Source organism: Mirounga angustirostris, unplaced genomic scaffold (genome assembly GCF_029215605.1).
Source record: "Mirounga angustirostris isolate CCGP_5_RB_7025 unplaced genomic scaffold, mMirAng1.0.hap1 SCAF_10, whole genome shotgun sequence".
Classification (NCBI taxonomy): Eukaryota; Metazoa; Chordata; class Mammalia; order Carnivora; family Phocidae; genus Mirounga; species Mirounga angustirostris.
This window is the reverse complement of record NW_026991718.1, coordinates 86,097,275-86,213,832: the sequence shown is the minus strand read 5'-3', so window position 1 is coordinate 86,213,832 and position 116,558 is coordinate 86,097,275. Positions and strand designations below refer to the sequence as shown.

The following is a 116,558-nucleotide window of genomic DNA, read 5'->3' as shown; positions in this document are numbered from 1 at the left end:
TCCCTCTCTCTCCTGCTTTCTCTTTCTCTCTCTCTCTCAAATAAATACATAAATAAAATCTAAAAAAAAAAAAAATCTCTACACCCAACGTGGGGCTGGAACCTACAGCACTGAGATCAAGTCACATGCTCTAGTGACTGAGCCAGTCAGGTGCCCCAAGATTACCATATGATTTTTATCCTTTGTTTCGTTAGTGTGATATATCACATTCATTGATTTGCGTATGTTGAACCATCTTTGTATCTCTGGAATAAATCCCACTTGATCATGGTGTGTGATTTTTAAATGTTGAATTCAATTTGCTGATGTTTTGTTGAGGATTTTTGCATCTATGCTTATCAGAGATATGACCTGTAATTTTCTTTTCTTGTGGTATCTTTGTCTGATTTTGGTATCAGGGTAATCCTGGCTTTGTAAAATGAGTTTGGAAGAGTTCCCTCTTTTATTTTTGGAAGAGTTTGAGAAGATTGGTTTTTTTTTTTTTTTAATGTTTGATAGAATTCACCAGTGAACCTGTTTGGTCCTGAATTTTTGTTTGTTGGGAATTTTATTATTACTGATTCAATCTCTTTACTAGTAATTGCTCTATTCAGATTTTCTTTCTCCTTATCATTCAGTCTTGATAGGCTGTATATTTCTAGGAATTTATCTATTTTTCCTAGGTTGTCCAGTTTGTTGGTGTATTTGTCTTATTCTTTATTTCTAATCTGAGTAATAGATATCTAGCTTTGAATAATGCTTATTCTTTAAAATTTGTTGAGTTTTTTTTTTTTTAGATTTTATTTATTTATTTGAGACAGAGAGAATGAGAGACAGAGAGCATGAGAGGGAGGAGGGTCAGAGGGAGAAGCAGACTCCCTGCCGAGCAGGGAGCCCGATGTGGGACTCGATCCCCGGACTCCAGGATCATGACCTGAGCCGAAGGCAGTCACCTAACCAACTGAGCCACCCAGGCGCCCTAAAATTTGTTGAGTTTTTTATAGACATGATAAATTTTTGTAAATGTTCCAAAATTATGTCCTCTATTTCTTGAGAAAAAAAGGTATTTTCTCGTTATTCGATGCAGTCCTCCATATATGTCCCTTAGGTCAAATTTATTAATTCAGATCTTCTACATCCTCGATGAAGTTTTTGTCTGAGAAGCATGCCCCATAGTTCCTGAATGTAGAAGATGAATGTAGAAAGTGAGCTGGGAGAGCTGCTGGAGGCACACAGTTACAGAAATCCAAGTGAGGTGTACTGATGCACAGGAGTAGGGGTGACACTGGGGAGAGTGGTTTGCAAGATGTTGATGGGATGCAATGAACATGAGTATGGAATTCAGTGAAAGAGAGGAGGAATGCTGAATGACTATTGGGCTTCTGACTAGTCCAAATAGTGCATGGTATAGACATAATGTGAAAGAGAGCAGTGAAGAAGGTGGAGAGGAAGTAGCAGGCCGATGATACACTCGGCATCATACTTGCGACATTTGAGGAGTTTGTGGGGCATCCAATGTGCAGTAAGGTAGATGGATGTAAATATAGGAAACTTGAAAGTTTATGAGTCAAAGATCTAATAATTGGGGCACCTGGCTTACTCAGTCAGTAGAGCATGCAACTCTTGATCTCAGGGTTGTGAGTTCAAGCCTCATACGGGGTGTATGGCTTAGTGGGAATGCAAGCTGGTGCAGCCACTCTGGAAAACAGTATGGAGGTTCCTCAAAAAGTTGAAAATAGAGCTACCATACAACCCAGCAATTACACTACTGGATATTTACCCCAAAGATACAAATGTAGGGATCCAAAGGGGTACGTGCACCCCAATGTTTATAGCAGCAATGTCCACAATAGCCAAACTGTGGAAAGAGCCAAGATGTCCATCGACAGATGAATGGATAAAGAAGAAGTGGTATATATATACAATGGACTATTATGCAGCCATCAAAAGGAATGAAATCTTGCCATTTGCAACGACGTGGATGGAACTGGAAGGTATTATGCTGAGTGAAATAAGTCAATCAGAGAAAGACATGTATCATATGATCTCACTGATATGAGGAATTCTTAATCTCAGGAAACAAACTGAGGGTTGCTGGAGTGGTGGGGGGTGGGAGGGATGGGGTGGCTGGGTGATGGACATTGGGGAGGGTATATGCTATGGTGAGTGTTGTGAATTGTGTAAGACTGTTGAATCACAGACCTGTACTTCTGAAACAAATAATACATTATATGTTAAAAAAAAAGAGAAGATAGTAGGAAGGGAAAAATGAAGCAGGGGAAATCTGAGGGGTGGATGGACCATGAGAGACTGTGGACTTTGAGAAGCAAACTGAGGGTTCTAGAGGGGATGGGGGTGGGGGGATGGGTTAGCCTGGTGATGGGTATTATATGCAAACAATGGATCATGGAACACTACATCAAAAACTAATGATGTAATGTATAGTGATTAACATAACATAATAAAATTAAAAATAATAATTAAATAAATAAATAAATAAATAAAAGTTTACTCAGAAACATTTAAAAAAAGATCTAATAATCCAATTGGGGAGAGAGATAAGTGAGACAATCAGAGTAATACACAAAGCAATTACTTAAGGGTCTTAAATGTTTGGAAAAGTCAGAAAAGTTGTGGGGGGAGCAAAAGCAAATGAAATAAGGTTAGGTGGGGTTATCAGGGCTGGCGTCCTGGAAGTCCAGGATCTGGTTTAAAAGTTGAGAAGGCAGAATCTTAAAAATACTGAAATTTTATGATTCCACTTACATGAGGTCCCTAGAGTAGGTCAAATTCATAGAGACAGAAAATAGAATGGTGGTTGCCAGGGACTGTGGGGATAGAGGGGTGAAGAGGAAGTGTTGATGGGGACAGTTTCCATTTTGCAAGATAAAAGAATTCTCAAAGTGGACAGTGGTGATGGTTGCACCACAACATTAATCTACCTAATCCCACTGAACTGCACTCTTTTTTTTTTTTTTAAGATTTTATTTATTTATTTGACAGAGAGACACAGCGAGAGAGGGAACACAAGCAGGGGGAGTAGGAGAGGGAGAAGCAGGCTTCCCACGGAGCAGGGAGCCCAATGTGGGGCTCGATCCCAGGACCCTGGGACCATGACCTGAGCCGAAGGCAGACGCTTAATGACTGAGCCACCCAGGCGTCCCAAACTGCACTCTTAAGAGTTAGGATGGTAGATTTTATTTTATGTGTATTTTACCTCAATTAAAAAAAAAAAAACTGAGCAGGTAGAAAGACAGTGGCATATTCCAGATACAAACAGCCAAAGAAAAGGGTACGAAATTAAATGAGCCAGGTTGAGTCCAGAATATTAGAGAATGCTAGATTTTCTGTGAAAAATAAAAGTGCAAATATAAATGTATAATGTAGATATGGATGATTTTAAATAGAGAAAAAGTCAAAAGTATTATTTATATGTATGTAGTTTGAGAGAAGGAAATCTAGGGTCAAGGAGAGAAGGTAGGAGTCTGTTTTAATAGTGATGTGATGTTAACGGAAATTGGGGAGAGAGTGTAGAGAACATCTCGGGGGGCGTCTACCCAACTCTTGCTGGTTTGTTTATTTTTTTAAGTAATTTACTTTAAACTTTTCACCCCTAAATTCTTCAGAATGTATCTTTTTGAAAAAGAAAACTATTTTACTACATTACCACAATGCAGTTCTCACACCTCACAAAATTGACAGTGCTTTCTTGATGTCACCTAAAAGCCAGACAACATTCAAATTTTCTCTATTGACCCCAGGATGCCTTTTAGAGCTGGTTTGTTTAAATTGGGATCTAATTAAGGAACATGCTTTGCATTTCATTGTTTTGTTTCTAAACATTTTTAAAAACCAAGTACAGTACTTGCTCCCATTTTCTATCTTGACCTTGAACTTGTTGGAGAGACTCAGCCAGTTGTCTAAGGCCAATTTTCTCAATTTCTGTTTATTTGATTGTTTCCTGGTGGTATCCTTTCTTTAACTGTTCTTTTATTTCCAGTAAACTGGAATTTTAATCTAAAGGTTTGAATATACTTATATCAAACATTTTTGGCAAGGACTTTTCACAGTTAATACTATTTTCTTCAGGCATGTGACGTCTAGAGCACCACTATTAGAGGGGCTTAGATCACAGTATAAAGATATCCCTCCATTGGAATGTTATATTCATCTTTTTGCAACCAGGACATGTTCTTTTTTCTTTTTATTTATTTATTTTAAAGGTTTTATTTATTTATTTGACAGAGAGAGATACCGCTGGAGAGGGAACACAAGCAAGGGGAGTGGGAGAGGGAGAAGCAGGCTCGATCCCAGGACCCTGGGATCATGACCTGAGCCGAAGGCAGATGCTTAACGACTGAGCCACCCAGGTGCCCCTCATTTTTCTTTTTAAAGACTTATTATTTATTTATTTTAAAAGATTTTATTTATCCATTTATTTGAGAGAGAGAGCAGAGGGAGAGGGACAGACAGACTCCACCTGAGTGCGGACCCTGATGTGGGGCTCAGTCCCCCAACCCAGAGACCTCGACCTGAGCCAAAATCAAGAGTCAGACAGTCAACCGACTGAGCCACCCAGGCACCCCAAAGATTTATTTATTTATTTGAGAGAGAGAGAGAGCATGCACACATGAAGGGGAGGGGCACATGGGGAGAGAGAGAGAATCTCAAGCAGACTCCACACCAAGCATGGAGCGGGGCTTGATGTCACAACCCCGAGATCATGACCTCACCCCAGCCAAAACCAAGAGTCCAGTGCTTAACTTACTGCGCCACTCAGGCAGCCCTGTAACCAGGACGTATTCTAAAAGATTTGTCAGCTTTGACCTTAGTCAGATTTCACCAGCCTTTCCTCCAGTATCCTATTTCAGGATTCAGTTCATGATCCTTGGCACTCATTACTTTGTCAAATGTCCCTCAGTTTGGGTTGGATGTTTTCTCATGGTTAAATAGAGTTCATGGATTTGGGGGAAGAATACTACGAAGGTGCAGTGCCCTCCCCAGAGCATCCATTCGGGGGTACCGAGCACTGTTCTGTCTCATGACTAGTGATACCAGCCTTGGCTCCCTGGCCACAGTGGTTCCTGGAAGGTTTCTCCAACATAAAGTCACTATCATTCCTTGCTGCCAACAAATATTCCTGGGGGAGACACTTTCAGCTATGCAATATCCTGTTCCTTCTTAAACTTTTGTACACTAATTTTCATATTCATCATTTGATTTTGCCGACAACAATTTTAGCTTTGGTGTTCTAGCAGTGATTCTTATGTCCCCCACTCCTAACAAATGCATTAACCAGAATTCTTCTGTATGGAAGAGTCGTCCCTTCTCCCTCATTTTTAAGTTCATGCATGGAACTCATGGGTATTTATTTTACTCTTTGGATTATAATCTAATACTATTGTTATTTATTTAGTTGCTCAAATTGTTCTAGTTTGGCCATTGGGAGCTCGTCCAGGTTGGTTCCTGTGTCCCTTCGATTTGCCTCCATACTTTTGTTTTTTTAGCACACCTTTACTTTTTGGCACTACAAGATGCTCCAGGCTGAGTTTGTCTTTTCCTTACCCAGACCTGGCATCAACCATTTCACCATGGAATGCTGGTTCTTTCTATTGGAGGATAATATTTTAAATTTTAAAACCAAGAGCTGGGCACTAGGTGTGTTCATCTATGCCCTCTTAACCAACAAAGCTAAAAAAAATATATGTATGTATACCAACTCATGTGTATACACTTATCTATATTTCTCTTTTTTAAAGTTTTATTTATTTATTTCCCAGAGAGAGAGAGAGAGAGAGTGTCCCCACTTATCTGTGTTTCTATCTGTGCGTGTGTAGCAAAATAAACAAACGCGATTTAACTGACATTTCTGATTCCAGCCCAGTATCATGAGATTCATTCTAGCCTTTTCCTTTTGCTCATTTGTAATTTATATCTGACAGCAAGAAACCTGGCTTTCATTATTTTATGCAGTTTTCAAAGTCAGTTTTAAATTTTGTTTTGTAAAATGCAATGATTTTATACCCTGCACTTATTTCAAGGCTTACGAATTTTTAGTTATTCTAAAGGCTAACAGAACATTCACACATGTTCTACTCTTTAAGAGGAGAGATTTTAATTTAGTTTGTAATTCATGAATCATATGACAAAAAGGTCTTGTAGTTCTCTGAAGGTTCATTAATCTTTTCCAGGTTTTAGGGAAAAAGCAAGCTAATTATCTGATTATATAATTGATACTAAGATGGGAATGACCTTGGCCTAATCTTCTTCAATTCACATTTTAAAAGAGGAGTTTAATAGCCCCAAGTAATATGTAATTGGAGATGAAGAATGAATATTTTTGAAGGGAGAAGGTGTATTTATCATGCTTGCTGGTTTTTAGGAATTGAATTCAAGGAAGTACCTTACTTGGCACTTTATTCCTGAAGGCATTTGGAGTTAATTTTAGGACTTAACAGAATGTCTCTTTAGAGCTGCACAGAGTAATAAAAATGTAATATAAGCCACAAATATGATCCTTCCAAGTAATTAAAAAATTTTCTAGTAGCCACATTATAAAAAGTAAATAGAAATAGGTGAAATTAGGGACGCCTGAGTGGCTCAGTCGGTTAAGCATCTGCCTTTGGCTCAGGTCATGATCCAGGGATCCTGAGATGGAGTTTCACATCACGCTCCCTGCTCAGCGGGGAACCTGCTTCCCCCTCTGCCTGCCGCTCTCCCTGCTTGTGTGCGCGCGCTCTCTCTCTGACAAATAAATAAAATCTTTAAAAAAAAGAAAAGAAAAAGAAATAGGTGAAATTAATTTTAAGAATATATTTTATCAACAATATATTTTACTTAAGCCAATATGTTCACAATTTTGAAATTTCAGCATGTAATCATTATAAAAAGTTTTAATGAGATGTGTTATTGTATTTTTTTCATTTGTCTTGGAATCTGGTGTGTATTTTATATGTATAGTATATCTGATTTTGAAATAACCATATTTCAATCTTTCAAAAGTCCACATATGACTAGTGGCTACTGTATTAGAGCAGTTTTAGAACAAAGGAGTTCCGTTTAAAATATTTCAGTCATCGTCTATAAGGCAGTTTGAAAGCTGATCTGAATGATTTCCCCTTTTCCAGGAAAGGAAGCAGAAATAGTGCAGTCATGAAATTAAGTTAGCTGCATATTTTATGGGTCCCAGGAGAAATAGGCAAGGCCAGAGAGAATGATCTCAGTCAGAAACTCAGAATGAATCATATGAATTAAACACTGGACAATGTCCAATACTCAACATGAGTTTTTAGTTTACAATAAGATCACATTATACCACCATATGTAGAGATGTTCTAATTATGCTCAGTGCAGGAGGTATATTGATATTGTTCTATAAACTACCTCAGATCCAAACTTTGTGAAAAATTATATTTCATTCTTTGGGAACTGAATCATATTGTAATCTTAAACTGCACTAAAATAAATATAAACTGTCTGTTAAATTCCTCAGAGCGGCTCTGAATCTGGCCTCTACTTTGGTTATAAGAGAAGAAGTGGGACACTTGGGTGGCCCAGTTGGTTAGGCCTCCAACTCTTGATTTCGGCTCTGATCATGATCTTAGGATTGTGAGATTCATAAGCCTTCTCAGGTGGCCTCCGGCAGACTTACTTGTCTTATTCTTCATTGACCAGACATGAGGTACTTGGTCAAGCCTAGCTATAAGGAAGGTTTGCAAGGTAGCTGGCCTTCAAACATCTGGAATGGGAGGAGCAGGAGAGAAGAAAGTGGAATGGCTGATGCGTTAGCCAACTTACCGTGTTCCCACACCATTTAGTAGATGTGGACACTGATGCACAGCAGGAATAATTAATTTGCCCAGAGTCATATAGTTAGTAAGTAGTGTAGGAACTCTTGAAACCTGGCACTTTGCCTCCAAACCCTGTGCTCCTATTCACCACATTGCCTTCTCAGACAGAATGAAGTTAACTGCAGAAATCATGAGATTTTTGCATAGAATAATGTTTGCTTATAGAATTTACTACTTGAAATATAAGGTTAGTAGTTTATCATTTTCCTAAAATGTATTTTTAACTAATGTAGTTATCCCCAACCAATGAAATTAGGTTAATGTTAGTCCAAAAAATGTGGATTAAATGGGTGAATTAAGAATTTATTTATTTATTTATTTTTTTAGATACACAAATTTTTATTTTATTTTATTATGTTATGTTAATCACCATACATCATTAGTTTATTCTAATATAGAATGCTATGAAATAATCATACCACACGACATAAATAGTAAGGCAGGTTGGGAGAGAGAAAAATCAAGTTAAAGCAGTGTTGAGTGGCTTGCTTTCAGTTTATCCAGACTTACCCCATGAAATATAGGATATGGAAGTATTTAGGTGTCTTGACTAGAGCTGTTAAGTTCACAAAAGCTATTTTTATTTATTTATTTATTTATTTATTTATTTATATTTTTTATTTTATTTATTTATTTAAAAAAATTTTATTATGTTATGTTAGCCACCATACAATACATCACTAGTTTTGGATGTGGTGATCCACGATCCATTGTTTTCGTATAACACCCAGTGCTCCATGCAGTACATGCCCTCCTGAATACCCATCACCAGACTAACCCATCTCCCCTCCCCCGCCCCCTCTAGAACCCTCAGTTTGTTTCTCAGAGTCCATAGTCTCTCAAAAGCTATTTTTACATATAGTAATTGCGAAGGTTAATTTTATGTTACCTTGACTGAGACACAGGTGCCTGTATATCTGGTTAAACATTATTCTGGGTGTGTCTGCAGAGGTGTTTCTGGATGAGAGTAACATCTGAATTGGAAGACAGAGTGAAGAAGATGGCCCTCCCTAGTGGGTCCCTAGGACAGGGCCCACCCCGTCCAGGCCACTGGAGGCCCAAGTAGAACAAAGGGCAGGATAAGGGAGAACTCATTCTCTCTGCCTACCTTTGAGCTGGGGCATTGTTCTTCACCCTTTGGGCTGGAACTTACACCACTGGGTCTTCTGATTCTTTGGTTTTCAGAAAGCAGATCATGGGACTTCTTAGTTCTGTTTCTCTGGGGAACCCCAACTAATATAGTACTATATAATGAAATAGGAAGAAAAATAGTCACAAAAATCCATTCGTTTACTGTATTGAGAAATGAGTCTTACTAATCCAACAATTATTGATGTTTTCTATTGATATTTGTTATCCAAGATCAGTAAGTTTAGTAAACACAACAAAAAATGGACAATAGTTATAGATCCTAAAAGTATAACTTTAACATATGTACCGTGTTGACATGTGTATTAGTCAGCTCTGGCTGCCATAACAAAACAGCACAGCCCAAGTGGCTTAAACAACGGAAATCTATTTTCTCACAGTTCTGGAGGCCAGAAATCCAAGCTCAAGGTTCTAGCTGATTTGGTTTCTGGTGAGGGCATTCCTCCTGGCTTGCAGACAGCCATCTTTTCACTATGTCCTCACCTGGTCTTTCCTCGGTGCGTGCATGTAGAGAGAGGGAGAGCGGGCTCTGGTCTCTTCCTCTTCTTATAAGGACACCAGTCCTCCTGGGTTAGGGTTCCACCTTTATGAACTCATTTAACCTTACTTCCTTATAGGCCTCATCTCCAAATACAGTCATATTGTGGGGGAAGGCTTCCACATATGAATTTGGAGGGCATGATTCAGTCCATAACTATGTGTGTTAGAGCAGTATCTCTGGTATCTGTGGATTCTGTTCATTATGTAAATGTATCATTTATTTGTTTTATTTTTAAAAGATTGTAAAAGAAAAACACAAATCCCTTGCTCTACTTTTCTGACCCTAGGCCCTCTCTCCAAAGGCAATGACTTTCAACTCTTTTCCTTTTTTTCCCCAGTATTTACCTTCATATTTCTAAATAATATGTTGACTTGTCAAATCCATTTTTTTAAAAGATTTTATTTATTTTTTTGAGAGAGAGAGAATGAGAGAGAGCAAGCACATGAGAGGGGGGAGGGTTAGAGGGAGAAGCAGACTCCCCGCCGAGCAGGGAGCCGGATGCGGGACTCGATCCAGGGACTCCAGGATCATGACCTGAGCCGAAGGCAGTCGCTTAACCAACTGAGCCACCCAGGCGCCCAATCCATTTTTTTTAAAAAGATTTTATTTCTTTATTTGAGAGAGAGAGAGTGCATGAGCCAGGTGGGGGGGGGGAGGGGCAGAGGGAGAGGGAGAAGTAGACTCCCCACTGAGCACCGATGCAGGGCTCAATCCCAGGATCCTGAGATCATGACCTAAGCTGAAGACAGATGCTTAACTGAGTGAGCCATGCAGGTACCCCTGTTAAATCCATTTTTTATCTTTTTGATTTACTTCTATATTAGGTGGGAATTTAGGGCCTTTGTGTATCCTCACTTTACTCATACCCATTCTCCCAGTATAACATTTGAATATTTTGCAAATAGTGTTTTGACTTTATATTGTTATCCAGTGAGCCACAAGTGTACTATGACTATATCTTCTTTGTTATTCACCCTGTAGTTCTCCTAAAGTAAACATTGACTCCTCCCGCCCACTTTCTCAGTCTCCTATTTACATTTCACTAATTCTCTAACAATTTTCTATTCTTTATTTAATTTATTTAAAAAATTAAATAAAACATTGAAGTATCATTAACATACAGTGTTATATTTGTGTCAGGTGTACATATAATGAATTCCATAATTTTATGCATCACTCAGTGCTCATTGTGATAAGTGTACTCTTAACCCCTTCACCTACTTCACCCATCCCTCCACCCACCTCCTCTCTGGTAACCACCAGTTTGTTCTCTGCACCCCTATGATTATTGCAGCATTGTTTATACTGGCCAAGATATGGAAACAGCCCAAGTGTCCATCCATGGATGAATGGATAAAGGATATGTGGTATATATATATATTTATACACACACACAGACACAATGGAATATTACTCAGCCATAAAAAAGAATGAAATCTTGCCATTTGCAACAACATGGATGGAGCTAGAGGGTATAATGCCAAGTGAAATAAGTCTGTCAGAGAAAAACAAATACCATATGATTTCATTCATATGTGGAATTTAAGAAACAAAACAAATGAACAAAGGAAAAAGGAGACAAACAAAAAAACCAGACTCTTAAATTTTTAGTAACTTTGTATTATGGAAAATGTCAAACACATATCAAAATGGTGAGAATAGTATTATATACACTCCAGCCCTCATTATTAAGTTTCAAATATCAACTTTTGTCAAAGAATGCAAGGTTAGTTTAATATTCAAAAGCCAATCAATGTAAGAATATGCCATATTACTAAAGGACAAACCCTCATAATGATCTCAAAAGAGATTGAAAATTTTTTTGACAAAATGCAACACTCTTTCATGATAAAAACACTCAACAAACTAGGAATAGAAATAAACTTTCTCAACTTGATAAAGGGCATCTATGAAAATCTCATAGCTGACATCCTACTTAATGGTGAAAGACTGCATGCTTTTCCCCTAAGATCAGATATAAGATAGGGATATCCTCTTTTGCCACTTCTCTTTGATATTGTGCTAGAGTTTCTAGCCAGACAAATAGGCAAGAGAAATAATTAAAAAGCATCAAAAGAGGAAAGGAAAGGGTAAAACTATATTTGTGTATGATATGACATGAACTATGGAATATAATTGCATATATTCCTATGGAATCCACATACAAATAGCTACTGGAACTAAAGAGTTAAGTGTTGCAGGATATAAAATAAGCATACAGAAAAATCAATTATATTTCTATACATAAGCAATGAACAAAATGATATTAAGAAATGAAATTAAGAAAACAACTCAATTTACAATAGTATCAAAAAGAATGAAATATTTAGGTATAAATTTTACTATTAAATATAAGACTTGTATACTGGAAACTACAAAAGATTGTCAAAAGAAATTAAAGCAGACCCTAAGAAATGGAAAGACACCCTGTTATGGACATATTGTTAAGAAGGCAATAGTTTCCAAATTGATCTACAGACTCGACATAAGCCCTACCAAAATTCCAACTTGTGTTTTTGCAGAACTGATAGTCTGATCCTAAAATTCATATAGAAATGCAAAGGACCCAGAAGAGTCAAAACAGTCTTGAAAAGGAAGAACAAAGTTTGAGGAAACACACTTCCTCATTTCAAATCTTACTAAAGAGCTGCAGTAATCAAGACTGTGTGGGACTGGAGTAGGGACAGATGTGTAGATCAAGGGACTACTAGCATTGAGAATCCAGATATAAACCTTTACATTTATGGTCAAATGATTTTCAACAAAGGTGCCAAGACAATTCAATAGGGAAAGGACCGTGTTTTTAATAAATAGTCTAACGTGCAAAGAATGAAGTGGGACTCCTTTCTATATCATATTACAAAGATTAGCTCAAAGCAAATCAGACACCTAAATGTAAGAGCTAAAACTATAAAACTCTTTGAAGAAAACATAGGAATAAATCTTTGTAATTGTTGGATTAAGTAATTAAGCTGGATCTGACATCAAAAACATAGGTGACAAGCAAAAGGGTAAACTGAGACTTCATCAAAATGAAAAACTTTTGTGCTGCAAATGATATCATTGAGAAAGTTTAAAAAGACAAACCATAGAATGGTAGGAAATATGTGCAAATAATATATCTGATAAGGGACTTGTATCTAAAATTGTATATTATGTATATTATGTAAAGAACACTTACAACTAAATAATAAAAAGACAAATAATCCAATTTTTAAAATGGGCAAATAATTGAAACAGACATTTCTCTGAAGAAGATACACAGAACACATGAAATACACTTTTAACATCATTAGCCATTAGGGAAGTACAAATCAAGCCCACAGTGAAATACCACTTCATATCCACTAGGATGGCTATAATAAAAAAGACAGATAATAAGTTTGGTGAGCATGCGGGCAAAATGAACCTCCTACCTTGTTGGTGAAATTGTAAAGTGGAGCAGTCACTCTAGAAAAGTTGGGCAGTTCCACAAATAGTTAAACATGTGGTTACCGTATGATGCTAAATTCCATTCCCAAGTATATACCCAGGAGAACTGAAAACATATATCCACACAAAAACTTGTATGCAAATTTTCATAGCAGCAATTTTCTTTTTTTTTTAAATTAATTTTGTTTATTTATTTGACAGAGAGAGACACAGCGAGAGAGAGAACACAAGCAGGGGGAGTGGGAGAGGGAGAAGCAGGCTTCCCGCTGAGCAGGGAGCCCGACGCGGGGCTTGATCCCAGGACCCTGGGGTCACGACCTGAGCCGAAGGCAGATGCTTAACGACTGAGCCACCCAGGCACCACAAGCAATTTTCTTTTTAAAAGATTTTATTTATTTTATTTAAAGAGAAGAGGGGAGAGACTGAGGCAGAGGGAGGGAGAGAGACTCTCAAGCAGACTCCCCACTGAGCACGGAGCTGGATGTGGGGCTCCATCTCATGATCCCAAGATTACGACCTGAACTGAAATCAAGAGTTGGAGGCTTAACTAACTGAGCCACCCAGGCGCCCTGCAGCAATTTTCTTTATAGCTGAAAGTTGGAAACACCAAAATGTCCACCAGCTGATGAATATACAAAACATGGCATTCATACAAATGATTACTATTCAGCAGTAAAAGAGAATGAGTACTGCTGCATGCTACAATGCAAATGACCTTGAAAACATTATGCCAGTGTAGGAAGTCAGTCACAGAAGACCACACATATGATTCTATTTATATGAAAAGTGTAGAATAGGCAGCTCTAAAGACAGAGGATTAGTGGCTACCCAGGGTTGAGGTGGGCTAAGGGAGTGACTGCCAACGGGTAGGGAGTTTCTTTTTTGAGGGTAATAATTTCAGATTGTGGGGATGGTCTCACAACTCTGTGACTGTACTAAAACCATTGAATTGTACATGTTCAACAAAGGAACTTTATGGTATGTAAATTATATGTCAACAAATATGTAAAAAACAAAATAATGTATAAATGGTGTTAGAAGAAAAGATGTATGCTTATGGTATAGATGGCAAAGAATACATAGAATGAAAATGTTTGAGTAGATAAGAAAACAACTCTCAACTCCTTGTCAACCCTCTTTCACTCACACTCTCAACCACCCTGTCCGTCTCATATTAATTTGGATCAAATATGATTTCAACTATAAATATTTCAGCATGTTTTAAAAATAACTTTTTAAACATAGACATATTATCATAACCAAACAAACATATTTCCTTTGTCTAAAGTATTTTGTCAGTGTTCACATTTCCACTTCCAACATCTTTTAATAAAATTTTACACTTCAGCTTCATCAAATAACCCACTAGTGCCATTTTTTTTTCTTCCTGGAGAATCCCCCTTTGGAGCCTTAGCTCCTGGTTCTTCCTCTTGGAGCTCCAGGCATGCTCACAGCAGGCACCCTGGGACCACTCCTCAGCACTCTCCTGTGCTTGGTCTCCTTTCCTGGATGCCTCTCTTTTACTTCTGGTCTCTCTCAGCCTTCTGGAGCATATTCTCTCAACATGAAAGGCTGCATGTGAAGTCATGTTTTCTCCAATTCTTAAGGATCTGAAAAAGTCTGTGTTCTCCCACTTAATTGAAAGTTTGTTTGTAGAATCTCAGGTTGCAAATCATTTTGACTCAGAATTTTGAAGGAATTTCTCCAAGGTCTTCTGGTGTGCTGTGTTGCTGTTTGAGAGGTTTGATGCAATTTTCCTTCTCTTCCTGTGTGTGTAACTTGCTTTTTTCTCTTTGGAAACTTTTTTCTTTTGTCAATTTTGTTTTAACATTTAGCAATTATTACATTGAATAATATAAATTTCTCTCCATGCATACCATTTAACTGCATCCAAAAAGAGATGATTTTTCTCTCTCTCTCTTTTTTTATTTCTTGGTTTGAGCTGTATGGGTCCACTTACAAGTGGATTTTTTTTTTTATGCAGTACAGTCCTGTAAATGTATCTTCTCTTTCTTATTTTTTAAAATTGTAGTTGACATACAGTGTTATATTAGTTTCAGGTATACAACATAGTGATTCAACATTTCTATACATTATGCAATGCTCACCACAAGTGTAGTCACCATCTGGCATTGGAAACTTTTTTTTTAATGTATGGTATATTAATTTATTCAATATTTATGACCACTATAAACTTCTGGTGAGGTGGATATTAACTCAAACATGAAGCAAACATTTACTAATACCTACTGTGTGCTAGGCTTTGGACTACCTATACCAAAAAAAAAAAAAAAAAGATTTATTTATTTGGGGGGAGGGGCAGAGGGAGAGTGAGAGAGAAACTTTAGCAGACTTTCGTGCTGAGCGCAGAGCTTGATGTGGGGCTTGATCCCATGACCCTGAGATCACAATCTGGGCCAAAACCCAAGAGTCGGGACACTCAACTGACTGCACCGCCCAGGCACCCCTGTCACTGGAAACTTTTTAGGAACGCTTTCTGGTCTAGAAAGTTGTAACACTATGCCTTTATTACACTGGGTCTCTGATAAGTCTTTTATTTTAGACTCCTGGCTTTTAGTTTTATAAACTTTTCTTGTAGTATTTCTTTGAAAATTTCTTCCTGTTTTCTTATTTATAGAGACCAGAGACTCCTATTAAATCCTGAGCTTAGAATCTTTTTAATAGTTGCTTTTTTGTTCACTTCCTTATAATTTTTTGAACTTTAGTTTCAAGAGTTCATTCTACATTTTTAATTGCTCATTTTCATTAAACAAGAGCTGATCATGTTCCATGAAACCTGGATTCTAGTCCTAGCTTGGGGCAGATTGTAAAGTTTTAAAAAACAAGAGGTGATTATTAGGGGCATGTGCAGGTAAATGTTACATTCACTTGCTGATTATTAAAATCACTTACTCATTCAGCGCATTTATTGAGTGCTATGTGCCATGCACTGAAGGACAAAAGGGACAAAAAGTAAAGTGAATTAGTAAACCTTTTTGCAGACTATGGAAGTAGGAAGGTAACACTGAAAAGGGGAATTAACATTGGAGTGCCCACTGTGCTGGGGTGATGATGTCTACCTCTTGCAGATAAAGACATGGGGGCTCAAACAGTCAAGAGCACAGCCTGAGCCAGTCAGTAGTGAAGCAGACATTCTGTCCAGGTCTGAGTGTAGAGTTTCTCCTCTCACCACGGCATTGTGTTCCAGACACCTGACAGTCACTCTCAAAGCTCATGTAGAAGTTTACTGAGGATGCAGGGACATAGTCTGGAACCCACTGTACCCGTCTCAGGTGTTAGAAGCAGAATTGAAGACCCCCGGTATTCTCACCCTGTATTTGTTACGTCTGCATGTCAGCTTAGCCTCCTTTGTGCTTTCTAGGTGGGCTTTCTCTGCCCCTTCTGGGCATTCCAGAGTTCCTGTCTTTACATACCACAATTCCAGTTACACAGAGATGTGAACCTGACTCTGTGGTCCCAAATCCATGTTCTTGAATCTAATCTATTTGGCTTGGGTTGGGGCTCTCTGCCTGGTTCAGTTGATTCTGTTTGCCCCTTGGTATGGTGGTGGGGCAAAAGTTCCCAGAAAAAGGGGTAGAGAGGATTGTCGTCATCTTCAATTCTAGGCAGATGTCTGGAGAGGTAGCCACTATGTGGGCTCTGAGTGAGCCCACCCTGAAGGGAAGCTGGGGTCATCACCTACATTATTGAAACTGAAATCGTATTTCTTCACCATATTCAATATTCTATTCACATGCACCTTTCTACTTTTTTTAAATTTTTATTTCATTTATTTATATTTTTTTCTACTTTTTTTTAAAGTAACAGTTTGAAGGCCACAACTTGATTTTCCCCCCATGCAGTCACATTATGAATGTAGGGGGAAAAGATTTTTCTTCTGTAAATAACCAAATGCTTTTTAACACTCACAGGTAAAAACGAGCTCAAAATCACCTGCAAAATTGTATCAAAATTGTTATTTTCCTTAGTGTGCATTTAGTTTGAAACAATAGCTGATTTTCAGATACCAAATCAAAATAGAATAGTCTTAGACCAAGTTGCGACCACTACATTCCAACTTAATCATACAGTACGAGTACTTTTTTGTGTGTGTCATGCTATTCACCAAAAACCAAATTGTATCTTTATTGGAAATTGCACTCAGTACTATATATTTCCAGTGACATCACCAGCTAATGTGGGGTTTATTTATTTTTAATAAATTAGTGGGAAGCCTGCTTCCCGCTGAGCAGGGAGCCCGATGGCAGGGCTCGATCCCATGACCCTGGGATCATGACCTGAGCTGAAGGCAGATGCTTAACGACTGAGCCTGGACCCAGGCGCCCCTAATGTGGGGTTTAAAAAGAACACAAAACACTGCTTGCCTTTAGCAAGGCTTTGCTTTGCTAGTTAAGCAGTTCAGTTACACCTCTCCCGACGTTTGTTTAAAGGAATATAATTCTTGATCATATACTGTTTGGAACATAAGCAAAACTCACTGTATACAAGAGATGTTTTACATAACAGAGGAGGCTGGAACTTGCGAGGTGCCCAAAGAAAGGCTAAGTGTGGCTCCCAGTTCCAGCTGGAAGGTAGATGTCAGGTATGGAAGGCACCATGATCTACACATCACATACCAAAAGGTTAATTTATGTTCTCTCAAGTACCTGATACTCTAGGTCCCAACTGTCTAAAGACAGTAGTAAGGGAATGTGCAATGCCAATTCATAGACTAACTCAAAAACTCCAAACAGACAATGTCTAACAGAAAAAGAGTAGGCATAAAAATATGATATGCAGTTAAACATATTTAATAGAAATATTAAAATAATCATTACATTTCCTCTTGCTGAAACCATGAAAGAATATCACTTTGTAATCAAAGTAATTTTATCATGCAAAAAGGTATTTTTGTTACTACATTCATAAGTAGAGACTATATTTCAAAACAAGTTTACACAGACTTCAAAAAGGCGTAGACTTACAGTGAAATTTATTTAAATACTATTACAGTTAAATTGTATGCTGCTGGCATATGCATATTCACAGTTTATAAAGTAAAAAAAACCCACTAAACTTTTAAAGTCAGCTCTGAAATGGATGCATGTTCATTAATACATTCACTAGTTAGGTCTATTCTTCTAAAATAGGAGGAAAGACAGATATAGGAGATATTTTGTAAAGAACAAACTCAACATGTCAGCAGCAAATTTCAGTTAAATTAAATCGGAAACGAATATTCTGAGTAACCAAAGTACAAAGTCAGTTCACCAGCTGAGAATGAAAATCAGAGTATAAATTGGAAGGCTTAAGGGAACTTTACAGAGCATATTGTGTGGTGATTTTTAAACAAATATTAAAAAGAGAATTCTCAAATTTATGATTTAAGAACACAATTTTGATCTTGTCAATAAAATATATTCAGAGGCATCAAAGGCGGGTAACACCACAAGACCTGTGAAAATGTGACACTGCCCTCGAAGGCGTCTTCCCGAAGTTCCTTGTGATGGGAGGGTGTAAAGCAACGGCATGTCTGCTGAACATGGGAAGCACCGCTCTCCTATTAGATACAGTGCTGAAGGACACAGTCAATGTTCTGGTAAGTTTTTACTGGGGGAGATGGAAAGAACTCTCAAAACAGATTCATGGCTTAAAAGTAGATGAACCCTCTCAAGAGCCTGGAGAGACAGCACAGAATCACCCCAAGGTAATGAGCTGGTCCCCTATGTTCATGCTCTGTGTCACAACAGCCAACACTAGGGTTTCTGACAACATAATGAGTTTTGAGATAATATATTTTAAAGAAAAAAAGAACAGTTCATTTAAAAGTTACTAAATAAAATGTTAAGTCTCATAATTAACTGCACATATTTGCTTTATAATCCCTTAATAAACATGTCAACTTTATGAATAAAGCATTTCCTTCATATTCTAATTACATTTGCTTTAACAATTTATAATAATAATCTATCTGCAAGTTTGCTCTTGCAATAAATAGTCTTGTAACATTATTTTCAAAACCTAAATTCCAGTTGGGACTGTACCAAAATTTAACTTTGAAATTCACAGTACTGCCCAGAAACAGGCAGGTCCTGAGGTTCCACAGGAGGAGGGAGTGACTTCGTTCTTGGTGTTTTCATCTGGCAGCATGCTTGGGAGGTCACAGAGTCAAAGGACTGTGGGCTGGTATCAACACTTCAGGCTGCTGTACTTTTACTTCATACTTTTACTTCAAGCGGAGACTTTTTAAATACATCTGACATACGTATGTACAAATATATGTAGATGTGAATATACACACACACTTTTGGACAAAAGAATGACAGCAATATACGTGAAACTTTTTTTGCCAAATGGATTCTATTTGGTTAATAAATAATGTTTTCCTGTTAATCTATCGAAGTCCAGACCAACTATGTAGATAGGATGCCCATCCGGAGGAACGGGAAGCATTTTCTTCCTCACCTTTGGGGAGTTAAAAAAGAAAAAAAGTGCATTAATCTTCTCATAACATACTTTGACGTTACAAATCTGTTCTTGAATTTTCAGTATTTGTCTTTCTCCATTAGACAATTCCAAAATAAAGACCCCAGCACAACTAAGTATTATTGACAATAAGGGGAATTTGTACATTCTTTTTATAACAGAAGACTTTATGTAACTTAGAAACAAAACCCAACAGTTGTGTGGTGAACCTCAAAACTAAACCAAGACAAACAAAAAACAACTGTTTTTAATCATTCCGAAATCAGGTATATGAGGTATAATTTACTTGTAGTACAATTCATCCTCTTTAGGTGTAGCACCACCATCCCCACCTTTTTGCCTTTTCTAGAAAGTCATATGAATTGGAGCACATCATGTATCTTTTGAATGTGGTTCCTTCCACTTAGCAGGATGCATCTGAGAATTGTCCATGATCCTGTGGGTATTGGTAGTTCATTCCTTTTTACTGCTGAGTAGGATTCCACTGTGTGGCTGTACCAGTTTGTTTTATTCATTTACCAGTGAAAGATATCTGCATTGTTTCTAGTTTTTTTCCAATTTAAAATAAATCTGCTCTAAACATTTATGTATGGGTTTTTAATGTTAAAAAATTTATTGAGAAATAATCTACGTGAGATTCACCCTTTTAAAGTGTATAATTCAGTGGTTAGGTTTGTGCAATTTTTTTGTGTGAGTATAGTCTTTCATTTCTCTTGGATAGATACCTCAGAGTGGGACTGTTGTTGTATAATGAGTGTATTTAACTTTATAAAATAATGCCAAACTTTTCTAAGGCAGTTATATCACTTTGTATTGAGTGTTCCAGTTTCTCTTTTTATCTTTTTTATGATCTACACAAACAAATCCTATCTTAAAATTCAGAAAAATTCTAGGCTTCCAAGAAAATTTCTGATAAGGCCTCCTTTACTGTTTTCTTCTTACTATGATTTGTACATTAATATATATGATTTGAAAGTTTTACAACCTTAAAAAAAGGTGAACATCTCTTCTCATTACATGTCCTTTCCCTCCTCCCCTTCCCTCCCCAGATATGACCACTATTAAATTCAGTATGCTCCCTTCCAGACACCCTTCTGTGTTGTCAAACACATGTATGTATCACAAATGACCTCAGGCAAAGAAGCATTTCCAAAATTTTACACAGAGGACTTCCTATAGTTTATAAGCCATTTTCTTTTTTTTTTTTTAAAGATTTTATTTATTTATTTGACAGAGAGACACAGCGAGAGAGGGAACACAAGCAGGGGGAGCGGGAGAGGGAGAAGCAGGCTTCCTGCCGAGCAGGGAGCCCGATGCGGGGCTCAATCCCAGCACCCTGGGATCATGACCTGAGCTGAAGCCAGACGCTTAACGACTGAGCCACCCAGGTGCCCCTAAGCCATTTTCATTTCTTTTTCTGTTCATTGGTTTTATCCATGTATTAGTTATGAACTGCTGTGTAACAAATCACTGCAAACTTACTAGCTTAAACAGTACACATTATCTCAGCTTCCATGGGTCAGGAGACCAGGTAGGAAGGGCTTAGCCAGATCCTCAGGGTCTTTCACAAGGCTGCAATCAAGGTGTTGGCCAGGAATGGGTCTCATCTGAAGGACTGACTAGAGAAGGATCTGCTTCCATATGCATGTGGTAAATGGCAGAATTCAGTGCCTCAAAGGCTGCTGGAGCCACAGCCTCAGCTCCTTGCCACAGGGGCTTTTTTTTAAATTAAGATTTTATTTATTTATTTGAGAAAGAGAAAGAGCACACCAGTGAGGGGGAGTGGCATTGGGAGAGGGAGAAGCAGACTCCCCACTGCGCAGGGAACCTGATGCAAGGCTTGATCCCAGGACCTCAAGATCATGACCTGAGCCGAAGGCAGATGCTTAACCTACTGAGCCACCCAGGCGTCCCCAAATGGCCTCTTTAATAATGTCAGCTTGCAAGTGGAGAAGGCGAGAGTCTGCTAATGAGACAGAAGTCACAAGCTAACCTAATCATGGAAGTGACACCCTGTCACCTTTGCTGTATTCTACTGGTTAGAAACAAGTCACTAGGCCAGTCTAATGGCCATTCAAGGGGAGAGAGTTACATAAAGACATGAATGCCTAGAGGGCACCATGGTGGCAGATTTTTTAAAAGTCAGTCTTCCCATAGTCTGCATGGAGAAGAGCTTCTAGAAAGCTGGAGGAAGTGATACTGTTAAGGGATGGAAAACTGGGTACTGACTGCTTTCTCCCATCAGAGGGGGTGGTGGCCTTGCTCCCAAGAATGATGAAAGCCAGGGGCTTTCATTTCCTAAATGAAATGCAGAGATCTCTGTACGTTCATCTGGAATGAATGGTGCACTCTGAGTATAAGTCTTGTGACACAACAAAAATTCAGCCGTGTCTCTGATCTGGCAGGACTCTTCCCTGTACAGACTGTTCCTGGCAGCTGTTCATGTCCTTAGGTAAGTAAGGACCACAGAAAGGCTGAGATAGGGTGCATTTGCTCCTGCCCTGAGTAACTGTTCTTTTCTGATAAGGTTCTACGTCCTCTGCAAACCAAATCAGACACTTACAGTGAGTATGAGTGTGTTCTCTTCCTGTCAGTCTGGAGATGACCAAAAAAGCTTGATAGTCTTGGCCTTTTTTCCTCTTTTTTTTTTTTTTCCTTAATTGAGGTAAAATTGGCATATAACCTTATATTAGCTTCAGGTCTTTTTCCTCTTTATTTACTTCTACAGAGTATTAGACTTTGGTAATGTTGTACAGTAAGTAACAATACACAGCTCTGTAAATTATAACCTAGTTGGGGAATAAAGATGTAGAGAAGCAACTTTCAGCTTTTACTTGAGCAGCAAAGTTGAGATTCCAGTCTTGCAAAGAGAAGCACTATATGACTGACTTACTTAGGGAGTGAACCCTGCTTACCTCAAGTTGTGTCTCAAGAAGAAAAGAAAAATGTAATCTGTGAACAGCAGTGGGATCTAACATGCAGGAAGCAGGGTGAGTTAACCTGTGCACTGCAGGCAAGCAACAATCTACACTTGTCAGTGTCTTCACATTACTTGTTTTGAAACTAATGCAGCACTTTGTATTTTTTTGCCTTATATAGAGATGCCACAGGGAGCTTTGAGTAGCTCAGGACACTTGCCTGGGGTGTGAGTTGGGTCATTAAAGGGTGTTTGTTACAGGGAGTTTGACATCATTTGCCAGAGTTGGATAACCTACTTTATCCCCTAAGCTAATGTTTCTCAAATACTTGTGACCCAGACCCACAAAAAGGCAAACATTTTATATCAGGAGCTGATACAGTCAGACAGATAGCAAATTCCACCCATATACCCAGAGAATTTCAAGAAACAATTCTTACCCTTACAAGATTCAATGTATTCTGGTGTTTGTCTCATTTTCTCAATTAAAAAAAATATTCTGGATGTGATTCACCAAATTAATTTCAACATCCATTAGTGATTAGCAACCCAAATGAAAAATACTGGTATAAACTCTATACAAAATCAGAGATTGTAAACACTGCTTCAAAGGAGATGAAGGAGGCAAGAGTACTTGTGCTTTTTACTCCTCTGATCCCATTCCTTTCAGTGCCAGAAGAGCAGCCCTCAGACTCTCTCTTCTGGCACCCCAGACATGTATACATGGTCTGTTGTCCTGAAGGCCTTGGTAAAGAAATGTCCTTGGTCTGGCTGGTGAGGCTCAGGACTCTTACTGCAGCATGATGACAAGTTTCCTGTGCATGACATTCCTTCTTGCAACTCAGACCTTTCACTCAGGTTTTCCTTATACATGAAGTACATTGCTATGCATTTCCAATGAAGGCAAATTCTTAAAGTTTCTATCAGAAAGGATCTCGAAAAATATTTCTTCAAGGTTGACAGTTATTTCTTATAGCATGCTAAAGACAGTACTTCACCAATGCTGCTGAGAAGTCCACTGTGAGCCTGTCACTCCTTTAAAGGCAATGAGGTAATGGGTCTTGTTTTTTTAAATTTAATTTAATTTTATTATATTAGTCATCATACAATAAAGCATTAGTGTTTGATGTAATGATCCATGATTCATTGCTTTTGTATAACACCCAGTGCTCCATGCAGTACGTGCCCTCCTTAATACCCATCACTGGGCTAACCCATCCTCCCATCCCCCTCCCCTCTAAAACCCTCAGTTTGTTTCTTGGGAGTCCATAGTCTCTCATGGTTCATCTCCCCCTTCGATTTCTCCCCGTTCGTTTTTCCCTTCCTTCTCCTAAAGTCCTCCATGCTATTCCTTATGTTCCACAAATAAGTGAAAACATATGAGAATTGACTCTCTCTGCTTGACTTATTTCACTTAGCATAATCTCCTCCAGTCCCATCCATGTTGATGCAAAAGTTCGGTATTCACCCTTTCTGATGGCTGAGTAATATTCTGTTATACATGGATCACATCTTCTTTATCCATTCATCTGTTGAAGGGCATCTCGGCTCTTTCCACAGTTTGGCTATTGCAGACACTGCTGCTATGAACATTGGGGTGCATATGGCCCTTCTTTTCACTACATCTGTGTCTTTGGGGTACATACCTAGTAGTGCAATTGCTGGGTCATAGGGTAGCTCTATTTTTAATTTTTTGAGGAACCTCCACGCTGTTTTCCAAAGTGACTGCACTAATCTGCATTCCCACTGAGAGTGTATCTTTCTCCACAACCCCACTAACATTTGTTTCTTGCCTTGTCCATTTTTGCCATTCTAACTGGTGTAAGGTGGTATCTCAATGTGGTTTTGATTTGAATTTCCCTGATGGCTAATGATGATGAACATTTCTTCATGTGTCTGTTAGCCATTTGTATTCTTCTTTTGAGAAGTGTCTGTTCATGTCTTCTGCCCACTTTTGGACTTACTTGTTCTTTGGGTGCTGAGTTTGAGAAGTTCTTTATAGATCTTGGAAATCTGCGCTTTGTCTGTAGTGTCATTTGCAAGTATCTTCTCCCATTCTGTGGGTTGCCTCTTTTTATTGTTGACTGTTTCCTTTGCTGTGCAGAAGCTTTTTATCTTGATGAAGTCCAAAAGTTCATTTTTGCTTTTGTTTCACTAGCTTTTGGAGATGTATCTTGAAAGAAGTTGCTGTGGCCAATGTCAAAGAGGTTACTGTCTATGTTCTCCTCTAGGATTTTGATGGATTCCTGTCTCACACTGAGGTCTTTCATCCATTCTGAGTTTATCTTTGTGTATGGTGTTAGAGAATGGTCGTGCTTCATTCTTCTGTATATAGCTGTCCAATTTTCCCAGCACCATTTATTGCAGAGACTGTCTTTTTCCCATTGCATATTTTTTCCTGCTTTGTTGAAGATTATTTGACCACAGAGCTGAGGGTCCATATCTGGGCTCTCTATTCTGTTCCACTGGTCTGTCTGTTTTTGTGCCAGTACCATGCTGTCTTGGTGATCGCTGATTTTAATACAGCTTAAAATCAGGCAATGTGATGCCCCCAGCTTTGTTTTTCTTTTTCAACATTTCCTTGGAGATTCAGGGTCTTTTCTGATTCCATACCAATTCTAGGATTGTTTGTTCCAGCACTTTGAAAAATGTCATTGGAATTTTGATCGGGATGGCGTTTGAAGGTATAGATTGCTCTGGGTAGCATAGACATTTTAACAATGTTTATTCTTCTGATCCATGAGCATGGAATGTTTTTCCATCTTTTTGTGTCTTTTTCAATTTCTTTCATGAGTGTTCTGTAGTTTCTAGAGTATAGATCCTTTACTTCTTTGGTTAAGTTTATTCTGAGGTATCTTATGGTTTTTGGTGCTATTGTAAATGGAACTGTTTCTCTAATTTCTCTTTCTACAGTTGCATTGTTAGTGTATAAGAAAGCAACTGATTTCTGTGCATTAATTTTGTATCCTGTTACATTACTGAATTGCTCTATGAGTTCTAGTAATTTGGGGGTGGAGTCTTTTGGGTTTTCCACATAAAGTGTTATGTCATCTGTGAAGAGAGAGAATTTGACTTCTTTGCCAATTTGAATACCTTTTATTTCTCCTTTTGTTGTCTGATTGCTGTTGCTAGGACTTCTAGTACAATGTTGAACAATAGTGGTGAGTGGACATCCTTGACGTGCTCTTGATCTTAAGGGAAAGGCTCTCAGCTTTTCCCCCATTGAGGATGATGTTCGTTTTGGGGTTTTCGTAGACGGATTTTATGAATTTGAGGAATGTTCCCTCTATCCCTATACTCTGAAGAGTTTTAATCAGGAAAGGATGTTGTATTTTGTCAAATGCTTTTTCTGCATCAATTGAGAGGACCATATGGTTCTTCTATCTCCTCTTATTAATGTGTTCTGTCGCACTGATTGATTGGCAAATGTTGAACCACCCTTGCATCCCAGGGATAAATCCCACTTGGTTGTGGTGGATGATCCTTTTAATGTATTGTTGGATCCTATTAGCTACGATCTTATTGAGAATTTTGGAATCCATATTCATCAGGGATATCGGTCTGAAATTCTCCTCTTTAATGGGGTCTTTGCCTGGTTTGGGGATTAAGGTAATGCTGGCCTCATAGAATGAGTCTGGAAGCTTCCCTTCTGCTTCTATTTTTTGAAACAGCTTCAGGAGAATAGGTGTTATTTCTTCTTTGAATGTTCGGTAGAATTCCCCAGGGAATCCATCAGGCCCTGGACTCTTGCTTTTTGGGAGGTTTTTGATCATGGCTTCCATCTCATTACTGGTTATTGGCCTGTTCAGGTTGTCAATTTCTTCCTGTTTCAGTCTTGGGAGTTTATAGGTTTCCAGGAAGGCCTCCATTTCATCCAGATTGCTCAGTTTATTGGCATATAGATGTTGATAATAATTTCTAATAATTGTATTTATTTCCTTGGTGTTAGTCGTGATCTCTCCCCTTTCATTCATAATTTTATTAATTTGGGTCCTTTCTCTTTTCTTTTGGATAAGTCTGGCCAGGGGTTTATCGATCTTATTAATTCTTTCAAAGAAGCAGCTTCTAGTTTTGTTGATCTGATCTGTATTTCTGGTTTCTAATTCATTGATCTCTGCTCTGATCTTAATTATTTCTCTTCTAATGCATGGCTTAGGCATCATTTGTTGCTTTTTCTCTAGTTCTTTAAGGTGTAGAGTTAGTTGGTGAATTTGGGATTTTTCTATTTTTTTGAATGAGGCTTGGTTGGCTATGTATTTCCCCCTTAGGACCACCTTTGCAGTATCCCATAGGTTGGACCGATGTGTTTTCATTCTCATTGATTTCCATGAATTGTTTTTCTTTGATTTCCTGGTTGACCCAAACATTCTTGAGCAGAGTTCTCCTTAGCTTCCAAGTGTTTGAATTTCTTCCAAATTTTTCTTGTGGTTGAGTTCCAGTTTTAAAGCATTATGGTCTGAGAATATGCAGGGAATAATCTCAATCTTTTGGTATCGGTAGAGACCTGATTTGTGATCCAGTATGTGGTCTATTCTGGAGAAAGTTCCGTGTGCGCTCAAGAAGAATAAGTATTCTGTTGTTTGAGGGTGGAATGTTCTGTATATATCTATAAGGTTCATCTGGTCCAGTGTGTCATTCAAAGTTCTTGTTTCTTTGTTGATTTTTTGCTTAGATGATCTGTCTATTGCTGAGAGTGGAGTGTTAAGGTCTCCTACAATTAACGTATTGTTATCAATATGACTCTTTATTTTAGTTAACAGTTGGCTTATGTAGATGGCTGCTCCCAGGTTGGGGCATAGATATTTACAATTGTTAGATCTTTTGTTGGATGGAACCTTTAAGAATGACAGAGTGTCCTTCTGTGTCTCTAAATACAGTCTTTAGCTTAAAATCTACTTTGTCTGATAAAAGAATTGCTACCCTAGCTTTCTTTTGAGGTCCGCTGGCATGGAAGATGTATCTCCATCCATTCACTTTAAGTCTGGATGTATCTTCAGGTTCAAAATGAGCCTCTTGTAGACGGCATATGGATTGGTCCTGTCTTTTTATTCAATCTGCAGCCCTGTGCCATTTTATGGGAGCATTTAGGCTGTTCACGTTCAGAGTGATATTGAAAGATACGAATTTATTGTCATCCTGTTGCCTGTGAAGTCCTTGTTTCTATAGATCATCTCTGTAAATTTCTGTTCTATATCACTCTTGGGGTCTTTCTCCTTTTATAGAACCCCCCTTAGTATTTCTTGCAGGGCCAGCTTAGTGGTCACATATTCTTTCAGTTTCTGCCAGTCTTGGAAACTCTGCATCTCTCCATCCATTCTAAATGACAGCCTTGCCGGACAAAGTATTCTTGGCTGCATGTTCCTTTCATTTAGTACCCTGCATTTGTCTTGCCAGCCCTTTCTGGCTTGCCAGGTTTCTGTGGATAGGTCTGACGTTATTCTGATGTTCCTCCCTCTGTACATAAGGAATCTCTTCCCCCTAACTGCCCTTAAGATGGTTTCCTTTGTTCTAAGATTTGTGAGTTTTACTATTACATGCCGGGGTGTTGGCCTGTTTTCCTTGATCTTGGGAGGGGTCCCCTCTGCCTCTAGGACACAAATGTTTGTTTCATTCCCCAGATTAGGGAAGTTCTCAGCTACGATTTGCTCAAATATATCTTCTAGTCCTCTCTTTCTCTCCACCCTCTGAGGGATCCCAATAATTCTGACATTGGAACGTTTCATGGTGTCACTTATTTCTCTGATTCTGTTTTCATGGATTTTGAGTTGTTTCTCCCTGGCTTCCTCTTTTTTCTTCTTTTCTATCAATTGGTCTTCTAGATCACTAATTCGTTCTTCTGCCTCACTTACCCACAGCTGTTAGACCATCTAGATTAGATTGGATCTCATTGGTAACATTTTTAAGTTCTGCCAATTCAGCTTTCATTTCTGCCCTTGGAGACTCTATGTTGCCATTAATCGATTTCTCCATTCTAGTATTGTCTTCACAACTGCTACCCTGAATTCCATTTCTGACATCTTGGTTATATCTGTATCCATTTGTAAATCTGTGGCAGAAGTCACAGTCTTGAACCATGAGAGATGATGGAGTCTGAAAAACAAACTGAGGGTTCTAGAGGGGAAGGGGTGGGAGGATGGGTTAGCCTGGTGATGGGTATTAAAGAGGGCATGTTCTGCATGGAGCACTGGGTGTTATACGCAAACAATGAATCATGGAACACTACATCAAAAACTAATGATGTAATGTATGGTGATTAACATAACATAAAAAAAAAGAAGTCACAGTCTCTGAGTCTTTCCTATCTTGGGGGTTCTTCCTCCTAGTCATTCTATTGATGGGTGGTTTGGGAATGGACAGAGTCCAAATTACTGACCACAACCCAAGCAAGATGCACCTGGTTTATAGGGACCTTAGGGTTATTGGCCTCTTGTTCTCCCAGCCTGTCTTCTGGGGGAGAGGACTGCCACACTGTTACTCAAGCAACCCTATTTGGGCAGAGTTGCCTTGTCCCCAGTTGGGGGGGGATGGGTTCAGTGAAAACCGTTTTTTTTTTTTTGGATTTTGTTCTCTGGCGGCTTTCCCTGCTGGCTTTCCGCGTCTCTTCCGAGAGTCAGAGTGAAGAGATGGTTTCCAACCCTCTGCCTCAGAGCAGAGATCACAGTCTGTTCTTCAGTGCACTCACCAGGCCACACTATCCCCGTTTCTGTCTGTGCTGCTATAAATTGCAGCAACCTGGGTTATGCGCCCCTCAGGAGGGCTCCCAGTCCTCAACTCCACTTCGGGCACAGGGGCACGTCTCTGCCCTTTGTGCTTCTAAAACCGCCAGCCGCCCCAGTTCGCATGTGAGGCCCTGCTGCTCCAGATGTCAGTCTGAGAGGCTGCCCTAAAGTCCTTTCCCCGCCATTACCAGTCTGTGAGTCTGTGCCCTGTCCCCAACGTAGGAGGCTTTCGTGAACTGGTGGTACAGGATCCTGACAGCTCCCTCTCCCTTCCGTTTATCTTCCAATATCTAACCACAGAATCACAACTCCCCGCTTCACAGCTCAAAACCAACTGCCTGCAATATTCTGTTTGTAGAGATCCAGATATAGCTTCTTACATCTCAGGCTGATTTTGTGGGTGTTCAGAGCGGTCTGGTAGATATCCAGCTCAATTCCGGGGACCAGTGGGAATAGGGTCCCCTACTCCTCCGCCATCTTTTCAAACTCCGGCAATGGGTCTTCTTTTGAGGACTTTTCTCTGTCCCTTTTGGTGGGCAGTTTCACTTTTATGTGAAGAGGTAGACTTCCTTTTATTTATTCTACTTGAAATTGTATTGAGATTTTTCAAATGTGTGAATGGATGTCCTTCAGCAGCTCTGAAAAATTTTCATTCTCTTCAAATACTGTCTCTACCTCATTCTTTCCTCTCCTTCTAGAACTTCAATTATCAAATATATGTTGGTTGTCTTCATTCTATCCTCTATTTCTATTACCCACTCTTTCAGTTTTTTCTTCCATTGTTTTGTTTCTCTCTGCTGAATTCTAAATAATTCCTTCTGACCTACCTTTCAGTTCAATAATTCTTGCTTAAGCCATATCTCTATCTGCTGCCAGACCATAACTATTTTTAATTCAATTTTTATAAGTTTTCTTTTGTTTGCTCATGTAAATAAGAGATAAGAAGTGAATAACCTTTCAAAGGTACACTAGTTTAAGTTTAATAATGGGGGGGGTCTTCCTATACGTTTATAGGACTTAGCAAAAAACCTGTCTTAGAGTTCTGGGTTTCTAATGAACTTCTTATATGTCTCCTATGCGATGATCGATAACATCTGTGTTACCAGAACACTTAGGTTAGTCTGTTTGAGATCTTTTATTTATTTATTTATTTATTTATTTTTTAAATTTATTCATGAGAGACAGAGAGAGAGACAGAGGCAGAGGGAGAAGCAGGCTCCCCGCGGAGCAGGGAGCCCGATGCGGGACTCGATCCCAGGACCCTGGGATCATGACCTGAGCCGAAGGCAGATGCTTAACCGACTGAGCCACCCAGGCATCCCTGTTTGAGATCTTTTAATCAACATATCCTCAACTTACAGGAGTCACTTGCGTGTTAGTAACATCTATATTACATTAAACATGCTGGGCTTTTAGAAGGATTATTAGATATGCTAAATATTTGAGATATCACTGAAGTATGTTTTAATTTAAAAAAACACATATTCTTCCTAAAGTCCTGATTAATTTTACAATGAAAAAAACAGTTTTAGCTTTGGTAGAATAAGCAAAAAGTAATATATAAAAGCAAATTTGTGATTTAGGATAACTACATTACCAAAAAATGTACATGATGTATTCTTATTTTGGATCTTGTGACAAAAATACTATTGCGGCTAAGGTAATGTACCCTACAATTAGCAGACCTGAGATTACTATCAGTATTGAGAACCTTCCTCCCTCATTATTACACAGATGTATTGTAACAAAACAGTTTCAAAGAAACAATCAGCACTACTATGAAGTATTTCTGAAAAACCAAACCAAAAACAACAACAAAAAACCTCCCCCAAACCACAGCCAAATCATCAGTCGTCTAGATCAGGGGTTCTTGAGGTATGGTCACCAGACCAGGTGAACTTGTTAAAACTGCAAACTTTTGGGTTCCACCCTAAATTTACTGAATCAGAAACTGTTGGGGGGAGGGGGGGTGGCCAGCAATCTGAGTTTAATCATCTCCCCAGATGATTCTGACACCTGTTCCATTTTAAGGACCACTCTCCAGCATTATCAGTTTAGTCCAGATTTTAGGATGTTAAAGAGCACCAGCATGGGGCACTTGGGTGGCTCAGCTGGTTAAGTGTCTGACTTTGGCTCAGGTCATGATCTCAGGGTTCTGGGATTGACTCCTGCAGGGAGTCTGCTTGTCCCTTTCCCTCTGCCCTTCCCCGTGCTCATGCGCACGCATTCTCTCTCTCAAATAAATAAAATCTTAAGGAAAAAAAAAGGCACCAACATGATGGCATAAGCCAGTCAAAAGTGGGACAACTAGACATTTTGGGCCTACTGATGTGATGTCTCAGAAAGTACACAACACTAACTATGAGGGATTTTTATCTCCCACCCTGTCCAATTACACCTGGATCTAATCAGAGATCTGACTTCCTATTTATAGGCAACAATGGAACAACTTAAATGCTATCTCAAAGTGCCAAATCCAGAACTGAGCTTCTGTAGGACAAATGACCAGTTTCTTCAACTAATAACTGACATATTACAAAAAGGAACATGGAAATGCTATAGATAACAAAAACAAAACAGAGCTTAAGGGATATCAACCAAATGCAATGTGTGAGCCCTATTAAGATGCTGTATAAAGACATCTGCAATAATGGGAACAGTGGGCACGAACTGGGTGTAGATGGCAGAGGAGTCTGATACACAGTGAAGTGTTTGCTGGGGAAATCATGATGTGTGGGATCTGCTTTAAAATCTCTAGCCTTGGGGCACCTGGGTGGCCTAGTTGGTTAAGTGTCTGCCTTCAGCTCAGGTCATGATTCCAGGGTCCTGGGATCGAGCTCCTCTGCCTTGGGCTCCCTCTCCCTCTGCCTGAAGCTCCCTCTGCTTGTGCTCTCTCTCCCTCTCTCTGTCAAATAAATAAATAAAATCATAAAAAACCCCCAAACTCTAGCTCTTGCTATTCCCCTGTCAAAAGAAGTCTGACCATGAAAATTGTTAAAGATGAGTGAGAGCTACAGGGACATGACAGCATTCTGCCTGTATTTGCTTGAAAAGGTCACTAACAAAAACATTTTAAATTAACAAAAATGAAACCATGATCCTTAAGTGCATCCTTAAGATGCAGTCTGAAATCAGGTAACTACAGCAGTTGTATGCAAATCATTTTAAAGGAGTTTATGAAATCACAGTGTTAAATCTATTTGCCACAAAAATCTAAGCTCCGAATACAGGACAGCTTTAAAACTGTCTGCCTTGAGAAACGGGACTGTTGGGTACGCTGTGTACCAAATGTTGGGCCATATGACTCTGCTGACTCTAGAATTTGGTGGGGGAAGGGGTGGGGGGGGGGAGGAGTAGGAAAGAATAAGCTAATACATGTTAAAAAATTATGATATAAAATAAAACCACATTCTTTGATAGAATTCAATCTAGAACTACATGTTTAATTTTCAAAGATCTAACTAAACACTGTATTGTATTTTGCTGCATCTTAAAGTTATATTATGTACTATAATTGCCCTAATGTGTTAAAACATTAGCTTTTCAAATCTAGTCACAGGTTACACATACGATAGAACTCACCCAAATGAACAAAATTTAAATGTTTTAAGTACAGCGTCACGAAAAAATTTGTAAGCACACACACAAAGTCTCAACCACAAGGCCAACATTTAGTGTAAGTTATGCAACAGGAGTTTTAATACTTTCCTTCACCTACCTTGAGCAATTGCAGTCAGTTTTCCCTTTTCTTCAGGGCTGAGCTGCAACATTGTATCTATAACAGGAAGGAGCCTCTCTTTCTCACTACCTGGTTTCAGGAAAATGAATTGTAGCAAGACATTCTTCAAGTATTCCAGGTTAGCTACAGACTTTTCTCGTTCCTGATTTCTTTCCAATCTTCTTATTTCACTTTTGAGGAGCTGATGTTGGAGAAATGAGTTAAAAATGAATTTTTGGAGCTTCAGGTTAAACATGGCAGACTGAACCCATGTACTCTTCTTCTCTTCCCCCTTAAATGCCCCCCAAAATAACTATAACGGAGAGATTAGGAGAGAAGAAAAAAAATAGATGAGAAATACCAAGAAATTCCTACAAGATGGGAAGCAGATAAAATGGAAGAGACTCAGCCCAATGGCTCACCCAGTACCACTGACAAGAGGACAGAACGGATCCTGCAGAAACATCAAGAAGTTTCTGCCTCAAAGTACAGGGGAGCATGGGAACTGGGGTCAAAAACTGAGGACTGATGTCAAGTCCTCAGTTTTGGTTGGTACCATGATGTTCCCTTCACCTCCTATTCTCTACAGAAAGTAAACTAGTGGGCTCAGGGCCGTGGGATAAGGCACACTGCAGAGGGCAAGCACAGCTTGAAACCAGGGCCTAAAGTAAATATCTACATCCACCACTGACCCCTTTCCTGCCCTGCTCACAGACTGCAGGTAGTTACAGTGTCCACTGGGAAGTTGTATTTACATGATGAACGATGGCTGTTTTGTTCACCAAAACAAAAGCCAAGTCTATGACAGAGTGAAAATTCAGGAATGTAAGACAATCTAAAATACTACCAGAAAAATGGGGAAACAGATGATATGCAAAAGATGGTAGAATGCTGAAGTCTTTGAGGAAGATTTCTGGGTTGAAACAAACAAAAATAGTTATATTTCATCATTTTAGGTTAGTTCAGAAAAGTTAGCCAAAAGTTATTATTTAAATACCTAGTTCTCATTTTTAGGAATGTAATATCATAAAGAATCAAGATGTGATGGATGTGTCTCATCTGGAGAGTGGGGGGGAGGGCGTCAAGAAAACCAACCTGTTGCAGAGAGTATTTTCTGGGTGGCAGTATTTGACCTTACCTTAATTTGTTCCATAAGGATTGCATTGGTTGCTTCTGTGTCCCGAAGCAGGCCGTTTAAGTGATCGGCACTTTTTGTGGTGGAACTGAGCTTTTGAACCAATTCTTCTTTGGTAAATTCAGCATGCCATAGAGGAGGCTCTGCAAGATGTTGTTCCAGTAATTAATTTTCAAAATCAGAGATTACAGATGAAGATTCTAAGTAAGAAATATACCTAAACACAGATATTTTACTCTGCAATATTACTTAGGCCCACTCTCTCTGGCATTCTTCTATTCAATGTATCTCAGTTGGTAGGTTACATGTAACGTAACACAAATAAGGCAGAATCTCTGTTGTAAAGCATATAATCTAATTGAATTCAAGCTCTACGAGTGCCAATTCTTGAATTTGTTTGTCCTGTGTTTCTAGACTATTCTATCAGTTTCCCCACTCACACTCCTCTATGTCCCAAGAGTTTATGTTGTTTTACTTATGAACGAGGGGAATAATAACATTTCTATCATGGATGCTTGTAAGAATATTATATGAGGTGGGTATCATTATTCAAATTTTATAGATAAGGGAAAAGGCTCAGAGTTGACAAGTAATTTGGCAAAAAACACAAAGCCAGATGTAATTCTGGAGTCTGCTGCCATGCCTGGCAGGATCACAGTTTCCATCCACACCACGATTAGTGACCACAGACACAAACAGTCCTTACTCTAGATCCTGAAACTTCAGGAAGAGAACAGAGTCCCCCTGAATTGTGAACATTCATGACAGGTAAGACTAACATATACCGAAGCTTTACTATATTTAATAAATTCAGCACTACTACTTCACTCAGAAGAATAAACGAAAGCTGTCAACTTTTTAGAAGGGTGAGAGAATAGCTCATCCTACTTTCCGATACCACTACAGGACTTCCAACCATCTATTTCTGGCTCAAGCTTGGGGCAGAACTAGCATTTTATTTTAAAAAACTCAACTGTTTCATTCTGCAGGAGTTTTCCATTTGGAGTGCAACACTGAAAGAAATTTTCTTAGAGTAGCTCAAAAAAGCACGCATAACTTAGAGTTAGGATTTATTAGACAAGATAGTAGAGGTAAATAGGAAAAACATACCCAGTTTAGTTTCAGGAGAATTAAGCAGCTGTTCTAAAGACTGTGTGTGAGTGCCGGAGGAAGATACGGACTCCGTGTCGGTTGTCTCCATTCCTTCTCCCTCCTCCCGGGTAATGGCATACATGTCCAGAAGGGGGACTTCTGTGCTTCTCCTTTCTCGAAGGTTCTTCAAAGGTTGGTGAGAAGCAGCTGGACCTATTACATTTTTTTAAAAAAAGTAAGTTGAGATTGTTCAAAATCATGGATTCTACATTCACAGAAGTACACAATGAAATCAAAGTGATCATAGGAATGTCAAATGGTATGAGAGGGAATTTCAATAACTAGAAGACAAACGGTGCATAAAGAATTTCTAAGACTGCCCTAAAAATTTAGTTATTGACTTCAACCGTTTAAGTAATTTCAACAGGAACTATAAATTATTTGCTACCACCTAGGTAAAATCTACTATTAGATACCATAATAGAGAGGGCTATACTGTTGCAAAATACTGGCAGAAATTCTCAAACTAGACTCTGTTTTTGAGGATTAGGTATTTCAGATAGCTGTGTACTGACTCAATACGCCTGCTGAACTCTGCTGAGCAGATGTTCATTACTACCTTACCCTTTCACCTCTGCCGGGTCCTACCATCGCCCCCTCACATCTTCAGTGTTCAGCCAAGAAAAGCCTAGGACCCAGGGCAGGGAACTAATCTATTATACTTCCCCAGCTAGGCTTTCCTGCTTGCTGATAGTGAACACTTACATAGAACTGTAAGAATTATAAGGCACTTTCAAACACATTACTTTATTAATCCTGAGAAACCCAAAGGTCAGAGAAATTAAATGACTTTGCCCAAGGCATCATAGCAGGGTCAGGGACCAGAATTCTAACCCGTATCTTTTAACTTCCAATTTCATTTACTTTCCATTCCATGAAGTTGCCTCCTCCTTTCTCTCAAACATTAGCTTCCAGCTGCCTTTGTTGAAGCACTTTCCAGGATTTCTGATATTGTGCCAACTGCTTATTCCACTGCTGATTCCTAGATCACAATCTCTCGTGTGACTGTTGTTTCCCTGACTGATTACTTCCTTTGATGACTCTTGGCATAGGCTGAATTTCTTGAAGCTGGCTTCGGACCCTGATGAGTAACCCATTGGTGCCAATGTCCTGGTGACATTTTCCAAGGTAAATGCTATTAAGTATAAAGTTGATACTTAATAAAGCTAAAATGTAACCTCATCTTGGCTGGAATATTCCCATCTCTTCCAGGGAGTAGAAAGGAAGATACCAGGTGCAGCTGAACTAAATCTCCAACTAAGTAGAAATTTTAAAGGGAAGAAGCTATATTGACCAATCAATCCTATAAGTTCAGTGGGGCTTGGGTGTTTCTAAGCCTCTCACTATAATATTCCTAATTACAAAATAATAGATATATTTGATGACTAACAATGGAGAACACCAAACAGATTCAGTGAATACTGGGATTTGGACACATGTCATGAGACTGCAGAATATGTCTGAGTCAGAGAAAAGGAAATAGCATTACATGGAGGATAATAGATACATGAAAATCAGTACTGTAAGAGGTGATGTAGGCTGCTGTAAGTATAATCAAGAAGGGTTCAAATGGTTCAAATATCTTCTCAGTAAGCAAATCCAAAATTCCTTAATCACAGAATTGGCACTGGTTGTCATCTAGTAAATTTTCTTTTTTCTTATGAATTTGTGAAGAATGTATTTAAGTGACAAAACTATGTGAGAATGTGAACGACTGATGTTCTCATGCACACACACGTACTTCTTGTGGTCGGTTCACTCTTAACCTGGAAAAGCTGAGCTTCCACCTTGGAGAGCTGCTGCTGTAAAGTTTCCATTGTCTTTCTATGCTCTTCCTGCAAATGGCGCACTTGATCACGGAAGCTGCTGCGAAGGACCTCATTTTGGGATGTCAGTTGACTCACGGTCTGTGCATGTTCAGACTTCAGCATCATGTTCTCTGATTGTATTGAACACAACCTGAAGGGTGAGAAGAACTTACTTCATAGCAGATCTTTCAATTTGACATCCTGACTCAGCTTTTCTCAACTGGGTTCTACTTGGTAATTAGCCTTGAGATATCTACTAAATGTATGAATTAACTGCTAAGCATCTGTAATGGTACCAGCTGCGTTAACCATCTGGGGACTGGCTGTCACCTAGTTCAAATCATCTCTGTGTTCTGTAATTCAAGGAACCTCGTTTGAGTAACTATGGTACAAAGGTGCAGGTGAGGAACTTCCTTCATCACTTATCAGAAAATAGGGCTAGGGCGCCTGGGTGGCTCAGTTGGTTAAGCGACTGCCTTCGGCTCAGGTCATGATCCTGGAGTCCCGGGATCGAGTCCCGCATCGGGCTCCCTGCTCAGCAGAGAGTCTGCTTCTCCCTCTCCCACTACCCCCTCTTGTGCTCTTTCTCTCTCTCAAATAAATAAAATCTTAAAAAAAAAAAAAAAAAAAAAAGAAAATAGGGCTAAATTTAGGGCATAATATAATTACACTTTAAATCAGTCCCTTTTTCAGGTTATCTTATGTGGGAGCTCATATAAGCATAGAGTATCTTTTCTTTATTACCTTGAAAACAGGAAAAAAATACGTTCTTTTGATTCATAAATAAAGTCTTAAGGAAAGCCTTAAAGGAAGTTTTCTGAATAATTTTTGAGCCAATTAACATAAAACTCTGAAACACAAAGGCTTGGTTTACTATAGCTGTTTTTGACTCTTGCTGCGCGTTAGAATCATCGGGTCCCTTGTTCAAAATACAGACATCTAGTTCTCAACCCAGAGCCACTGAATCAGAAATTTCCAAAGGTGGTCTTAGAAATCACCTACTTTTAGCAGTTTTCCATACAATTTTTATGTAGTCAGCTTGGTGCTAGCCAGTGCAACTATAATTTGGGGACCACTATTTTTAATGGGTTCACTTGTAGTCTTGATATTTTACATTTGGCTTTGGTTAAAAAAAAAAAAAGAAAAAAAAGTTTTCTTTTTATGCCAGAGAGCCACAAGTATCACAAGTACTCTCATAAAAATTCAAACAGTATGGAACCAATTATAGAAAAAAGTGAGAGCCCTCTCTTATTCGCTCCCGTCCCCTGCAGTGTAAAATCCCAGCTCCAGGGGTAGACATTGTTAATGGTTTAGCATGTAGCATTCCAAGATCTTTTTTCTATGTGCTACACATATGCACACCATATAAGGTTTTAAAACAAGATTTAGTGGCTAAAAGGTGACATACAATAAAAATACCACGTTTCAGAAAAGGTTTCTTAAGTGCCAAGTTCACACTGATCAATGAGTTCAGAAAATGCTAGTGTATATGTTACTCCTCAAATCTGCATTTTTCTGTGAGCATTATGTTAAACACTACTACAAAAGTAAAGGAAGAACCATCAGCAGTCATGACAATAATTTTCTAAGGAAGATAATAGCTACATTTTAAAGCTAGGGTAAGGTTGGTAGTTTGCAGGTGGTCTCAATGACACCTCTGCTCTACCTATTTAAGAGCTAGAAGCTTGAACACCCACTTGGACCCAGAATGGCTATGCTGATGGAAATTTACTGTCTCAGCTGTTACTGGGGTGTTTAAATAGCTGGATCCTCTGGAAAATGTACGTATTAGTTGGTCAGCCTACTTATTCCTCTTAAGCCATTTTTACAATCTCATATAGGGGAAGTATGAATATTAAGATGTTTAAAAAGAGAATTTATAAAGAAAAGGCTATTTCTTCATACTGGGGTACAGACAGTAACAATATTATTCTTGATATTTCTGAAGAAGGGGGATAAGATCTCTAAAGATATCTCAAAATGCTGTGAAGTTTTTAGCACTTAGAAGAGAGACTGGCACATAGTAGGGGCCCCCCAAAATAGTTACTGAAATTTAGAGGCATCACTTGCACTTTGTGTGAGCAATATAATTTGCAATAACTTTTCTAGAGTAGAGAATAAATGTGGGAAATTTCTGATGTAAATAACAAGCATCACTGTATTTCAGCTAATCTCCCAGTAAACCCTGGTGATAGGTAGCTAGAATATTGATAGACCTTCCCTGAAACTTTTGATTTACAGGGTTAACATACATAAATACACGATTAGAAAGCCAAGAAAATGAAGCTTTCAAGATTACCATCAATTAAAAGCATACCTGAGATGTATAAAGTATTCCAATACCCTTGATGCTCAATGAAGAACTCTTTTCCTTAGTCTAAGGTACAACAGATATTACTACCCAATTTCTTCATTACAGGAATTCAAAGTTCCTTGTTCACAATAATCTGTTCCCCTTCCCAATGCTCCTGATGTTTAATTTAAGTACTGATTAACAAAGGGTAACAATATGACAAGTTGAAGACAGTTGCAGAGGTAAGTTCCATATTCTTTTTCAGTCAGCAACTGTCTGAATGTTTTCCTCTAGAGAAAAAGAAAAATGCTTATAATTTGACACCTGAGTTGGAAAGTGGGTTTTTTAAAAAGAAACATTCTGGCAATGAAGGCCATAGGAGAAACAGATTACTGGATGAACAAATAAAATTAACTGTTCTTAAAAAAGTGAGGAATAAAAACAAAAGGGCGAGGGGAGCTTTAAGGTATAAAAATACAGTTTACTAAACCTCTAGAAATATCTATTTCTTCTTCTTTTCCTTTTTTTTTTAGATTTTATTTATTTATTTTTTAGAGAGAGAGAGAGAGGAGAGAGGCAGAGAAAAAATCCCAGGGGCTCGATTTCATGAGCCTGAGATCATGACCTGCGCTGAAATCAAGAGTCGATGCTTAAATGACTGAGTCACCCGGGTGCCCCTAGAAATTTATATTTCTTATTTTCAATTTGTATCTATCCCAAGGAGCAACACATTAGGAGTTCCAACAAAGAAATACTTTGCTGCCCAGCACAAACACTATTAGTCCTGTAGCAATCTTACTTTTCCCGGAGTTCTGCCTCTTTGGACACAGTTTCCTGCAGCATCTTGTTATGCCTTTCTAGCAGAGTATCATGTTCAGACTGTAATGTATGAAGTTCAGATACACTGATCTGTAAGTTATTTTGGGTATCCTGTAATTTGATTTTTAGTTGATCAATCAGCATTTCCAGGTGTTCTCTAAAACAGAAATAAACAGTTTTACAAAAAGTTTTGAAAGAGGTAAACCTGATTTTGTGGTTCCAAATAAATTTCATTACTTTAATCATTTCATCTTTTAATGTCCCATATGCTTGCTATTATTATGGATGATTCTAAAGGAAATCTAATAATTGGAAGAATTCAGAGACTAGGATTAAATATAATACAGAAGACATAATAGTCAGATTTTACATTTTAGGCACTGCAGATTTTCAAAAAAACCTCTGAACTTACAAATTTCATACTCAAATGGAGAAGAGACCATTAAATGGCATCAAAATAGCCTATTTTGTTATAGTACTATGCTTTTAGTTGCAGTTCTAAGCCAACCATTATGAGAATGGTATGAAAAACAAATAGTGAAAACCCCTAATACACTGTTTTTTTTAGAAAAAGTCTCTTATGTATAAGAAAATAAAAGGAATGTAAAACATTTACATTTCCAGCATGATCAAAAAAGGCTCTTGCAAATGCTGACATTTTCTTTTCTTTTTTTTTTTTTTAAAGATTTTATTTATTTATTTGAGAGAGAGAGAGTTAGCGAGAACAGGAACACAAGCAGGGGGAGTGGGAGAGGGAGAAGCAGGTCTCCTGCCGAGCAGGGAGCCCAATGTGGGGCTCGATCCCAGGACCCTGGGATCATGACCTGAGCCAAAGGCAGGCGCTCAACGGCTGAGCCACCGAGGCACCTCAAATGCTGACATTTTCATATTAAAGGTGTCAATATTCAATTTCTCCTATGAAATTTGAAGATGAGCTACTAACAGAGAAAATATCTCATTTTTCAGTCTACAGTTCCCAAATTTAACAGATATTTAAAATAAAAAGTAACATAAGTATAAACATATAAACATTGCAGGGTATTTAGTCCTACTTAGAACAGTAAGAGGCAGATATGAAATTACTTTGAACACTGAACCTCTACTTACAAAAACACACAGGCTCTAGAATGCCCTATTTCATACTCCTAGTATATTTTTGAATAATTTACAAAAATGATTTGTATGCTAGTTTTAAAGATGCATTAACAATATACTACTGAAACAAATAATTGAGATGGTCATATATTTATGAAGAAAAATACAATTCTAAGCTAGAATTTAGTACTGAATTTAAAACTTTTTGAAATAAATAAAATGTTTTTAAGCAATTTGTTTAGCCTAATTAATGGTGGTTATATCAAGGAAGCATTTTTATTCTTCTATTTCTCAATTTTTAAAATTGGAAAAACTAATCATAATGTAACTTTAATGTCTGTATTTCTACTCTGACCAGTTCTTGCTACAACAAGATGACACTATTTAGCCTATCTCCTGGTTTTGCTGCTCACATTACAGTTTTATGAGTTTGTAACAGTGCCCTTCATAGAGATGTTTCCCTGTTGCTGCCTGGAGACAGAGTGAAGCCAAGAAACTCTGCTCTTATTACATGTAAAATTCCACAGCCAAATGAAATCAAAGCAGGATTCATAACCTACTTGGTGGAGAACCTATCTTGGAGGAAAGGGAGGAACCCTGGATGTTTCTTTTAATTTAGACTTTACCTTTCTTGTTTAGCTCCCTCGGTTTCAGTCTGAGACACAGATTTATTTTTCTGTTGTTTTAGAACATTGTGAACTCGGACTTTGTAGCTCTCAAATTCAGAGGTTATAGCAGCTTGTTCTGCCTATGACATTTAAAAGAGAGAGAATAATTTTTCTATTGCATTTCCATTGTAACATAATCCTATTTTCTTTCAGATTAATGACTTAAGATGAAAACGTGTTTTAGAAAATGAGTAAAATGGCCAACACTCTTTAGCCCCTTGATTTACTTCCTGTAAAAAGTACTCTTCTGTTGGCCTTACAACTTTTTTTTTTTTAAGATTTTATTTATTTATTTGAGAGAGAGAATTCAAGCAGGGGGAGGGGCAGAGGGAGAGGGAGAAGCAGACCCCCACTGAGCAGGGAGCCTGATGTGGGGCTCGATCCCAGGTCCCTGGGATAATGATCTGAGCCGAAGGAAGACGCTTAACCAACTAAGCCACCCAGGTGCCCCAAGCCTTACAATTTTTTAAAAGCCTTTGAATGATAGAATTTTGTTTGACAAGAGATGTTTCAACCATGTTTTCCTCTCTGGTAGATTCATTGAGTACCCATAAATTTTGTATTGGCACTATTTGCCTTTGGAACCTTAGAAAGATTTTCATTTATGAAGAGTTCCTCTTTTCATAAATACAAGAAAAATAAATTCAAAGAAATTAAGCCACTTGAACTTCTAAAGAAAGTGGGAAAAATGAAATTCTAGGTCTTCTACTTTCCCAAAGTGATCTCCTGTGACCCTTCTGCCAAATTGGCTCGTATCAGAGCTACACCTCTCACAAAGCTACTCTACTGGGTTTGCTTCATATGCTGACGATAAGAAAGTAGGACCTCACAGCCATCCTCTCAGAATATTATTTTATAATCATTTGGCCCTCAGAAAGAACTATATACTTTTTAAATTATAAAAGTAAAAGAAAATAACTCTTACACACAGAAATTGCAAAACAAGTTTAAAACGGAAACGTGTACCCATGTTTTCCCTTTTAACAAAAAAATGTTATGCCAGTGATAGGATGGGATGGGGTTGGGGTTAGGGTCAGATGAGCCGCATCAGGTACTCATCTAATAAATGCTCTTAAACAACAGCAAACCCTAAAAGGTGAGACCACAGCCCTCATGTGAACTGCCTGCTAGGTGATGATAACACCTGTCCATGGCTTCTGGGTGAAGCCCGCACCTTGGCAGCGTGGCACTCTTCCTGAAGGGCTGTCACTTTCTGCTGGTACACGCTCAGTGTGCGCTGGTGCTGGTCTGCAGAGGTCTTCAGGTGTTCATGAATTTTGTGCTTCTCGGAGGTTATTTCAGCCAGCTGAATCTGGGGCAAAACCTTTCGATTAAGCTCTAATAAACTGGATCTTCATTGCCTAAACACACTTGCCTTAAAAATAAACTTGAGTTTTGAATCATGAGTATATATAAGCAATCTAATTAAAAGAACTACTATTGTTGAAAGAGTAGAGGGAGTATAATTTGCCCAATAATTTATTTCAGTTTTCTTTAAATCAAAATTAATCATGAGCGATTACAAAAAAAATTCCAGACTGCTTGTTACAGTTCAATGTTTAATTGAATACGTCAAGATATTATAGATATAAATGTATATATGAATAATGTAAATATACATATAACATGTATACAATGTAAGTAAAACCATTTTTATTCTTGTGACTGCATTATCATTTAGGAAGCTCAGATGCAGGTCTGGGGCCATGTTTATTTTATATTTTATGTTATGTTTATTTTTAGTGCATCAAGGATTTTCAAATACATGAAGAGAATGTAGCTTAAGCTAAATGGGATACTCCTGTTATATGCCATACTTGGCTTACTGCTTCTGCTTTTTCTTTTTTTTTTTTTTTGCTTTTTCAAATGAAGGCTATCTAGGAGAAAAAAAATGTGTGTGTATAAAAATATGTACATAAAGGTATTTAGAAAAATCCCTACATAGTACCTTTTACATGGAAATTTTTTTATAAATCCTAAAAAGTAAAAAGAATCTTACTTTATAGACTTCTACTTGCTGTTGGCTTGCTTCCAGTTCACCCTTCAAAGACGCTTGAAGTATTAAGTGATCAGTTTCCTACAGAATAAAATCTTGGTTAAATTTAAAAAACAAGTGATTAATAAATACATAAACTGAAATATGAAACTGGGAAATTAACATACTGCTTGCTTTGAATCTGCCAGTTCTTTTTTGGTTTTCACAAGCAATTGCTTGATTTTGGTGTTTTTTTCCTCATATTGTTGCACTGAAGACTGTAGTGAAGCTAGCAGAGGAAATAATTTCAGAACAGATTAAACAATTTTTTAAAAGATTTACTTATTTAGAGAGAGAGAGAAAGAGCACAGGGAGGGGTAGGGGCAGGGGAGAGAGAGAGAGAATCTCAAGCAGATTCCGACGTGGGGCTCAATCTCATGACCCTGAAATCATGACCTGAGCTGAAACCAAGAGTCGGCCGTTCAACTGACTGCACCACCCAGGTGCCCCTAAACAATTTTTATGAATGAATTTAAATAAATGGATACTAGGTCTTTTCTTTGTATTAACCTATCTTTAAAAGAAACTTGTCTTAAAAAAAAAAAAAAACAAAAAAAACTTGTCTTAGCTTTTTATTATGAAATATTTCAAACATACACGACGGCTATGACAACAGTACAATAAACTCACTGTACCTATCACTCAGCTTTAACAATTACCAATACATGGCCAATCTTATCACCCAGAACAGGACTCTGGCCCACAGGCTAAAATCTGGCTGCTGTCTGTTTTGTAAAGAGTTTTATTAGAACACAGTCAAGCTTATTTATTTACATATTGTTCATTGCTGCTTTAGTGCAACAATGATAGATTTGACTAATGGTGATAGAGACTATAATACGGCCTGTAAAGCCTAAAATATTTACTGTCTGGCCCTTAGAGAAAAAGTTTGCCAACTCCTAACCTATAATACCCTCACCTATTCCTTGTGCCCTCCCTGGTTTTGTTTTGTTTTTTTTTGGTTCTTCACAAGAAATCCTTTTGTCTGTAAATATTTCAGTATGTATCTTTAAAATAAAGTTATGTACTTAGAGTATATCTAAAAGATAAAAACTTTAGTTTTAAGAAGTACCTCAAAAGCGGTGCCGTGTATTTCCAATTATATCACTGCAGAGGCACATACCTGGTTGTTTTGTGATACTAATTGTTTTGTAGGATAGGACTGTCAGTGACTGTTCACTAAGGAACAAACTGAAACATGATAAAAACAAAAAACTTTTATGCTAACAGGTAAAAAACCAAATATCAAATAGGAATAAGTGGATTTATGGTCTAGATCATAAGTACTCAAAAATCTGGCACAGCCTGTTGTGAAAGAAATAAAGAGTATATGATGGAGACTATGTGGCCTGTGAAGCCATGGAAAATAACTTCCTGGTCCTTTAAGAAAAAGTGTGCTTGACACCTGGTCTAGGCCAGTTATATGGGCACTATGTAATTGTGCCACTAAAATATCTTATAAGCAATGATTAACTTTATGTAGTTAAATCCATGTATATGGATCCTATTACTTGGTAAACATGAACAGGTATACTGTAAGAATATTATCTTAACTATGCCTGTTTATGATAAATCTAATTTAGTTATTTCCTGGCAACTATTTGCTCAGTTCTAAAAAGCATTTTATAAAGCACAGATTACATATGAAACCTTTGTTAAGTGCTCCAGGAATTGTGATTAGATACAGTTAGTCCCAGAGCTCAAAGAATAAGAATGAAATTGGGGGATAATAATACCACATGATAACATAAAACAAAATATAAACATTACAAAAGAAATACAAAAGGCTATGGGGGGTTCACAAGGGCTAAAGGTTATACAAAGTTTACAAAGGACAAGGAAAATTTCATAGCACTGAAAACATTTAAGATTAGGAAGGATTCCAAAGGGCGGGCATGAGGGTAGGAGGGCGAGGACATGACAGGAGATTTCCTTTAGCGAGGAGATACACAGTCACAGAAAAACACAAATCATATCTCAGGAAAAATGAGCAGTCCTCTTTGTGAGAGAGTAATGAGAATTAAGGTGGAAAGTCAGACTAGGGCCAGATGTTGGAGGGGTTTCAGTCTAAGATGTGTGTTGCTAATTTATTAGGCAAACTTTTTTCTTTTTTTTTAAGATTTTATTTATTTATTTGACAGAGAGAGAGACAGAGAGAGAGTGCACAAGCAGGGGGAGTGGGAGAGGGAGAAACAGGCTTCCCGCGGAGCAGGGAGCCCGATGCGGGGCTCGATCCCAGGACCCTGGGATCATGACCTGAGCCGAAGGCAGACGCTTAACGACTGAGCCACCCAGGTGCCCCATTATCTTTTTTTTCATAGAATTTTGTCCAGATGCTTCCTTATCTTTTTCCTACTCTACCACAACGCCTTAACCCAGTCTTCCAGGACCTTTGCTGCCATGAGCCTGGTGGCTTTTGACAGATTCTACATCATTCCAATTAATCTGATACTCTGGCAGACTAATCTTTCCTCATTGTCTTCAAAAAGGGCCCAAATATATTCTGGTATTTCAGGTATTTCACAAACTGGATCAAAAATGTCTTCCTCATTATACTTCATTTCTCCCTAACAGGTCAAGCCTTTCACTCCAACTGGTCAGGACTTTTAAAATTATACTATATTTCTTTTCATTTTGCTCATTCCATGGCCGCAGAAAGGAACCCTTTTTCAGTCTTTTCTCCAAACCTTACCTTCAAGACTTACCTCGAGCCCCAACTTGTGATTGTTTCAGTCTATAGAATCTTTCTCCCCTCCAGATTCTTAAAGAGCACTCACTGCTTTTACCACCCATTTCTGTACTTATTTATTAGTGAGAAGTGGTGGCCTTCTTGAATTTATTCACACCTTTTTAGTTTTTCCAGGGTATCAAGCTTCTTTCAGCTTAATGATCAAAAATATACACATTAACTAATTCACAAAACCAAATATTTGCATTGCAGGAATATAATCTAGAGCTCTACTATTCAATTTGCACCAGGAATATAGTTGGAAAATATGGTATATGCATAATGAAAGATATACGCATAGTGAATTATCTGAAAACTCTACAATCCGTTCAATTATCAGAGTATTCTAAATTTTTCCCCTGGATGAAGGCAGATCATCAGAACTCTGCATTGTTATTCATGGAGTCATGGAATAATGCTTTGTTTATTCATGGAATCACCTTTATTGAGCTGTGAGTTGGTGACAGGCTGAATGAAATACTATGAAATAGTCAAGGGAGATTTGCTACTTTATTTATTGTGGGAATGTCATTGAGAATACAAATCCAGATTATCAGTGGTTTCTGTTAAAATTAAATATAAAATGAATATTGGGTTTGAAAATTCCCTGAGCAGATAAAACCATTTAAGTCACACAAGTGAAACTTAATTTAGCTTATTCTGCAAAATAAGTGAACTTGTCATCTGGAAACCCCCGCTGTAATAACCAATCATTGTAAAGGTTAAATTAACTCATTTCACTTTATTTATTTATTTTAAAGATTTTATTTGTCAGAGAGAGAGAGCGCACAGCAGGCAGAGCAGCAAGCAGAGGGAGAGGCAGGCTCCCTGCTGAGCAGGGAGTCGGATGCGGGGCTCGATCCCAGGACCCTGGGATCATGACCTGAGCCAAAGGCAGAAGCTTAACCGACTGAACCACCCAGGGGTCCCTCGTTTCACTTTATAAGCCATCCTGCGCTATCAGTCTTTGAATTTGAAAACTCCCCAGTTCATGATCTGTTTTTATATGTACAATAGATTCTTACTGAATACTATTTATTGATTTGGTGGCTTTAATTTTGCTATTTCTGGGTTAACTTCAAAAATTACATATGAGACTTTTGAAAACATAGATTTCAAGGTCCCACCCTTTTAAGATTCTGATTCTTTACATTTGTGCCTGGGCTTTCCAAAAAGCTCTCTGGATACTGGTGATATTTAAGTTAGGTCTGGGACACATGACACATGGTCCATATGACACAGTGTTGCTTTTTTTTTTTTTTTTTGATGTAGTGTTCCATGATTTATTGTTTGCGTATAACACCCAGTGTTCCATGCAGCATTTGCCCTCTTTAATACCCATCACCAGGCTAATCCATCCCCCCAACCCCCTCCCCTCTAGAACCCTCAGTTTGTTTCTCAGAGTCCACAGACTCTCATGGTTTGTCTCCCCCCGATTTCCACCTCTTCATTCTTCCCTTCCTGCTATCATCTTTTTTTTTTTTCTTTTAACATATAATGTATTATTTGTTTCAGAAGTACAGGTCTGTGATTCAACAGTCTTGCACAATTCACAGCGCTCACTATAGCACATACCCTCCCCAATCTTTATCATCCAGCCAGCCCATCCCACCCACCCCCCATCACTCCAGCAATCCTCAGTTTGTTTCCTGAGATTAAGAATTCCTCATGTCAGTGAGATCATATGAGACATGTCTTTCTCTGATTGACTTATTTTGCGCAGCATAACACCCTCCAGTTCCATTCACGTCGTTGCAAAACGCAAGATCTCATTCCTTTTGATGGCTGCATAATATTTCATTGTATATATACCACATCTTCCTTATACACTCATCTGTCGATGGACATCTTCGCTCTTTCAACAGTTTGGCTATTGTGGACATTGCTGCTATAAACATCAGGGTGCACGTACTCCTTGAGATCCCTACATTTGTATCTTTGGGGTAAATACCCAGTAGTGCAATTGCTGGATCATATGGTAGCTCTACTTTGAACTTTCTGAGGAACCTCCATACTGTTTTCCAGAGTGGCTGCACCAGCTTGCATTCCCACCAACAGTGTAGGAGGGTTCCCCTTTCTCCGCATCCTCGCCAACATCTGTCATTTCCTGACTTGTTAATTTCAGCCATTCTGACTGGTATGAGGTGGTATCTCATTGAGGTTTTGATTTGGATTTCCCTGATGCCGAGCAATGTTGAGCACTTTTTTCATGTGTCTGTTGGCCATTTGAATGTCTTCTTTGGAAAAATGTCTGTTCATGTCTTCTGCCCATTTCTTGATTGGATTATTTGTTCTCTGGGTATTAAGTTTGATAAGTTCTTTACAGATTTTGGATACTAGCCCTTTATCTGATATGTCATTTGCAAATATCTTCTCCCATTCTGTCTGTTGTCTTTTGGTTTTGCTGACTGTTTCCTTTGCTGTGCAAAAGCTTTTTATTTTGATGAAGTCCCAATAGTTCATTTTTGCCCTTGCTTCCCTTGCCTTTGGCGATGTTTCTAGGAAGAAGTTGCTGCGGCTGAGGTCGAAGAGGTTGCTCCCTGTGTTCTCCTTTAGGATTTGGATGGACTCCTGTCTCACATTTAGGTCTTTCAACCATTTGGAGTCTATTTTTGTGTGTGGTGTAAGGAAATGGTCCGGTTTCATTTTTCTGCATGTGGCTGTCCAATTTTCCCAACACCATTTGTTGAAGAGACTGCCTTTTTTCCACTGGACATTCTTTCCTGCTTTGTCGAAGATTAGTTGACCATAGGGTTGAGGGTCCATTTCTGGGCTCTGTACTCTGTTCTACTGATCTATGTGTCTGTTTTTGTGGCAGTACCATACTGTCTTGATGATGACAGCTTTGTAATAGAGCTGGAAGTCCGGAATTGTGATACCGCCAGCTTTGCTTTTCTTTTTCAACATTCCTCTGGCTATTTGGGGTCTTTTCTGGTTCCATACAAATTTTAGGATTATATGTTCCATTTCTTTGAAAAAAGTTGATGGTATTTTGATAGGGATTGCACTGAGTGTGTAGCTTGCTCTAGGTAGCATTGACATCTTCACAATATTTGTTCTTCCAATCCATGAGCGTGGAACATTTTTCATTTCTTTGTGTCTTCCTCAAATTCTTTCATGAGTATTTTATAGTTTTCTGAGTACAGATCCTTTGCCTCTTTGGTTAGATTTATTCCTAGGTATTTTATGGTTTTGGGTGCAATTGTAAATGGGATGGACTCCTTAATTTCTCTCTCTTCTGTCTTGTTGTTGGTGTATAGAAATGCCACTGATTTCTGTGCATTGATTTTATATCCTGCCACTTTACTGAATTCCTGTCTGAGTTCTAGCAGTTTTGGGGTGGAGTCTTTTGGGTTTTCCACATAAAGTATTATATCATCTGCAAAGAGTGAGAGTTTGACTTCTTCTTTGCTGATTTGGATGCCTTTTATTTCTTTTTGTTGTCTGATTGCTGTGGCTAGGACTTCTAATACTATGTTGAATAGCAGTGGTGAGAGTGGACATCCCTGCCGTATTCCTGACCTTAGGGGGGAAGCTCTCAGTATTTCCCCATTGAGAATGATATTCGCTGTGGGTTTTTCATAGATGGCTTTTATGATATGGAGGTATGTACCCTCTATCCCTACACTCTGAAGAGTTTTGATCAAGAAAGGATGCTGTACTTTATCAAATGCTTTTTCTGCACCTATTGAGAGGATCATATGGTTCTTGTTCTTTCTTTTATTAATGTATTGTATCACATTGATTAATTTGCGGATGTTGAACCAACCTTGCAGCCCAGGGATAAATCCCACTTGGTCGTGGTGAATAATCCTCTTAATGTACTGTTGGATCCTATTGGCTAATATTTTGGTGAGAATTTTTGCATCCATGTTCATCAAGGATATTGGTCTGTAATTCTCCTTTTTGATGGGGTCTTTGTCTGGTTTTGGGATCAAGGTAATGGTGGCCTAATAAAACGAGTTTGGAAGTTTTCCTTCCATTTCTATTTTTGGAACATTTTCAGAAGAATAGGTATTAATTCTTCTTGAAATGTTTGGTAGAATTCCCCTGGGAAGCCATCTGGCCCTGGGCTTTTTTTTTTTTTTTTTTTTTTGATGACTGCTTCAATTTCCTTTGTGGTTATAGGTCTGTTCAGGTTTTCTATTTCTTCCTGGTTCAGTTTTGGTAGTTGATACATCTCTATTTCTATTTCTTTCTGGTTCAGTTTTGATAGTTGATACATCTCAGATTATCTAATTTGCTGGCAAAGAGTTGCTCATAATGTTCTTATAATTGTTTGTATTTCTTTGGTGTTGGTTGTGATCTCTCCTCTTTCATTCATGATTTTGTTGATTTGGGTCCTTTCTCTTTTCTTTTTGATAAGTCTGGCCAGGGGTATCAATCTTATTAATTCTTTCAAAGAACCAGCTCCCAGTTTTGTTGATCTGTTCTACTGTTCTTTTGGTTTCTGTTTCATTGATTTCTGCTCTGATCTTTATTATTTCTCTTCTCCTGCTGGGCTTAGGATTTATTTGCTGTTCTTTCTCCAGCTCCTTTAGCTGTAGGGTTAGGTTGTGTATTTGAGACCTTTCTTGTTTCTTGAGAAAGGCTTGTATTGCTATATACTTTCCTCTTAGGACTGCCTTTGCTGCATCCCAAAGATTTTGAACAGTTGTCTTTTCATTTTCATTGGTTTCCATGAATTTTTTAAATTCTTCTCTAATTTCCTGGTTGACCCATTCATTCTTCAGTAGGATGCTCTTTAGCTTCCATGTATTTGAGTTCTTTCCGACTTTCCTCTTGTGATTGAGTTCTAGTTTCAAAGCATTGTGGTCTGGACATATGCAGGGAATGATCCCAATGTTTTGGTACTGGTTGAGACCTGATTTGTGACCTAGGATGTGATCTATTCTAGAGAATGTTCCATGGGCACTCGAGAAGAATGTGTATTCTGTTGCTTTGGGATGGAATGTTCTGAATATATTTGTGATGTCCATTTGGTCTAGTGTGTCATTTAAAGTCTTTATTTCCTTGTTGGTGTTTTGCTTAGATGATCTGTCCATTTCAGTGAGGGGGAAGTTAAAGTCCCCCACTATTATTGTATTGTTGTTGATGTGTTTCTTTGCTTTTGTTATTAATTGGCTCATGTAATTGGCTGCTCCCATGTTAGGGGGCATAGATATTTACAATTGTTAGATCTTCTAGTTGGATAGACCCTTTAAGTAGGATATAGTGTCCTTCCTCATCTCTTATTACAGTCTGGTTTAAAATCTAATTTGTCTGATAGAAGGATTGCCATCCCAGCTGTCTTTTGGTGTCCATTAGCATGGTAAATGGTTTTCCACCCCCTCACTTTCAATCTGGGGGTGTCTTTGGGTCTAAAATGAGTCTCTTGCAGACAGCATATCGATGGGTCTTGCTTTTTAATCCAGTCTGATAGCCTGTGTCTTTTGATTGGGGCATTTAGCCCATTTACATTCAGGGTAACTATTGAAAGATAGGAATTTAGTGCCATTGTATTGCCTGTAAGGTGACTGTTACTGTATATTGTCTGTGTTCCTTTCTGGTTTATGTTGCTTTTAGGCTCTTTCTTTGCTTAGAGGACCCCTTCAATATTTCTTATAGGGCTGGTTTCCTTCTGCAAATTCCTTTAGTTTTGTTTGTCCTGGAAGCTTTTTATCTCTCCTTCAATTTTCAATGATAGCCCAGCTGGATACAGTATTCTTGGCTGCATATTTTTCTCATTTAGTGCTCTGAATATATCCTGCCAGTCCTTTCTGGCCTACCAGGTCTCTGTGGATAGGTCTGTTGCCAATCTAATGTTTCTACCATTGTAGGTTACATATCTCTTGTCCCGAGCTGCTTTCAGGATTTTCTCTTTGTCTCTGAGGCTTGTAAGTTTTACTATTAGATGTCGGGGTATTGACCTATTTTTATTGATTTTGAGAGGGGTTCTCTGTGCCTCCTGGATTTTGATGCCTGTTTCCTTCCCCAAATTAGTTAAGTTCTCCGCTATAATTTGCTCCAATATACCTTCTGCCCCTCTCTCTCTTTCTTCTTTTTCTGGGATCCCAATTATTCTAATGTTGTTTCATCTTTTGGTATCGCTTATCTCTCGATTTCTGCCCTCGTGATCCAGTAGTTGTTTATCTCTCTTTTTCTCAGCTTCTTTATTTTCCATGATTTGGTCTTCTATATCACTGATTCTCTCTTCTGCCTCATTGATCCTAGCAGTTAGCCCCCCTATTTTGGATTGCACCGCATTTATAAAGCCTTTTTTATTTCGACTTGGTTAGATTTTAGTTCTTTTATTTCTCCAGAAAGGATTTCTCTAATAGCTTCCATGCTTTTTTCAAGCCCAGGTAGTATCTTTAAAATCATCATTCTGAACTCTAGTTCTGACATCTTACTAATGTCCGTATTGATTAAGTCCCTGGCAGGTGGTACTGCCTCTTGTTCTTTTTCTTGAGGTGATTTTTTCCATCTTGTCATTTTGTCCAGAGGAGAAGAGATGAATGAGAGAACAAAACGCTAACAGGGTATCAACGTCCCCAGAAAATATACACTAAACAAATCAGAAAAGACCTTCCAGAAAGTGGTCACTTTTCTCTTCAGAGAGTTGCTGGTATTCTTTTCTTTGATCGCCTGTTGAGTTCGTAGGTGTTCAGAATGGTTTGATCCCTATCTAGTTGCATTCCTGGGACCAGACGAAATTTAGGTCTCCTACTCCTCTGCCATCTTGCTCCTCCGACACAGTGTTCCTTTTATAAAAAATGCCTTAAAAAAAACCTCTCACACATCTTAGTACCAGGAAAAGCTGTAATGCTCAAAAGCATCACATTTGTTCTAATACTGTGGCTACTATAAACTTTGTAACTGATGTTCCTGTCTTTGCATGGCTTCTGGGAAGCTCAAAGCCAATTTATGTAGACCTTAGTGATAGCAAAAGTACACAAAACATATACTTTATGTCTTGATCTTATATCTGACTTCACTGTATAGTCCTACACCTCAACATTTCCTTTTATCCCATTTCCTCATCATTTATATATCTAAAATCTTATACAGTAATATCTTTGCAGCCAACTTAAATCATTTTATGGAACTTCAGCTTCTCACCATGAGGGAATAGCAAGACCTAGACATACCTTCTGTTGTAAACAATTAGAAAACTGAACAAAATATATGAAAATTCCTGAAATCGAGCTGTGATCCCTGAGGGAAGGTAAACAAGGTGAGCCCTATTATAGTTCCAGCTTTCTGTCTGGGGGTAATTTCTAGACTGTGGAACAGGAAGGGAATCCCAAATAGAGCAGTGGTCTTGCTGAGATGGAAAGAACAGTGAATAGGGAGCTATAATTGGACAATTCTCAGGGCTCACACAGGGCTATAAATTGTTCCAACCAGACAGAGTAAAGAGACTTTGTTTAATACATGGGCACTCAGTAGACATCAGAACATTCCCCACCTTAGTACAGGGGCTGAACTAAATCTATTTTCCAGGAAAGGGTACTCTACACTTGGTTTCAAAAAAGATGAAAAACAAGCCACAAAAGGATAAAAGTGATCCACAAAAGACCTGACTGCCAGCCGAAATTTAACTCTGTAAATGAATACAAAAAATCTAGCATTCAACAATGTAAAATTCACACCCAATTAAAAAATTATTTCCCATGCAAAAAAGCAGGAAAATATTACTCCTAACAGGAGAAAAATACAATCAATAATATTAGAACATTACAGAATATTCTTTAGGATTTAAAAGAAAACATAAACATAATGAAGAGATAAATGAAAAACAACAAAAACTAAAAAAATACAAATGGAATTTCTAGAGATAAAAATACATTATCTAAAGTGAAAATATCACTGAATGGTAATAACGTATTAGACCCTGAAGATGAGAGAATTTAAAGACTATTTAATATTAGAAACCACTAGAATTGAAACTATATTCCATTTAATAAAAGTGAAAAAAGAAGAGAAGTGAAGAAAAAATAAACAGCATCACTAACCTATGAGACTATATCAAGTGGTCTAATGTATGTAATTGGAGTTTTGGGGGAAAAAAAAGGAAGAGGATTTAGACAAATAGGATAAACTTGAAGAAAACTAGAGAAACTACATACAACAAAGAAACTGAAAACACAAGTAGGATATAAACAGGGAAAAAGACACACCAATGCACATCATAAAATTCTATACTCGACAAAATTCTTTTTTTTTTTTTTTAAGATTTATTCATTTTAGAGAGACAGTGTGCATGCAGGAAGGGGCAGAGGGGGAGGGAGAAAGAATCTGAAGCACACACTGCACCGAGCACAGAGCCAGATGCATGGCTCAATCCCACAACCGCGAGATCATGACCTGAGCTGAGACCAAGAACTGGATGCTTAAATGACTGAGCCACTCAGATGCGCCCCAGCAAAACAATCTTTCAGAAATGAAGACTTTTTTTTTCAGGCAAACAAAACATTACAGAATTCAATGCCTGTAGCCTGCATTATAAGATACGTTAAGGATGCCTGGGTGGCTCAGTTGATTAAGTGTCTGCCTTCGGCTCAGGTCATGACCCCAGGGTCCTGGGATCAAGTCCCACATCGGGCTCCTTGCTCAGCAGGGAGCCTGTTCTCCATCTGCCTGCTGCTCCCCCGCTTGTGTTCTCTCTCTGACAAATAAATAAATAAAATCTTAAAAAAAAAAGAATATGTTAAAGGAAGTTCTTCAGGCAAATGGAAAGTCATATTCGAGGAAATCTGGATACAGATGAAGGAATGAAGAGCAGCAGAAATGGTAAATACGTGGGTAAATATAAAAAAAACCTCTTTTTTTTCATTTCTTTAATACTTTTTCATTTCTTTAAAACACGGATTGGAAAACATTTTAAATGGTGAGATAATAAATATGATAGGCTTGCAGGTGATACAGTCTCTTACAACTACTCGACTGTGCTGTATAGCATGAAAGCAGCCACAGGCGATATCACAAATGGACATAGCTGCGTTTCAATAAAACCTTCATATGACAGGCAGCTATTGTGGGCCAAGGTTTGTTAATCTCTCTTTAAAAGATAACTATTTTCAAACCAAAGTAACACAATTACTACATCTATAACACATATAGAAGTAAAATGTATGACATTAAAGGACAAAAGAGGGGGAATAAGCAGTACTACTATAAGAATCTTAGTCTACATATGAGGTGGTATAATTTACTTAAAAGTAATCTGTAATAAGTTCATGACATATACTATAAACCCTAAAGCAACCACGAAAACCTTAACAAAAGTATAGCTAATAAGCTAATAATGGAGATAAAATGGCATCATATAAATTACTTAATTCAAAAGAAGGCAGAAAAAGAGGAAAAAGGAAACAAACTTTAAGACAAATAGAAACAGCAAGGTAGTAGGTTTAAACCTAATCACATAAATAATTATGTTAAAAATAAATTATTTAGACATTCCATTTAAATAGCAGAGGTTGTCAGCTTGGAGAGAAAAGGAAGACTCAACTATACACTATCTAAAAGAAACACTTTATAGACTTAGGTCGAAAGCTAAAGGATGGGAAAAGACATGCCACGTAAACAAGAAACAAAAGAAAGCTGGAGCAAAAGAAAGCTTTATATTAATATCAAAATGGACTTTAGAAAAAGAAATATTACCAGTAATAAAAAACACATTTCACAATAATAAATTAAATTACCAAGAGCAACTAATGATTCTAAATGTACATGTAGCTAATTCCAGAGTTTCTAAATACATGAAGCCAAAAGTGACAAAAGTGAAAAGAACAAGAAACCCACAGTTATGTTCAGGAAATTCAACATACTTCTCTTAGTACTTGGCAGAGCAGTAGTCAGAAAATCATTAAAAATATAGAAAACCTAAACTGTCACCTGACTTGATTTAATTGACATCAGTTAGAACACTCTATCCAACAACTAATATAGTTGAACACATTTTCAAGTGCCTAAGGAGCATTCACCAAAAGAAATCTTATTCTGGGCAATAAAACAAAACTCAGTAAATTTAAAAGGACTGAAATCATACAGAGTATGTTCTCTAACCACAAAGGAATTCACTTAGAAATCATTAACAGAAAGACAAGTGAAATTCCTTTAAATGAATTAAACAACACACTTCTAAATAACCCATGGGTCAAAGAAGAAATCCAAAGGAAATTTAAAAATATTTTGAGCTGAATTAAAATAAAAAGTACAACATACCTTATGAAATGTGGCTGAAGGGATGCCTAAAGGGATATATATAGCTTTAGATGCTTAATGTTAGAAGTTATTTTATGGAGAGAATGGAATATAATCACCTTAAAAAGAAGATTTCACTACTATTTAAATGATCCCACTCTGCTGACAACCAGCAAATCATGGACAAGACCATTTTTTATCTTTGTATCACTCATGTGGCAGGTACTTAAGAACTGTTTAAGTAAATGACTGCATTATGCACCAACACAGACTGTACATATCTGAACAAAAAATGGTTTTACAACCCTCCTGGTCCTTATGAATATTTAGCACTGTGTGAAAGATCCGCTGGCAGTCAAAGTCTGGTGAAATGCACAGCTAATATTGCTCCCCTGTATTCTGTTATAATGAAATTATTGTAAGTTAAAGTGAATTGTTTTACTCACTCATTTCTTCTTGCAGGGTTTCTTGTTTCTGCTTCTGAATTTTAATTTCTTGCTCCAGATCTTCTATCTTGCTGTTTTTATTAGCTAACTTTTGATTTAGTTCTTTCATTAAACGTTCATAATCAGCTATTTCCATATTCATCAATGTGGTTTGCTGGGCATCCTGCACATATCAGAAATAAAAGATCCACATGTTGGTAGATCAGTTAATTTTATTTGTAAAATTGCTAATTGCATAACTGTAAATTATGCCAAAGGGATAAACACATTCTATTATGCTTTTCTGTAAATATAGAAAAGTTTACACATCATATGAAGAAACTAGAAGTTGGTACTTTCTATTTTTGTAATTTTATAAAATATTTTCATTGAAGTTCATCATAATTTTCATTAACCACAATTGATAGTTCTACTCATGGAGTTCTTATTTATAAAATATTAGCATTTAAGCAGCTCTTATACCTTTCTTTTTAGCCTCATCTTTGAAAAAAGTAGAGAAAAATTAGCCAAAGTTTTAAGTATAATATGAATTCCAACTTTTGACATTAATTAAATCTTCATGTGTCATAAAGCAATCCTGTACAAAAAAATGAAGTATCAAACCATTTGTGAACCTAGATTCTTCTGAAAAGATAGGAGTGAGAAATATCTTAAACTTTCATTCTTTTGAGGCTAACAATTTATATATGGCTATGTTAGTTTTGAAATATTTCCTTTCTAAACTCTCAGAATCGTTTAACACTGTGAATATTGACCTCAGTTTTGAATCTGGTGTTTTATTTTACCTTTCTAACCAGCTCTAATTCTTGCATGGTTTTCTGAAGCTGTTTCTTTTCCTTCTGAAGCTGCAGTTGAAGTTCTTCAAGTTCATTTACAGAATTGGCATGCTCCTGAAATTAAAAAATACCACTCCCCCACCCCCCCAAACAAACCAACATTAAAAAAGGTATTTGTTAGGGTCTATAAAATAAATCTGACATACTGAAATAAAAAAAGCTTGAAAATCTTTAAATATTTAAAAAACACGCACCCCAAAATCATAGCTTGGGATTCTCAACTTCATAGTTGACATACATTAAGGAATTAATGAACTCTGTTGTATTCACAAATGCTACTCATTAGTAAGTCTTTCCTTCACTTAAATAGTATGATATGTGTCACTATATAACATGAACTAATTCCACAGAACTGTTTTTACCTTTATCTTCTGCTCTTTCTGAAGTTTTTCGGCTTCCAACTCTTTGTCTGCCACTGCCTTGGCTTTTTGGGCTTCTAAAATCTGTACTTCTAATAACTTTGCATTAGACTGTAGTGTCTCAATACGAGCTAAGAGATCTTCATTATCAGAACTTAATTTTTCGCACTAGAATGACAAACGATTCACTACTGTAAACATGTAGAAAATATGTACAGGAGAGGAAGAATAAAATGATACATTGTAAGATTGTTGGCACAGTATGAAAAATGAAGATTTCAAAAACAATTCCACATAATGTAAAATCAAGAGTAAGTTTAAAATACTATTACTGTTAAAATAAATTCTGCAAACATTACAAGAGACCAGGAGCACTGGCAAAGGAAAAGGGAAAAAAGAAACCAAAACCCAAATCAAAACACCCCAGGGAGCTGAGATTAGAGCAATAGATAAGACATGATACTTGCCAGTTGTTTTGTCATATTCTTCTCCCAACAATGGCAAGAACAAAATGAAATTTTCTATTAATTTTAATGAATTTAATTTTATTTTTTATGCAAAATTTTTGAAATTGAAATATACTTATTACATTTTTCATGTCTGCATTTACTCAATTTAAAATTACCTGAAAAGTCCTCTCAACAAAGTGGGTGTAGAGGAATGTACCTCAACATAATAAAGGTCATATATGACAAGCCCTCAGCTACGTCATACTCAGTGGTGAAAAGCTTTTCCTCTAAGATCAGGGACAAGATAAGAATCCCACTCTTATTTATCAAAGTATTAGAAGTCCTAGCCACAGCAATAAGCAAGAAAAAGAAAAGGCATCCAAAGTAGAAAGGAAGAAGTAAAACTGTCACTATTTGCAGATGACAGGATACTATGTATAGAAAACCCTAAAGACTCCCCCCAAAAATGTGAGCGCTAATAAATGAATTCAGTAGAGCTGCAGAATACAAGATCAATATACAGAAATCTGTTGTGTTTCTATACACGAATAACAAACTATCAGGAAGAAAAATTAAGACTAAGTAATCCCACACAACCGCATCAAAAAGAAAAAAAAAAAAAACCTAGTAACCAAAGAGGTGAAAGATTTGTACATTTAAAACTCTAAGACACTGATGAAATAAATTGAAGATGACACACATAAATGGATACTCTATGCTCATAGATTGGAAGAATTAATATTTTCTGAAAGTACAAATACTGTTACACTGACCAAAGCAATCTATAGGTTCAATGCAATTCCTATCAAAAATCCAATGGCATTTTTCACAGAATTAGAACAATTCTAAAATTTGTACAGAACCACAAAAGAGCCCAAATAGCCAAAGCAATTTTGAAAAAAAACCTGGAGGTATCATGCTCCCTGATTTCAAACTATATTATAAAACTATAGTACTCAAAACAGTATGGTGCCGGCATAATAACAGACACATTGATCAATGAAACAGAAAAAAGAGCCCAGAGATAAACCCATGTATATATGGTCAATTCATTTATGACAAAGAAGCCAAGAATATACAATGAGAAAAGGACAGTCTCTTCAATAAATGGTGTTGGGCAAGTTGGATGGACACATGCAAAAGAATGAAACTGGACCACTATCTTACACCTTACACAAAAATTAACTCAAAATGGCATAAAATTTGAATATAAGACCTGAAACCTATTAAGACTCCTAGAGATTGGCAGTAAACTCCTTGACATTGGTCTTGTCAATAATATTTTGAACCTGACATCAAAGGCAAAGGCAACAAAAACAAAAATCAACACATGTGACTGCATCAAACTCAAAAGCTTCTTTACAGCAAAAGAAACCATCAAGAGAATGAAAAGGCAACGTACTGAATGGAAGAAATTACTTGTAAATCCTGTAGCTGATAATGGGTTAATATCCTAAATAAAGAACTCCTACAACTCAATAGCGAAAAACCAAACAGTTTGATTTAAAAATGGGCAGAATATCTAAATAGACATTTTCCCAAAGACATATAGATGGCCAATAGGTACATGAAAAGATGTTCAACGTCATGGATCATTAGAGAAATGCAAATCAAAACCACAAGGAAATATCATCTCATACCTGTTAGAATGGCTATTAAACAACAACAACAACAACAACAACCAGAAACAAGTGTTGGCAAGGATGTTGAGAAAAGGGAACCCTTGTGTACTGTTGGTGAAAATGTAAATTGGTGCAGCCACTGTGGAAAACAGTATGGGAAGTTCCTTAAAAAATTAAAAACAGAACTACCATATGATCCAATAATTCCACTTCTGTGTATTTATTCAAAGAAAACAAAAACACTAACTCAAAAAGATATATGTACAGCCATATTCACTGCAGCATGACTAACAATAACCAGGATAAGGATACGACCTAAGTGATCAGTGATGGATGAATGGATAAAGAAAATGTGGTGTATTCATACAATAGAATATTATTTGGCCATACAGAAGTATGAAATCTTGCCATCTGTGACAACATGAATGGACCTTGAGAGCAGTATGCTAAGTGAAGTAAGTCAGATAAAGACAAATACTGTATGATTTCACTTATATATAGAATTAAAAAAAAATAACAGCTAAGCTCATAGAGAGAAGATATGTGGTTGTCAGAGGCACAGGGTGGGGTGTGGATGAAATCAGTGAAGGGGGTCAAAGGGTGCAAATGTACAGTTATAAAATAAATAAATCATGAAATGTAATATATAGCATAGTGCTATAGTTAATAAGGTATTGAATATCTGAAAGTTGCTAAAAGAGTAAACCTTAAAATTCTAATTGCAAGAAAAAAATTCTTTAACTATGTATGGTGGCAGGTATTACCTAGATTTCACAATATATACAAATCATGATGTTGTACACCTGAAACTAAAGTAACATAATGTTATATGTCAATTATACCTCAAAATTTTTTTTTACCTGAAAAGTTGAATTCCTTAATTGTCTTGTAAGGTCTTCTATGTGATGCTCAAAATTATTAGCACGTTCTTTTTCCACATCCAGCTGCTCTGACTGCTTATCATATTCTAACAAAAGATTCTTCAAAAAAAGGCAAAAGGATTTAACTTCAGGCAATTATTATACATTCAACCAGACTGTATTATCAAACCATCTTGATATAACATTTATGAGTCCATTCTGAAAGCTTAAAGTATTTAAATTCAACATTTGGTAGAATATCTAACTGGCATTATATAATAAAATTAGTATAATTCAGATGACTTTTAGTATGGGGGGGATCTATTAGAGAGCAAAATGATTTTACATTTATACAATATAATATCTGCAAGTTAAATATTCTAGTCATCAACAAAAATAAACTTCTGAAACATAAACAAAAGTTAGAGAAGGAGAAGAAGAGTTTAACTTGGTTGCCTTAACTAACTCCACCTAAAGGATTCTGATAGGGAAATGTTTTAGGCCCAGCCTAATATAAGGTAGAAGTGCTAATGGAGGAACATAGGAAGATATTTTATAAAAACAGTGTCTCATACTCTGTGGCAAAATGTTTAACATTTTCTGAACTCTAAAACCAATGGAATTTTCTTTAATATTTCTGGTTTGTGCCTACTCAAAAACAAAATGCCCAGACTGGCCTTTTTGTGACATACTAGCAAATCAGGTTATCCTCCAAAATATGTACATGAGATTCACTGTTTCCAGACTGTATGTGGGATATTTTTTTTTTCTTCCTCTCTCCTCTCTTATAAATCCTGTTTTCACTTTTGTTCCTGGAGAACTACTGACTGTTCTCCTTCACATAAATGAATTTTTGTGCATAATAACAAACAAAATCTGAGTTTTCTTTGAAAGTTTATTTTGGAAAGCCTCAAAAGTGGCCTTCATCCAGACCAGGACCTCTTGAGTCCTTGGCTCCCCCCCCTTCCCAGACTCCTTTGGGGTCTCATGTGTGACAATTATATGCTCTTTCTGATTCCTGCTTGCCAAATCTGATTCTTGGCCAAATCTAATTTTGTTTCTAATTCTGATTTATACATAATCAACTATTATCCACACTGGTAGCTGAGTGTTAGAATCTGGGTTTCAATTTTATGGTCTATCCATCTTGTGATAGGTAAAAGGCAGGAATTGGGAATCTAGAAGCTGGCTTATAAATTTGTTTGTTCATGTTTATTTGTCTGAGAATTCTGTTACTTCCTGGCATATTGAGAAATCATTTGTGTTCTTTTCCACAGAGAGAAGATTTCATGCTTGTTTTGTATTTGTGCAAATTCCTCTAACTCCATAGATCAGAGATCTTTATCCTCTTAAACTCTATCTGGTCTTCTTTGTTTTTACTCGCTATGGTTCTAATAGTTGTCAAGGACTGCAAAAATTGAGTATCAAAGCTGACTCTAGTAAATAATGGCTCCTTACAGGAAATTCTGACTATAATCATATATTATTCCTAAGGGGAGCACTGGAACAAAAAATGAATGCCATGCACGCAATGGTCTAATTTCCTTGATGCATATGCTGATGCTTCTTCTCAGCAAAGAATAATTATGAATTATCATCCCTTCAGAACTGTTGCGTGTTCAGATCTTAAAAAAACAAAACAAAACTGATAAAGATGATGATTTTAAGTGATACGAAGACTGGAAAAAGAAACTAGCCAAATTCACAAGTAATCCACAAAATTACTGAGCATCCTAATATTGATGCTCCTTAAGGAACCTAATGGAGCTCAGTTGTAAGTCTGTTTTTACAAAAAGCGGTAATTTTTTTAAATTTCATTTTTTATTTAAATACTAGTAATATATATGGTAAAATTGGTTTCAGGTGTAGAATTTGGTGATTCATCACTTACATATAATTCCCAGTGCTCATCACAAGTGCCCTCCTTAATACTCATCACCCATTTAGCCCATCCCCCACCTGCTTACCCCCATCAACCCTCAGTTTGTTCTCTATAGTTAAGAGTCTCTTATGGTTTGCATTCCTCTTTTTCCCTTCTGCTATGTTCATCTGTTTTGTTTCTTAAATTCCACATATGAGTGAAATCATATGGTACTTGTCTTTTTCTGACTTATTTTGCTTAGCATAATACACTCTAGCTCCATCCACGTTGTTGCAAATGGCAAGATTTCATTCTTTTTGATGGCTGAGTAACATTCCATTGTGTGTGTGTGTGTGTGTGTGTGTGAATGTATATATGCCACATCTTCTTTATCCATTCATCTGTCAGTGGACATTTGGGTTCTTTGGCTATTGTTGATAATGCTGCTATAAATATCAGGGTGCATGCACCCCTTTGAATCACTTTTTGTATCCTACTACTACCCAGTAGTGCAATTGCTGGGTCATAGGGTAGCTCTATTTTCAACTTTTTGAGGAACCTCTGTACTGTTTTCCAGAGTGGCTCCACCAGCTTGCATTCCCACCAACAGTGTAAGGTTTCCCTTTCTCCACAACCTCACCAACGTCTGTTGTCTCCTGAGTTGTTAATTTTAGTTATTCTGACAAGAGAGGTGGTATCTCATTGTAGTTTTGATTTGTATTTCCCTGAGGATGAGTGATGTTGAGCATCTTTTTAAAATGTATCTGCTAGGGATGACTGGGTGGCTCAGTCAGTTAAGTGCCTGCCTTCGGCTCAGGTCATAGGGTCTTGCTCAGCGGGTCTTGCTCTGCCTGCTGCTCCCCCTGCTTGTGCGTGTGCTCTCTGACAAATAAATAAATCAAAGTCTTAAAAAAAAAAATGTATCTGCTAGTCATCTGGATGTCTTCTTTGGAAAAATGTCTGTTCATATCTTCTGCCCATTTCTTAACTGGATTATTTAGTTTTTGGGTGTTGAGTTTTATAGATTTTGGATACGAACCCATCATCAGATATGTCATTTGCAAATACCTTCTCCCATTCTGTCAGTTGTCTTTTGGTTTTGTTGACTTCTTCCTTTGCTGTGCAAAAGCTTTTGATCTTAATGAAGTCCTAATAGTTCATTCTTGCTTTTGTTTCCCTTGCTCCTGGCAACATGTCTAGTTAAGAAGTTGGGGTGGCTCAGGTGGCTGAGGTCAAAGAGGTTGCTGCCTGTGTTCTCCTCTAGGATTTTGATGGTTTTCTGTCTCACATTTAGGTTTTCCATCCATTTTGAATTTATTTTTGTGTAGTGTAAGAAAGTGGTCCAGTTTCATTCTTTGGTAAGTTGTTGTCCAGTTTTCCCAAAACCATTTATTGAAGAGATTTTTTCCATCAAGTATTCATTTCTGCTTTCTCGAAGATTAACTGACCATATAGTTGTGGGTCTATACATGGCTTTTCTTTTCTGTTCCATTGATCTATGTGTCTGTTTTTGTGCCAATACCATACTGCCTTGATGATTACAGTTTGTAATATAGCTTGAAGTCCGGAATTGTGATGTCTCCAGCTTTGCTTTGCTTTTAGTGATTATCATTTTTTTTTTTTAAGATTTTATTTATTTATATGACAGACAGAGACAGCGCAAGAGAGGGAACGCAAGCAGGGGGAGTGGGAGAGGGAGAAGCAGGCCCCCTGCAGAGCAGGGAGCCTGATGTGGGGCTCGATCCCAGGATGCTGGGACCACTACCCGAGCAGAAGGCAGATGCTCAACAACTGAGCAACCCAAGCACCCTAGTGATCATCATTCTTAAACATATCAGCACTGCTGATTTAATCTTAAATCCTGATGTTTCATCACAAATGAAATCCCTACCTTACTCAAAGATTTAGAAAATTTTACAACTATAAAACCTATTTTTAAAAATGTTTTAATAGACTTCATTTTTTTTTTCTTTAGAGAAGTTTTAGGTTCACACCAACACTGAGAGAAAGGTACATAGATTTCCCATTACCCCTCCACCCCAAATGCAGAGCCTCTGACATTATCAACAAGCCCCACCACAGTGGTACATTTATTGTAACTGATGACCCTACAAGGACACATCATCCTCCAAAGTCCATAGTTTACACTAGGGTTTACTTTTGGTGTTATACATTCTCTAGGTTTGGAAAAATTTAAAATGACATACATCCTCCATTATAGATTATCATACAGAGTAGTTTCACAAGCTAAAAATCCACAGAGGATTTTCCCACCTCTTTCCATTTTTCCCCCACTTATTTATCCCTTCCTTCCCCAAACCCCTGGGTACCACTGATTGCTTTTTTTCTCAACTGTCTTTTGCCTTTTCCAGAATGTCATATAGTTGGAATAATACATTATGTAGACATTTCAGATTGGCTTCTTTTGCTTGGTCATAGTATACATTTAAGTGTCCTCCACACCTTTTCATGGCTTGATAGCTCATTTCTTTTTAGTGCTGAATAATACTCCATTGTTTGAATGTACCACAGCTTATCTATTCACCTACTGAAGGCCACTCTGGTTGTTTCCAAATTTTGGCAATTATAAATACAGCTGCTATAAACATCTATGTGCAGGTTTTTGTGTGGATATGTTTTCAACTGCGTTGGGTAAATACCAACGGTTACTAGATTGTATGGTAGGAGTAGGTTTAGTTTCGTAAGAAACTGCCAAATTTCTCTCCAAATGGCTGTACTTAATTACTCTTTTGCAACCCCACCAGAGTTCCTAAATGAGAGTTCCTGTTGCTTCATGTCCTAGTCAGCATTTGGTAGTGTTGGTGTTTCAGATTTTGGCCATTCTAATAGGTGTGCAGTGGTTATCTCATTGTTTTCATTTGTACTTCCCTGATGACATATGGTGTGGAGTATCTTTATATGCTTATTTGCCATCTCTTTACCTTCTTTGGTGTGGTATCTGTGAAATTTTTGGCCCATTTTTAAAATCAGGTTTTGGTTGAGTTTTAGTGGTTCTTTGCATATTTTGGGATAACAGTCCTTCATCAGATATATGTCCTTTGCAAATATTTTCTCCCAGTCTATGCCTTCTCATTCTCTTGATATTATCCTTCACAGAACAGCAATTTGTAATTTAAATGAAGTATATATAGCTTATCAATTCTTTCATGGGTCAGGCCTTTGGTGTTCTATCTAAAAAGTCATTGCCATACCCAAATTAACTAGGTTTTTTCCCATTATCTTCTAGGAATTTCATGTCTTATGTTTTACATTTAGGCTTGTGATCCACTGAGTTAATTTTTGTGAAGGACATAAGGTCTGTGTCGAGATTCCGTTTGTTTTATATGTGCATGTCCAGTTGTTCCAGCACCATTTGTTGAAAACATTACCTTTGCTCCACTGTCAAAGAACAGTTGACTATATTTATGTGGGTCTTTTTCTGGGCTCTCTATTCTGTTCCACTGATCTGTCTATTCTTTCACCAACACCACATTGTCTTGATTGCTGTAGTGTTATAGTTAAGTCTTGAGGTCAGGTTAATCCTCCCATTTTATTCTTCTTCAATATTGTGTTGCCTTTTCTGAGTCTGACCTATATCATTTTCCAAAGAACTTTTTACGTTTGTTGAAAGGCATGTCTTTTCCTATGAGTATTCTCATTATTGCAGTTATACCTTGTTCTTGTCTCACAGTTGATATTCTATTCTTTTTCAAACTTTTGAAATCTATATTCTAAACAAAGAATCTGGCATACCTGGTCTACCCATGGAGGAAAAATTAATAAAACATATTATGGGGTTCTTAAAATTGAAAAAAGCAAATTGCTAATGGCTCATAAAAGACAAGCCTATATTTAAACTCAAATAAGTGTTTTACAAAATGAATTTGTCAGATACCTTTATATATTAAGGATATTAATCCCTTGTCATATTTTCATGTTAAGTTTATACTTTTATTATAGTTCAGTTTATCTTTTTCTTTGTAACTTCTTTAACTGCTTTAAGTTTAGAAACATATTTCATATCCAGAACTCAAATGATTAAGTGTCTTATACTAGGTTTTTAAAAATCCCTTTCACATTTGACAAAACTCTTTAAATTCATCTAGAATTCATTTTGGTGTGTGGGAGTGAAGTAAAAATCTGACTAAATTATTCTGAAGTAGTTATTTAATTCCTTCTTTGTTAGTTTCCATGTTTTTAGATCTTACTGTAGTATACAGCATAGCTTACTTGGTGTTAGAACAAATCTGGAACCAGACTGCCTGAATCCAACCCTAGCTTTACTATGTTACTTGCTCTGTGATTTGAGTCTCTTAATCTCTTTGTGCCTCGGATTCCTCACTTGTAAACTGGCAATGTTAGTAACATATTTCTTGGGGTTCTTTTGAGAATTAAGTGTGATAAGATATGTAAAGTGCTTAGAAGAGAACCTTGCCTAGAAGTGTTTGTTGTTATACAGAAGTCTCTATGTCTTCTGTTAATGTCTTATTTCTACATCAGACCTGGATCACACTATTATGGTTTCATAATAAATTTTAGCATCTGCTAAAGCAAGATGTCCATTTTCTTTTTTCACTTAAAAAGTATTTACTATTCTTGTGAGCTTATTTTCCATTTGAAACTTAGAATGATCAAGATTGCCCAGTCAAAAAAAATCCTAGATTTTTTAGTGAGATTGTTTTGGAACATGTAAACCAACCTGAAAACTAGTATTTCAAATAATAATAGTTGCCATATATATGTTCTGTAGTTTTCTTCGTGAAGGCCAAATTTTCTCATTAAAGTTCTTCCAAAAATTTTATTTTTTGGCTACTATGGAATTTTCTTCTTTCAATCAATCCCACTTGGCTTACTTTCTTGTCCCTACCACCCACATTTATTGTTCTACACAGTAAGTTTCTTATATTTTTGTCTACTTTTTATTATTGCCACTGGAATTTAAGTCCTAAGAGGGCACAAATTTAGTGTATTTGGTTGACTGCACCTCCCTAGAACTCAGTATTTGGCCTGACTGTATAAATATTTGCCAAATAGATACATAAAGAATGTAATGGTATTTATCTTACATTTAATGATGTCATTGCACTCTCATTTTATTTTTTTTTATAATAGATTCTCATGTTAGGTTGACAAGCATTATTACCTCCAAATAATGCATTCACTTTCTTTTTAAACTGTTGTTTGAGCTTCAAGTTTATTCACTTGGCCAGAATATAAAATAATAACAGTAATAATAGCCATCTTTTTTGTTACTTATTTTATTAGGAAATCCCAAAACAGAATTTTAGTTTTAAAAAAATAATAGCTTGAAGGAACTTTAAAGCTTAGACACTTAAAATCTTGATACTAGGATGCTACCACATTACACAAAAAAATAGAAAAAAGGATTTACTAAAAAATACAAGGTGACTGTGTTATGGACAAGAGTTTCACATTTCTAGTACATTCCTTAACTTAGAAGTTCCAAATATAACTTGCTATTAAAATAACTATTTTTACCTTATAGCTTTCTGCTCCTTGAATGAGATCTCTCATGGAAGTAGACAACTGATCCTTTTCTGATCGAACAGATTCTAGCTCTTCCCGTAGACTCTGGGCCTATTTTAAATATAAGAAGTTTTTTATGGACAGAAATACTAGATTTTCTAACATGTAAAATTCTTGAAGCTTGCATTTTTAAGTCCCCTTACCTCTTTTTTGCTAGAATCTAGTTCTTTCTTTGCCTTCACAGCAACCAGTTTTATCTTATTTATTTTTTCCTCTTTCTCTTTGGATTCTTTGTCCAGATATCCTAAAAACACAAAATGAAAGAATTATATATGAACTCAAAAGGAAAAAAACCCAATTTACTTACTTTAGCCTTTGAAATTGACCTTTAATTGGGAACACAAAATCTGTAATTTGGAATTAAAAGTAATGAAATAAGTAGCAAAAATATTAATATTTTTTTAAGTGAAAGCTTATTCATTACCTAAGCAAGGCAAACAATGTAAAAAATTTCCTGCAATCAAAATAGCCTACTTTTCTTAAAAATCATTTCATAAGCAGCTAGAAATTAGAGAGGGTGTTAGTACTCCTTTAATGTTAGAAGACTTCCTAGAGGGCACCTGGGTGGCTCAGTTGGTTAAGAGTCTGCCTTTGGCTCAGATCAAGATCTCAGGGTCCTGGAATCAAGCCCCCTATCGGGTTCCCTGCTCAGCAAGGAGTTAGCTTCTCCCTCTCCCTTTGCCCTTCCCCACCCCCACTTGTACTCTCTCTCCTTCAAATAAATAAATAAAATCTTAAAAAAAAAAAAAAAAAAGATTTCCCAGAAACTCAAGTACCGTAGGACTTTTGGTGGCAATCTGCAAATCAGGGTCATGTAAGGGAAATACCAGACACAGTTAAATACTTAGGCTCTATAGGCACACTCCTCTTGGTTGACAGGTGTAATTTTTACAACTAAACCCATAATGTGTTTTACGTACCCAATCCTGATCTCTCTCTTAATGTCTTTAGCCATCTCCTCTATTTCAACTCCTGTGTTCCAGATCTTAATTCTTGCTATTTCTGCTTAAGTCACGATCTGAATTTCTGTTCTTGCTTGTTATTCTAGATGCACCTGTGCTCACAGCCTCTGCCTTCCGCTGCTGCAGTGTGGTGATTTGCCTTTTGTGTGTGTGCAGCACTGGCCAGCTGTTCCACTTCTGCATTTCATTCTATAACCTTCTCACCCACTCAGGCATCAGTGCAGCAATGCTCCCTCTTTCTTGTGCAGCAAATCCCCCTAATGGATTTTTTCCCAACATGCAAAAAGGAAAATATCAAGAGCTTTAAAGCTAAGAGCAAACAGTGGAAGGACCAAAGAGGATGGGAAGAGGTCACAAAAGGACTGGTGAAACATCGCACACACACAAAAAGGCAAATCACCACACTTCCCATCTGGCTATTGTCTCATCTCTTTCTTGTATAGCAAAACTCCGTGTTAAGAGTTGTGTACACATGCTCTCAAATTTCTCTTCCCCCATTTTTTTTCTTGAACTCATTTTAATCAGGCTCTGGCCTTAGCATATCACAGAACAGGTTCTCAAGTTACTAATGACCTCTGTGCTGCTTAATCTAATGATTAGTTCATTGTACTAATGTTACTTGACCTATAGCAGCATTTGCCATGGTTAAATATTTGTTCCCTTTTGAAACACTTCTATCACTTGCACTTCATTGGTCTTAATTTCTAAGACATTTTATGCTCTGGGTTTTCCTAACTCACTGGCTACTCCTTCTCAATCTCCTTTGCTGTTCCTGTCTTTCAGATTTCTAAATGACAGATTAATTGTCTCTGGTCTTTTTTCTACATTCACTTCCTTGGTGATCTCCATTTTATGGCTTTTAATGCAACTATTATGTTAACTACAACTTTTTATCTCTGGTCTAGCTCCCCCCCCCAACTCCAGATTTGCATATTTAGCAATCTACCTGACATTTCCATTAGGGTTGTTATATAACATGTCTCAAACTGAGTTCCTAATTTCATCTAACTCTACCTGCCTCAATCATCCACCTCAAGAAAATAGGATTCATCATAAAATCTTACAACTTCCTCCTCTCCCTCTTCCCCACCAGACTAATTGGGCACTAAACTGAAGCATTATGGGCACATTACTTAATACTTCTAGGTATTTGTTTCTTCATTTTTAAATGGGAATAAAATAGCTACCCCGTAATGTTAGTATGATGAAGATGCGTTAGGAAAAAGTCCCAATTGCTCTGCACACGTTCTTTTGCTTTTGTGATGGGACTCCTGCCTCTCCAGGAACTTCTTGGTATGCTCCTTAATCTTATATATATTAACATACATGCACCTGCTGTTCCCTCCTGCCTCTTCTCTTGTCAAATTTCTCATTCTTCAAGACACAACAAAAGTACGGCCTATTCTGTGATGTTTTTTCCTAACTCAAGACAGTTAATCATGCCTTCCTGTAGTGCCAGCACTGTATCTTGTCCACACCTCAAACTACTGCAATAACAGCCCCTTCTGGCACTGAACTCTTTGAAGACATGGTCTGTATCTTAATCACTCTGCTATTAATATAGTCTGGCATTCAAATAAAGTTTGCTAAATGAATGAAAAATCCCAAAAAAATCATGGAACCATTTATAAAGGGAATCACATCAGTCCTTTGGATTAAACAAGAAAGTGGTAATTTTGGAAGGGAAGGCAAACAGATGGCAGAGAAGCAAGAATGGGGACATTAGAAAGAGACAGCTAGCTATTATGATTAAACAACTCATTAACTAGTTACTACATTTCTCAACAGACTCTAACACTACAAGAATCTGTGTAATTTATTGCAACAATATATGCAAAACCATACTTACCTATTTTTTCTTCCAGCTCTTTTACTAAAGAAGATTGATCATTTTCTACAGGTGATTTCTCTAAGGAATCCTAGATTTTATAGGAAAAACAAAAAGAAAATCACTTCATTCCCCACAATGAACTGGCCATCATGTCATGCTTGAGAAAATCCTCATTAAAGAAAATTCACATAAAAGGCAATTTGATGAAGTCTTTTTCCTACCTTGACAGACCAGGTAATACTGACCTTATCAGGCATATAGTATTTACTATAAAAAAACAAACAAACAGTAGTATCCAAGGCCAAGATGAATAACCTGACACATATCAAACACAATGCAATAAGGGAAAGATTAAATGATTATTGTTTATCATACTTTCATAAATTTTTGGAGAAAAATCTAATATTTTGGCTAAAGTTAAATACTGCAATAGCCCACTTTTCTGCTCAACAGTGCTCTTTAAGAAAGGTATTATGTATATCACACAAGAATGAAATTCAGGTCTTTTTCATTATGTAGTTTTAGTGGTGACTGGTTGCACAATTTTAACCAGGACATTTAACCCCTTAATCATTTAATCTTATGCAAAATCAAGATTCTAAAATGATCTAAAACCAAAAAGTGACCAATGTGGATATAGGATACACAACACGAAAATGTTTACTGTACTTTCAGAAAATTGTCATTTGAGCTTAAATGATGAAAATTTACTTCTAAGTGTAAAAATTTAATGTATATATTTTCTCGAATCTAGGACTAGAATTAAGTATTTATTTAAATTAATAGAATTGAAATAAGAGTACCTTTAATAATAACAACTCTGCTCTCACATCCCGTAATTCGGCTTCTTTTTGCTCTAGTGATAGCCTCAGATTTTCATGTTCCTTTACAAAACACTGTTCTTTTACATTATGGGTTTCATTTTTGCTACATAATTTTTGAGAGGCTTCTTCAACTTGACTTAAAAGATTCTGATTTTCAAGTCTTGTTTTTTCATTAGCATTCTTCATTTCTAGAAGATCAGACTGCAAGTCCTCTTTATGTGACAGTGTTTCTTCTAACTCTTTCCTTAAGAGAACTTTCTCTTGTTCATGGTTTCTTAGTAAAGATCGAAGTTCTTCACACTGAACTGTATTCTCTTCTTGAAGGCACTCAATCTTTTTTTCTAACTCTGCTGCCCTTTTATCATAGTGAAAAATCATGTTGTGTTTTTCCTCATTTATTTTAGTTAAGGATTCACCTATTGCTTGCAGGACATTCACAACATCTTGTTCTTCATTTTCTTCAGAAATTTTGGGCTCCATCTGCTTAAGAAAACCATACAACTGAGTTTTGACAAATAACTTCTGAACCTGCTCATTTTCAAGCACTGTACTTAAATTATCTCGTTCTGCAACCACTAACTGAAGTTTCTTTTCTAATTCAGAAATGTGTTCCATAAGCATAAAAACTCCTTCTTTTTGGGACAGGAGAGCTTCCAAATCCCTATTTAACTTGTTCTTTTCTGAACTTAATCTATTATTTTCCTCATAAGGAGACTTCACTTCAGATGACAGTGCTTCCTGGTCTTCAGAAATAATTTTTAATCGAATCATAAGCTTTTCTAGTTTTTGGTTATTTTGATCCTTTTCTTTTAAAGTTTCTTCTAGTTCTCCCGTTAATTCATTTACCTTTTGTTCTAGTTCACTGTTGTACTGGCTAGTTTGTTCCACTTTTTCCCTAAGTTCTATGACCAATCTTTCTTCCCTTTCACATTTTTTATGGAGATTATCCATCTCTTCATGAGAAGATTTTATTTTACCTATGAAAATATTTTTTTCCTCAGTAAGAGAATTTATCTTTGCTTCAAATTCTTGTAACATGGTATCTCTCTGACTGAGACTAACTAAACATAATTCATTCTTTTCTTGAAGACTTTTTATGGTATTTTCAAGTTCTGGTACTAATTCTTGTTGGGATAACTTTTCGTTTTCTCTCTGGAGATGATTCACAGTTTCAAGAAGAGCATCTTTTTCATTAAAAGCAGTTCTGAGCTTCTGTTGAAGTTCATTAACATCAGATGCTTGCTGTTGCTTCATTGATTCAAACTCTTGACTTATTTTCCCAGCAGATTCCCCCAGTTCTGTTTGTAAGATTTCCATAATCTCTCGCAAACTCTCATAATTTAAAATTGCTTCTTGCTTTTCTTGCTGTAGGTTTTCACATTGCTCCTTAAGACCCTGTATTTCAAACATTAATGTTAATTTTTCTTTTTCTGAGCCTGACAAAAATGTCTCATTTAGTTCTGATATTTCTTTTTGATGTTGTTCCTTAAGACTCTGTACTTCTTTGTTATGTTTTTCTACAGTATAGCAAAATTGTTTATTTGAATCTTCTAGCTCAGATTTTAATTTTTCAATTACACAACCCTGTTCTTCTTTAGCTAGCAACAATTCATTAATTTTAAACTCCAAGTCTTCCCGTTCATGAAAAAACTCATCTTTTATATGTTGTGCATCAATTTCAAGTTTTAATTTAAGATTATTCATGTAAGTTACCTCATCTTTTAAGATACTATGTTGAGACTCCAATTCTTTTAAGGTATTTTCTAAATGTTTGACTTTTTCGTTTACTACTCGTTCTACAAAAGCATCTTTTAAGACCAAAGGACACATCTGATTTTCATGGTTTGCATTTGGTGCATTCTCTAAGTTTTCTAATTCACATTCATATTTCTCCTGAGTGTTCTTCTCACTTGCCTCACCTTGTCTGACTAAATTCTTCTTTAGCTGGTTTAAATTATTTACTTCTGCTTCACGTTCTTTAGCAGATGCTTCAATTTGGCACATCAATTCTTTAATCTGCTCTTGGTGTGTAGCTTTCAATTGCAAAAGCTCTTTTTGCAAACTAATAACATCTTTTTGGTAATGCTGGGAATTAGCCTCAATGACTTCTTGGAGATGAGTAATTTCTTTCTCCTTTTCATTTGTGGCAGCTCTTAGTTGTTTTTGCAGATACAAAATTTGCTCCTCAAAGGCTGGCCTGATATTCTGAATCTCCTCTTGTAGTTTTTTAACATTATCTTCACAGTCACCCTGGAATTGAAGTTGTTCAGAAAGTTCTAATTGTTTTTTGGTTACTTCTTCCAGTTCCTTTTGCAAGCTAGCTTTATCTTCACTGTGCTTGGAATGTACTGCCATTAATTCATTTTTCAGATTTTCAATTTCTTTCACATAGTTTCTTTGTGATTGTTCAAACTCCTTGTTCACATCTTTGATCTTAGTTACAGAATCCTATTACAAAAACAAGCACACAAAAATTATTTAAGACAAAAGAAACAGCTGCCTTCAGGAAAAATATTAGCCACAGACTAATTAGAAAAGGAAGTGAGCAAAAATGTACATAGAGAAATAGGATACTGAGATTCCAAGAATTCTGCACAGGCTGTGACTACCTTAAGTATGACAATATACTGCACATCAGCAGTATTAAATATGTTATTCAAAGTAATAACTAAAAAGACAAGAAAACACAAAATAATAACTAAGAAATAAGAAATCTCTGAGTTTAATTTCCTTTTAAAAAGTGATAAATTATGTAAGTTGCATTAAGTCACAAGACTTTAATTAGTATCTCCTGAGTAAAATAATAAGGGACTTTTGGAGAAAATTAGCCCAGACCCAAAAGGCAATTGAGTATCCTAGAACTGAACAGATAATGATATTTAGAGTATGTGTGAGAATCAACTTACTTAAGTACTGTTTCACAAAATATGTAATCTTTATTAATTTTTAATAAAGAATGACATTATAGCAATAAGTAAGATTAAGCAATGCAACAACATTGGCTCCAATTCTATGTATCCAGATGATTTTTAATGATTTTTCTTTTTAGATATCAACTTGTTTTCTTGTAAATTATTATAATCAGACCAGATGCTCGTTAAGGTCTTAGCTCTAAAATTCATGACCATATTAGTTAACAAATAAAAAACCAAACATTAAACTGTTGTCTTACCTCAACCTCTTGCTTCATTTTAATATTTTCCTTCTTCAGACAAAGACACTGTTGCTCAGTCTCTGCTTTTTCCAGAAGAATGGCATCCAGACGTTCAGTCAATGCCTGTTTTGGAACAGGATGATTTGTTTGCCTGTGGTTAAACATGGTGGATTGACCACATGCATAAATTTCTCTTCACCTTTTCCAAACCACACTGAAGTAAGGATAAAAGACTTAAAAAGGTCTATACATAAGAACAAAGAGAAAAGGAGAAAAGAAGTGAGCATATGGGAAATTTCACCATATTTTTTGAAAACTAAAAAGTGGAGGAGGAACTGAATTAGAAATTAGAAAGACGGAAAGTATAACTCACAGTACCTTCACAAGGAAACACATATGAGAAGCTGGCAAATACTCTAGAAAACTAAATGCTCAGAAATCAGAGGCCCCAGATACTGTTAAGGGAAGTATAATGTGTGGGATTCAAAAATTGGGGATTGGTTGAAAACCTGAATAGGGAGTGGTTAGAATAATAGGCAAGAAATCACTCATGTCCCTTCTTTCTCAGAGACAGGTTTGTTCTCTGCAGAAATTAAACAGGATAGGAAGTTAATGAAACAGAAATTAAATCAACAAGAGTCAGTTGATTTGAAAAAAAAATGCTAATGAAACAACCTCTAGCAAGACTGACCAAGAGAAGACAGAAGTCACAATCATAAAATAAAAAGGAAACATATTTACATATAAATCAGAGATTAAAGAGTTAAAGACAATATTATGAACAATTATTTGGCAACAACATTAACAACTGAAATGAAAGGAATAAAAATTGCTAGAAAAATATAGCTTCATTAACTCAAGAAAAAATTAAAAACCATAATTAATACTATAACTACTTAAAAATGAAACTAGTGGCTTAAAAATTGTCTACTAAAGAAAACAGAAGGAAGAGTTTTACAGGTGAATTCCATCAAATTTTCAAAGAACAGATTATCCCAATTACATATGAACTTAGACAAAATAAGAAGCAATTCCCAAGTTATTCTATAAAATTTGCATAACTTGATACAAATATCTGAGGACTTTACAAACAGGAAAATCATAAATCATAAATCCAATTCACCACAAATCCAGATAAAGTTAATCCTAAAGGTTAAAATCTAAATAAATGTTAAAATCCTGAATAAGTCTTAGTCCACTATCACCCTAGATTTGCTTGCCTCTGAACTTACATGAAATAAAGAAAAACTTTAACAAAAACAAAACAGATGCAGAAAATTTAGAGTTTTATATAAAGTTATAGCTATTATTCAGACAGGGGTAGAATAAAGCCATTTTAAAATATGGGATGACAACATTTTCCTCCCAAACATCCCTTCTTAGAATGCTACAGAAAGACATACTCTATATAAGATGAGGTTAACCAAGAAAGTCAATGACATGTCACCTAGCAAACAGGGGCCAATAATAGGAAAGCAGTATAGAAATTCACAGGATCACAGCACAAGGCCAATTCCAGGAAAACTGTGTGGCAGACCAAGAGAATGACCAGAACAAATCAGTGTAGGACAGAAGGCTCTAGAAGGAGGTGGTCCAGGAAAAAATGGAAAAGGTTATTTGATCTATTTGACCGAAAGTAAGAGTTGTTGTGAAAGATAGCTAAATTTTCATCTGCTGTAGTAGCAAGTTAAGAGCTAAATGTCTAAATGGATAAATCAAAGAATAGCAGTATAACCATATATTTTTAGAAACAGAAATAATTCTGTTATTTAGTATTATAATAAGCTCTTTAGTAATTAGCATTATTGGTAAATCATATGCATATATTACTTTGGTTAAAACAGTTTTAGTTTTGGGCGCCTGGGTGCCTCAGTTGGTTAAGCGACTGCCTTCGGCTCAGGTCATGATCCTGGAGTCCCTGGATCGAGTCTTGCATCGGGCTCCCTGCTCGGCAGGGAGTCTGCTTCTCCCTCTGACCCTCCCCCCTCTCGTGTGCTCTCTCTCATTCTCTCTCTCTCAAATAAATAAATAAAATCTTTAAAAACAAAAAAAAAACAGTTTTAGTTTTAAAATTAGTTTTTCACAATACATAATGTATTGCAATATAAACTTCTGACTAGTAAATATCAGGGGAAGCCTAAATACATTCATTAAATTTAGGAGATATATAGAGGCCATTAACTGAAAACAGCTGTAAAAAACCTTGAAGGTTTGAGGCACAGAATGGACAGTTATTTTTTAGCAAACATAGATTTGATTCCAGCAAAGAGATAGTAACAAGAATGACTGTACTAGAAATTCCATTCTCTTAACATGCAGTTTTCACCTTCCCCTTGCATTTAGCAGCAGCATATAAGTTCACTATAATACCATACACTTCAAATTTTGACATGGAAAATATGGATTATTATTCCTATATTTAAAATAGAAGTCAAACATGTCAGCTTTGAATAAAATTTAGATGTATCCCAATGCACTAGAAGATCACTACCAGAAATAAGATGATTTCCAGAAATTTTAATTACAATTAAAACTTATAAAAAGCCATAAATTTTTAACATTATAGGAAAAACAGAAAATTCTGTATTCAGAGCCTCATTTTTCTAGTGTAGTTTTTCCAATGAAGAGATAAAACTTAGCAAGAAGTTTTCCAGAGGTGTAGAGAATGTATTATATTGCAGTATAGGATTTTTCTAAAATAGAAAAATTACTTATAGCAGCAGAATAACTGATACATATCTCTTTCACTCCCCAAAGTAATTCTCTCATTAGAATTAGAAGCCAAAGGTTTTGTTCTCATGAATTTTACCAAACTTACTTTCTGAAACTTGAGCGGTGAGGATAACATGCTTTAATATGAAATTAACCTGAAAAGTAAAGCTCGTTAACTTAGAGAAATTTTCTAATCTCCTCTTTAGCAGTTTTGACAGAAAGGGAGAATACACTACTCGGGAATAAGGAGGAAATAAGGCAGATATTTAGATATTCTGGAATGCAACTGTATAACAAGTATTTCAAGGGCTAAGAGTTAACTGATACTAAATGATACAAAAACCCCTTTTTAGTGTGTATGTATTAAATACCCCCACAAATAAAATATGCCAATAACATATATTACAATGAATTTTTTATTTTATTTTTTTAAAAGATTTTATTTATTTGAGAGAGAGAGATAGCGAGAGATAGTACCAGCAAAGGGGGGGAGTGCAAACGGGGGAAGCGGGGAGAGGGAGAAGCAGGCTCCCCCGAGCAGGGAGCCCGATGCGGGACTCGATCCCAGCACCCTGGGATCATGACCCAAGCCAAAGGCAGACACTTAACCGAATGAGCCACCCAGGCATCCCTACAATAAATTATTGAGAACTTATGTGACCGATGCAATTTTAAGTTCTAAGCATGTATTAACTCAAAATACAACACCTCTATGAACAGTAGGTATTATTATTATTTTCTCTAGTCTACAGGTGAAGGAACTGAAAGGAAAGAAACTTAGATATGGCCACGTAGGTAATACATGGCAGAGCAGGGATCCAAAGATCTGAAATCAGGGTGTCTGGCTCTAGAGTCAATACTCTTAGGTAAATATCAAGTAGTTTTACTTCAGCTATCACTGATTAATAAAATACAAAATGACTAAATAAGCAAAGAAAACTACTATGAATTCACTAATACTTAAGTAACTCAGTACACTGTGAATCCAAATGGTATTTGTGCACACTATGCATGCTTTATATACTGTCTTAGCTAAATAAAGAACAAAGCAATCGTGTGAGATATGCATGGGGATTTAAAGCTCTCTTACAGTAACTCTCTGGGAGTCCTTCAATTGTACACTGCTCACAAGTTGGGAGCCCCCTAGTAAGAAAATAAGATAATTTATAAACTTATAATCAAAGAACAGATATCAAGACTCAAATTATAAATACAGAAAAGGAAAAAGATTACTGCAGAGCTTTGAGAAGTAAAAGAAACTCTAAAGAAGATTAGGCCAAACTGGGGGTGGGGGAGGCATTTAGTCAGCATTAAGGGCATGTAAATAAGAATAACGAATTCAGCTTCTTTGACAGGGAATAACAAAATAAAAACAGTACCCTATGATCTAGTAAAAGCATGTAAAACTGAAAAGAGAGGAGAGCCTGGTTAGGGAGGTATCAAAAAAAGTTAAGTATGACACGAGGCATTTACCATACAGCCATGGAAATGGAGAAAGCATACTGATAAACTACAGTGTTATCCTGAAGGAACTAGAAGTCATTGGTGGCTGACACACGTAGAGGATAAAGGAAACAGAAAAACTGAAGAGTCTCTAAAGTTAAAAGTCCTGAAAAACAGGGCTGCCACTGGTTGTCCAGGCAAGGGGATTTGGTCTGAATATGAATATGAAGACAAGAAAAATGGGTGAGTATTTCTTTCCCCAAACAGCTCAAAATGTCAGCAGTCACATCCAGGAATATATGTCTATTAATAGATTATATGTATCTATCAGCCTAAAAATCATCATCAAAGTCCTGAGCATGGGTTTTCTAATTACAGAGTGTGTGGGATGAAGACGGGAGAGAGGAACACTCATTTTAGAACAGAAAGGGATGGAGAGGTCATTTAACTCTTTTTACAGGCAACCAGAGAGGTAAAAAACTTAACCAAGGGCAGGGAGGAAGTGGACAAACAGGGACAGAAAGCCAGACAGGGCTCTGGCAGACTGACAGCTTTAAAGGAAATTTGATTTGTCATTAGACATTTCCTCTAAGTAAATATATAAAAATTAAAGCAATATTTGCAACTGTTGCATTACCTTAATAATATCATCAGTTCCTCCAGCAACAGGTTTTGATTTCAATTCCTCAATTTCTTTCTCCAATTCTAAATAATTATTAAAAAAATTCCATTTCAGAAATGAAGAAAATAATTATTGTCTAGAGTGATAAGTACATTCTTAAAAAAAAAAAACCCACTACAAATTAGAATACCTTTAAACAGCAGATATTTTGAGAAAGTATTAACTTTACCCAGTATTACCTTTTATTTTCCTTTTTTTTATGGAAAACTCCAGACAAATAAGAAAAGTAGTAAGAACAGTATGATTAATACACCCATCACCTTAATTCAGCAATTATTACACGGACTCTTGTTTCATCCCGGCACTTCTCCCTTTTCCTTTTTTCTTACCCATCCTGATACTTTTGTAGCAAATCCCAGACATATTATTTTAGCTGTAAATAACTTCTTACTGTATAATCTTAAAGCAACAACTAACCTCACGTTAAGCATAAATGCTAACCTATTTCATTAACTCATGTCTAGGTCTGGAGCCTAGATCACCTTTCCAAATACATTACTCTCTTTATCACAAGCTGATCCAATCTCCCTAAACACAATTTGACCTTTTCTAGTAGAACATAAATCTCGGCTTTTAGGCTGGGCAGTTAGCATTTGTTAGTCACAGGAAATTCATGGCCTCACCACATGTATTAAAAAGGACACTAATATCTACATCCTTTTGGAATATAAAGGTGAATAGGCAATCAATCAACTTCAGCAAATAAATATACTTCAACATTCCAGGGCTGGAAATCTTTTATTACTTTACTTGAGGCCTCTTTTTACAAACCCTTTGGGCTCACAACCTTATGTCTCTAACATTTCAACTGATCGCTCTAGGAAAAAAAAATGCTTTTTCAGACCAATATACAATCCAAATGAAGTAAAAAAAAAAAAGGTGCTTAATTTTAACAATTTAAGATCCTTTTCCCTGACTTTATTTTAATAATTCAAAGATAACTGCAGTTTAGTGATGTGAAATGGTAAAAAAAACCCAAAAAAACAAAAAAAAACCCACCACAGGCAAATGGTTAGAATGTTAATTAGGAATAGATTTCACTATAATTATTATGATTTTATTGGATATACTGGTAAACAAAATAAGCTAATATCCTATTAAAAACCTACTATTTTTAACCATGTTTCAATGAGATTGTGGTGAGGATGAATATTTTCAACACAATACCTGTACATCGGGATTTAGCTTTCTGTATTAGCATCATCTGTTTCTTGGCAAACTTGATAAGATCTTCCTTGGGCAATGTTTCCAGCTGAAAGATGTAATGATGTTACCAGTTTGTTATAACTCATGTTTCTATTATACCACACACACACAAAACCATAATGTCCTCTTAAAAACATCCTACTGAATAAATCTTTATGTCAACCAAACCACATTTTTAAAAAGTAGCAAATGCAACTTCAACTTAATAATTACTAGGTGAGCAATTACTATGAAATGTAAAACAACAGCACATAACCTCTTATGTACATATATTGTTTAGGTTAAGACACTTTCTGCGTTTTGATTTAATTGTAAAATTAGGGGACTGGGACTAATTCTACTTAAAGTTCCTTGGAGCTGTAAAATTATTCTATTCAAGGCTGAAATAAGTCTTTGGCTACATGAAAACATGTAAGCATAATTACAGAAACAAGACGAATCAGGGTGCATTAAGTCTTTTTAAGAAATCAGGGAAATCACTTAACCCTTGGGGCTCAGTTTTCTCATCTGTAAAATCTGGATAATAAAAGTACCTATCTTACCATTTAAGCTTATCATGAGGCTTAAATGAAGTAACTGAGCGTTCAGGTAAGTGCCAAAAACTTAGTATGCAAGCAATAAACCACCATCTTTTTAAAATCATTGAATATTAAATGTTGTATGGGACCATAAATATTACCTAATTCAACTCTCTTTTTTTACATCATAGGAGAGGTCTACTTATGTCACTGCTCCTTCCACTACACTATATAAATCCTCGTAAATTAGATTGCTTTGTTTAATGTTTGAAAAATTGCAGAATCTCTCAGCAGCATTAACCAGAAGCAGGAAGTAAACAAAAAGTCAACTCTTCTCATAGCAGGAAACTTCAAAAAGAATAAATAACAGATTGGTTACTGTGGGAACTAAAATTGAGATCCCTTGGAGAAGGATTTCTTTTAAACAGGCCACCCCACCGACCCATGCCAAAGTTCTCCATTCATCACCCTTCCACTCTTAAGTGAACCCGCTAGTCAAGTACTGTATTCTCTTCACCTTAGATTTCCCGGTCCCAGGGGTGGCTGGGGAAGCCATCCCATCTTGAACAGGATCCTGCAAAACAAAATCAAACCCAGGTGTCCGAACTCTTTTCCTAATCCCAGACGGAACGCTGGAACCTTTATAGGTAAAAGCCCTTCCGTGGAATCAAGCGTAGGAAACTCCTACGTGAGAAAGAATTGGGGAAGGAGGGGATCTGTCGCTGTGACAAATCGTATACTGTCTGGCTGTAAAGGGGCCAGATAACCGCGAGGGGCTGAGTCTGGGGCAAGGGGGAGACCAGGACAGCGCGGGGCTGCGGGGCTGCGGGGCGCGGAAGGGAGGCTGCAAAGCCCTCACACGGCGCCCATCCTCGTATCCCAAACCGCGGCGCGGGAAGGCCCGGCAGGGAGGTGGTGGGCCCGGGTCCTAGTCCGGCCACCCCGGCAGCGTTACCTCCATGGCAGCCGGCCCGCAGTGGCCACGAAGCCCCACAGCCCGGGAACCCCTCAGCCCAGCAGCCGCCGCCGCCTCCGCACTTCCGTCTGCGGCCGCCTCTGACGTACCCTCGGCTGCAGGTTAAAGGTCGCGCTTCTTCGGGCGGGGGGGGTCCACCCCCCCGCGTCTCCATAGCTACAGCCCGGTGACGCTTCCGCTTCCGCTTCTACTCCAGGAGGCGGGTCCCCGCACGCGCCCCGCCCGCCGGCTGCCCCCTCACCCTCCGCTCCCGCCTTGCGGCTGCTGCCTAACCTAGAGAGTGGGAGGTTTTCGCACGTTCAAACCCTGGTTTGAGGTGGGTCAAACCCTGGTGTTGAGTGACACAAACCCTGATAGGTTTGAATCCTGCCATTGCCATTTATTAGCTATGGGAATTGGGGAAATTAACCCTCAGGGCCTCGTTTTCCATATCTTAAAATCCTGTAAAAATGATGTACTGTATTGGGGGGTAGGCACCCCGAAAGGCCAGCTACCTTGCTCTTTAGGGGAATCCTCAGAGTGCCTGTCAGACAGACAGCTGATTTCGAGGGGTTTCTTAGGCAGATGTTGTCCAGCAGGGTGCCGTGTGAGCTCCCTAAGAAGCTGATGGAGCCAAGGATGGCGCTTCCCCTGAAACAAGCATTTCTTGCTCTAGAGGCTGTGAGGAGGTCCCCCAGGGTGCTCTGCTCGAGAGGATTCAGAACTCATGCTGATGTGGTAGGAAGCAAAAGAGACGGCCTCTCTCAGGCAGTCGGGACAGAGATGGGGGAAGACACCAAACCGGAGAAGAGAGCAAGGATCCTTACTTCTGAGGGCACAATCATTAGATTTGCTGTTTCAGTGGCCAAAGCTGCTGTTGTGTTCTGATTGGTTGGTGAAATGGTTTGCTGTCATCCCTACTTCCCCCTCATGTTTACAACAAAGGTCATTAACTGAGGTAATTGGAATATACAACTTAGCTCCCTGGAGTTTGATCTGGCTGTAAGGATGTGAAGAGGCAACCTACAGTATGTATCAAATAAATAAATGGTAGCTAATTATTACTAAGTAAAGAGATATATAACTAAGAGAGAAAGAACAATTATTGTAGACAGTATAGTGTCCTCCCCAACATCTGTTCTTCTTTGATAGTGTGTAGCACCTAGTCTTTGGCTGGGATTGATTCAGGGAAAGTGTGTGATGTAAGGTATACAGTCAGTGACATTTGGTACTTCTGTTTCATATTTTGATTTAAGTGATAATGTTTTCTCTTTCTTTGAATATGATTGAAGAAACATACAGCCCTGATTGCTGTTGGTAGACATTTGCCACTGTGAAGGAAGGCAGCCTGAGGACAAAACTGACTATCAGGAAAAAGGCAGAATCAAGAGAGTCAGAAGAATAAAGCTGGAGTGCTGGTCAATCTATGATGAATGAGTCTATACATTATCTCTATTAAGTGAGCCAGTTAGCATTGGGATTTACTATTACTTGTAACAGCATTATACATGTCTTGGGAGGAAAAGTTTGCCAACTTGAGAAAAACACAAATTATCTCTCTATAATGAGCTGACTTGAGAATATATCCATAAATCTGGACATTGTGCAGTGTTGTAAAATGAGTGACTTTCTTGGGGACTAGAAAAATAATCTCAAACAACCTTTAAAAAAAACCTAGCATCTAACTCCTAAAAGCCATCAAACATTTTAATGTTTCTATGGCAGCAAACTAACTATTAAAGAAGAGTGAGTAAATAGTTTGGCAGGTAGAATTAGAAAAACTCAAGACTTTGAGAAGCCCTTGGAGAAAAGACGACTTTCTGTTGCCCTGTATATAACAGGCACTCTATGAATACTAAATTGAATCTATTAATTCATGTAGGAAAGGGTCAGTGGAATGGAACTTGAGTTCACCAATCATTTTTTCCAGGTTTTGAGTAAGCTTAGACCTGCAATTACAGTGATATTTGTTCTATTAATATAAAGGATTCTAGCTATATTTTTCTGCTTCCAGTATGAGATCTGATCTAGGGTCATATTGCATTTAATTGTCATGTCTCTTTAGTCATCTTTAATCAGGAACATTTCCACAGACATTTCTTGGTCTTTTATAAAATTGACATTTTGGTTAATTCTTTTATATTTTTGACATTTTATCAATCCCCCCCCCCGCCCAACAACCAAGCTCATAGAGAACAGAGAACAGATTGGTGGTTGCCAGAGACAGGAGGTGGGGAGTGGGTAAAATGGGTAAAAGTGGTCAAAAGGTGCAAACTTCCAGTTATATTATTTATCATGGGAATGTAATGTACAGCATGGTGACTATGTTTAATAATACTGTATTGCATATTTGAAAGTTTCTAAAAGAGTGGTCCTAAAAGTTCTCATCACAAGAAAAGAATTGTTTTTGTCTATGGTAACAGATGTTAATGAGACTTACCATGGTGATCATTTCACAATATATACAAATAGCGAATCATTATATTGTACACCTGAAAACTAATATATGTTATATGATGAGAGTTATATCTCAATTTAAAAAAAGAATTTAAAATTGACATTTTTGAAGACTATAGTCCTCCTCACTTTTTATTTTATTTTTTTCAATTAACATTCAGTAAAATTGACTTTTCTTTTGGCATACAGTTCTTCAAATTTTAATATATGTACGGACTCATGAATCTCTGGGCTAGTCAAGTACACAACAGTTTTACTATCCCCCCAAATTCCTTCATACTACTCCACTTTAGCCACACACTCCTCGCAAATCACTGGCAACCTCCATATTGGTTCTTTATCACTATAGTTTTGTTGTTTCGTAATGTCATATTAATGGAAACATGCAGAGTGAAACCTTTGAGGGTGCCTTTTTTTCTTAGCAAAATACCTTCGAGATTCATCCACGTTGTTTCATTTAGCAATAATTTGTTCCCTTTTGTTGCTAAATAATATTCATTACATGAATATACCATAATTTTTACCCATTCACCGATTGCAGGACATTTGGGTTTCTAGTTTTAGGTATGTATAGGCTTACTATAAACTTTCATCTACAGGTTTTTGTGTGAACACAAGTTTTTATTTCTCTAGGGTACATATTTAGAAGTTAGATTTGCTGGGCTCTATGGTAAGCATATGCTTAATTTTTTAAGAAACTGCCAAGATTTCATCCTGATCATTACGCAGGACGTGGCAGAGAAGAAATGATCTTTTTCTAGGGACAGCCATATTTAGTGACCAACTGCCTTAGTAAGGTATGCAGACCAGGATATCAGGGAAGTGGTCAAAAACCTTTTCATGTTGATTTTTATGGAGGCTGTTTCAGTGCTTAAGAATACCAAATGCCTATAGATGGCAGGGAGTACAGAAGATCCATTGAATACCTTGTCAGCCCATTGTGAATAAATTTTTTTGATAAATGGTGTATTATGGTCAAGTTGCAAATTGTCCAGAAAACCAAACACTGTGACACATAGTGGTCTCAGGGATCACAACAGAATGACTGTGGTTGGGTGCTTGGGCTGAAACAACAGCACCATAACCTGATTAAGTGTCATCAGTGATGAGGCATCATCAAGAAATAGGCTGAGGTGTGGGAGGGGGTGGGGTGAGGATGTTAAATGTCAGTCCGCCAGGAGACAGCCAGGCCAACTTTGGGCAGGAGTCACAGGTCTGGAATGCAGAGGCAGCCTCCACAGAAACAGAGCCCTTCCCTCTCTGCCTTTTTTGTGATGGTGGATGTGTTGTCATGTCTGGTATGATGATGGCTGCAGGCAGGAGGATAGTAGCAACCAGAGCAGTGTAGGCCGAATTAGCAGCTTGATTCTGAGCAGTCTCATCAGAGAATGGGCCCTTTCTGTGGGCATCTACATGAGGGCCCCAGAAAGTTAGGTCAGCAGCTGTAATTTGTTTCCACAGTTCATGACCTCAAAAAGGGGTGTCTTTAGTCTGCCAATCTGTAGTTTTCAAAGTGGCAAACCAGATATCTAGGCCACTGGAAAAAGCCCAAGAGTCAGTAAGCACAAAGCAAGGTTCATCAGGCAGTGTTAGCCAGAGCTCTGAGAAGGACCTTGAGTTCTCTCCTCTGGGTGCAGGTGCCATGTCCACTTTTGGTGTTGCAGTGCTGGCACTGAGATTGGACAGTGGCTGCAGTGCAGTGAAAACTACTGAGTTTTTGCTTAGCCAAACCAGGCTCAGAATTTAGGGGAATCTGTGAATTGAGGGTCCAATGAGCCAGTAAAATAGCTCACATGACTGAGTGGATGGCAAAACTTTCCTCAGAGAGATAGCTGCCTCTTTTTTTCTGTGAAGTCTGGATGTCTGTGGGGCCAGGCTGGCTGTTCTTGAACATATCATTTACGTTTGATAATGTAGCAAGGTTTTGTGGGCCCTGTTCACATTTTCAGTTATAGAGTTTGAGTTGAGTCATCCAAAAATGGGATATTGGGCCAGAGATTTGTAAGGCTTACATGGGTCAGTCATTCAGTTTTGACCACAGCTCTGTAGCAAGCTAATAGCTGCTTTTCAGAAGGGGTGTACCTGGTAACCCTGATAGGGAGGCACTGAGTCAAAAACCCCAGAGGCACTTCCACATGGAGGCTGCCTCCCTTCCCCAGAAGCTCTCGTTAACAAAATCATCAGTCACAGAGACTTTTGGTTCAAAGTGGTTATTAGAGATATGGAGCCCCCAAGGTAGCAAGCATGCCACAGCCTGCTATGCAGCTTCCAGTGAAGTCTGTTGTTTCGCATTACACTCAAATGATATCGGTTTATGGGTTAGCCAGTATAATGGACCAAGTCGAATGCCCAAATGAAGCATGTACTATCCCCAGCTTCCAAAGAGCAGAATAAGGCTTCCATTTTGGGAGAGGGAAGCAGAGACCGCAGTTTTTCCTTGACTTTCAGGAGGATTGAGCCCTGTGAATCTGTTTATTTGATTCACAGTTCCAAAAAACTTTGTTATCAAGCCCCCGACTCTTATTGGGATTTACCAGCCTTCTCTATTAGAAGGGATGTGTTACTCCCCATCAAGGCCATTGAAGTTGAGGCTTCTAACTGGCTAACCACCCAAATGCACATCATCCCTATAGTGAATGGTTTTGGGCATGAGAGGGTGAGGCATTTGCATTAAATCTTAATCCACCCACTGGTAGCAAATGGTAGAAGAGTTTGTCCCACTAGCACATTTTTATGTGAGGCTCTTTCTTATTGGGATGATGCCCTCTGGTGCTTGTAGGATGGGGAAGTACCAGCATACAACCCATCAGTTCCTACATAACATTCAGATGTAGAAACAGTAGTAGCTGAATCAACTGAGAGCACCCCTCCTGTAAGGTCACTTTAGCTTCCTTCCTGCATGATGAACCATGTCCAGACTCCATCAATTGATGTGGGTGCACTCTCCTTACAAGAGTCCAGGTAGGATGGCCATAAAAATTTCAGTCTCTCACTCTTGAGGTTCCCTAGCATATTCAGCATATATAGACTTATATATTCCTCTTGCAGAGAAGAGGACCTTCGCCCAAACCTTGGTCTTTTTTTTTTTTTTTTTTAAAGCAACTGGGTAGAGGGAATGGATGGGAAGAGAGGGAGCAGGGATGAGAAGGGAAAGAGCAGCTACATGCCAATAAACAAGGCTTTATATTACATTTTGTTCTGAGCGGAGTGGTGACTGCTTGGAGCTGAACCAAATGAATGTCTAATGTTTCTGATCTTTTAAAAGCTCTAGATCCTCATTGCTGACATCAGCAATCCTGTGCAACACCAGCTGCACGAGATCTTTGAAAAGACAGTCCAGATCAAAAACTGTAAGGGCCTCTGCCTGAAAGATGCACAGAAAAGTGAGAAATCCAAGCAGAATTGCCTCTCTTTCTTTTCTTTTCTTTTCTTTTTTTAAGTAATCTGTATACCAAACGTGGGGCTTGAACTCATGACCCCAAGATCAAGAGTCTCACGTTCCTCTGACTGAGCCAGTGAAGCACCCCAGAATTGCCTCTCAACACCTTATATCTTATGAACTTTCTAACACACTTATTAGTTTTAGAAGGTTTTTTTGTAGATTTCTTTCCCCCTGGATTTTTAAAAATTTTTTTTATTGTTATGTTAATCACCATACATTACATCATTAGCTTTTGATGTAGTGTTCCCAGTGCTCCATGCAGAACGTGCCCTCTTTAATACCCATCACAAGGCTAACCCATCTCCCCCAACCCCCTCACCTCTAGAACCCTCAGTTTGTTTTTCAGAGTCCATCATCTCTCATGGTTCGACTCCCCCTCCGATTTCCACCCATTCATTCTTCCCCTCCTGCTATCTTCTTCTTCTTCTTTTTTTTTTTTTTTAACATATATTGTATTATTTGTTTCAGAGGTACAGATCTGTGATTCAACAGTCTTGCACAATTCACTGCGCGCACCATATCACATACCCTCCCCAATGTCTATCACCCAGTCACCCCATCCCTCCCACCCCCCACCACTCCAGCAACCCTCAGTTTGTTTCCTGAGATTAAGAATTCCTCATATCAGTGAGTCATATGATACATGTCTTTCTCTGACTGACTTATTTTGCTCAGCATAACACCCTCCAATTCCATCCACGTCATTGCAAATGGCAAGATCTCATTCCTTTTGATGGATGCATAATATTCCATTGTATATATATACCACCTCTTCTTTATCCATTCATCTGTCGATGGACATCTTGGCTCTTTCCATAGTTTGGCTATTGTGGATATTGCTGCTATAAACATCGGGGTGCACGTACCCCTTCGGATCACTACATTTGTATCTTTGGGGTAAATACCCAGTAATGCAATTGCTGGATTGTAGGGTAGCTCTATTTTCAACTTTTTGAGGAACCTCCATACTGTTTTCCAGAGTGGCTGCACCAGCTTGCATTCCCACCAACAGTGTAGGAGGGTTCCCCTTTCTCTGCATCCTGCAAACATCTGTCGTTTCCTGACTTGTTAACTTTAGCCATTCTGAGTGGTGTGAGGTGGTATCTCATTGAGGTTTTGATTTGGATTTCCCTGATGCCGAGTGATGTTGAGCCCTTTTCATGTGTCTGTTGGCCATTTGGATGTCTTCTTTGGAAAAATGTCTGTTCATGTCTTCTGCCCATTTCTTGATTGGATCATTGGTTCTTTGGGTGTTGAGTTTGATAAGTTCTTCATAGATTTTGGATACTAGCCCTTTATCTGATATGTCATTTGCAAATATCTTCTCCCATTCTGTCAGTTGTCTTTTGGTTTTATTGACTATTTCTTTTGCTGTACAAAAGCTTTTTATCTTGATGAAGTCCCAATAGTTCATTTTTGCCCTTGCTTCCCTTGCCTTTGGTGATGTTTCCAGGAAGAAGTTGCTGCAACTGAGGTCGAAGAGGTTGCTGCCTGTGTTCTCCTTTAGGATTTTGATGGACTCCTGTCTCACATTTAGGTCTTTCAACCATTTGGAGTCTATTTTTGTGCATGGTGTAAGGAAATGATCAGTTTCATTCTTCTGCATGTGGCTATCCAATTTTCCCTACACCATTTGTTGAAGAGATTGTCTTTTTTCCATTGGACATTCTTTCCTGCTTTGTCAAAGATGAGTTGACCATAGGGTTGAGGGTCCATTTCTGGGCTCTCTATTCTGTTCCATTGATCTACGTGTGTCTGTTTTTGTGCCAGTACCATACTGTCTTGATGATGACAGCTTTGTCATAGAGCTGGAAGTCCGGAATTGTGATGCCGCCAGCTTTGCTTTTCTTTTTCAACATTCCTCTGGCTATTCGGGGTCTTTTCTGGTTCCATACAAATTTTAGGATTATTTGTTCCATTTCTTTGAAAAAAGTGGATGGTATTTTGATAGGGATTGCACTGAATGTGTAGATTGCTCTAGGTAGCATTGACATCTTCATAATATTTGTTCTTCCAATCCATGAGCATGGAACATTTTCCATTTCTTTGTGTCTTCCTCAGTTTCTTTCATGAGTATTTTATAGTTTTCTGAGTACAAATCCTTTGCCTCTTTGGTTAGATTTATTCCTAGGTATTTTATGGTTTTGGGTGCAATTGTAAATGGGATGGACTCCTTAATTTCTCTTTCTTCTGTCTTGTTTTTGGTATATAGGAATGCCACTGATTTCTGTGCATTGATTTTATATCCTGCCACTTTACTGAATTCCTGTCTGAGTTCTAGCAGTTTTGGGGTGGAGTCTTTTGGGTTTTCCACATAACGTATCATATCATCTGCAAAGAGTGAGAGTTTGACTTCTTTGCTGATTCGGATGCCTTTCATTTCTTTTTGTTATCTGATTGCTGTGGCTAGGACTTCTAATACTATGCTGAATAGCAATGGTGATAGTGGACATCCCTGCCGCGTTCCTGACCTTAGGGGGAAAGCTCTCATTTTTTCCCCACTGCGGATGACATTCCCTGTAGGTTTTTCATAGGTGGCTTTTATGATATTGAGGTATGTACCCTCGATCCCTATACTCTGAAGAGTTTTGATCAAGAAAGGATGCTGTACTTTGTCAAATGCTTTTTCTGCATCTATTGAGAGGATCATATGATTCTTGTTCTTTCTTTTGTTAATGTATTGTATCACGTTGATTGATTTGCAGATGTTGAACCAACCTTGCAGCCCAGGGATAAATCCCACTTGGTCATGGTGAAAAATGCTTTTAATGTACTGTTGGATCCTATAAGCTAGTATTTTGGTGAGATTTTTTGCGTCCATGTTCATCAAGGATATTGGTTTGTAATTCTCCTTTTTGATGGGGTCTTTGTCTGGTTTTGGGATCAAGGTAATGGTGGCCTCATAAAATGAGTTTGGAGGTTTTTCTTCCTTTTCTATTTTTTGGAACAGTTTCAGAAGAATAGTTATTAATTCTTCTTGAAATGTTTGGTAGAATTCCCCTGGGAAGCCCTCTGGCCCTGGGCTTTTGTTTTTTGGGAGATTTTGATGACTGTTTCTATTTTGTTAGTGGTTATAGGTCTGTTCATGTTTTCTATTTCTTCCTGGTTCTGTTTTGGTAGTTGATACACCTCTAGGAATGCCTCAATTTCTTCCAGGTTATCTAATTTGCTGGCAAAGTGTTGCTCATAATATGTTCTTATAACTGTTTGTATTTCTTTGGTGTTGGTTGTGATCTCTCCTCTTTCATTCATGATTTTATTTATTTGGGTCCTTTCTCTTTTCTTTTTGATAAGTCTGGGCAGGGTTTTATCAGTCTTGTTAATTCTTTCAAAGAACCAGCTCCTAGATTCGTTGATCTGTTCTACTGTTCTTTTGGTTTCTATTTCATTGATTTCTGCTCTGATCTTTATTATTTCTCTTCTCCTGCTGGGTTTAGGCTTTATTTGCTGTTCTTTCTCCAGCTCCTTTAGGTGTAGGGTTAGGTTGTGTACTTGAGACCTTTCTTGTTTCTTGAGAAAGGCTTGTATTGCTATATACTTTCCTCTTAGGACTGCCTTTGCTGCATCCCAAAGATTTTGAACAGTTGTGTTTTCATTTTCATTGGTGTCCATGAATTTTTTTAATTCTTCTTTAATTTCCTGGTTGACCATTCATTCTTTAGTAGGATGCTCTTTCGTCTCCATGTATTTGATTCTTTCTGACTTTCCTCTTGTGATTGAGTTCTAGTTACAAAGCATTGTGGTCTGAAAATATGCAGGGAATGATCCCAATCTTTTGGTACTGGTTGAGACCTGATTTGTGACCTAGGATTGATCTATTCTGGAGAATGTTCCATGGCCACTAGGGAAGAATGTGTATTCTGTTGCTTAGGGATGGAATGTTCTGAATATATTTGTGATGTCCATTTGGTCCAGTGTGTCATTTAAAGTCTTTATTTCCTTGTTGATCTTTTGCTTAGACGATCTGTCCATTTCAGCGAGGGGGGTGTTAACGTCCCCCACTATTATTGTATTGTTGTGGATGTGTTTCTTTGCTTTTGTTATTAATTGCCTTATATAATTGGCTGCTCCTGTGTTAGGGGCATAGATATTTACAATTTTTAGATCTTCTAGTTGGATAGACCCTTTAAGTAGGATATAGTGTCCTTCATCATCTCTTATTACAGTCTTTGGTTTAAAATCTGATTTGTCTGATATAAGAATTGCCATCCCAGCTTTCTTTTGGTGTCCATTAGCGTAGTAAATGGTTTTCCACCCCCTCACTTTCAATCTGGGGGTGTCTTTGAGTCTAAAATGAGTCTCTTGCAGACAGCATATCGATGGGTCTTTCTTTTTAATCCAATCTGATAGCCTGTGTGTTTTGATTGGGGCATTTAGCCCATTTACATTCAGGGTAACTTTTGAAAGATAGGAATTTAGTGCCATTGTATTGCCTGTAAGGTGACTGTTACTGTATATTGTCTGTGTTCCTTTCTGGTCTATGTTGCTTTTAGGCTCTCTCTTTGCTTAGAGGACCCCTTCAATATTTCTTGTAGGGGTGGTTTCCTTTTGCAAATTCCTTTAGTTTTTGTTTGTCCTGGAAGCTTTTTATCTCTCTTTCCATTTTCAATGACAGCCTAGCTGGATATAGTATTCTTGGCTGCATATTTTTTCATTTAGTGCTCTGAATATATCCTGCCAGTCCTTTCTGGCCTGCCAGGTCTCTGTGTTTCTAATGTTTCTAATCAAATCTAATGTTTCTACCATTGTAGGTTACAGATCTCTTCTCCCGAGCTGCTTTCAGGATTTTCTCTTTGTCTCTGAGACTCATAAGTTTTACTATTAGATGTCGGGGTGTTGACCATTTTTGTTGATTTTGAGAGGGGTTCTCTGTGCCTCCTGGATTTTCATGCCTGTTTCCTTCCCCAAATTACAGAACTTCTCTGCTATAATTTCCTCCAATATACCTTCTGCCCCTCTCTCTCTTTCTTCTTTTTCTGGGATCCCAATTATTCTAATGTTGTTTCATCTCAAGGTATCACTTATCCCTCGAATTCTGCCCTTGTGATTCAGTAGTTGTTTATCTCTCTTTTTCTCAGCTTCTTTATTTTCCATCCTTTGGTCTTCTATATCACTGATTCTCTCTTCTGCCTCATTTATCCTAGCAGTTAGCGCCCCCATTTTTGATTGCACCTCATTAATAGCCTTTTTTATTTTGACTTGGTTAAATTTAGTTCTTTTATTTCTCCAGAAAGGGTTTCTCTAATAACTTCCATGCTTTTTTCAAGCCTAGCTAGTATCTTAAAGTGATCATTCTCAACTCTAGATCCTACAGCGTACTAATGTCTGTATTGAGTAGGTCTCTGGCAGTAGGTACTACCTCTTGTTCTTTTTGTTGAGGTGATTTTTTTCCATTTTGTCCAGAGGAGAGTAGATTAGTGAGAGAACAAATGCTAACAGGGTAACAATGTCCCCAGAATATATACTCTAAACAAATCAGAAGAGACCTGAAACTGGGGAAAAGAAAGGGAAAGAAAGAAAAAAGAAAAAGAAAAAGAAAAAAAAGAAAAAGAAAAAGATAAAAACAAAGAAAAACAAAACAAAACAAAAAAAACAGAATGTGATCAAATATGATCAGGCTGGTTCATAGATCCGTGCCACAGACTAGATTTTGGGTGTATTTTGGTCTGTTAGAAGAAAGTGCCTCCCAAAATTTTAATGAAAGAAAAACATATATGTACAAAAATAAGGGTTGATATGATGAAGGGATGGAATATGAATGTAAAGATGAAAATTATAAAAAATTTTATAAAAGGAATTGATAAGTTGTTTGAAAAAAGAAAAGAGGATTTAAAAAAAAAAAGGGAGAGATTGTGATCAGGCAGGAGAGTGGAACAAAACCATACAGTAGAGATTTAGGGTATATTTTGATCTGTTAGAAGAAACTGTATCTCAAAATTTTAAAGAGAGAACAACTTATATATATATGCCAAAAATAAGGGTAACTACTATGAAGGGATAGAATATGACTCTAAAAATGAAAAATAAAAATGTTTTTTAAAAAAGGGATTGATAAGATGTTGGTTGAAAAAGGGCAAAAGAAAAATTAAAAAAAGAAAAAGAAGACAGTTAAAAAAAATTAACTTTGAAAGACTAAAGAATCATGGTAAAAAAGCCATGGATTCTATGTGCATTATTCCCCTAGCACTGGAGTTCTGCCATTCTCATTGATTGGTAAACTTGGTCTTGGCTGGCTGTTCTCGCTGATCTTCTGCGGGATCGGCCTGTTGCCGTGGTTCCCAAATGTCTTTGCTGGAGTTGGAATTGCCCTGCTCTTGCCGGTCCGGGCTAAGTAATCTGCTCGGGTTTGCTCTCGGGAGCTTTTGATCCCTGCAAGCTTTCCGTACAGGTTTGGAGGCTGAGAGTGAAAATGGTGGCCTCCCAATCTCTGCCCCGGAGGAGCTGAGAACTCGGGGCCCCGCTCCTGAGTGAGCCCCCAGAGAAAAGCAGTCAATCACTCCCGTCTTCCCAGTCTCCGGCGGCACTCTGTACTCACCTGGCCTGTGACCGAGCGTTTCTATCTCTGGCTTCCGACTCGGTGTGGAGTCTCCAAACCCAGCAGATCCCTGCGGTGCACTCCCGTGCTGCTCCTCCTGGGGGAGGAAGGGGAGTCTCCCCGGATCTGCCGCTTGTGGGTCCCTGCTGGAGGAGCAGTGGCCTGACTGTGCCGTGGATCACGGTTTATGGCAACCCCGAGCTCAGAGCCCGCACCTCGGTCTGTCTTTGCAGCCAGCTTTCCCGCTCTGATACCTGGGAGCTCTGCTGCACTCAGGCCCCCCCATTCTTTCTGTGACCCCGAGGGTCCTGAGACCACACTGTCCCACGAGGGTTCCATCCCCCGCTTAGCCACTGGAGCGACGTCCTCAGCGGAGCAGACTTCTAAAAGTTCTGATTTTGTGCTCTGCTGCTCTATCAGTTGCCAGAAGTGGCAGAAGGAGCCCCAGCTGTATATCCTCCTGAATATCACCTCGGATTCACTTCTCCACATGTTCTACCTTCCAGAAAGTGGTCGCTTTTGTGTTCAGAGAGTTGTTGCTATTCTTTTCTTTGATCTCCTGTTGAGTTTGTAGGTGTTCAGAATGGTTTGATCCCTATCCAGCTAAATTCCTGAGACCAGATGAAATCCAGGTCTCCTACTCCTCTGCCATCTTGCTCTGCCCCTGGGTTTCCAGATATTCTTAACTCCATAGTAAAGACATATTTAGATTTTAGAAAGATTATCTTTTATATTTTACATTCTTTGGGCTGATGAGTTCATGTATTTAAGACATATATTAGCATAATGAGACTATGACCAGTTTAATGATATGTTTCTTTCCAGTTGTACAGGTTACTCAGGTTCATTAGTGAACATCTGGAAAATACAGGAAAATCTCAAAAAGAAAATAAAAATCACCTTGAACATATAATAGAAATAGAAAATAGGGGCATTGTCTTCATGTTTGTCAATAATACGTGGTATGTTACTGGGCACATTGAATGCTAGTTGGAAACTGCTTTGTCTCAATCAACACTAGTCACATAATATAATTTGAGGGTATTGAAAGGCCCTACCTAAGTAAATAGATCTTCTTCACCAATTGCCATGGTGCCACCATTTCCTTCTTATGTGGTTTAGATGACAAAGGTGGGGCATTATTTCCAGAAGGGCCTCATTACAATACACCTGTTATTAGGGTTCTGAGTGACATCTGATCTTTTTTTGTTAATACATTAGCAAGTTTTAGTTCAAGAAATTAGTTCTTGGCTTATTAGAACCTCAGCCGTATTTGTTATAGTAAGTATGAATCTTGCATACTTATTTATAAATGGGCATAGGAAACCAAGGCCTGAGTTTAAGGTATTGTTCAAAGGCCATAAAATGGCTGGTGGCAGAATCGGGACCATAACTGAGGGTTCTTTTTTTTTAATTAGAAAAAAATTATTTATTTTTAAAATTCCAGTATAATTAATGTGCAGTGTTGTATTAGTTTCAAGTGTACAATATAGTGATTCAGCCATTACTCAGTGCTCATCATAATAAGTGTACTCTTACTTCCCATCCTCTATTTCACCCATCCTCCCACCTCCCTTCTGGTAACCATCTGTTCTCTATAGTTAAGAGTCTGTTTTTGTCTCTTTTTTTTTTTGATCATTTGTTTTGTTTCTTAAATTCCACATGTAAGTGACATCACATGATATTTGTTGTCTTTCTCTGACTGGCTTATTTCACTTCACATTATACTCTCTAGACCCATCCAAGTTGTTGCAAATGGTAAGATTTCATTTCTTTTTTATGGCTGAGTAATATTACTGTGTGTGTGTGTGTGTGTGTGTGTGTGTCACATCTTTTTTTTTTTTTGAAAGATTTTATTTATTTGACAGAGTGAGAGAGCACAAGCAGGGGGAACAGGAGAAGGAGGGGAAGAAGCAGGCTCCCCGCTGAGCATGGAGCCCACTACGGGGCTCAATCTCAGGACCCTGGGATCATGATCTGAGCTGAAGGCAGATGCTTAACCATCTGAGCCATCCAGGCACCCCATATATACCACATCTTTGTCCATCTGTGGATGGACACTTGGGCTGCTTTATTGCCTCACAGTTCTGGAAGCTAGAAATCCAAAATTAAGGTGTTTACAAGGTTAGTTTCTTCAGAGGGCCATGAGGGAAGGATGTATCCGGGCCTTTTTCCTTGACTTGTAGATGGGCAGCTTCTCCCTTTGTCTTTTCACATTGTCTTCCCTCTATGTATGTCTTTGCAGCCAAATTTCCCCCTTTTATAAGGACACCAGTCATGAGCAAATTACTCTAACCGTATCTCACATGACCTGAGCCAATGAGTGTCTCCTCATCTGTGGAAAGAATAGAATTAAGATAACATGGTTTCAGAATTTCTAACCCATACTACTGTGAGAAATAAACCTACTATATAGACTTTAAAATTTGCTTCTTTTGTTTGAGGGTACATAGACAAAATATTATGTTCAGAAGTTCCTTGGGTCACTTCATCAGTGTGGTTTTGTTATTCATTTGAGATACGGTTAGAGTAATTTGTTTCTATTACATTTTTAATTTCCCATCCATGTGAAACATTAACATAGTTTTGAAAGTCAGGACTCTTAAAAAAAGGCATACTCAGTGCAATAGTTAATTTTATGTGTCAACTTGATTAGATCATGGGATGCCCAGATACTTGGCTAAAAGTTGTTTCTGACTGTGTCTGTGAGGATGTTTCCAAATGAAATCACCATTTGAATTGGTGGACTGAGTAAAGCACTTTGCCCTCCCTGATGTGGGTAGACATCTTCCAATCTGTTGAGGGCCTGAATAGAGTAACAAGGTTTAGGAAAGAAGATTTCAACCCTTCCTGCCTGACTGCTTGAGCGCGGCACTGATCTCCTGGCCCCGCACTCCTGGTTCCCAGGCCTTTAGACCCAGACTGGAATCTCTACCATCATCTATCCTATTAACATCTGGCATTACTGGGGTACGTTTGTTACCATTGATGAACTGATATTGATACATTATTATTAACTAAAGACCATAGTTTATATTAAGCTTCACTCTTTGTGTTGTACATTCAATGAATTTTTACATGTGTATAATGAAATTCATCTACCATTACAGTGTCATACAGAACAGTTTCACTGCCTTTTTTTTTTTTTTTTAAGATTTTTATTTATTTATTCATGAGAGACAGAGAGAGAGAGAGAGAGAGAGAGGCAGAGGCAGCGAGAGAAGCAGGCTCCCCACGGAGCAGGGACCCCGATGTGGGACTCAATCCCAGGATCCTGGGATCATGACCTGAGCTGAAGGCAGATGCTTAACCAACTGAGCCACCCAGGTGTCCCTCACTGCCTTAATGATCCCTTGTGCTCTGTCTATTTCTCTCTCCTCTCTAGAGTATGTGACTCTTGGTCTCGGGTGGTAGGTTCATGACCTATGTTGGGTGTAGAGATTACTTAAAAATGAAATCTTTTATTAAAGTTTTTTTTTGGAGGGAGAGGGAGAAGCAGGTTCCCCGCTGAGCAGGGAGCCCTAGGCAGGGCTCAATCCCAGGACCCTGAGATCATGACCTGAGCTGAAGGCAGACGCTTAACCAACTGAGCCACCCAGGTGCCCCCAAAATAAAATCTTAAAGATTTAAAAAAAATAGCACACTCTACTGACTGAGCCAGCCAGGTGAACCAGTCATGGCTTAACTGGGGAAAGGAATCAGCCATCACTATAGAAATGAGATTGCCTACCCTGTGGATATTGAGAAGCTGAGGGCCTCTGACAATATTGTAATAATATTTGGGCCTAGAATGTTGCTACTTCCAGGAGCAGGGATTGGGCCATAATTTGTGACCTTCAGAGTTAACTGACTGTGTTAGGAACACACTGTAATCTGTGCAAACTGACCTGCCTTCTATGCTTCATGTGTTTTCCTTAGGGTTTTCTCCTTTTTTAACTTTGAGATTTTTCCTTAACCCTTTGTAGTCTTTTTAAAACAAGGCTTGTCTCAGCTATAATCAGGAGAAGCAAAGGAGGAATTTTTGGCAAGCAGTTGAACCAGACTATGAAGGGAAGGGGCAAGTCCCTGGAGCATTTTAGTTGTGGCAGTGGGAAGCAGAATGAGAGATCCTCATGGGAAAAGGGGGACCCAGGGTAGAGAATTGGGGCTGTTGGTCAGTTTCTTTTTGGTTTTTGGAGAATCTCATTCCAGGGCTAAAGGCATGGAAATTTTATGTTTTATTAAGTGAAGCCACATTCATTTGTATCTTTGCTTCTATATGACTTACTTTTCTGGACCTTTATTTTTCAGTCCCTTTCAGGCCCTTTATCTTTCAGAAAACTAGTTTCAGGTAGTTTTATGGGTTGTCAACCTCCCTTTTAAAAGAGTCCCAGCCAGGCACCCCTATAGTGAACAGCTTTTAAAAGATATAGTGTCTCTTTCTGAAGAAGATGTCAGGCATGTTTACTAACTGTTATAAAGAATTGAGGCTTTTTAAGCTCAGGTCCTCACTGGTATTACAGCCCATGGCTAGGAATTTGTCTTTATACTGCCCTATGAGAGTCGGGGGTTTAGAGAAACACTGATACTCTGGCTATTGCTATTGTTGTGAATTTAAAAAGTCCTTGGACTCTGACCTAGGAGTCTAGTGTCTTCTATCAGCATCCATAAAACTGTGGCAGGCTTACTTAGTAAGCTTGTGAGTAGGGTAAAATCACAAATCCTCAGTTCTTGACATATGGCATTCAGATCCTTTCTACCTCAGTCTAACTTCAGTCTAACAGACACTGGTGTCATGCAGGCTTCAACCACCTCTGCACAGGTACAGCCTGATGGCACGTTGCCAGGCCTGTGCTGTTGTACTTCTCACTTTGTGCCCTAGGGGTTCTCCACAACCCCTTTGTGGTGAGAACCTGCTCAGCACATAGGCATGCAGAGGTGGGTAGTGCAGGAAAGCAAACACCCATGGAACCATACAGGATGGTTCCATACAGAAGGATGATACTTTCATTTACTGAACTGGCAAAGATTGTGGGAAGAGCAGGATTGTGGGAAGATCAGGAATTTTGTTAATTAGTTGACTAATTGTGTGCTATATACTATTGGATGATCCAAAGATAAATGAAATATCGTCTCTTCTCTCAAGAAAAAGTAGGGAAAATAGAAACCATCCAGAAACATCAGTAATTGTGTAGGATATTTGTAGGTGCCATTGAAATCCAAAGGGAGAGGTCACGAGGGCAGTTGGGTATGTAAGTCTCAAGTATGGTGGGATATCCTGACTCCTACCGGAAAATAGGTCGAGAGCATTTATAGTTTGATTTCAGTCAAGTAGGAGGCAAGGTCTTCTGCTTCCAGTAAATTTGAGCCTTGAAAATAGTGGAATGTTCAGGTACCCCCATCACCCAGCTTCAACAATTATCAGCTCATGACTGGTCTTGTTTCATCTGTTTTTCTCCATTTACCTACACATGACTTTTTTTGGGTAATATTTTAGAGCAAATTATAGATATGATCATTTCTGTCCTAAATACTTCAGTGTTTCAAGGCCTATACTCTTTAAGGTTATTGTTCCTATTTCACAGATGAGGACACGGGATCAGAGAAGATTAAATAAGTTGCTCAAAGCTATGGAGTAATAAAGTCGTTCAGAGACAAAGTTAGTTCAGTTATTATCTGAATCATCACCCCTTTTCCTTGATTGCTCTTCCCCAGGTTGGTGTGGCCTAGGAAAGCAAAAGTTCCATATCCAGTATTTTAGGGATCTTTGAGCTAAGATTAAGTACATTCATGTGCACAGGCTCAAAATAAAGGAAAAAAGCAAGCATTTCAACTTTTATTAGTTTGGAACTTCTGTTAGGAGCAAGGGATTCAAACTTTTAAAATGTTATCGGTCTGCTTTATCACAGCTTGTCTTTATTAAAAGGTAGGAAAACTTATTGTCCTGATTCTACATGTATAACTTTAGTATAAAACAAACTGCATCCATGTTAGGTCCTATATACTTTTAAAATATATTGGTTTCATTTGTAATTATGATTCCTAATAAGATCAAGAACCTTCCCACTTGCACCCATGAAGATCCCTACCATGTCTGTCTTGTTTAATGTTTCTTCATACCTGGGATGGCCTCACACTGTGTAATGCACATAGTTGATTCTCAAATATTTGTCCATTAAGTGTACTTTATCTAATCCTAAGAAGAGACTTTGGTAATTATTGTGACATCTTCCTATCTAAAATTGTGTGTGGTATTTAGACATTGTGTATGATTTTAAAATTTGGGCGAAAAGAAAAAAGCATTTCTGAAGAACTGGACTAATGGTTAAAAACAAAATGGTATAAACAGTGCAAGCTTTTTTGGGGGAAGAGGGATGGGATGGTTGGAATTTTAAGAAATGATAGTGTCCTTCAGTGTGAATAGCTGTCTTCTAGGTGGTTGCAAGCTAGTTCACTTCCTTCATTGCCTTCAGAACATTTGGGGAGTCTTTTGTTTGAAAACTTGTATGTATACATTTTAGTCCAACACTATGAAGGAGGAATCAAATGTAGCATGTAATGTGTTATAAAAGGCGATAGGTCCCTTGCCTTATTCATTCTGTACTTCATTTCTTCCATTTGTGTGACTGTATCAGCACAGGCTGAATATAGTCTACTAAATTCAGTAATGAATACAGTTCTAGAACCAATGATGATTCCAGTCTACTGGTTAAAACTCTATGCCTGCTAACTACATAGAATTGATACACAGAATTGAAACAGAGACTTTTTGATCATCAGTTCCCAAATTCAGTCTCCTCTGCTTCTGGGGTGCTTGTCCAAGTACCCAAACCGTGTTTTCATCTTTTGGTCCAGGATTTTGTCCTAATCTAAACTAAAATCTATACTAAATTATTCTTTTGTCAATCCCTGGACACCTGGCTCCCACAAGAACCTGTTATTCAGGTTTTTGTTGTTCTACACAAGCCACCACATTCTTTACATAAAGATGCTATTGTTTATTTATGTAAATCATAGGTACATATTGATGGTCCTTGACCTACTTATACAGAGTAGAGGTCTGTTTGATCATAAGAAAAGAAATGCAAGTCGTTTTTGTTCTGCTTTTGATTATAAATTATATTATAAAATAAACACCATTTATTCGCCTGGACAAGATACATACCGAAAAACAGTTGATTTGATTGTCCAGTAAGTTTAGAGCAATTCAGTTATAACTTTTGTCTCTCCTCAGTTTGTCTCTCCTGACTAGTTGAATTTCCCTTGGTGGGAGTTTGTTCTTAAATTGAACTGACTTGTTTAGATGGCATTGTATTACTTACAAATGTTGCTGGTTTTGTACTCTTATAGAGGAATATTATTTTCTAGAACAGAGTTCTCTATATCTGTATCATTGGCGTAGTCATGGAGATGACCCAAGAAATGAATTTATTGATCTTGCTTTTCTTTAATTACTTTATTCTTAGGGTGTGGCAGTAAAATTGCTGCAGCAGGTTCAAACCTCATATCCTACACATGAAATTTCCAAAGGAAGTGAGACGATAAATTCTTGAAGCATTCTGAGACAAGTGAGAAATTTCCTGCAAATCAAAATTCTCTGCAAACCTCTGCATGGCTTTTCTTGGCCAAAGTATATTCCATGCCAATTCCTAAACTAATCACTGCCCAGGGGAATGGGATTATATTTAGCCAGTCAGGCTAGCTACTGGAGCAGGAGTTGAGATCAATTTCCCCTGAGGCACATGGGCTACATGGTAAAGGGGTGGATACCTGAATTGGTATAGTGGCTGGGTATGGAACCAGCAATGTCAGCAATGTCCATTGTTGGGGATGGAAGGAAGCAGGAGAATTTAAGAAATATCAAGGTGGCAAATATGTTAGTGATATGGGGAATGAAGGAAGAAGTTTGGGATGATATGTGAGTGTCTGGCCTTGGCAGTTGGGAGCATGGTGAGCTATTTGATGAAATAAGAAACCAGAAAAAAGTAGATTTAGTGGAGGAAGGTGGTAAGCTTAGTTTTGTGTGAGTTGAACTTGAGGTGCCAATGGGATATCCAATGGTAGTCTGATGTGCTCAAGAATAAGATTCAGCCTAAATATACATATCCAAGGTGACATCAGTATTAGAGAGAATTAAGTGGGTGAGATAACCCAGCGAGTGAGTGGGGGAAAAAAAAAGAGGAGAGAGTTTAGAATCACTGAGGAAGAGGAAGAGAGCAGATGAGAAAGCACTATAGGAAAGGTAGGAGGAGAAATCTGGAATGTTTGTTATTAGAGAAGCTGAGGGATGAGAGCATTTCAAGAAAGTGATGATGGTTACACTGTTAAATGCTGCAGAGAAATCAGGAGATACAGACTTAAAAGTATCCATTGGATTTAATGGCAAGAGGTCCCCAGGTGACGTTGACAATAACACTTTTGATGGACTGCTGGGGACAGAAGCCTGACTGCACTTGTCATGAGAAGGGAGTGGAAGAGAGATTTAGAGAAGGTGCATGCAATCAACTATTTTAAAAGTCAAATCTAAGTGTTTTTTAAACAAAGAGAGACTTTAGTGTGTTTAAATGATGAACAGCTATCTGATTCAACATAGCTGACTGACTCAGTTCACACCTCTACTCCTTTCCAAATTTTGCATGGTTTAACAGTAGGGTCTGGAGCAGCACTGGAAACCATGCACATTCTATTGGTAAAAGAGGAACAAAGAGGGATTTCTGGAAGATATAAAGGGAGGGATTGGATTTTTGGTAAAAGCAATGATACCAAAAACAATAGAGTGGGGGAGGAATATTGAAAAGTTGAGTTTTCTCTAAAGAACCTTGGGAGGAGGAAGGAGTCGTTAAGAATAGGCTGTGGGCAGATGGTAGGATTATTAATTCCAAGATTGCTGGAGCTGAGTGAGGCCCAGAGAGTGTCCCCCTCTAAACTATAGCTGAAGACAGCCTTGTTTTTCATAAATGGCAGGGGGTCGGGGTGGGGAGGGTGCATCTTCCTTGGAATGTCTGAACTTTGGAGCCAGAGACAGTTTAGTTTCTAGTCACCAAAATGGGCACAGAGATTTGCCTTATGAAAGCAAGTTCCCCAAGAAGCATGAGAGGCACTCTCTTGGCTTTACTTTTCTGTCCATTTACCATGGCAAGGGCTCTGATCTCAAGATAAGGATGCAGTGATGTTAGTACACTAACTAGAGATGCTTCACATTTATAAACTTGAGTGGGTAACTAAAAATTATCAGATTTTTGTTAATAGCGTGAAGAACAAAACTAAACTAGTAAATAATTATTGGGGTGCCTGAGGGTGAAGGGGGGGCAGAAGGTGTATTTGAGCAAATCATAGCTGAGAACTTCCCTGGTCTGGGGAAGGAAACAGGCATTGATGTCTAAGAAGTAGAGAGGATGCCCCCCAAAATCAATAAAAATAGATCAATACCCTGATATATAATAGTGAAGCTTACAAATTTCAGAGATAAAGAGAAAATCCTGAAAGCAGCTCAAGACAAGGGGTTCCTAACCTACAGAGGTAGGAACATTAGACTTACATCAGACCTATCCACAGAGACCTGGCAGGCCAGAAAGGGATGGCATGATACATTCAGGGCACTAAATGAGAAAAACATATAGCCAAGAATACTTTATCAAGCAAGGCTGTCATTCAGAATGGAAGGAGAGATAAAAATCTTCCAAGACAAACAGAAACTGAAAGAATATGTGACCATCAAGCCAGCCCTGCAAGAAATATTAAAGGGGATCCTGTAAGCAAGGAGAGAATCTAAGATTAACAGAAACAGACAATCTACAGAAACAGGTCCTTCACAGGTAATACAATGGCACTAAATTCGTATCTTTCAATAGTTACTCTGAATGTAAATGGGCTACATGCTCCAATCAAAAGACACAGGGTATCAGATTGGATAAAAAAACAAACCCATCCATATGCTGTCTACAACAGACTCACTTTAGACCTAAAGACACCTCCAGACTTGAGGGGGTCGAGAACCATTTATCATGCTAATGGACCTCAAAAGAAAGTTGGGGTAGCAATCCTCATATCAGACAAATTAGATTTTAAATGAAAGACTGTAATGAGAGATGAGGAAGGACACTATATCATAATTAAAAGGTATATCCAACAAGTACTAACAAGTATAAATATTTATGCCCCTAATTTGGGAGCAGCCAATTATATCAACCAATTAATAACCAAAGAAACACATAGATAATAATTTAATGATAGTAGGGGACTTCAACACCCCACTCACAGTAATGGACAGATCATGTAAGCAGAAGATCAACAAGGAAACAAGGGCTGTGGATAACACACTGGACCAGATGGACTTCACAGATATATACAGAGCATTCCATCCTAAAGCAACAGAATACACATTCTTTTCTCTAGTGCACATGGAACATTCTCCAGAATAGGTCACATACTAGGTCACAAATCAGGTCTTAACCAATACCAAAAGATTGGGATCATTCCCCGCATATTTTCAGACCACAATGCTTTGAAACTTGAACTCAATCACAAGAGGAAATTTGGAAGGAACTCAAACACTTGGAGGTTAAAGAGCATCCTACTAAAGAATGAATGGGTCAACCAGGAAATTAAAGAATTTTAAAAATTCATGGAAACAAATGAAAATGAAAACACAACTGTTCAAAACTATGGGATACTGCAAAGGCGGTCCTAAGGGGGAAATACATAGCCATCCAAGCCTCACTCAAATAGAAAAATCCCGAATTTAACAACTAACTTTACACCTTAAAGAACTAGAGAAAAAGCAACAAACAATGCCTAAGCCATGCATTAGAAGAGAAATAATTAAGATCAGAGCAGAGATCAATGAATTAGAAACCAAAAACACAGTAGATCAGATCAACGAAACCAGAAGCTCGTTCTTTGAAAGAATTAATAAGATTGATAAACCCCTGGCCAGACTTATCAAAAAGAAAAGAGAAAGGACCCAAATAAATAAAATCGTGAGTGAGAGAGGAGAGATCATGACCAACACCAAGGAAATACAATTTTAAGAACATATTATGAGCAACTATATGCCAACAAATTAGGCAATTCAGAAGAAAGGAGAATTACAGACCAATATCCCTGATGAACATGGATGCTAAAATACTCAAGATCCAATAGTACCTTAAAAGGGTTATTCACCATGACTAAGTGGGATTTATTCCTGGACTGCTAGGGTGGTTCAACATTTGCAAATCAGTCAATGTGATTGATCATATCACATTAATAAAAGAAAGGACAAGAATCATATCATCCTCTCAATTGAAGCAGAAAAAGTATTTGACAAAATACAACAGCCTTTCTTGATTAAGACTCTCCACAGTATAGGGATAGAGGGAACATACCTAAATATCATAAAAGCCATCTATGAAAAGCCCACAGTGAATATCATTCTCAATCGGGAAAAACAGAGCTTTTCCCCTAAGGTCAGGAACACCACAGGGATGTCCACTCTCACCAGTGTTGTTCAGCATAGTACTAGAAGTCCTATGTTGTACTAGAAGTCCTCAGCAATCAGACAACAAAAATAAAAGGCATTCAAATTGGCAAAGAAGAAGTCAAACTCCCACTCTTCACAGAAGACATGATACTTTATGTGGAAAAAAGAAGAAAAGGAAAATTTTAAAATGAAAGATAAAAGAATCATGAGAAAAAAACTCAAATTCTATGTACTATTTTCCTTTAGTGCTGGAATTTTGCAGTTCTGGGTGCTCCATAAACGTGGTATTTGCCTGCTGTTCCAGCTGTCCTTCTGGGGGAGGGGTCTGCTGCACTGATTCTCAGGTGTCTTTACCTGGGCGGAGTTGTACCACCCCCTTGCCAGGGTGCTAGTCTCAGTGTAAGTTGCTTCTGGTTGTTCTATCTGGCTTTTGTTCCCTGAAGGCTTTCCATGCTGCTTTAGAGGATGGAAATAAAAAAGGCTGCGCCCCAATTTCTAGCCTCGGAGCTGAAAGTTCTCAACCTCCTCTCTTCCGTAAACCCTCAGGGAAAGGCAGTTTTCACTTTTGCATGCCCCAAACTCTGCAAACTCCCGCGGTGCATGTCGGTGCTGTTTCTCCCAGGGAAGGTGGAGGGTGGCTGCATTTCTGCCCGCATAGAGAGTGGTCACCCAATCCTGCTGTGGCTTGTGGTTTATGGCAATCAGGGCAGCACCCCATCCTGGGCTTCCTGACCACAGCCAGTTTCCCCACTCCAATGCTTGAGAACTCCACTGGCTCAAGCACCCCATTCTTTCTGAGACCCTAGGGATCCTGAGACCACACTCTTCCACCTAGGATTCTCCTCCGCTTCACCACCTGGGCACCTTTCAGGTAGGGATGGCTCTCACTTGAACAGATTTCTAAAAGTTCTGATTTTGCACTCCAGGGCTATTACTTTCGGGTTGTTGGCTTTCAGAGGCTCCCTCCCCCTGCCGCTTATCTTCTGATATACACACTCAGATTCGCTTCTTTGCACCCCCTTCCTTGCAAAAAAGTGGTTGCTTTTCTATTTGTAGAATTCCAGCAATTCTTTTCTTACACCTCAGGTTGAATTCATAGGTGTTTAGAATGATTTGATAATTATCTAGCTAAATTCAAGGGACAAGATGAAACAAGGTCCCCTACTCTTCCTCCATCTTGCCTCTCCCCCAGAATAATACTTTTTTTTTTAAAATTTTATTTTATTGTGTTATGTTAGTCACCGTACATTACATCATTAGTTTTTGATGTAGTGTTCCATGATTCATTTTTTTTTAATTTTTATTTTAAATGTTGGTGTATCCATATGATGGAATATTATGCAGCCATTAAAATGACAGCCATTTCATTACAATTAAATAAAACTAAAAATTCAGTTCCTTACTCACACCAGTCACATTACAAGTCCTCAACAGCCACATAGGACTGAGTAGTACAGACACAGAACATTTCTATCATCATAGAAATTCTATTGGACAGCACTGTCACAACTTTAGAAAATTAAACTTACAGATTTGTAAATTCATACATTTATCTTTCCCTCTATAACTTTACTAAACAACTCAAAAAAACCCCAGCACAGATAAAAGAAAACAAAAATCACCCCAAATCCTTCCACCCTAACCCAACCTTCACCTACTCTGTTCTAATACATGTCTTTTTGTTCAGGTATAACCAGAGCACCCAGTGCTCCACTCAGTACGTGCCTTCCTTAATACCCATCACTGGGCTAACCCATCCCCCCACCCCCCTCCCCTCTAAACCCTCAATTTGTTTCTCAGAGTCCATAGTCTCTCATGTTTCATCTCCCCCTCTGATTTAACTCTCTTCATTTTTCCCTTCCTACTATCATCTTCTTCTTCTTCTTCTTCTTCTTCTTCTTCTTCTTCTTCTTCTTCTTCTTCTTCTTCTTCTTCTTCTTCTTCTTCTTCCTCTCCTTCTCCTTCTCCTTCTCCTTCTCCTTCTTCTTCCTCTCCTTCTTCTTCAACATATAATGTATTATTTGTTTCAGAGGTACAGGTCTGTGATTTATCAGTCTTACACAATTCTCAGAGCTTACTGGAGGACATATCCTCCCCAATGCCCCCAGAATAATACTTTTAAAGCACAAGTCAGTTGATGTCATTTCCTGCTCAAAATTTTCTGATGGCTTTTCAGCATGTTAAAATAAAATTCAAACTCCTTCCCATTGCCCTACCTACATCTTCAGCCTTATTTTTTATGCTTTCCACCCTTATTTGCCCTTGATTTCTCAAGTCATTCTCTTTGGAGATACCTTCTTTAACCACTTTCACTAAAATGATACTTGCCACTGTCATTGTATAGCCCTGTATCCTGCTTTATTTTCTCCACGACACTTACCACTTTTGAAATTATATTTATTGGCTTATTTGCTTAATATCTACCACCAGAATGGAGGATTACCTAGAGACTTAATCTTATTTAACATTCTGTTTCCTGTACCTAGGGAATAGTGTAGGAATGTTAATGCTTGTTTGTTGAAAGAATGAATGCATTATTTAATTTATGAACCTCATGTTGAAACATACTAAGTATCTCTTGTGATTGAATAAAAGTTTAACAGTGAGGTAGATAAATTGATCCTATTAGTGACAAAAGTTGTCAAAAATCACCTGGCTTTTCTGCTTTTAACACTGAGGGTCCATGAAAGAAGTAGATATGGAAGAAGTGATGGATAGATGTGTGGGCCAGAGAACATGGGGTGCCTTCTATCAAATCCAACAATCCAACTGTTTGTTTTCATGTATATAGACTGTTTTCAGTCCTGGCCACTGCATAATTCTCTTGGGATATGTAACCTGCCACCTGGTAGGATGGATGTCACAGGACCTCTGTGAACCTGGTAAAGGTAGCAAATTGATTTATATAGTCAGAATGTGTCTGTCTTTCCAGGCCTCTAAGTGACTACAAAAATAACCAGCAGGGGGCTCTAAAATGTCTGAGATACTAATTAATCTTACATTTTAGATGAAGATCTTATTTGATAGCCAAGAGATGGCCTAAAAATATGGACTAAAGTGGATTACACATACCATATCATCCACAAGTGGCTGGTATTTTATTAGCAATTCAGAGCATAGACCTTTCAATAGGACTGTGGGGCTTATTGCTCAAGTATTATTGGGCATAGGATATGGACCTGAATCCATACTCTTAGTATAAGAGCTAATCATTGTGTCCCACGTTCAGTGTGATTAACAGTGTCAGTTGCTCTGTGTAGCAATCATTAAAGATTTTATGGAGGGGAAGATTAAGAACATTGGTTTATTCAGATGTAAGGCAAATTCAGAATCTGATCCCAGGAACACAAATAGGGGTGGGGAATTGGGCATTAGTTCATGGAGGGGAAGGAGAGGGTCTGGGCCTGAAACTCCTTCAAGGCTTCTTTGAAGTTTCAGGATCCATAACTGAAGGAATTATTTGCCTCCAAGTTCCCTCTTGGGCATGATATCTTGGAAATACTTGCAGACAGACCTTTCTTTTTTCTTTTCCCACCCAAAAGATTAGGAATAGTTACTATTAATTCTTTTCTATTTCAGAAAGCAAATGATAAAGGTCCAGAAAACAAGTATTTTAGGCTTTTGGGGCCATAAGGGTCTCTGTCACAACTACTAAACTACTGTTGTAGTTTGGAACAGACAGAGACAATACATAGAGAAATGAGTATGGCTGTGTTCCAATAAAACTTTACTTACCAAAAGAAGTGGTGGAGTGAATTTTGGCCTATGGGCCATAGATTGCTGATCTGATTTAGGTTATCATATAAACACAACTGGGGTAATTCTCTCTCTCTTCTCCTGGTATCCCTATGACAATACCATGATGATGTTCCCTTAGTCTGTTCTCATTTATTATTTTTTCTTTTTGTTGTTCAGCTTGGTTGCTTTCCATTACCCTCTCTTCCAGATTGCTGATCCATTCCTCTGCATTTTATAGTTTGCTGCTGACTCCCTCTAGTGTATTTTTTATTTCTGTTACTGAGTTCTTCATCTCTGACTGGTCCTTTTTAATATTTTCTATCTCCTTGTTGAAGGTCTCATTGAGATCCTCCACTCTTTTCCCAAGTCCAGTGAGTATCTTTATGACAATTTTTTGAATTCTTTATCAGGCATATTGCTTATCTCTGTTTCATTCAACTCTTTTGCTGTGATTTTGTCCTGTCCTTTCATCTGGGACATATTCCTATCTCCTCATTTTGTCTATCTCTGTGTTTGTTTCTATGTAATAAGTTCAGCTATGTCTCCTGGTATTGAAAGTAGTGGCCTTGTGTAGAAGAGGTTCTGTGGTGTCCTGTAGCACAATGTCCCCTAGTCAACAGAACCAGGCACTCTAGGGGCATTTCCTCCCTAGACTACTTGAACCCTAATCTTGTGGCTAAGCCACATCTGCCTTCAGTCCAGTTGGCTGCAGTGACCTGCAGGGCACACTGGACAGGGTTGGCCCCTGGACTGTTGAGGGGCCTATCTGAGGTGGCCTTTGGCTTAGAGGTATGTGGTGTCAGCAGACAGGCTAGCTGTCTGCCACAGCTGCAATTTCACTAGTGGCAGAGCTCCCTACAAGGCACCTTGAGGGGCTTTTTGTTGTTGTTGTTGTTGTTAAATTCACTTTATTTTATTTTTTAATTTTACTATGTTATGTTAGTCATCATTGGTTTTTGATGTGGTGATCCACGATCCATTGTTTTTGTATAACACCCAGTGCTCCATGCTGTATGTGCCCTCCTGAATACCCATCATCGGGCTAAACAATCCTCCCTCCCGTCTAAAACCCTGTTTGTTTCTCAGAGTCCATAGTCTCTCATGGTTCATCTCTCCCTCCAGTTCCCCACCCCCCATTTTTCCCTTCCTTCTCCTAATATCCTCCATGCTATTCCTTATGTTCCACAAATAAGTGAAAACATGATAATTGACTTTCTCTGCTTGACTTATTTCACTTAGCATAATCTCCTCCAGTCCCATCCATGTTGATGTAAAAGTTGGGAATTCTTCCTTTCTGATGGCTGAGTAATATTCCATTGTATATATGGACCACATCTTCTTTATCCATTCATCTGTTGAAGGGCATCTCAGCTCTTTCCACAGTTTGGCTATTGCGGACATTGGTGCTATGAACGTTGGGGTGCATATGGCCCTTCTTTTCACTACATCTGTGTCTTTGGGGTATATACCCAGTAGTGCAATTGCTGGGTCATAGGGTAGCTCTATTTTTAAATTTTTTAGGAACCTCCAAACTGTTTTCCAAAGTGGCTGTACCAACTTGCATTCCCACCAAAAAGTGTAAGAGGGTTCCCCTTTCTCCACAACCTCTCCACATTTGTTATTTCTTTCCCTGTCCATTTTTGCCATTCTAACTGGTGTAAGGTGGTATCTCAATGTGGTTTTGATTTGGATTTCCCTGATGGCTAATGATGATGAACATTTTTTCATGTGTCTATTAGCCATTTGTATGTCTTCTTCAGAGAAGTGTCTTTTCATATCTTCTGCCCACTTTTTGACTTGATTATTTGTTTTTTGGGTGTTGAGTTTGAGAAGTTCTTTATAGATCTTGGATACCAGCCCTTTATCTGTAGTGTCATTTGCAAATATCTTCTCCCATTCTGTGGGTTGCCTATTTGTTTTGTTGCCTGTTTCCTTTGCTGTGCAAAAGCTTTTTATCTTGATGAAGTCCCAAAAGTTCATTTTTGCTTTTGTTTCACTAGCTTTTGGAGATGTATCTTGAAAGAAGTTGCTGTGGCCGATGTCAAAGAGGTTACTGCCTATGTTCTCCTCTAGGATTTTGATGGATTCCTGTCTCACATTGAGGTCTTTCATCCACTTTGAGTTTATCTTTGTGAGTGGTGTTAGAGAATGGTCGAGTTTCATTCTTCTGCATGTGGCTGTCCAATTTTCCCAGCACCATTTATTGAAGAGATTGTCTTTTTTCCATTGCATGTTTTTTCCTGCTTTGTCAAAGATTATTTGACCAAAGAGTTGAGGGTCCATATCTGGGTTCTCTATTCTGTTCCATTGGTCTATGTGTCTGTTTTTGTGCCAGTAGCATGCTGTCTTGGTGATCACAGCTTTGTAATATAGCTTGAAATCGGGCAACGTGAGCCCCCAGCTTTGTTTTTCTTTTTCAACATTTCCTTGGTGATTCAAGGTCTTTTCTGATTCCATACAAATTTGAGGATTGTTTGTTCCAGCACTTTGAAAAATGTCATTGGAATATTGATCAGGATGGTATTGAAGGTATAGATTGCTCTGGGTAGCATAGACATTTTAACAATGTTTATTCATCCGATCCATGAGCATGGAATGTTTTTTCATCTTTCTGTGTCTTCTTCAATTTCTTTCATGAGTGTTCTGTAGTTCCTAGAGTATAGATCCTTTACTTCATGGTTAGGTTTATTCTGAGGTATCTTATGGTTTTTGGTGCTATTGTAAATGGAATCGTTTCTCTAATTTCTCTTTCTATAGTTGCATTGTTAGAGTATAAGAAAGCAACTGATTTCTGTGCATTGATTTTGTATCCTGTTACATTACTGAATTGCTGGATGAGTTCTAGTAATTTGGGGGTGGAGTCCTTTGGGTTTTCCACATAAAGTATCATGTCATCTGTGAAGAGAGAGAGTTTGACTTCTTCTTTACCAATTTGAATACCTTTTATTTCTTTTTGTTGTCTGATTGCTATTGCTAAGACTTCTAGTATTATGTTGAACAATAGTGGCAAGAGTGGGCATCCTTGACGTGTTCCTGATCTTAAGGGAAAGGCTCTCAGCTTTTCCCCATTGAGGATGATATTCGCTGTGGGTTTTTCATAGATGGATTTTGTGAACTTGAGGAATGTTCCCTCTATCCCTATACTCTGAAGAGTTTTAATCAGGAAAGGATGTTGTATTTTGTCAAATGCTTTTTCTGCATCAATTGAGAGGACCATATGGTTCTTCTCTCTCTTATTAATGTGTTCTATCACATTGATTGATTTGCGAATGTGGAACCACACTTGCATCCTGGGGATAAATCCCACTTGGTCATGTGGATGATCCTTTTAATGTATTGTTGGATCCTATTAGCTAGGATTTTGTTGAGGATTTTGGAATCCATATTCATCAGGGATATCTGTCTGAAATCCTCCTTTTTGATGGGGTCTTTGCCTGGTTTGGGGATTAAGGTAATGCTGGCCTCATAGAATGAGTCTGGAAGCTTTCCTTCTGTTTCTATTTTTTCTTTTCTTTTTTTCTTTTTTTTTTTTTAAAGATTTTATTTATTTATTTGAGAGAGAGAATGAGAGAGAGAGAGCGCATGAGAGGGGGAGGGTCAGAGGGAGAAGCAGACTCCCTGCCGAGCAGGGAGCCCGATGCGGGACTCGATCCCGGGACTCCAGGATCATGACCTGAGCTGAAGGCAGTCGCTTAACCAACTGAGCCACCCAGGCACCCCTGTTTCTATTTTTTGAAACAGATTCAGGAGAATAGGTATTATTTCTTCTTTGAATGTTTGGTAGAATTCCCCAGGGAATCCATCAGGCCCTGGACTCTTGTTTTTTGGGAGGTTTTTGATCACTGCTTCAATCTTATTACTGGTTATTGGCCTATTCAGGTTGTCAATTTCTTCCCGTTTCAGTTTTGGCAGCTTATAGGTTTCCAGGAAGGCCTCCATTTCATCCAGATTGCTCAGTTTATTGGCATATAGTTGTTGATAATAATTTCTAATAATTGTTTCTATTTCCTTGGTGTTAGTTGTGATCTCTCCCCTTTCATTCATAATTTTATTAATTTGGGTCCTTTCTCTTTTCTTTTGGATAAGTCTGGCCAGTGGTTTATCGATCTTATTAATTCTTTCAAAGAACCAACTTCTAGTTTCGTTGATCTGATCTACTGTGTTTCTGGTTTCTAATTCATTGATTTCTGCTCTAATTTTAATTATTTCTTTTTTTTCTAAAGATTTTATTTATTTATTTATTTGACAGAGAGAGACACAGCGAGAGAGGGAACACAAGCAGGGGGAGTGGGAGAGAGAGAAGCAGGCTTCCCGCCGAGCAGGAGCCCAATGCGAGGATCGATCCCAGGACCCCGGGATCATGACCTAAGCCGAAGGCAGACGCTTAATGACTGAGCCACTCAGGTGCCCCTAATTTTAATTATTTCTCTTCTAATGTGTGGCTTAGGCATCGTTTGTTGCTTTTTCTCTAGTTCTTTAAGGTGTAGAGTTAGTTGGTGAATTCGGGATTTTTCTATTTTTGTGAGTGAGGCTTGAATGGCTATGTATTTCCCCCTTAGGACTGTCTTTGCAGTATCCCATAAGTTTTGGACCGATGTGTTTTCATTCTCATTGGTTTCCATGAATTGTTTAAGTTCTTTGATTTCCTGGTTGACCCAAACATTCTTGAGCAGAGTGGTCTTTAGCTTCCAAGTGTTTGAATTTCTGCGAAACTTTTTCTTGTGATTGAGTTCCAGTTTTAAAGTATTATGGTCTGAGAATATGCAGGGAATAATCTCAATCTTTTGGTATCGGTAGAGACCTGATTTGTGACCCAGTATATGGTCTATTCTGGAGAAAGTTCCATGTGCGCTCGAGAAGAATGAGTATTCTGTTGTTTTAGGGTGGAATGTTCTGTAAATATCTATGAGGTCCATCTGGTCCAATGTATCATTCAAAGCTCTTGTTTCCTTGTTGATTTTCTGCTTAGATGATCTGTCCACTGCTGAGAGTGGAGTATTGAGGTCTCCTACAATTAACGTATTGTTATCAATATGACTCTTTATTTTGGTTAACAGTTGGCTTATATAGATGGCTGCTCCCATGTTGGGGGCATAGATATTTACAATTGTTAGATCTTCTTGTTGGATAGACCCTTTAAGAATGATATAGTGTCCTTCTGTGTCTCTTATTACAGACTTTAGTTTAAAATCTAATTTGTCTGATATAAGAATTGCTACCCCAGCTTTCTTTTGGGGTCGGCTGGCATGGAAGATGAATCTCCATCCCTTCACTTTCAGTCTGGATGTATCTTTAGGTTCAAAATGAGTCTCTTATAGACAGCATATGGATGGGTCCTGTCTTTTTATCCAATCTGCAACCCTGTGCCGTTTTATGGGAGCGTTTAGGCCATTCACGTTGAGAGTGATTATTCAAAGATATGAATTAATTGTCATCATGTTGCCTGTGAAGATGTTGTTTTTATAGATTGTCCCTGTAAATTTCTGTTGTATATCACTCTTGGGGTCTTTCTCCTTTTATAGAACCCCCCTTAATATTTCTTGCAGGGCCGGCTTACTGGTCACATATTCTTTCAGTTTCTGCCGGTCATGGAAGCTCTGCATCTCTCCATCCATTCTAAATGAAAGCCTTGCCGGATAAAGTATTCTTGGCTGCATGTTCTTCTCATTTAGCACCCTGAGTATGTCTTGCCAGGCATTTCTGGCTTGCCAGGTCTTTGTGGATAGGTCTGACATTATTCTGATATTCCTCCCTCTGTATGTAAGGAATCTCTTCCCCCTAACTGCCCTTAAGATGGTTTCCTTGGTTCTAAGATTTGCAAGTTTTACTATTACATGCAGGGGTGTTGGCCTGTTTTCCTTGATCTTAGGAGGGGTCCTCTCTGCCTCTAGGACTAGAATGTTTGTTTCATTCCCCAGATTAGGGAAGTTCTCAGCTACGATTTGCTCAAATACGCCTTCTAGT

At 37.9% G+C, this 116,558-nt stretch overlaps 1 protein-coding gene across 2 annotated transcripts; it reads right to left on the bottom strand.

The window, feature by feature from the left end:
• Positions 1-16,779: 16,779 nt before the first annotated feature.
• Positions 16,780-83,130, bottom strand: GCC2 (GRIP and coiled-coil domain containing 2). Of its 2 annotated transcripts, XM_045885303.3 has the most exons (23): positions 82,983-83,129; positions 82,545-82,601; positions 81,471-81,555; positions 80,259-80,326; positions 75,485-75,589; positions 72,292-74,760; positions 71,507-71,576; positions 68,839-68,939; positions 68,648-68,746; positions 61,288-61,407; positions 58,360-58,524; positions 57,947-58,051; positions 57,162-57,324; positions 43,925-44,025; positions 43,761-43,838; positions 42,936-43,073; positions 41,720-41,841; positions 39,979-40,155; positions 36,820-37,037; positions 35,037-35,231; positions 33,930-34,069; positions 32,792-32,993; positions 16,780-19,416 (listed from the first exon to the last, which is right to left on the bottom strand). In XM_045885303.3, the coding sequence occupies exons 1-23, from the start codon at positions 82,986-82,988 to the stop codon at positions 19,346-19,348; spliced, it is 5,055 nt and encodes a 1,684-aa protein (XP_045741259.1). In that variant the 5' UTR covers positions 82,989-83,129; the 3' UTR covers positions 16,780-19,345. The 2 variants fall into 2 exon arrangements, with proteins under 2 accessions (XP_045741259.1, XP_064428745.1); XM_064572675.1 differs by lacking the exon at positions 39,979-40,155 and having other exon boundaries at positions 82,983-83,130.
• Positions 83,131-116,558: the final 33,428 nt, after the last annotated feature.

Excerpts from the sequence above, each read along its gene's own strand:
- GCC2 (XM_045885303.3), bottom strand. Across the intron at positions 37,038-39,978 it reads GAGGCAGAACTCCGGGAAAA|GTTGTGTTCAATACAATCAG; the intron begins GTAAGATTGCTA and ends CTCACCCTTCAG. Across the intron at positions 19,417-32,791 it reads ACTGACTGCAATTGCTCAAG|GTGAGGAAGAAAATGCTTCC; the intron begins GTAGGTGAAGGA and ends AACTCCCCAAAG.